Source organism: Podarcis muralis, chromosome 2 (genome assembly GCF_964188315.1).
Source record: "Podarcis muralis chromosome 2, rPodMur119.hap1.1, whole genome shotgun sequence".
NCBI classification, from domain to species: Eukaryota; Metazoa; Chordata; class Lepidosauria; order Squamata; family Lacertidae; genus Podarcis; species Podarcis muralis.
In genome coordinates this window covers 82,598,873-82,743,051 of record NC_135656.1, presented here as the reverse complement: position 1 = coordinate 82,743,051, position 144,179 = coordinate 82,598,873, and the positions used below count along the sequence as shown (strand labels likewise).

The window sequence follows — 144,179 nt, the reverse complement described above, 5'->3', positions numbered from 1 at the left end:
GGGAAACCCAGACAGATGGGCGGGGTAGAAATAAATTAGTAGTAGTAGTAGTAGTAGTGACAGCCCTTTAGATATTTGAAGACAACTATCATATGTCCCCTCAGTCACCTCTTGTCTAGGCTAAACGTATACAATTCCCTTAACTGTTCCTCATAAGGCTTGGTTTCCAGACCCTTGATCATCTTGGTCACCCTCCTCTGAACATGTTCCATCTTGTCAATATCCTTCTTAAATTGTGGTGACCAAAACTGGACACAGTACTCCAGGTGTAGTCTAAGGCAGAACAGAGTGGTATTATTACTTCCCGTAATCTGGACACTATACTTCTGTCCATGCAGCCTAGAATAGCATTAGCAAGTAGCTCAAACACACCAACTGCATCTTCAAATCCAGGGTCAATTGTCAATGGTGTTGTTGTCCCACTATCCTGCATCCTAGGTCTCTTATCTATGTCAGCATTTCCCAGCACTGCTTCAAAAAGAAAATGGGGGGGGGGGGACGACAGAGGTGAAAGATGGTGGGAAGCAGGAATGATGGGAAAATCCTTCTGCTCCCAGCAATTGGTTGGCCTACTGTACAGGTTATTTATCTACTATCTCTCTTGGAATGTGGTTTGTTTGTTTGTTTGTTTGTTTGTTTGTTTGTTTGTTTGTTTGTTTGTTTGTTTTACTGCCCTGCTTTCAACCTATGTGGACATTTTCTTCATCTGCCAATGGTCACCATTCACTCAGGAGACAACTGTGGTTGTCAGAAAGCTAGTCCATTCCTGTGTATGCTTCAAGCCTTTGTATCCATAGCTGAAGGACTTCTGCAGTGAAACAAACCAACTAACCATGAGCAGAAGTAAGGTGGCCAGGTGAAAAGGGGGATAGGGCTCCTGCACCTTTAATAGTTGTGTAGAAGAGGTGGCAGGCGCTGGGACCGAGCAGTTCGAAAGCACCCCTGGGTGCAAGTAGATAAATAGGGACTGCTTACCAGCGGGAAGGTAAACGGTGTTCCGTGTGCTGCGCTGGCTCGCCAGAGCAGCTTCGTCACGCTGGCCACGTGACCTGGAAGTGTCTGCGGACAGCGCTGGTTCCCGGCCTATAGAGTGAGATGAGCGCACAACCCTAGAGTCTGGCAAGACTGGCCCGTACGGGCAGGCGTACCTTTACCTTTACCTTAGAAGAGGTGGAGTTTGATTGACAAGCTACATCTTCATCTGCTATATCTCCCTGTTCTTCCTCTGGCTACTCCATACAAAAGCAGGTCACACCACCAGTTTCATAATCTCCCTAAGGCAGCACTATGTTATCTGGCAAATGTTTACTTCTAGTTTTAAGTAGGTGTGCAACTTTGTGTGAGAGACAATAAGCCATTTGATGAAAGTGATACAGAAATGTTGAAAGGCTTAAGGCTCCTAATTATTTGGTTACCAGGTGTAATTAACTATGGTGTAAGCAACTGGCATCATCATTCTTATGACGAGAGATAATTGTCTCTTTGCCAAAAAGAATTTTGATCCGTTTTTCACAAGGAACCTATTGTCCAGCTCTTCCTTATACAATGTTCTATATAAACCTGAAAGAGGAATAACTTGTTTGACAGAGACTGCCTTTTGTGCTATCATTCCTGACTCTGTCTTAAGGAATATGTTTGTTCACCTACAAGCTTTGAATTATACAGGAGTAAATTTAAAGTAAAGCTAGTGAAGTGAAGTTCAGGCATTCCCCCCTCCCCACATACCTGCGTACTACTCACATGGCTCCAGGAAACAAATAGAATCATACTAGGAAATGCTGGGGAGAGCTGGGGAGTCCTCATAGCTCATGAGGAGCCTCCCCGGAGCCCAAAGAGACTGTCAGTGAGGGTGGAGGAAGCCCCAAATAGACTGGAGGTACACCGGGGCTTTGTTTAGGCTGCTCAGCTTCCCCGTCTAACAGCTGACACACAGCGTAGAGCAGCAACAGCAGCAGTCACTTTCCCACAAGTCCTTCAGCCTCCAACTGGCCCCAAAGTTTCAACTGTAGTTGAAGAGAGAGTTGTGTGGCGAGAGAGAGGGAGAGAGATCTGAAGAGCAGGGGAAACATTTTAGCGGGTGCTGCCCACTTTATTTCACTTACGCACCCAAGGTCCTGGAATGTAACCACATAAGGTGGTGGGGGCTGCCTGTATAGTAGCCGAGTACAGTAAATTAAGTAACAGGTCCAAAAATTCAACCATTCAGTTGCATACAAGCAAAACGGTACATGTTTATTCAGAATAAGTTAAGTCCCACTATATTTAATAGGACTTTCTCTCTAGTAAGTGTGTTTAGAAGTGCTCCCATAAGAATTCAGTGCTACCTGATGTAAGAATGGGAACCACATTCAAGTCTGTTTCATGCAATCACTTTTCAACTACAAAGACTACCTTTTCTTGCTATATTCAAATAAGGCAAGAGTTTGTGTGAATGACCCTCCAGAACTCACAGAGCAAATGGTCAGCTATTTCCATATATGGCACCATGTGCATATTCCAATTCAGGAAGCCAGGAAAGGTCTGGACCCTTCTGCTAACAAATAAGTTTGCTAACCCACGATATCACTTCCAGGGGTATGGTGTCAGGAACGTGGACTCCTAGAGTGCAGGGGAAGAGTTAGACTCAGAAATTGAATTAAGTGGACAAGGGACCGACTCTGCAGATGAGAGCTGGCTGACAGAGTCGAGAAAGGGCAGTTCAAACCCCCCCCCCCTTCCCAGGGAAGACTCTGTTAGCTCTAAGAAGAGGAAGAGTTGGAAGGCAGCCAGAGCGTTGCTAGGCAATCAGCAGATAAGCAGCGGTCTGAGTCTGTGTTGAGTGGAAGTGGGGAGGGGGCAGGCCAGCCTCTCAGTCCCCATTCGAGACGACTGGATAAGATCAGAGGGCAATGGAAGGGCAAGAGGGAAAAGGCGGGAGTTTGGCGTCCTTCCTGCTGCGGGATCGACGAAGATTCAGACTGGCCAACTATCATAAATGCAAGCAGGTGAGAAGCTGTGCTCTGGATGTGTCTTTTTAAAAATAAACTTACGTACATAAAACTGCCGGAGATTCATTCCTTCTTATCAGGGCTTGCTTGCCTACCAGAGATCATTACATGTCGCTTGGGCTGGATTTGAAGGCCAGGGGCTCCCAAACCACTACCCAGACAGTGACAGATAATGAGGTTAAAGGCTAACATTTGCCTTGTTTGCACCATCAGTCAGAGCAACCAGACCCTTGCCCTCTTGGCTAATAAAAACCAACAGAGAGGGAACAGCTGGCTGGGCCAGGGAGGTGATCAATGCCTCCTTACGAGAGGGGGTGGTTCCTGCCTGTTTGAAGGAGGCAGTGGTAAAACCACTCTTTAAGAATACTTCCCTGGATTCAGAAAACCTAACTAACTACTGACCAGTTGCTAATCTCCCTTTCCTGGGCAAAGTTCTGGAGCAAGTGGTTGCAGACCAGATCCAAGTGCTTTTGGAAGAAACTGATTTTCTGGATCCATTTCAATCGGCCTGGTTTTGGCACAGAAACTGCTTTGGTTGCCTTGTATGGTGACCTCTGTCGAGAGAGAGACAAGGGAAACATCCCTGTTAATTCTTCTCGACCTCTCAGCGGCTTTCGATACCATCGACCATGGTATCCTTCTGGAGTGACTCTCCGAACTAGGGATGGGTGGCACTGCTTTGCAGCGGTTCCAGCCCTACTTGGATGGTCGTTCCCAGAGGGTGTTACTTGGGGAATGCTCTTCAGCCCCATGGAACCTTCAATGTGGGGTTCTGCAGGGCTCAATCCTATCCCCCATGTTGGTTAATTTATATGTGAAACTGCTGGGCGGGGTTATCCGGAGATTCAGAGTATGTTGTCAGCAGTATGCTGATGACACTCAGCTCTATTTCTCCTTTACATTTGCAGGTGAGGCGGTAGAAGCGCTGGACCAGTGTCTTGCCTCAGTAATGGCCTGGATGAGAGCCAACAAACTGAAGCTCAATCCACCTAAGACTGAGGCACTGTTGGGGGGGGGGGTTCTCTAGACCGGATGGGTGGGAGATTGCCTGCTGTTGATGGGGTTACACTTCCTCTGAAGGAGCAGGTTTGTAGTTTGGGGGTACTCCTGGATCTTTGGCTGTCGTTCGAGGCTCAGGTGGCCTCAGTGGCCTGGAGTGCCTTCCATCAGCTTCGGCTGGTGGCCCAGCTATGGCCCTATCTGGACATAGATAGCCTAACTACTGTTGCCTATGCTCTGGTAACCTCAAGGTTAGATTGCTGCAATGAGTTATACATAGGGCTGTCTCTGAAGACGGTTCAGAAACTTAAGCTTGTGCCAAATTCAGCAACCAGGCTGCTCACCAGAGCACTACGGTTTGATCATATTACACCAATACTGGTTTGACTGCACTGGCTACCAATTAGTTTCCGGGCTCAATTCAAAGTGCTGGTTTTGACCTATAAAGCCTTAAATGGCTCAGGACCACAATACCTCAAGGACCGCCTCTTTCCGTATGAACCTACCAGGACCCAGATATCATCTTCTGAGGTCGTTTTTCATGTGCCGCCTCCTCAAGAGGTTTGGAGGATGGCAACACAAGAATGGGCCTTCTCTGCAGTGGCTCCCCGTCTGTGGAATGCTCTCCCCAGGGAAGTTCACCTGACGCCTTAATTATACACCTTTAGGTGTCAGGTAAAAATGTTCCTTTTTAACCAGGCCTTTGGTTGATCTGATTGACATCTTATCCCCTTTTAAAATGTGGCTCTTTTTAGGGGGTGGAATGTTATTGGGTTGTTGTATATATATTGTTTTTTTATGTTGATCTTTTCTGTGAACCGCCCTGAGACCTCCGGGTATAGGGCGGTATATAAATTCAATAGAGGAGGAGGAGGATTGGGGCATGTCACCACAGTATCTCTTCTTCCTTCCTTCCTTCCTTCCTTGACTTTTTAGCCCAGTGTGGCTGGCTAGACATGTACATGGTTTCAGATGTCCATGTATTATTTTTATTTTAAATGTATATTATCCTTTTCTACAACAAAATAGTGCTTCTTTCCAAAGAAATGTATTGAGCACTAGAGCAGTAGAAGTAACCATTTTATTCCCAAATATGTGATTGTGCTATAATAATAATAAGAAGAAAAAGAATTTATTATTTATACCCCACCCATCTGGCTGGGCTTCCCCAGCCACTCTGGGCGGCTTCCAAAAAAATATTGAAATACAGTAATATATCAAACATTAAAAGCTTCCCTAAACAAATTTGCTATAATTTGAGGGCATTTAAACTGCAAAAGTGCAGGCGCCTGCAGTGTTTCTTTCTGATCAGGGTTAGCAAACTGCTTTTTGTTCATTTGTTGCCCTGAAGTATCAGGAATGTAAAACGATTGTAAAGCATGAAATGACTGCAGGGAGACCGGCAAGGAAGTTATGTGAAGTGAGTGTCTCACAACTGAAGTAATACACATTGCAATCTAAACAGAGTGCAGAGGATAAGACCATTAAGTCCATGCCCTAAAATGACTTCGTCACCCACACTGCTGCTTGTTTCCCCTCAAATCCAGCTATGTTAACTAGCCTTGGTATTTTGTCCTATCCCCTTATTTGCAGCTGTTTTGGTGCAATCAGAGGCTCCAGATGTCACAGTTAAGGATGAGACAAGCAAGGATGCAGCTCTGTCTGGATTCAAGTAGCCTCTAATAAGATATACGGTATCTGTTTCCACAGCCTTTTTTCAAAGCAATTCTATGCTAGCTGTCAGACCTCTTGCTAGCCACATTGCATATTGCCATTTGCACCTCACACTGCCATACTGATCACTGCTGCTTGGCTGCAGGGGGACAAACCAGCTCCCTGTGCCAGAGTGAAATAGTATGGCTGTGATCCAAAGCCACTTTACCCGAAAGTAAGCCCGAGTGAATTCAGTAGGACTTACCTTACATTCTTAGGACTGCTGTAACAAACTTTTTGCTGCCGAATCCAGCGTTCTCCTAGGATCCTTCACTTGTGTTGAGGCCCAAAAAATATTCAGTTCCCCTCTGACTGGACTATGGAATCCATGCCATTGATCTAAACTGTGTTGCACAATTGGATCCTGAAGTTTAGAAAACAAACACAAAACCTTGCTTTTCACTCACCTGAGTGCAAAGTACCCTGCCCGTGCTGCCTGATAATCCTGGGGTTTTCTAAAAGACTCAGATGACTCGAGTAAGCAGTTATAAACCCTGCCACCTGCTGGACACAATTCCTTAGCTCAAAGGCCATGTTGCCAGCTGCAGTTACAACCCTGTGTGCCTGTTTGCACTGTAAAACGACACCTATGGCTTTGACAACCTGGGATGTTCTGGCATACCTGCCAACACTTCACATTAACCCAGGAAAGTAAATATGAGTTGAGCTAATGACTTCAAAACACGCCTGGTCTATTTCATTGACATTTCACACATTTTGATCCAGGTTGGGAGTTGCAAATTAATTTTAATTAGGACACCATGCGATAATTAAGTAGTTACATGTATTGCTGAACTTGTAATAAGGAGGATAAAAGGGCACATGTGACTGTGGCCAGGTTTCCATGTGTGCGTTTGCAAACACCCTGTCATTATGCACCTTCAGATGGTAAGAACATGGTATTTATCATGTCCTAGAAAACTTGACTTCTTATTAGTCCCAGATTTCAGAAGAGGGTTGCTAACTGACTGTTTGCTATGTGGTCCAAATCAGCAAACAAGGCAGGGATGTGATTGGACTCCATCATCTCAGACGGATGTTTTATGGTGGATGTATCCTGCAATAAAGTCATGGCACAATTAGAGTGCATTCGAGGTGGATTTCCCCACGCTGCCACAGGAGCTACAGCACGAAAAAAGAAGGACAAAAAGAAATCAGAACATTGGGATTTCAGCCGGATATGCACTGACTGGAAACGAAGCAGTGTGATCACTCCAAAGCTTTTGCAAAGTGGAATTTCATGTGACCACACCAATAGCATCATGAGCACAATCACAATGGACGCACAATAGAAAGGACACATGGAAAGGTTCTGGTTTTGGCCATGCTGGCTGGGTGTCATGGGCCAGGAGGCAGCTTCACCTGCTGAGCAGCAGCCTGAAGGAGCAGAAGGCAGAATGACACCTGCTGATGATCAGCCTTCTTGCTCCCAATGAGAACCAGCTGGCTCCAGCTTTCTTAAGCTGGGTTTCCAGCCTCAGTCAGTTGCTGGAAACATGTGCCGTTCCTGGCCAGACCTTGCTGCTTCTTGCTTCCCATGACATTGGACCCTCGGCTTTCTTGACTCCTGGGTTGTCTGACTACGTGAACTGAGATACTCCGGACCTTAGGACTGGACTGAACCTGGAGACTCTACCTCCAGGCAAGTACCCAACCCCCCACCCTGACACTCAGCTGGTTGGCTGGCTTCTCCCTCCACTGAGCTCCACCATGGCTGGCAGCACAAGACTATGACACTGGAGACTGATGGTCCAATGACATTGGGGGGGACTACTTGTTCTCCATTATTGATCTAAGGGTGCAATAATGTTATTGCTTCAGGACTTTTGGCAGCAAACATTATTAGCTTGAAGCCAACCAGCGATTGCCCCTTGTAAATTTGGACAGTAAGTATAGATTGAGCCAACCCCAAGCTTTTCCATAGGTTCCTTAGACTCCCGTTCCCTAGGCCAACTCATCTTCAGAGTGGACTTTGATGGTGGTGGTTTTTTCCCCTCCTGCAAAGTTGGTACCAGGATAGTTCTATGCTTAGGATGCCTTCATCTGCCCCGGCTGCAACAAAACATTTCTCACCCATATTGGTATCTACAGCCACAGCAGCTGCTGTAACTCTCCACCGTCTGACATTACCCCTGAAGGCTCACTCATCCTTTGTCTCCCAAGACAGACGGATGCCAACAATAATATAATTTTTGGGGGGGGTGTCCCTGACAATTTGTTTTATTTCTGTTAATAGTAATAATAAATGCACATGCCACTTAATACCAAAATAAGCTTTTAAGTAGTTTCCAAGCATAAAAACCAATTACAGTAACGTTAAACTATAAAAACCCATAATTAAAAGATGTAATCAAACAGTCCCATTAAAACAACACAAGTACTGTAATTAAAACAGGTCAGGAGATCAATTGGGACTACAAAAGCCCCCCCCCCAAACACACACACACACACACAGAGAGAGAGAGAGAGAGAGAGAGAGAGAGAGAGAGAGAGAGAGAGAGAGAGACATGCTAGGGACAAGGGAAGTTTGCTTGAATCCACTTATGCAACCAGTCTCATAAAGTGCCAGGCACTGAGCAAAAGCAATAAGCCCAGTAAGCATAGCACAGGTTTATTGAGCCAAGAATAATGCTCTGTTACACCTGCCAACTTCTGATGCATTGATATGTCATTATTATTACCATTTATGTTAGCAACTAAATAAAAAATAGTAGTAAAACGATCATTAGTATCCAAGGGCGAGATACAAATTAAAAATATCCAATGGAATGTGGCATATTTTGTATTCCAGTCTCCTCCCTGCACACACCAAATTTCCATTTAAAGTTCATGTCGCTCTGCCTTCATATTTCTCCCAGTCTTAAGTACCGCTTGTTATGTTTTGTGCTTTCCTTTTGTCACGTATGCTCCCATCTCCCTCTATTTGTCTAGTCCTGGAACACTCACATCTGTGCTTTCATTGTTGCTTGTGCCTTGACCCCAGAGCTATTTTGGAAGACTAAGATTTGCCACCTAAATGGAACTGATGAAAACCTGCCAGAGCCGCTGCTCATTTGCATTTGCAGTGTACGACAAAAAATAGAACTGGAGCTGGGGTGCCAGTTCAGAATTCACCAAATGGGCATTTTCTTGAACGTCCCCCATTCCCCCACCCCCTGAGCAGCCTATCTCCAGAAGATCCCTACCCCCTTCCTGTTTAGCTGTTGCTAGAGAAGCAATCTGCACCACATTTCTCTTATCTCTCCCCCCAGACTTCCTCTCTGCCTTGGAAAGGATCGTCAGAATAATTGCCAGGTGGCTAGAGAACTAGCAGCTGTTGCCCTTGGAAATTCCCTATTGACTTCCCACTTCTGCTCTGAGCTTCCCTCATGTGGCTTTGGGCTTCTCTACTTTTTCTTTCCTTCTCAGGATTTCTGTTTCGGGGACAAACAGTCACAGAAGAAGGGCCCTGCTGGATTAGGCCCGAAGCCTGCCTATCTCATCAGTCCCAGGCAGCATATTCAGGGATTGGCATGAATGATGGGAGTTGTAGTCCAACATCATCTGGAGGTCTACAGGTTCGCCACCCCTTCTTTACCATTTCCCCTTTGGGGGTCTATGAATCTAGCCATGAGTGTGAAAGGGACGCAGACACTTGCCCTAGCTCACAAACCTCTTGCATGTCATTCTGGAGGGTGCTTCATGCAGGTGTATAGCTAGGGGTTGGCTAGGTTGGCTCCCACCCAGGGGTGCGTGCAAGAATTGTGACACTCTACTCTTGCTAGGAGTCCGCCCACCCATCTGCACGCTCTCCGGGCCACTCCTCCTTTGCTCTGGGCAGCAGGGCAAGGCACACAGGCTCCTCTGGGTGCCTTGGCTGATGAGGTTGCTGGCATGGACCATCACAGCAGTACTGCGGGGGCTCCTCCCCAGTTGGCCAGTGGTACTATTAGAAGAGCAAAATTTTGAGTTTCTGCTCCATGGTCTCTTCTGGCTTCGGAGCTGCCAATACGTCTCCTTGCCAAGGGTGCAAAGAAGTCTAGGCACGCCTCTGGTTTCATGCTAGGAATTTCCCATAGTCCTCTCTGGAGGTCCTCTTTAGAGTGGGAGTAGTGGTGTTACCAAGTTTGCATCACTGCCCCACCCCATTGCCCTGATTGTTCACTCCCTCTCCTCTGCTAATCCAGGCAAAAGGGGTTCCGGGAGGGGGATGGAGACAAAGGGAATCATTTATTTTATTGTTGTTGTTGTTGTTGTTGTTGTTATCAATTTATTATCATTAATTAATTTATTTAATTTGAATTTGTTTGAATTTATTTATTGAATTTACCGGTATATACCGCCCTATACCTGGTTCACAGGGCGGTTCACAGAATAAAATCAAGATATAAAACCACAAAATACCTAATACTGTAAAAAGAAAAACCCATTTCTTCCCTTCTTGCTGACTGGATAGTAGAGGAGAACTGGATCCCTTTTAAAGCATTAGATTGGGTACAGTTGTGTACCATCTCATAGGGGATGCTTTTATAGGGATGTGGATTGCTCCAAAATCTTAGTCGTGGGTGCACATTCCCACTCTATCTGCAATCACCATCGGGGGGGGGGGTGGTCATCATGTGTTTAAGAGCCTTGTGGCAAACCAACAGTTTTGATAGCAGAGAATTGCTGTGGACCTGAAAGCAGACACACACACACACACACACACACACACACACACACAAAATATGGGGTGGGTCAGCATTTCTTATGAGGTGCAAGAGCACATCAACCAGTTCCTTATTAAGTCTTCTTATCGAACTTTGCTGTGAACGTTTCCGTAAATAAGGAACTCGGAACAAACTTCAGTTTTGTATTCTCCCATGAGGTTCAAGAAGAAGCCTAGTCAATTGTGGAAGTTGGCTCTAAATTCAGGTAATCCCCTATGGCAAAAAGTTGAGTTCCTCAGCAGCAGATGTTAGTCCCAAAAATAGAGAAGTTGATGACCTGTGGAAGAAGCCAGTGACATGCACCTTAATTTGCATAGGAATCATGAAATATAAAGAGCTAAATTCCACTGGTTTTTGCAGACCAAGTGCTGAGTGAGAGAAGGACACCTCACTGTGTTTTCTTTTGGCCCAGGTTTGAAAAGATGCTGTGCGTTTCTCTGTTTCTGCTTTTGTCTTTTCACGCAGCTCTGAGCCTTAAAATCTGCTCTTTCAACGTGAGGTCATTTGGAGAAGCCAAGCGAACAAGACCAGAAATCTTGGATGTCATTGTAGAGGTATGTTGTTCGCTCTACGGGATTAAATAAATACTCAGCTGAACGGAGGGACATTTTATCTAGCTCATCTTTCAGGGTATTTTATCTTCACGCAGCCAAGTCCTGCTAATGAATGGCTGAGCATTAATAAATCTGCTGTGTTCCTAACAGCGGAAGAATCAATTTGCAGACCTGAAGCCATATGTTCAGCAAGATTTATTTACACATTAAATCTAGCAGAAATACAATGCTGAATGCTGTTGCAGATGAACATGAGGGATGGGCAAGAAAAATTGTCCCCCTCTCATCTATAGTCTCATCAGACGTTGCTTCGTTACTAGCATGCTTAATTTGTTTAATCACCACTATGAAGTACTCTGGTCTCATTAAGGAGAAATTACAATCACAAAATAAGTTGGACCCTTGCAGACAAAAGTGATTGTATTATAAACACCTTCCGAGTGATTTAAGCACTTTGGTGCCATTCAAAAACCTGTGCATCGGATGCTTGTAAACAAGAACGATACATCGCCTTTGCATTGCAACGAGCTCGGCTTGAAGCCATTTAGTGCTTCTAAAGTGTACAAGAAGACGTACAAATGCAACTGCTGTTCTGAATCCTTCGTCTCCCAGCAAATTATGAACTTCAAGTATTTTGTTTGACAGTGACAAAATGAGGGCACACGCAGCGTTTCGTGACATGACTATTTCTGCATCTGCTTGCAGACTCATTTCTGTAATTTTATTTTATTTTTAAAAAGTGGCCCAAAATGCTAATTTGGCTGAGTGGCTTTAAACCAGTGATTCAGCACAAAATACATGAATGCTAAATTCAAGTCAGCAATTCAGATGCCTCTATGGATCTTCTGCCACCATTACAGCTATAGTTTGTCCTTTAAACATAGGAACACAGAAAGCTGCCATATACTGAGACAGGTAATTGGTCCAGCCAGTTTAGTATTGTCTGACTGAGAGAGGATCTCCAGGATTTTAGAGAGGAATCCCAGCCCTACTTGGAGATGCTGGGGGTTGATCTGGAGACTTTCCACAGTCCTCTGTCATGGACCATCATCCTTCCCCAAATGAAGCCTGCCAATAGCTTCATACTGGAACATGCACAAGTTTATTCAGAGTAGACCCATTGAAGTTAATGAACATGTCTAAGATAGGTTGATCGATTCCAGGGCTTGCTTTTAAGCTAAATGCATTATTCTTCCCTGACTCTATATTTAATGTTTCCCCTCCCTCCAAAGAGCTCAGGACAACATGGACTCTCTCCTCATCCCCTACATTATCTTTGTCAATGTTTCAACTTTATATGTACTTTCTATGTCTATTCAGGAGTTCCACTGAGTTCAATGCGGCCTATTCCCCAGGTACAAGGGCATTGGGTTGCAGACTTATTTTATTCACGTCCTGTCTTTTCATGGGGGGGGGGGGAAATCACAAGGTGGCTTGCAATCACACAAGAGGACAATAAAATAATATTAAAGACAACATGATGTCCTTGCAAAATGCATATTGATAAAGCAGCAGAAACACAGCATATAGCGCAACATCAAAACAGCAGTAGAGGAACATGGCAAGAAAAGATTGAGCTAGCCGTAAAGCAATTTTTATCCTCATACCAATTCTTTGGGTATGTTAGGCTGAGAGGTAGTGACTATCCCAAGTTCAGCCAGTAAGTTTTACAGTGGTACCTTGGGTTAAGAACTTAATTCATTCTGGAGGTCTGTTCTTAACCTGAAACAGTCCTTAACCTGAGGTACCACTTTAGCTAATGGGGCCTCCCGCTGCTGCTGCTGCTGCTGCTGCGCCACCGCTGCACGATTTCTGTTCTCATCCTGAAGCAAAGTTCTTAACCCGAGGTACTATTTCTGGGTTAGTGGAATCTGTAACCTGAAGCGTATGTAACCCGAGGTACCACTGTATTGTGGAGCAGCATATTAAACTGGGACTCCCCCACTCCACTTCAGTCCAAATCCAGCACACTAGCCACCATGTGCTGTTTTAATGTGATAACAAGCCAAATAAAGGGTGTTTTTAATTGTTTCAAAGAAGCACCCTGGCAGTCTGGTTGCACCTGACCTGGTAGACTTCATTCTCCAAATATTTTGCCAAAAGACTCCATCTCACTTTGGTTGTTTCTGCAAGAAAGAGAAGGTTTGGGCACCTCAGCTGAGTGCCTGTATAGCTGAACTCTCCCCATAAGAAACCCATCTCAGCTTATTGCCGCCTCATTTAGTGTTGGGGCATTTTGTCGATATCATCTTGTGTTTACAGTGGTACCTCGCAAGACGAAAATAATCTGTTCCGGGAGTCTCTTCGTCTAGCGGTTTTTTCGTCTTGCGAAGCAACCCTATTAGCGGCTTAGCAGATTAGCGCTATTAGCGGTTTAGCAGCTTAGCAGCTATTAAAGGCTTAGCGGCTTAGCGGCTAAAAGGCTATTAGCGGCTTAGCGGCTATTAAAGGCTTAGCGGCTTAGCGGCTAAAAGGCTATTAGCGGCTTAGAAAAAGGGGGGGGAGCGAAAAAAATCGCAAGACTCGCAAGACGTTTCCGTCTTGCGAAGCAAGCCCATAGGGAAAATCGTCTTGCGAGGCATTCGTCTTGCGGGGCACCACTGTATATTTTTGAGGTGGGGTGTTGTTTTTAAAAAGCTTTTACTGTGTAAGCCACCTTGAAGTTCTGCTTCGAAGAGCAGCCTATAAATTGTTTGAATAAATGAATGAAATTATGACAATGTTTTTAGATGTTCTTAATGTTTTGAACTGTTTTAATAGGTCTTTATTCATTTTTAATTGCATCGTTTTGCCAGGGGTTTCTTTGGTTGTCACCCAGAGCTCATTTGGGAGGGATGTGAGATAGAAGTTTAATAGTTGATGTAATATAATATAAATCATAATTGTATTCTTTTATTGGTTTGCTGCTAGTGAATGCAGAGTACAGAGGCATGAACCTGTCTGTGTACCTTAAGACACTTTAGAATTTTCACTTACGCAACCCTTTCAATCTCTTGGAACATCATCCCATTTCTTAAAGGATAGTCTCACAGTATTTATATAGTCTTCCACCCATTATTTTCCATGGCTTCACAACAGATGTGAATACCAGCAAATCAAATACTGCCTCAGCCACTAGCTTTGAGATATCTGGAATTCTAGAATACACAATACATTAATTGGCTTTGCCTCTCTCTAAATCCCTTCATCTATCAAGAACAGTGGCCTGCAGATGGGCTGTACACTTTCTAAACTTTTTTTTTCACGTACCACATAACTGTTCCCACATTTATCCATTTATCCACCTTTTTAAAGAAGAGTTGGGGGGGGATTTGCACAAAAGTGCTTTGGAAAATGGGGGAGCATGCGAAATCACTGAGGGATCAGCTAATCAGTGCCATGCACAGTTTGTTTCAAACTTGCAGAAACAGTCTTTTTCATGGTATGGATTTGGAAAAGGATAGATGCGTTTGGACTGAACATAGTGAGAGTGCTTCGAGAATATTCATGCTACTCTCAGAATTTTGCTTCTGTCTTCCCTCCAACTCAGGAGCTGAAAGACCAGGAATTTTTTTGAAGCCCATTTCTGATAGGTGAAATGTTCAGGAGGCATGCAAAGCCTGTTCATTCTGGGAATTCCAAGTGTGTCAAATAAAGCATTCTTAAGAAAGTTCTTTCTTTCCTCCTGCAGGTTATTTCTCAGTGTGACATCATGCTACTGATGGAAATAAAGGACAACAGCAACAGGCTATGCCCCTTCCTCTTAGAGAAACTGAATGGGTGAGATGTGAATATCAAATTTATTAAAACATGCAGGGTCAGATCAAGGGTTTTTTGGAGTTGGGGTCTTGGGCAAAAAGCTTTCAGTAGGCCCACTTCTCAGCTGGCCCACCTCCTTGCTACTGCCATTGCTGTTTATTAGGGTCTGGTGGCCCATGAGGCAGGATGAGGCAGCCTCCTTTGGTGGTAGAGTGCTACAAGGCAGCACCCCCAGAGACTCCCCACCCCGCCACCCCCACTAATGGTGTAGAAGCAGTGGTAGTTTCTGGTGAGATATCACGAGATCTCTTCAGAATCCACCACAGCTTCATGGGCACTGCTGCACGACCCAAGTAAGGGAGACTGGCAGCGGTGGCACCAGCTTCCTGTTTCACCTCAGGTGACTAAACAGGATGTGGCACCCAGTGGAGGACCTACAATTTTAGGGCCCTGAAGCTTGAACTGTCATGGAAGGCCCCTTCGCAACCAGCAACTAGGTCTGGATAACCACTGTTGTCTTCTTCAATAGGGTTGCTCCACGACAGATCACCACACTCTCAAACTTTGTTGAGGTGTGTATACAACAAAAAAGTGAATCAATTTGAGTTGTGTGACTCAAATTGACATCACCAGTTGTGTTTTATGATTTTCCTGATTGTAAGTGAGTCGGAACTGGTCTGTGACCATAATAATAAAATTCATTCATTCACCAGTTAGGGCTGGGGATCTTCTTCTTTAGCAATCACTCGTAGCCAAGTAAGATTGTCTTCCATAAACATGGTTTTAACAGTGAATCCTTAAGTGACTGTGGAGGCCAATTCTGGATCCACATATCCTTCCACAGTGGGGACATAGGTTTCCGGGCAGGAGTTGATCATGGTGAGGGTTTGCCAAGCATGCCTTCCTCTTAGAGCTTTTCTCTCTTTCGCTCTGAGTTCAAGCATCTTCAAAGCCCATGACACCTTTGGCTGGGAATATTCCCTGCTATAAACCCCTGAGAACCACTGCCGGTCAATGAGGACAACACTGATCTCATTGAAAGGCAGCTTTCAATGTTTCTAAGTAGCAAAAGCTAGAAGTAGGAAGAGAAGGGCCAGTGGGCCCCTTCTGGGATGTAGGCCTCAGGAGGTGACCAACTATGGCAGAGGAGAGGAGAATCAATGCTCAAGGAGGCCTCCCCTTTTCAAGCATGCCATGGTGGATGCCTCCAATATGGTGGATTAATTCCTTAACTCACACTTCAGGCCCCCTCACAACACATTGTTTGGGAAATCACTGCACTAGCCCTCTTTCTCTGCCAGAGATGGGGAACCTGTGGGTCTTCTTAGACAACTCCCATCATCCCTGACCATTGGCCATGGTGGCTGGGGCTGATGGAAGATGGCGTCCAACAACATCTGGAGGACCACTGGTTCCCCTTCCCTATGGTATGATATTCCCCCCAGAAACATTATCCACGCTGCAGACCATCCCACCTAGCAGAGCAGGAGAACCTTGGGATGGACTGTGTCAGGGCAGAAAGGGGATTTTGCTCAGATAGTTAAGCAGTGAGCTCCTCCACATGCCAGAGCCAGAAGCATTGGCCACTGTTTGTGTTTCACAATGCTGTGTGTGTTTCCTGTGTATTCTTTCAAATATATAAAAAATAATCATTTTTCTCTAGTCACTCGCAAGAAAAGTACAGTTATGTGGTCAGCAATCGGTTAGGAAGAAGGACCTATAAGGAACAATATGCTTTTTTCTACAGGTAAGTGCATTTTGCAACTTTCTGCATGTGGCATTCTTTGGAAACTGCAGGGAAATAAGCTGGTGCATTAGCCTTCAATTCCCAGTTTAGATTGTATTCCTCTTGGGGCAAGGGACCTGTCTTTTGTATACTTATTACACTCTGTACTCTCTGATGATACTGGGTAATAAATAAGAATAAAAGACTCCTCTGGGGCATCTAGATTGGCTTGGCAGACTTGGGAGTGGTTATACTAGCTGTAATATTGGGGGCCTCTCCAGACACCCTTTTTATTGCACATTCATGATGATTTGTGCTCACAATGCTATCAGCGCGTTCACACATGACTTGAAAGCATTGGATTTTGCAGGAGACTCCCAAACTGAAACCAGCGAAACAACCCTTCCTTCCCCTTGGGAAAATGCCTATAGAGCACCCTGGAAGTGATGGACTTATTGACCATTGACCATGGTGGCCTATTGGTCAAACAAGGATTTCTTCCAGTGCTACTCACTGTACAGAAGCAGTATTCATATTTCTTTCAGATATATGGATGTTATTGGATCCAAAGACTAGTATCTCCCATTTGCCTTTTTCCATTCGATGAATAAGCAAAAACTAACTTGCAACAGATCTTCTCACCTGCAAAACTACTTTAAGTATCCTCACCAAGGGTAGCCTCCAGACATTGGACTTCAGCTCCCATCAGTTCACAGGCAGCATGGTCAGTGGTCAGCAACAATGGGAGTCGTCCTACAACATCTTGAGGACACCACATTGGCTAACCCTGATCTGCACTAACATCCCCTTGTTGCATCACTTTTTGTTTTATATTGCCCTCTCACAGCATCTCACTGGCTTCATGGCATCCAAGCATTAAGCTCTGAACATTTCTCATATAGACATGCTTCCCTTTTTTAGGACTGTGGTGGGTTGATGCTTCTGTAAAAACAAAACAAAAAACCACCACCACCACATAACTCTGAACACATGATTTTCTGTTCCTGAAATGCATTTTCACCCCACTTATACAGCAGAACATGCAAGGATTTCATAGCTTCAGGTAGTTGTAATACTGAGCAAGAAAATTTGAGATTATGAAAACTAGCTTGCTTTTTTGCAGCATTTTCATTGTTCATTGTAGTCTTATCTATTAGCTGCCTTGTGGATCTTGGGACAGAAAATCAGCCTATACATTATTTTTTTTAAAAGGTCTAAACTATTTGAGAGAGCTGATATTCTATCTGTATGTTAATTCACACTTCAGATCAAAAATGGTGTCAGTGAAGCAAATCTATCAGTATCCCGATCTGCAGCCTGATGACGAAGATGCACTTTCCAGGGAGCCTTATGTTGTCTGGTTCTCTTCTCCAAAAACTGGTGAGACATTGCTGAGCATGCACTATCCTCCTTCTGTGTCTTTCATAACCCACAAGCAGAGATACAGGAAAAGGATGAGCACTAGGGAAGCCCCAGATCTTTATTTTAGACTCCACTGATGAGCTCCGAATGGCAAGCCTTAATGTAGGGCCTGCTGTCTAGGCAGCTTATGGGGCCAAGCCTGCTTAGTTTCAGGAGTGGAAATGCATTATGGGCCTTCATGGGATTCTGTGAGCCACAGAGCACTCTTCAATCCCAATTTGGCTGAGGTTACTCTGCAGCTTCTTTAACTTCACGATTAATCCACCCTTGATTGCAGCCTTTTGTAGAACCACAAGCATAATCCAGAACTCGCCGCATGTTGACTTATTTGTGCTAAATTTAATGAAGGTCCTAAACATTAAACAAGTCAAGACTGTAAAATTCCAAGCACTTTGCAATGAGATCTGTTGACTTCAACATTTTCCAGCACTGCATAGCAGCTAGGCTTCTAAGCGTGATTAATGTCCTAGAGCTAGATAGCTGCACATAGAAAACATCTGAAGATAGGGTAGTAAGTAGCAAGAGGAATGCAGTGTGGCACATGATTTAAATGGTTGAATCCTAATTCTCATTAATATATTGAGGTTTAAAGGTCCATACAATAATGTGCAGGGCTGGGTCTACAAATTTTGCTGGAGGGGGCAAAAGTCTGCACTGCTACCACCCCTTCTCTTGCAGCTTCATGTAGTCTCCACCGCCATCACTGAGAGGACGACAGGCGCAGGCAAAGAGCTGCGCCTTTCTAAGCAGCAGCAGCCTGCCAGACCATAAGGAGTCACCAAACATGCACCGAGGTCATTGTGTACCCCTGTCCTCTTTCTCCCGTGCCGCAGGGCAGGATGCTGTTTTGCCGCTACCCCAATCTGCTGCCCAGGGCATGTGCCCCCTTCCCCTCCCCTGATCTAGACCTGGGAATATGCATATTTTGCAATGCTAACATGTCAACATCAAGATGTCCTTTTTCATCCCAGTTTTCAAATTGGATATAAGGATAGGATTCCCAACACACATCCTTGAATGGAAAAAGACCACATGCTGGTGAGAGCAGTTCCAATGCAAATACAAGACCCTCCAATATCCATGACCTGTAAAAGGCAATATACCTAATAAACATATTAGATCTGTCAGTTTTTCTAACCATGATGGGAGTGAGTTTTGGAAATGCTGATCTTCTTGTTTTTCAATGTTTGCTTCTTAAGTGGTCAGGGAATTTGTGATAATCCCTCTGCACACAACACCTGAAATGGCTGTTCGGGAAATTGATGAACTCTATGATGTGTACTTAGATGTAAGACAACGCTTGAAGTCTGAGGTCAGTCGCTGTTTCCTTGGTGCGTTTGTGCTAAAGTTGTGCTGAATATCACCCCACCCCTGTGAACATCGGAACTTAGAAAGCTGCCTTCTGCTGAGTCAGATCAATGGTCTATCTAGCTCAGCTTTCTCTGTGTTGACTGGCAGGAGCTGTCCAGGATTTCAGATGGGGGTCTCTCTCAGCCCTACCTAGAGACCAGGGATTGTGATCTTCCACATGCCAAGCAGAGGCTTTACCACTGAGCTACTGCACTTCTCCTAAAGTCAAAGTGTGGCTTGGTGGTTCTGAGCAGCCCGGCCATGTTCCTGGAGACAGGATTACTACTGCCTGTCATCCGTACTAATGAATGAAGTCATTTCAGAATTTTATCTCTCCCTCTTCCTCATAATCACACACCATTAACTTCCTCTCCTTTTTCATTTCTCTGATACTCCCCATAGATCTCTTTGCACCTGAAGATCTATTGAGATAATTCTCATATGTGGTTGGCACATCCAGAGAAATTCATCAGTGACTCTGTGAGCCAGTCTGATCTGGGTGCGCTTGCTGCCATGATAAGGCACCTTTGCTAAGAAGCTCAAAATAGATCACTTTACTTTCCCAATAATAAAAAGTGGTGGAGGAAGTTGTCATACCTTACAGCCCTGCTTTCTGCAATCCTGTCTCTTCAAATTTGTCTTTTCACAATCTCCTGCCCCACCTTGTAGAATTTCATCTTCATGGGAGACTTCAATGCTGGCTGTGGCTATGTTGCGAAGAAACACTGGAAGAATATCAGACTGAGAAATCACACTGAATTTGTTTGGCTGATTGATGACAAAACTGACACAACGGTGAAAGCCAGCACCCGCTGCCCCTATGACAGGTAACAGCTGGTTTTAGAGCTGACTTGTGAACCCTCCCATCTAGAGCCTCTGCTAAGCTACCTATTATCTGCAGTGTTGGAAGAACTCTGCTGGTTACCTTAACAAAATGCATGTTGATTTACTAATATTGTGAGGGGGGAAATGTGCACCTGGGCTATCTATGCATGGATAAATTATTGCATATTTGGTCTCTTACCTGTGTGACAACACATCTAGCTATTTATCTATGGATAACCAATCTGTGACAAGTGCAAGAAATGGGCCTAGGCAGCTGGAGACTGTGGCTTTCCTGGACTGGAGCAGATTGGCCAATCTAGCTTCCACTGTTCCATTATTTCTTAAGAACATACACTGGAACGTAAGAGTCCTGCCAAAAACCTATCAGAGTCCAGCATCTTGTTCTCTAAGCAGCCAATCAGATGCCTAAGGGAAACTCACAAGCAGGGCCTCACCACAACAGCGCTCTCCCCACTTACAATTCCTGGCAGCAGGTATTCAGAGACATACTGCCTCCAGCAGTGAAGGGTGGAACATAGTCATCATGGCCATTCATTTATCTACCGTATTTTTCGCACGATTGGACGCACCGGACCATAGGACGCACCTAGTTTTTTGGGGGGGGGGAATAAAGGAAAAAAAAATCCCCTTTATTTCCCCCCCAAAAGCAGGTCAGGGAAACCGAACCAGGTCGAGGAACAGCGGGATAGTGGCACTGCGCCTCCCTGCTGTCCCCCAAGCTTGTGGGGCTGGTCGATGTCTGTCTGGCGGGCGGGGAGCTCTGCTTCAGGGCGCCCCACCCGCCAGGCAGCAGGCTGCTATCCGCAGCGTGGGGAGCCCTGTGGGGAACTCCTGCAAGGTTCCCCACTCTGCGGATGTATGCCTGGCGCGAGGGGCGCTCTGCTTCAGGGCGCCCCACCCGCCAGGCAGCAGGCTGCTATCCGCAGCGTGGGGAGCCTTGTCGGGAACTCCTGCAAGCCTCCCCACTCTGCGGATGTCTGCCTGGCGCGAGGGGCGCTCTGCTTCAGGGCGCCCCACCCGCCAGGCAGCAGGCTGCTATCCGCAGCGTGGGGAGCCTTGTCGGGAACTCCTGCAAGCCTCCCCACTCTGCGGATGTCTGCCTGGCGCGAGGGGCGCTCTGCTTCAGGGCGCCCCACCCGCCAGGCAGCAGGCTGCTATCCGCAGCGTGGGGAGCCTTGTCGGGAACTCCTGCAAGCCTCCCCACTCTGCGGATGTCTGCCTGGCGCGAGGGGCGCTCTGCTTCAGGGCGCCCCACCCGCCAGGCAGCAGGCTGCTATCCGCAGCGTGGGGAGCCTTGTCGGGAACTCCTGCAAGGCTCCCCACTCTGCGGATGTATGCCTGGCGCGAGGGGCGCTCTGCTTCAGGGCGCCCCACCCGCCAGGCAGCAGGCTGCTATCCACAGCGTGGGGAGCCCTGTGGGGAATTCCTGCAAGGCTCCCCATGCTGCGGATGTGTTCCCGAAGCGCCTGGAGCTCTGCTTTCAGGGCGCCTGGCGCTCCGGGAAGCAGGCTGAGCGGAGCGCTAATCCCGAAGCCCCAAGATTAGGGATTAGCGCGGCGCTTCGCTAGCCCTGGGAGAGCCACGCAACGTCGCGGGGCTCTCCCAGGGCTAGCGAGACCTTGCCGGCACCCAGAAGCTTGGGGCGCGCTGAGCTCCGCGCGCCCCAAGCTTCGGGATTAGCGCGGCGCTTCGCTAGCCCTGGGAGAGCCACGCAACGTCGCGGGGCTCTCCCAGGGCTAGCGAGACCTTGCCGGCACCCAGAAGCTTGGGGCGCGCTGAGCTCCACGCGCCCCAAGCTTCGGGATTAGCGCGGCGCTTCGCTAGCCCTGGGAGAGCCACGCAACGTCGCGGGGCTCTCCCAGGGCTAGCGAGACCTTGCCGGCACCCAGAAGCTTGGGGCGCGCTGAGCTCCACGCGCCCCAAGCTTCGGGATTAGCGCGGCGCTTCGCTAGCCCTGGGAGAGCCACGCAACGTCGCGGGGCTCTCCCAGGGCTAGCGAGACCTTGCCGGCACCCAGAAGCTTGGGGCGCGCTGTGCTCCGCACGCCCCAAGCTTCTGGATTAGCGCAGCAGTCCGCTAGCCGTGGGAGAGCTGGGTCTCCCACGGCTAGCGGATAGCTTCCTGAAGCCTGGAGAGCGAGAGGGGTCGGTGCGCACCGACCCCTCTCACTCTCCAGGCTTCAGCGAAAGCCTGCATTCGCTCCATAGGATGCACACACATTTTCCCTTGCTTTTTGGGAGGGAAAAAGTGCGTCCTATGGTGCGAAAAATACGGTAATCCTTTTTTTAAAAGCCACACATGGTGACTATTTCGGGAGTGAAATCCATTGTTTATGTGACAGGGTGTGAAGACATTCTTCCTGTTCCTTGGCTCAGAAGAATAAAGCTATACCAATGCTATCTCAAACCCTCGGTGAGTTAGGGACTTCCCCTGCGTGTGAAGACAGGCTCTGGCAGATTGAGCAGACGAGACCAATAGTGGGTCCACCAGTCAAGAAGGTGGTTTCTGCATATACTGTAGAGGGAAGTGAGGGGCAGGTGGGGCTCGTCAACCTGGGAAGGTAGCTCATCTAGGAGAAGGAAAACTCTGATCCTAAACCTCCGCTGCCTTGGGGGACATCTTTGGGGGAGGGGTAAACCCTACACAAATCCAGAGAGGAGGCCCCAAGGTGGTTGGATGGTGTCTTGTATGCCTTCTTTTAGTAGCTCCTGCAACCAAGCTGATGCCCAAAGTATTGCTCTACTTTCCTTTGGACCACATCAGTGAGGCTGAGGTGGGGGTCTTGTCGCCTGGGCAGCCCAGACCTCCATACACACTGCCCAGGTTTATGCCTCAGGAGGTCACTTCGGTGCTGCTAACACAGCGATTTGACTTCACCCCGAGAAGCACACTCCATTGTTTCTCGAGACAGGCAGATGCCAACAATTACCAAGGCACAATGGGCTTCATAGAGAAAAGTTTTTCTTCCTCCCTCACAACACTAGAATTCATGGAGCTCCAATGGAGCTGAATATTGGAAGATGTGGGACAGATAAAAGAATGTACTGTTTCACACAGCTCATAGGCTATGGAACTCGCTCCCATAAAAGACAATGATCGCCACCAACTTGGATGGCATTAAGAGGATTGGGCAAATTCATGGGGAATAAGCCTATCCACAGCTCCTAGCCAGGATGACTATGCTCTTCCTCCACAGTTGGAGACAGCAGTGCTTCTAATTGCCAGTTGCTGGAACCTGCAGGCGGGGAGAGCGCTCTTGGGCTTGCAGATTTCCCACAGGTATCTAGGTGGCTACTGTGAGAACATGATGCTGGGCTAAAAGGGCCATTGGCCTAATCCTGCGCTCTCATCCTATGTTCATATATGCACTACTGTGTGAACTTGAATGCCACCTTACTTCATACCTGCCTTGTTGCACACGTTTTGTTTAATTCATTATATTCCATCATTGTTGCACATCCTACTGCGCCATGCAAGAAAAAAAGAATGAGAACAACTGAAACCATTCTAAAATATTTAAAAGTCTACAGAGGAGTCAGAATGTTGCATCAGTGATCCGGGGAAGCAGGTTAGCCACCACTGTGATCCCCCACTGAGAGGCAGTAAGGGCAAGTTAATTGCAGCGTTTGCGACAGAACCATTCCTGGGTTGCACATTGTCTTCCTCCCTGTGCAAGTCCTTTGGTTGATTTCCAGACAGAAAACTTTTGACCTCCATGAAGTCTGCCAGGATAATCACCTGAACATACTGATGCTCATGATGAGCTCATTCCCTGCTGTTGGCACAGCACTTTCCCTCCCTCTGCCCATGCTGTTACCCTTGGCAAGATCACCTCCCTCCCTTGTTCCCGAAACAGCTGGCAAGCAAGCGCTGTGTTAGATAGGAGTGTACTTCTGAGTCACAATCCAGCCTCCTTTCCCAGCACTGTGCATCAGGTAGTGCCAGGATGATTAGTGATGTCTGAACATAGTTGTGTGAGGACGGGCAGTTTGGGAGAAAGAGAGAAATCACTTGGGGAAGCTCTTCTCTGGTTGTTTTTTGCACAAAGCACTGCACAAATGTGTCAGGTGGGTGGGTGGGTATCCCTGTGGCAGCCTACCTGCAGTGGAATGAACTTCGCCCAGCTGAAAGCAAACATTCAATCCCTGAAGATCTCCAGAGGACTTCGCATTGCAGAATTAGATGGAGAAAAAGGCTGGTATCATTGGGTTAGTAACTGCATCCCTAAGCGGTGGTGAATTGGTGAGAGTCCCAAGGCCAAGATAGAGAGGCTGGAGGGGGGCCTTTTTGCTCCCCCCTGGGCCTGAGGTTCCCCATCCATGATCTGAGATACGCAGCTGGCTAACTTTCATGCTTCTCAGAATTTTGACTTACCAAGGAAGGCCTGACACCAGAACAAGAATATCAGAAGCAGGCCTAATAACAAGCACTTAAGCTTACCTGTATCTATGCAGCTCAGCCAGAAATACTTGAGAACCCACTATGTTTGGGATAATTTTAATTGGTTATTCTTTTGTTTTTCCTATCTTTATGACTAATGGAAACTGATGCACTATTGAGGCACTTAAATTGCCATTTTCCATCGTCCTCTACCACCCACAGAAAGATGAAATAGCAACTGAGAGACAAGCTATTTGTGGATCAGCTTAATTGCTGAAGTTTGCAGGCAACTCTCCTTGCCTTGCCTCTGGGTCGCTTGCGAATTCATCTTTGTGCTATCAAAACCCACCCTGCTCCCTGCTCACCTTTTCTTTCTGACAGCAGCATATGTATTCTCCTCCTGCACAGCAGGCTAACACCCAGTGGTCTTGTTTTCGCCTCTTACAGGATTGTGCTCCGTGGGGATAAACTCATAAATGCTGCTGTGCCAGACTCAGCCGGCATCTTTGATTTTCAGAGAGCCTTTTCGATGACGGAAGCACAGGTTTGTGTAAGACAGGAATAGTACACAAGCGGAGTGTTTTTGCGTTCTCGTCCTGCATCCGCCGGGGCTTGAGTCCACAGCTGCGCTGTGTCAAAACTGGGGAAGCAGACCAGTGAGAGAGGCAGGCAGGCAGGCAGTCGAGGGGAAACAAGCAGGTGGAGCCGAGAAGCAGGAAGAACCATGAGTTGAGAAATATAGGGAATCACATAACAGAATTCCAGGCCCATCTGCACAGATAGACAGGTGTGTGCCATGTGTGCAGCCAACATACTTCCATCACTTTATCCCCCACTGTGTTTGTCTATGCAAATCAGAGACCTGTGTGGATCAAGCTACGTAAACAGCTGGAGTAACACAACTCCAACGACTGAGGAGCCAAGAACATGATTTATGTAGTACCTGCAGCTGCATCAGTGGCTAAACCGTGAGCTGATAACAAAATACGCCGCTTTAGAGCTGTACTTTGGCAGTCTTTAGATGAATGGCCTGCCAGTGTTTGAAAAAGAAAAGGTTCTGACCTCCTTTTTTACTCCTTTACCTAATCCTCAGACCTTAGTTGGCACAAAAGAGTCTTTGAGAAAGAGTATTCTTGCAGAGTATTGCTGCTTTTATTCTTAAAAAGTTGTCTTCTCCAACCACAATCGAGATTGACAGCTTTTTACACACACCAAATGCAACCAGCTTTCTACCATCCAACCCACACCCAACACTAACACTGACCACTCTGTATATACAGGTACAATTAGGTGAAAGGTTGCATGAGACATTGTAGGCCGCTGACTCATGCTGACTTAGTCCTTTTAGCATTAAAGAAACAGCGGCCAATTTTTAGCCGTGACATGGCCCATGTGCTCTGTCAGCGAGTCCGGCCACTGATAGGGCACTCCAACTAGCCCCTCCCTCCTAGTGTCCCTGGGAGGAGATAGAGCTCAGTGGCATAGCATCTGCTGTGCATGCAGAGGGGCCCAGGATTAAATAATTATAGAATCACAGAACTATAGAATTGGGGAAAGCCCTGAGGATCATCTAGTCCAACCCCCTGCAATGCAGCTGTCCTATACGGGGATCAAACTTGCAACCTTGGCAATATCGGCACCATGCTTTAACCAACTGAGCTGTCCAAGAAGGACTAGGGGGGACTCTTGTCCTGAACCTGGAGAGCCACTTCCAGTCAGTGGGGACAATGCTGAGTTACAAAGACCAGTGGTCTGATCCTATGTTCCTATGCACACACAGCAGGAGTGTCTGCAGGGAGGGAGACTTTGTGCAGGCTGCACAAAGGGGGGGGGGAAGTATTAATAAAAAATAAATAATAGTGGGCCCTCCTGCTAACGCAGAATATCTCCCAATATTCATGTGGATGGGCTGAGGAGCGGATTTGAGGTATGGCTGGTTGCTAGGGCGCCTTCTGCATGGGCTTTAGAAACATGACCACTCTCCCTTGGCCATGGCTGCCACTTGGGTTGGCTGCCAAGCTATTGCCCCTTCACTCCAGCCTATTAGCAGACAGTGCTAAGGATACTTGCCTTGCCCCAGACACTGGCAACCCATGCTACACCACTGGAAGGATGTACAGATGGCAAGCATGGATCTAGGGTGTGATGTCATGGTCAGGACTACTCAGCACAGCCTTCTCACATATTGGCAGAATGCACAAGAAGTTCCCCCGAAGAAAGCTAATGTGGCATGGGGAAACCCACACTAACACAGTGCATTGCGCTGCAGTCTTCACAATCTATTCCCTGTGCTATAATGTAGTAGAGCTCTCAGGTTGGTTGCATATTCCAAGTACAATGGACTGCCCCATATGTGTGCTTGTCGGCCAGATACATCCATAGCCTTCCTGAGCAATTTGGCTTTCGGTGTTTGAAAGCAAAGCAGCCAGATTTATTGGTGGCTTCCCTAGAATAAGGGCTATGCACCTCACTTAGGGGCTATCTTTATGTGGCTTCATATAGCAACAAATGGCATTTACTCAACACAGTATGGCTTTTAAATATTTGTATGCAAGGGACAGGGTGTCCAATTAATCCACCTATTGTGTCCCTTACTCTGCAGGCTTTAGCAGTGAGCGATCACTTTCCAGTAGAGTTCCAGCTGAGAGCCAGCAGACAGTCCCCAAGACGAGCAAGAGCAAGCAATCGTAGGCGCCTCTTGCAACAGGGCTAGACAGGATACTGCTGTTCTCCAAAGAGAAAAGAAATTGGATGTATATTCACAAGAAAAGAGTGGGTTTAGTTTCTGACCTTTTCCTTGATGTATATCGGCCTCCCATATGGCCTCCCATATGGCCTATTTCACCAAAAATATGCAAAACGAAACTATTTTTATTGTTCAAAGCATTCAAGGTTAAATAAAATAAACGAGCTAAAATTAACTTTGCTGTAACCTGAAAGACAAACGCAGTGAGGCAATCTGAATGCCTTAGCAATGTCTTCAGCAGGGGTTGTTTGGTGAAACAATTTGTTCAGAGTTGTTCGGCATCTCTGCCTGTTCCCAACGTCGGTCTTCTGGCCAAAGATATTTTACAATGAAGAACTCAGAAAGAAGCTACAGAAACACACTTTTTGCCATTGACTGACTCCAATCTTGTAGGTGGGTGCATGCACACACACACACACGCGCACACGTCACATCACTTCTTTGAAGTTAGAGAAATGTGAAATTGTTGATTTAGGTGGAACTCCAAAGGTTACCAAAATAAAAACCTAGCACTGAGACACTGAGTACTCAACTCTCCCCTCAGATCAGATCCAAGAAGAATGTGCCCTAAGGTTTTTTCAGTTTTTCCAATTTTAAGTTCAGTTCAGAGGGAGGAGTTTAACCCTCAAGAAATTTCATCAGCGTTCTAATACATACGTTTTTATAAGTAAGCTTGCCTAACATAAGCAATTTCATCTGATGTAGTGTATTTTTGAGTGATATTTTCACGAGCATACACATTTCTACACACCCCCACCCCCTGGAATATGCCTTTTCATGCACATTACTTGGTTGGAGAACTTTGCGGCAAAATTCAGAGAACTGCAAATATTGAACAATAGCAGTGTTTCTGTTAGCATATGGTTCCAAGGAGTGTGAATTACTGAATATTCACCTTACATACAAATTTAATCAAGTCTTCTCCCTCATCCTTAATCAAACCCAAATGCTCAGTGTGGATGAACTGAGACCATGCAAGTAGGTTGGAAAATGTGGGTCTCTGATGCTTTACATTTGCCTTTCTAGATTATTGCAGTTTGGAAGATGGGCCAGTAGGATGAATGCTGTAATGCTAGACTAAATTTTATTTCACAGCTTGATCCTGCTTGGGTGCTCAGGATCTAATTTCTTACCGTATTAAGGTGACAGGGAAAATTATCCTCAAGTCAGACTGATTAATGACTTGGGTGGCTTTTTGTCCTTTTCTCTCTCTTTTGGAGCCATCTGTTTTATCTTCACTCAAATTGTTTGTCTTTGCACACCATGCACAAAGCGATGTCCTTTGTTGGATCAATTAATATGCCGCATGTTGGAAGTGAGATACAAGTAACACAGGGCTGTTCTCCAAGATCACAATGGAAGGTAGCATTACATGGCAGGCTGATATGAACCTAGAAAAAGGATTGTCCTTAAAAGCAAAGCAGCAAAATGGGTGAGAACTGAAGAGGAGGAACACACCTTTGTTTAGATCTGTAATCATGTACAGCCAGTTTTCCCACCCTCCTCTTTGCATATTGCAGAACACCAGTGGGAGTGGAAGAAGCATCCTGAGATAGCTGGTTGGTGCATTTACCCTTTTCATTTATTCATTGCGTTTGTATCTCACCTTTTTCTCCAAGGAGCTAAAGGTGGCACACATGGTTCTCTCTCTCCTCATTTAACCCCCACAACAAACCTGTGAGGGGGGTTAAGTTGAGAAGCAATTACTCGCCCAGGGTCACTCAGTCAGCTGCATGGCCAAAATGGGACTCGCAGTCCCCAGTCCAACACACTTTTTTTCTTTTAAAAAAAAATTATTGGTTTTTCCAAAAGATTTTCAAACAAACAAATAAACAAACAATACAAACAAACATAAAACTCCATTATATTTACACCAAACTTTGTTAAGTGACTTCCTCGTATCCCCCTAGTTGAATTTCAATGTAAATCATTTTAACAGTTTTCCAATACCAATATTCTTTAAAAAAATTAACTTATTCACTTAACATCTTTCTTTTCAATTCAGCATTACTACATATTGATTTATCACTTAACGTATTAAAATCCTAAGCCTATCTGGTATTTACAAGCTTTTCCAATTAAATTAACTTAACATATTTAACTAAATAGTCTTTAAATTTCATCCATTCTTCTTGGTAGTCCTCTTCCTTCTGGTTGCGGATTCTTCCAGTCAGGTCGGCTAGCTCCAAAAAGTCCATCATCTTCATCTGCCAATCTTCCACTGTTGGAACTTCTTGTGTTTTCCAATTCTTAGCTAATAAAATCTGAGCAGCAGTTGTGGCATACAAAAATAATTTTACATCTTTCTTGAGCAGATCCAGACCTGTTATTCCAAGAAGAGAGGCCTCTGGTTTCTTAATAAACGTGTAGTTCAACATTTTTTTCAATTCATTATAAATCTTGTCCCAGAGGTCTTTCACCTTGGGGCAACACTCTTAACCACTACACCACACTGGCTCTCCATTTTGATGTTCCAGCACTCGCTACCATGAACCATAGGGCCCATGGTGCTTTCATGTTCAACCACACGGGCCAGCAGTAGAAGGATCAGCATGGAGATATATTGAAAGCAATCCTAAAATGGGCAGGAATTGGAATGAAAAGGGGATGCGGCATCTCCTATTTTTAAATTTGATGGATGGCAGGACGTCTATTTTCTTGGAAGTGTAGCCCACCAGTGCTGGGCACCAGTGCTGCCTGGTGGGTAGAAATGGCATGTGGAAACAAGACCACGATGAATGATGAAAACATCAAAGGGCCTACACAAGGAAGTATACAGATATGAGCTGTCACCAAGTCTTTGCCGCAGTGGTCTCCTATTCTTTGTTTTTATATCATTGCTGCTCTTTACAACTGTGGTGTTTGATATTTATTTATTTAGCAAGCTTTTTATACCACTTTATCAAAAAGAAAACCTCTAAATGATTTGCATAAAATAGTATGAAACGTTCATTTCAAAAAAAATAGCAATAAAAGCAGACATTTAAAACATTTCTCAGAAGTGCAAAGCACTGGTCACAGCACCAGTTCTGCACATTTTATCACTACTAGAGACATAGGATGTCACCCAACTAACATCAGTGCAAGGATTTATACTTTTGCAACGGAACTGTCACTAGTTTTGTCCCTCTGTGTGCACCTCACAACCTCCCCAAATCTGCTCTGGAGGTTTGGGAGAACACCTAGATCGGATTAAGCAGGGAGGGGTGAAAAATTCAATTGGTGAGAGTTTTATTTGGATACGGCCCAAAGGGTTGTATCCAACTTGGTGCACAATGAAGTGCAATGGAAGTTCCTCTTTCTCTCTCTTCCCTGTGCCCCCCAAATGTGTTAATGGTCCACCCCCCACCCTCTGGAACAGATTTTGCAGCTGAATAGGAGGGCTGTAGCGGAAAGGGAAAAGACGTTCTGTTGCGCAAGCGGAAATCTGTTGCAGAACTGCCGCATTACTTAATTTTGCCCCAAAGGAGGAATATTTGAACTAGCCAATGACATATCAGAGAGAGAAGAGAAATGTATTCTTTGTGCAGGCAAACAGCCCGATAGTAACGCAACAATGCCCTAAAGGTAAAGGTACCCCTGCCCGTATGGGCCAGTCTTGACAGACTCTGGGGTTGTGCGCCCATCTCACTCAAGAGGCCGGGGGCCAGCGCTGTCCGGAGACACTTCCGGGTCACGTGGCCAGCGTGACATCGCTGCTCTGGCGAGCCAGAGCCGCACACGGAACGCCGTTTACCTTCCCGCTGGTAAGCGGTCCCTATTTATCTACTTGCACCCGGGGGTGCTTTCGAACTGCTAGGTTGGCAGGCGCTGGGACCGAACAACGGGAGCGCACCCCGCCGCGGGGATTCGAACCGCCGACCTTTCGATCGGCAAGCCCTAGGCGCTGAGGCTTTTACCCACAGCGCCACCCGCGTCCCAATGCCCTACTTGTTCTCTTACTTTCGTCAGCCAGCCATATTCCTCTACATACTATAGATCAGGGCTCTAATGTGATTTCTTATGAGAGAAATATGGAGATATCAAATAACTGCTTTGTTAACAAAGAGGTTTCACCCTCCCCAGACATCTCTGTACTGCAGATTTTTGAAATGCCATGGGAAATGTTTGTTAATGACTATGAGTATTCTGTTTTTCCACCCTTCCCTCTGCTTTCTTCCCTACACAAAACAAAATTATCCAACTTCCGTTTATATACTTTGGCCTTTGGTCCGGCTGTTGGGACAAAAATATATGAAAGCTGACACAGTGACTCTAAACATGGCAGTCTCCCGAAATCAATGCTCTTTAACATTTAGTAGTTGGGGAATGCAAACAAGACACTGTTTTTAAAAGGAACACGAACTGGCACATGGAGACAATTATCCCATAGGGAGGATGCGCTCAAGCTAGGACAATGGAAGAAGTTGATGGGGAAACAAAACAGGAATAGACAATTCCATAACCTCCCCTTGTCTCAATCCCCCAAGACTGAAGACAGAATAATGATAAATATAGAACATGCTGACTGGCTCACACCAGACCAGATAGGTTTCAATTACATGTTCTTGCACAAGAACTACCATGATCTCCAGACCTGATGCAGCGATTCTCAAAATGTGGGGTTGGCCTCCCTTAGGAAAGGCACATTCCATGAAAAATAGGATTCTGAGACAGGGAAAGGACTCGGTAGTTAGAGCACATGTTCTGCATGAATCATAAAATTATAGAATTGCAAAGTTTGAGAAACTTGACAAGACGTGCAGGATTTCTTAGAGGCTATCAGAAAGAAGCTATATGCATATCACTCAAGAAACCACAATCCAATGAAAACGGGTGTAGTGAGTTCCCAAGCGGGTGTAGTGAGTTCAACTCTTACTGTAGGCACAAATTTACTAGAAGTCATAGGTATGCCATCAGTTTCTCAGCCTCAGTCTTCTCTCCACTACCACCAATTGGCAATATGGAGATAATTACAGGTCTGTTGTACAAATAACAGAGATATTGGGTGTAATGTAACTTTAAATGTGCTGTACATGCAGGTCCTGCTTACTGAACACAATCCATTCCCACAATCATTTGGTATACAAGTGTTTGCATAATGAGTCCACAGTAACCATTGATTTCTATGGGAACATTTCTAATTTGGGATTGCTCCGATCTCCCCACCCCCACTTTTCCCTCCAATGGTTTCTTCCTGAAATGTCTGCAGCCAACCAACAAAGAGAGACAAGGGGGAAAACTTATTTGTCCAGTAGCTCCTGCTCTCTGTTTCATCCAATCTTCCCCTCCCTGAATGGTTTCTGCCCCAAAATGGCTGCCACCAACCAGCAAAGCAGAAACATGCAAGAAATTAAGGAAGTGGGCCGACTGCCTGTTTGGATATCAGAATCAGAACCTGGAGTGTATAGTAGAGTTTGGGGATAATTATGTTTGGATAAGTGACATTTCGCATAGCAAGCATGCAGATAGCAGGACCTGCTTGCATATAAAATATTGTCATAATCACTGCCACCTCATTTCTTACACACCCTTCACCAGTACGTCCCATTACAACAATTTAAAGTTCAGTATAAAAAAAAAACAGTTAAATGACAGTCATAGGACTAGGGTGGGTCCTGAAAACACACATTTCAGGTGTCAAAGGTCAGGGTAAGAGGTATTTCATGATGAATCATGCTGTGATATACTAGAAGGGCTGATCACACCACTAGGTGGAGTGAGTTTGTTGCCCAGGCAGCTGGTTTTGGATGCAATGGTAGCAAATTGTGATTTCATTTATTACTGCTGTAGTTTTATTACTGGGAAGAGACCCTGTGGCATTTTTTGCCAAAAACAATTGGACCAGCCTTGGGTACTATGCACCATGAATTTGAGGGAAAGGGCAGTACTTACTGTACCCCTTCTGTGTGATCAGGGCGGCAAAGGCTCTGTATTGCAATCAAAATACCGTATTTTTTGCTCTATAGGACGCACCCGACCATAGGACGCACCTTGTTTTAGAGGGGGAGAACAAGAAAAAAAATCTCCCCCTCTCTGCGCAGCACCCCTTCAGTGAAGCAGCAGGACAAACGGAGCCCCTTCCATTTCTCCTCCCGCTTAGCTGAAGGGGTGCTGCACCTTAGCTGAAAGGGCACCTACCCTTCAGCGAAAGGAACCCGAAGCCTCCGGAGCACAGCGGGACAGCTCCCGCTGCGTTTCGGAGGCTTCGGGTTCCTTTCGCTGAAGCCAAGGAGCCTGCATTCGCTCCATAAGATGCACACACATTTTCCCTTAATTTTTGGAGCGAAAAATACGGTACATATTTGCTTCAGATGGGACGTTGCCTGCTTCCAGTGGAAATGCAACCAAGGAAGAACTCAATTATTCCCTGTTCTACTGGTCTAGGACAAGAGACTTATTTTGTTCTCATATTTCAGCAGAGGGTAGCTTTTAAATTTGCCGGTGGCTTCTCTACCCTAACGAATTGTGCTGTAACCCACTGTGTGATCTTCAGTATATAAATTTAATAAACAATGTTGTTGTTTAGTCATTTAGTCGTGTCCGACTCTTCGTGACCCCAGGGACCAGAGCACGCCAGGCACTCCTGTCTTCCACTGCCTCCTGTAGTTTGGTCAAACTCATGTTGGTAGCTTCGAGAACACTGTCCAACCATCTCGTCCTCTGTCGTCCCCTTCTCCTTGTGCCCTCCATCTTTCCCAACATCAGGGTCTTTTCCAGGGAGTCTTCTCTTCTCATGAGGTGGCCAAAGTATTGGAGCCTCAGCTTTAGGACCTGTCCTTCCAGTGAGCACTCAGGGCTGATTTCCTTCAGAATGGATAGGTTTGATCTTCTTGCTTCTTTGAGTTATTCAAGCTCCTTTGCCACGACAAGGCAGTGATCCATGAAGGAGTAATACACAATGATAATAAATTAATAAATAGGCCAACCACCACTATATCCTTTGGTCAAAGCCCTTCCTGAGACTTTAGAAACGCATTGTGGGGAAAAAACTTAAATGAATTTGAAAATCTTATCTTATTTCCTTGTAGCTCTCAAAAGCAGGAGCATTTCTACATTTTGTTTTATATATATTTTTGTATCACATTTTCCCCACCAGGGGGAGCATGAAGTCCTTGCTGTTGAAAACAAGGCAATGATTCAGATATAAAGCATTTGATTTATTTTTCTGACAAAAATTCAGGAATATTTGTTTGGTCTGCGTTTTGTTTACTTCAGGTTCCCCTGAGATTTATTTTCAAGCTCTACAAGTGTGTGCGCACGCGCGCGCGCACACACACACACACACACGGATAAAACCACGCTTTTACAAGCCCAGTTGTCCTCTGAAGCCTCGCTGGCCAAGCCCAAGATGACAGCCATGTTTTCATTAGAACAATCCTAGTTGAGCAAATACAGAGCTCAGATAGGAAAAACTGAGGGCTCAGTACTTCTGACTCAGGACAAACTCCCATTTTCTCTAGTGAAGTCATTTCCTTGTGACTCGTCTGGGAATATCCACAGATAATGGTTTACAGAATTTTGTGTGTGTCAACAATGAAATTATTCCTCTAAAATGGCTTCATTCCACTCCGAAGAAGCCAGAAATGCACAACCGCACCTCTCTTTCCATCAAAAAGCTATCAACTCTTGGTCCCCACAGTGAAATACATCCACATTTTAAAATAAACAAGTGTGGTTGATGTGGCTCCCGTTTGTCTTCCGGGGGGTTTCTCTGCTTGTTTGCCATGGTCTCATTTCTTTGTTTATTCACTCAAATCAATGTTTGGGATTGTTTATATATTTTCGTCTACGTTGCATTGTGTTGAAAAGCTCCTTGTTTGTTCTGTCTGCCCTTGACTTCACTGGCTAACTGGAAAATAAATAACTGTCCATTTGTAGCTGGGTTTGGTAGGCAGACTAATGTAACTACACAATGCGAAAAAGATTTGAGACATTCATAAATCAAAAAGGAAGGAAGGAAGGAAGGAAGGAAGGAAGGAAGGAAGGAAGGAAGGAAGGAAGGAAGGAAGGAAGGAAGGAAGGAAGGAAACCTAACATAAGCTTTGCTATGTTTTCATCATACCACCAAGCTATGGGTCATATTCACTCAGTGTAAACCAAATGAAATGAATGACCATGGCTAACTTAAGTCCATTCATTTCAGCAAGTCTACTTTGAGTAGACATTTGTTGACTACAATCCTATAATTCCTGTGATTCTTCAGGGTAAGCCAAACTGGCCTATAAAAGAGATACATTTAAAGTTTTGGTACGACCTCATTGTCCATCTTTACAGAGAAAAGCATTATATCAATTATTTTAGCAATGAACAACCCACTGTGGAAGTGCAACTCACTGTGTTTGTATTTCTAAACAATCTTATCTTCTGGATCAAGCTCAGGGGAAACGAAGGTGGAATCTACACACATATAAAAACGCTGTGAAAATGCTTTTTTTAATTAAAAAAACATTTTGAAAAATACATTGAATTTTGCATAGCTCACTTTTGTCATCTAGTGTCACATTTGTATATTGCATTCTACAACACATTTAAGATGTTTTATTTGCAGCCGTGTAGCTGAGTCCCAATTCACTCTGTCTACAGCAGAAGTCATTTGGTAGAGTTGGTTAAGAATGGGAGGGCATTTCAATTCAGTTTCATTAAAGTACAATCGATTTCATACATTCCAAAACAATGTCAGCACCAAAACAAGTATAACCATCAAAATCTGCACTTATCTGAATTTTTCAAGGGAGTTCTCCAGCCAAATAATATTTACAAAAATGAATCTATTGCTGTATACAAATATGTGTCTTAGGAGAAATTCACACTAAAATGCTGAATAATTTTAATGATTTGTTTTTTTCAAATTGCTAGTTGCTGCAGGATTGAATTTAAGAATGGAAAAATGAGAAACTGAAAGAAACAAAATTGACAAATCCTTCCATCTCTAGTGCTGATTGGGCTGTAGATGTGACATCATTAACCCACCTCCCATAAAACATTTTTTGCCGTGTTTTAAATTTTATTCTCCTGTTTTGAAGTAACATATTGATGGATATTCAACCGAATGATAGAACAAGTTCTGATTTCTCACTCTGGGCTGCCTGACCACCAAAGTGGAAAGTAACAACCAAGGGAGACTGAGGACCCCCTCCTCTTATGCCAGATATGAAAGCTCAAATCTCTGTTTCTGAAGCGGGAATTAAAAAAAACCCCACAACAATTAGAAATGAGAAGAATAAAACTAAGCAGTGTTAACTTGTCAATTTTAATCAAAACCATAACTTTTCAACTGCTTGGCCTTTAGCCACCCAGCCACAATGTGCCCCCTTGTCCTCCCGCCATTCATAGCTCAGCATAGCCCATGAGGACAAAAACAAGCAAAAAGTAAGTATATTGTGTAATGCCAAAGTAAACACAAGTGTTTATTATTTTTTGCTGGAGCAGAAATGTCAAGGATTCACCCGGCCTTTTCTGTTCGTAACCTACATGCCCCTTGTAGATACCTGAAATATGTCACCTCCACAAATTGTATACATCCTGATGCATTAAGCGGGTGGGGGAAAGTGAAGAAGAAAAACCTTTGTGTGGCCATCGAGAAAGGTGGTGTTGATTTTATGGCTGGCTGCTGCTAATACCACCCAGGTTCTTATTTCAGGCTGTGGCCATATTTAGTGCACAGATTTCTAACCACATCTTTTTCACAGTCCTGCAATAACATATAGTCTTTTAAAAATGTATACAGATAAAAATGAATGAGCCATTGGAATGAACACAGGTGTGAGGATTGGAATAATTCCCCAAACTTTCCATAATGTGGTACAAATATTAAGTCTGTGTGAGTAAAAATGCAGTCTTCCTTTTTCCGGTTTGAAACTCTCCCATCTTCAGCATTATGTGTCACACCTGTATCCTTCAAATGGCTCAGTGCACTGTACACTCGGTTCTCATTTTGCCTCACAACAACCCTGTGAGGTAGGTTAGCAAAGGCTGCAATCTTAAATGCACAAATGAATAAGTCCCATCAAACTAAAAGATTGCTCTGTAAGAGGATTATTGTTACTTGGGCCAGGTCAGTATTATCCCCACATTCCACATGGGGAAGCTGAGGCTGCAAGATCGTGCCTGGCCTAAGACACCCCTAGTGCATTTATAGTTGTGACATTTGAACCACTTAGTTCTCAGCTCACATTCTTGGGAATGTTTATGCTATGTGAAGTTTAAAATGTCTCTAAACCTCTCCCATTCTCTTTGTGCAAATATTTGATCATTGTTAACACAGAAGAGAATAGTGGTTTGGTTTTTTAATTGTGTATGAGCGTTCTAGACTATAGGTTTTACTTTCAAATTACATACTCACTGTAAATTTCATGGTGGGGGTTACTGTGGTACCTCTACTTATGTGCACCTCTTCTTGTGTATCCTTCAGGATACGCACGCAGCAAACCCGGAAGTATATTTCCGGGTTTCGCCGTGTGCGCATGCGCAGAACTGCTTTTTCGTGCCACACACGTGCACAGAAGCAGCACCTCTGGTTGCGGAAACCTCAAGATCTGACTGGAGCTCTGGAAAGGACCCCGTCCGCAACCGGAGGTACCACTGTATATTCTATTTTTGTAGGGTGGCCTTCAATAAATGTGTCTCTACAGTGCATGGGTATCTATTTGGGCAGTGGGACTTTTCCCCTCTCCCCACCCCCTACACCCTCCCCAGATCTGCTCCAGGGTGTTGGCAGAACCCCAGAACAAATTTAAGGGGCACACAGGGTGAGTTTTGTTGTTCAAGCATAAATCCTTGCACTAATAGGGACGCGACTTAGCCCTTCTTTGAATATAACCTTCAGTCACTAGGTGGCACTAGGCTTAGTTGTGTCTGGACAGAGTCAGGAGTTTCCTCTTGCTGTTTTTCTTCTCTGGCTTCCTGACTAGTCTGACTTCTAAGCCTCCCGTGCAGCTTCATAGCTAAAGGGGGATTAAAAATCTGGCTTCCCACATCCAAAGACAACACTCCTGTCATTCTACTAGTGACTCCTCACAACGCCCTTCCTCCTGTACAAATTAGCACAGCTTCAAGCCCTCACCACTAAATGTTCATGCATGTGCTATTTTATAAAACGAGGCTAAAATACTAAAAAGCATATTTGCTGTAGCTTCTATGTAAACTAATTAGACAAATTAATTGCAGGATTTGATATAAAGGCCTGCTTCTGTTTAAAAATTCCTGTGCAGGAAATACTACCAATTCTGGGAAGACAAAACAAATAAGCAAGCAAGTTTCAGTGAAGCTATTTTGATAACCTTTTAAAATAGGTGGCTCACCGTAGATTAGGATGCCAAAAAATAGTTTGGCTCCATCGTGCTGCTTCCTCCTTGGTCTGTATTTCTGAAGGGATCTCCAAAGAAAGCTGTGCTTAACTTAGAGATCACCTCTTTGTTTATTTCCCATCATCAGAATAATACTGCACTCTCAAATACAAAATCTACGTGTAATGTAGATGTCATTTCCTAGCTGAAATGCTGCCTAAGGTAACATTACCACATAAGGCAAGCAGTTTCAGATGTGGGGCTCATTCAGACAACTGGCTTACTGGACATTCATCCTGCTTTTGTTCCACTTCGTTTGCAGGGCAGTTATATGACAGTATTAATCCTGATTTGCTTGTGTGGTGGCTGTGGGTCTTCCTGTGAATCATTCATTCATCCTTCATGTGTATGCACATATAGAAATTGCTTGGGGAAATAAAATCCTACACTTGCATTCCCAGAAATTGATGTGTTCTCTTAAGTTCACTGGCTTTGCACGGAAAGAGGGGCTCCCTGTGGCTTTTCCAGGGAAGTTTTTAATATGTAACACTGTACTATTTTTAACACTGATTGGGAGCTGCCCAGAGTGGCTGGGGAAGCTCAGCCAGATGGGCGGGGTATAAATAATAAATTATTATTATTATTATTCCTTAACTTTAGGGGTCTTTAGGGGAAGCGAGTCTTTAGGGGAAGAGATTTCCAATGGCCAAGCATGAGAAAGGGCCATAGCTCAGTGGTAGAACTTCTGCTTTGAATGCAGAAATTCCCATGTTCAATCTCTGACAACTCCAGGTACAGCTAGAAAAAAGTAGCGTCTGAAACCCTGGAGAGCTGCTGCCAGCCAGTGCAGAGAATACTCAGCTAGATGGACCAGTGATCTGAATTCAGGCAGCTTCCTACATCCATATATCCAGAAGATGTTTTTATTAAATTGTCATTTGCTAGTCAGGGAGGGTGTAGAATAATTATCATACTGCTATCTGTCCTGAGCCCTGTCCAGAGAAATGCAAAGAGATGGTGAAGCCTAAAACCAAAATGAAATGGGGTAAGTATTGGTCTAGACCAGGCATCCCCAAACTCGGCCCTCCAGCTGTTTTGGGACTACAACTCCCATCATCCCTAGCTAACAGGACCTGGTCCTGTTAGCTAGGGATGATGGGAGTTGTAGTCCCAAAACAGCTGGAGGGCCGAGTTTGGGGGTGCCTGGTCTAGACGCAGCCTCTTATTCAGTCCATGGATCGGCATAAGCTGAATCGCAGGACTAAGTTGTGGCTTTCCTGAGAGCAGATAAAATATCAGCAATATATATCACACACGGACTGAAATTTTCATCCCTTATTCCCTGCTGGCCCATTGGACAACATTCCTGTAGTAAATCACAACACTGAAAGTATATTTCATGTTACTATCAAATTTCAGTCAAGTGAGACATAAGACACTATGAAATTATTCACATATACTTGAAAAAGAGCCACCTTTTAGATACATTAGCACACATAAATTTATGGTTCCAGTCACTAAATTTATTTTGCAGCTCTCTTGTTTTATGCTATTTTGTTCTAGTCAAGTGGTCTCTGTGGAGCAGTGAGTCACTGGATCTCTTCGACTTCTCAAGCAAACAAAGCCAAGAAAGAAAGGAAAATTATCACCACCCTGGTTCCGGATCAAATAGGGAGAGTAGCTGAAGTTACAAAGTCCATTGTATGAGTGTATATAGAACAAGGGTAACACAAGCTATGAGTTGCAGCAGCACAGTTTGTCTTGGCTCCAGGGAGCACCTTCAATTTTTCGGGCATCTCAATTTTCATATAAAATACTTGTATGTCATAGCTGTGGAGACAACCTTGAAAAGCATGCCTGCCTTATGCACCCTTAATATGAGCATGAGTACCCACACAAACCCCCATTTTAATTTTAAATCTCATGTTTTTCAGCCAGGCTTGTTTGAGCTGCGAGTAACAACAGAGCTTTTGTTCACCCTCCTGGCTGTAACGCAGCAGTTGGGAGCAATGGAGGCCTGTCAGCAAAAAGGTTTCGAAACAAGGGGCACTCTGAGGCAGTCACGACTATTCATTGGAGTGGGGAATCACATATCTGAAAATAACCCATAGAAAAACAAGGGAATTCTGGTAGCCCCAGGTTCACCTCACTTGGGGGGCCTCTGTCCCCTGCAGGCAGCAACCTTGCCTCATGGATCAATTTCCTGCTCAATGTGAGCTTTGCTGTGGCTTTCTCACACTATATTTTAAAGAAACCAGGGTACTCTCACAAGTCAGTCACATCCATGCCTGAAGACCTCTAGGAAAAATAGCAAAAGCCACAGAGCTGCCCATCTCCGAGGGCTGTGTCCTGTGAATTTTTGCTCACCTTTGGTTCGTTGTCTCCATGACTGATCAGCTGATCAGCATACCCATGTCTGACATACACATAATTGCGGCTATAAATTCCTCATAGTCTACCTTTATTATACAAGTGAATGATGGGTTCGCTCCCATGAGTGAAAATAATAAAGTCATTGTGGCACTCCACCCCATGACTAAGAACCGATACAACAGCTCACACAACCTCCAGGGAAGAATACGATAATGTACCCAATCACTAATGGAGCAGACTTGGTCCATCTAGTCCTATACTGTTTACTCTGACTGCCAGTTGCCCTCCAAGGCCTCAGTCAAAGGTCTTTCATAGATCCACTATCTGGAGAACTGGGAATACTTTGTCACAAAAGTTTTTGTTACAGACCTGCACCCTTTTTGAATTTCAAAGCAGTTCTCTAACTTCATCTTGGTATAAACTGTGATAGGTGCTTTAAAAAAAAATCAGCCTATGGCAGGTCTTCTTTCAAGGTGTCACCACAAAAGGAAACTATCACAAGAAACACCACAAGAGCCATATGAATTAATTGGCTCTAAATCAGACTCTGGTCCCAAATGTATGCAAGGTTGTATCCACATCCTTGACACAGAATCCAGTAAGTTACTCTGCCAGAATGATAGGTGCTGTGCATCTATTACACAAGAAGCAGTGCTACATGCTACAGGGAAAGGAAGGCTAGAAGCAAGTTCTAAATCTGAAAGAGTAATTATGGAGGGAAGTAATTATAGAGGGTTGTCTGATCCAATACCACAACAAATACCCATGCTAGGCAACATTGCACAAACATTTCCACATGTCAGTTAGCAACAATATTCATGACAGCTTGTCAGTTTTTGATGGATGATAGAAGATTCCGTTTTTGAAGTAGAAAGTATCCTTTACAATTCGGGATTTGCCATGAATTGGTGTCCTCATGTCCTTAACCACGTCTCCTGGAAAAATAAATGTGTAATTGAGCATTAAAAATTGCATGCCTAAGATAACCTAAAGCAGAATGCCAGCTGCCACATGATGTGATTTTCAGATTCCCTTACAGAACAGTCACAATTTGTAAACTGATAAGCAAGGAGCAGTATAAACCTGTCATCCATTTCCTGGATTTGGTGAAATCATCACCAGGCATTTAACTGACTGCCATACAAATCATCATGAGTTCACCACCTGTAGCTGAGATGACTACATCGCCTTCCCGGGGCTGCTCAGGTAGTTCCGCCTATGCTGTAGATAGATAGATAGATAAACTTTATCCGCATTAGCCAACAGCCATAGCAACATAAAACAAGCAATATATACAATTAAAAAGACAACAATGGTTAAAAAGGGCTATCAAATGACCAAGATTATCATTCAGTTGCCTGCGTTTACAATTGGCTAAAGCCAATATGTGCTCTTAACTGAAGAAGAAAGCACTAAAACCTGTTTGGGTCTTTTGGAATGAGGCTGATAGATCTGAAGAGCTGCAATGCTTTATAGCTCCCACTGAACAAAACTCTGCTCCTTAAACAATAATGCACAAAACAGCAGCTTAGTTCCACTATTAATAAAAGATATAAATGCGTAGATCAGGCATAAGCAAACTCGACCCGCCAGATGTTTTGGGACTACAATTCCCATCATCCCTGACCACTGGTCCTGTTAGCTAGGGATGATGGGAGTTGTAGTCCCAAAACATCTGGAGAGCAGAGTTTGCCTATGCCTGGCTTAGATGATGGCAAACTTTTTCTCTGTCTATAATAGCAGCAGACTATACAGAAATTCAGCAGGTGCACCCTTGCCCATCATTTTATCTTAAAAGCTTCAATTTCTACCATTCAGGGGGGAGGCAGGCAGACATTTCCTCCAAGGAGCTTAAATGTGGCTTTCCCCCTCCTTCCATTTTATCCTCGCAACCATCCTATGAGGCAGGTTAGGCAGAGAGATGGTGCCTGACCGAAGGTTCATGACTGCATGGGGATTTGGACTCTGAAGTGGGGCCTGTAAAGGTGGCGTCATCCCAGGCAAACACCACCAGCTTGTGCTTCACTTTATTTAGTTCTTACTGTTTTGTATTTCTTCTTAACACTTACGCTCAGAGCAAAGTCACCATGTAAGCAAATGAAACATTATTCAGACTCTGGCAAACAGAACTAGATTGGCTTCTGTCACCGTGACTCACGAATAATGCTTAGCTCGCAATTCAGTGGTTTGCTGGGGGCTTATGCAGAATGAAACAGGAAGGCTGCTAAGTGGTAACAGATAGAAAGGCAGGCATAGGGCAACTAGAGCAAGCAGAAGGTACAATTTAGCTCCCACGCCTCAAAAATGTGTTTTTGAACAAAGCTTAAAAGGGAGAGTGACCATGTGGCCTACTTTAGAAAGGACAGTCCTCTACTGAGGAACAGTCTGCTCCAAAGGAGACAGACATCACTGGAGTTGTCAATCTACAATTGATATCTGGACTGCAGGCACACAGGCCACCTGGTCTTCCCATTTGACCTATACTAATTATTTTCAAGTTTGCAAACATATAATTTACCTTATGCTAAATACTGCACTGATTTCTGGCCTCTTTTGAGGAGATACATTTCCTCAGGTTTTTGCCAATGTGTAAGTGGGCCACCATACTTAAGACTGTTCAGGAGCCGGCATATGTGCATAAGGAAAGACAGACAGCTGTCAGGGACACATCCTGTTAGTGCCCTGTGCCTTCCCAAGTCTGCTAGAGATCAGGGGAAGTCCTACAACAAATTTAAGCATGTCATGGCAGGGGAGATTACATATGGACAACAGACAGCGCTACACTGCATTCCACCCTAATAATTTCCCCTCACAAAGACAATTAAAGCAGGGGAGGCAGAAGCAACTTGAAATATTTCTTGTCACTGGTGAAGCATTCTCTTAAGCCTACTGCATGCCTCTCGTGCTCTGGGATCCATGCAATAGCCATTACTGGTTCATTACTCTTACCTAAGCGCCAGCCGTATTCCCACGACGACAGCACTGGGTAGCAGAATTTCTCCTCAGGGCTCTTCGTCTTCCTCTGCTTGAGGTAGTGGTGCCTCCCTTTGCCTTCATGGGAGAAGCCCTGGTATAGCAGCTGAGTTGTCTGTGGTGTGGGAACTCTCATCTCGGGAAGAGGCTTCTGAAGGCTTGGGCCTTCCTCCTCCTGCTTCTCCTCCTTGCCCGACAGGGGCCGCCTGTCCTCTTTTTGCACAGTTACTTCTTGACACCGGAGGGAGCTTGCACTCTTCTCAGGAGGGCAGATGGCAGGCAAGAAACACTTCCTCTTGGCCACCCCATAGTCAGTCACCCGCCCGGGGTATTTGTACCCGTATTTTGCCTTCCAGCTGACCCTGCAGGAGGCCTCCTTGTTAATAAGCTCCCTCCAGCCATTTTGCTCCCGCGTGGTCAGAAGGCCCCTCATGGCCCCAGAGAGATGGCAGAGTCTGTGTGGTGACCACCGTGTGCTCGGCAAATGTTACTTCCTGCCTCTGGTGTCCAAGGAAACATACACAAAAGGGCCAGTGAAGCTATTCTCAAATTACAGCCTCTGAACAGGGCCTGTGTGCTCTCTCTCTCTCTCTCTGACACACACACCTCCTGCAACTAGGTGACTACAAGGCATAAAGCTGTGTTGGGTTTGTTTTTGGTGAAATGTTGAAAACCTTAGGTGGGCTTCTTTGCAGCTACAATTGCCCGACAGGTGGAATTAGTTACCTTACAACCTAGCTGGGGCTTTGTAACTGTAGAGCTCGTAAATCAAACTGAAAGTAAAGAACCTTGCCCTCCTCACCCTTCCCACTTGTGCTGACTAGAGAATATATACACCTGAGACACACGCGAGTGTGCACACATGCAAATAGTGATTTAACAAAAACACTTGGTTGGAAGTTAGCAGTCCATCTTGAATGCAAGTTGTGCAACAAGCAAGCAGGGGATTTGCCAATCTTCATTTCCCCGATTTTAAGTTGCATTGGACTCAACCCAAAGAAAATCAAAGCCAAACTCAGCGGAAGCCACAAAAAGTTAGATTGGCTACCATTCCATGTGGTGCCTGTGATTTCTCTCTCTGAAACCACAAAACTGGCTGTGTGCCCTTGCTCAAAACCCACCCTGGGGTTTGGGTGCGTAATACAGCCCCAAAGCAGGCAAGTTTTGACTGGCTCTCTGTGTGTTACACAAAGAATTCAAACACCTTTTTAAAAGCCCCCTGCCTTACAATGCAGTAGTCATAGTGATAGCTGAAAGGTAGCACAGTAGGGGGATAAATCTTTTTCAGAGAAATGTATATAGCACACAGCTACAGAGAGGAAATTAAAATGCATGCAAAGGTACTCCCTCTATCTTTCTTGTCCCGTGGTCTTAATTTGAGCAGTTGCCCTTTAAAAGCAAAGCATCTTAAAATAACAGAATCAAAAGCATTTGTAGCCGAGAGATGGGTAAGGCAGCTGTATAGAGATGAACTCCATGCCAGCCATTTGGTTTCCTCCTCTAATGCTTTCATCGCAATGCAAGAACTACCACACCCATAAAGAAATGGGAAAGTTTTAGACCTCTGGAGTTAAGCCATAAATTATAAGATTCAAATGCCAGGCCTCCACCCAAGTTTCAAAGAGTACATAGTGAGTAAACTAATATAAAGAGGAGAGAGAATATTCTGAACAAATTCATAACACTGAACTTTGAAACTGTGGTGTGTGCCTAGGAGTGGCATGGAAAACAGTGAAAGCTTTTGTATGTAGCTCTAGCTATTAACTGCCCTCAGATGTGAGAATCTGACATCTATTAGAAAACATGGCACAGCCCTTTTAAGCTAGGGCCACAGTGGAAGAATATTAGCAGCGAAAAAAGAAAATTGCAAACAAAACAAAAACAGCAACCATTACTTCTGGTTCGATGGTAGCGCTAGTTACAAAGACTGATAAATTCCACATACACTGTCCCTTTCACCCATAGTTCAGAAGAAGGGTGCATTCTATGCAAGCAGAAATCTTGGGTTACATTCCTGGCATTTCCAGAGCAGGTTGGAAAAACTCCTGACTAAAATGCTGATGAGCTGCTTCCATGTCAACACAGATCAGACTTTTTCAACCTGGTGCCCTCCCAATGTTTTGTATTACCAGCTACCACCATCCCAACCATTGGCCATGATAACTGGGGTGCAAATGAGTTGGTAGTCCAAAAAAACAGGAAGGCACTGGGTTAGAGGAAAGCTGGCTACGGTCAACTGACAGCAGCTCTGAGGGAAAATTTTTTTTTACATAATTTGCTACGTGGTCTTTATCTGGAGAAGCCAGGACTTGAATCCTCTGAATGCAAAGTGTATACTCTACCACTGAACTACACCCCCTCCCCAAAATTCAGATCTCCAGAGTGCCTTTCAATGGCATGGCAAGAACCAAATGATTTTAGGGATTGGGGTAGACTTCGGCAGAGCCATGCAAACAAGTAGGAGGCTTAAGAGCTAAATACTTGACCAAGGGCTAGCTTGTTTTCACAGCACAAGACCTAGAATATTTAGTGTAAAAATCTGTGGAAAAGACAGAGCATACCTAACTCAGCCACAGAGACAGTCTTAAGAGCTAGGGAGCCAGTGTGTTTAAAATCATGCATGATGAACTAAAGACCACATCTGCTTTTACCATTGCCAATTATGGTCCATGTTCAAGATCTCCGTACTATTGTAAGGCACTTTGTTGCCTTATGCTATTTCGAGGTTTCAGTTCCTATTTTAAAACCAAAAAAAAAAAAAAAAAACCACCAGCAGGAATGACATTTGATGCAGGTACAATACAAGTTAGTCCATTTAGACAGACATGAGTCATGGCAAAACCAAAAAAATTACTTAGAAGCCCACCTGAGTTTGTTTTTAACATGCACATTTTATTTCATGAAGCCAACATTCATGGTTTTTAATAAGTTATGGGATACAATATTACAATCTTGCAATTATTCCAGTTTATTCTGCTTTTCCTTATAGTTTACAATGTAGTGAGCATTTCACATTAAGGCACACAGCACAGTAAAAAAAGAAAAGAAAAAGGGATGTCTTGTTACTCTAGCTCCTCCTCCAAGAAGCTGTGCTCAGACTTAGTGCACTGATATACTACTACAAAAATAAAGCTGACCAAGTAGAAATCTTTCTCTAAACAGAGGGAACAAATTTCCATCAAGTCTCTTCTTCCATTAGGCACATTTAAAGCTCTTTGAGAAAGAGAGAATCTGCTAAAAGCCACAGGAGTTTTGTAGTAATCATTAGTTGCATACCTGGAATGTCTTTTGAAATCTGGAACGGCCATGTGCTCATTCCCTTATCCCAAAACAATGAAGGGGATAAACACTTTGTGCATGAACAGGCTCAATAAACTCGCACCATTAGCAGAAACATTCAGAGGTACACTTAATATTGTCTGACTGACTAGGCTAGTTTTCACATCATCATGATCAGGGAGACGATGAGCAAGTCAGAAGCTACTTTTTGTTACTCAGATAAGAGCCTCGTGTGCTGGAGATAAACGTCTTTCTAGCATAGCCAACGTGTGAGTTGCACAAGCATGAATTTTACACCGAGTGCAGAAACAAGCTTGGGAGAAACTGAGTTCCTGCATGTTGCACCCTACTGTGTGTCAGCAAAATGCACCTGTGACAGAATATCAGCTGATTTGGCATCCTGTCAATCACAACAATCATGGTTAAAGTAAGCTAGCATCGTAACTGTACACAGCAAAAGAGGCAAAGACTTCCAGGAACAGTTTGATACCCCTTGCAGTTTTCATTTTCTGCTAATGTAAACAGCCAAGCTTTCTGTTATGGTGTTTTAGTGTTTAGCTGTAACGCTTGAGAGTTTTCAATGTTACTTTTTTTAAAAAAAAAATCAAGTATACAAAAGGCACAGTAAGTACCAGTTTTACCTCATTTTCTTTACAGAAGAACTTTAACTGGCAATAGCCAAAGTGATTTTCTACAGCTAAATTTAAAAAGTTTCCAGTCTAAAAAATGTCCATCAAAAGTCAGTAGTTTAAGCTACCCAATTATCAAACACAAATTCCAGTTTAACATGTAAATTCTAAAATCCACAAAAAGGATAGTGACCTTGTTACATGATTGCATATCGATCCGAAAGGTACATTGGTTTACATTTGTATAGGAGGGATGCTTAAGACAAATAGAACACTTTTAAAAAGTTGCAGAATTTAAGTTGGGGTGCATTAAAAAATGTGTTCTGTATACATGAAGGTATACTCTATTTCTCACAGGAATGCTCACAGTATTGAATTGTTCGGATTTCACTTGAACAGAGCTGAATGTTTTGAAACAATACGAACTTAGGGAACTGTAACGTGGAAGGGGCTTCCAGGAATGTGTTCTTCACCCCACTTCACGGCTAGAATATAGTCACCCTTCTCCTTGACGACGTACTTTACACCGTACTGTTGGTTCCCAAGGTGTTTCACAGATACTTCTTCACAAGGAGTTGTAGGTCCATGGACACCAACTAACAACATATTTGAACCTAAGGCAGAATGAAGAGCGTTACTACCACACCCCAAATTCAAACAGCTCCAATCTAGCTTTACTAAGTATTTTGACTAATCAGACTCAAAGTTAAGAGCCTTGCTAGATCAGCCAAAGGCTCACTTAACCCAGCGCCCTGTTTCCGCCAAACAGGTGCCTATGGGAAGTTGGGATGCAGAATCTGAATTCACAGCACTTTCCCCATTTGAGAGTCCCATACTTGGGTCCAGAGACATACTGCCTCCCACAGTGGAACACAGCCATTACGGTCAGTAGTCTTTAATAGTATGCTACTCATGGAGGATAATGCTATTTGCAGGGCAAGGTATTTCTGCAGAGAAAAAGCACTGGGCAAAATTCATCAAGTAAACCTTGCTGACTCCTGTGCAAGACAAAGAATTCTAGTTCTTTTCTTAGAAGTTCATCTTTCGATCAGGCTTTCCCAAACTTGCCTCTCCAGCTGTTTTTGGACTACAAATCCCATCGTCCCTGACCTGCTAGCTAGGGAAGATGGGAGTTGTAGTCCAAAAACAGACGTGAGACCCAAGTTTGGGAAAGCCTGCTTTAGATGCTCTTAAATGCTTTGTAAAGCGGTGGGAGATCCAACATTCCACTGCCAATGGCAACTGAATACTTTTCTCTGGGGCGAAAGAGGCACTAAAGATTTAGTGGACACTTAGAAGGTGGAGAAGCTCAGGTCTTTGGTCACTGGACCAGTAATAGAAACCCACATTTATTTATTTATTTATTTAAAAAGGAAGTTACCAGCTTTGCTGCAGTCGACAGAAAATGTGTTTTTCTGGCCCACGAAAGCTCTAGAGAGCCCTGCTCCCGTGGAGATCACTCTGCTTGCATCAGATGAAGATCTGGGAATGGCACTATAGCAGGTATCCGTTGTTGACCTGGTCACAGATTCCACCATGATGGAGGATGTTTCATTGGACACACCTGGGCTAACCAGCCGCTGGCCTACAGAGCAAGATAACCAGAGCACAGTTTAAACAGTGTGGCAGTACCCCTGCTGCTAAGTGAAAGAGCTCAATGGCTACCGTCAACTAGATGCCAGTCAAGTCAAAGACACTGTGCCACCTTGGGAAAGTCCATCTCTCTGCGCCCACCCTCCCGCTGAGAACACAACCAGGTAGGTAATACTGGCTCATGAGTCTTACCTGTCACTTTTGCTTTGAAAGGGCTGCCGGCTATGTGATTGGGCCCTCCGTATTTAATTCCAATTAAGTAGTTCCCTGGGGCCATAGGTGTGTACATTACATGGTAGCCCTCCAGAGCTTCTTGACAATCCATTTTCACCTTTGACGGCCCCTCAATTGTAACAGCAAGGGTTCCAGGGCCTGCTTTGGTGGTGTCTATAGTAAATGCCGACTGTAACCCTGGAAAGCAAAGTAGAAATAGGAAGCATGAGTTCCAAGACTAACCATTTGTCACGTCACACTTTCATGCAGCAATCTTGTTTGCCAAGTATATGTCATGGATACAGCCTCCCATCCCGCAACAATCTGCCATTGCAAATTGTGTATTTTTTTAATAATAATAAAAAAAGACCACTTTCTCAAGAAATACCCAAAGTGAGTCACGACCACTAATCCATCAAAAAAGCAAATACTCCAAAAGATTTAGAAAAAACTTGTCCCACCTCCTAATAAAAGCAGACCTTTCTTTGATGCCTTGTGATCACAAATTTCACACTTTCCCATGCTGCTGCACAGGCAAGTGCAGGTACCCCCAACCTGCGGCCCTCCAGATGCTTTGGCCTACAACTCCCATGATCCCTAGCTAACAGGACCTGATGAATGCTTCTTCTAAGGCGGAATCTACACACATATAAAACGTTCTGAAAATGCTTTCCTTTAAAGCGTTTTTTAAAATACATTTAATTTTCCATAAGGCTCACCATTACCATCTAGTGTTACACTTAAAATGTTTTATTTGCAGTTGTATAGCTGAGTCCTAAGTGCAGCCAGACCATCAGTAAGTGATGTTTGGCTGTGTGGAATCCATTACGGCTTGATCAATAGCAAGGACCCAACCCAAAATGTTAAGCATCAGCGCTGGCGAATGGGTATGTTACTGGTACTCATCTGTCGAATTTCATCGAACTCATCTATTGAATTTCAGTTAATTTTATTAGCTTTTCCCTGTTTAACTGAAATGAACCGAGACCACCACCCATTTTGAAACATATTGGCTGAGCCTATTAAAGGTATAGCCCAACTGTGCACACCGGAGAGAAGAGTGTTAGCTAATGAGACAAAGGCAATCTCTGGGTCAAGACCATCCTATTTTTTAGAATTCTAACGCAGAAAGAGGAAACCTCTCACCTGTTACGCCACTCTCAAGGCCTGGCCCGTAGGCGGTGACAAGAGCTGGGCTATCTGCTTGACCTGGTTCCCCGACTCTAACTTTAAAAGGACTGCCTACCACATGACTACCATTGAACTTCACATCAATAGAATGAATGCCGTTTTCACGTGGGATGAACCGAACAGCGTATTTATCTGCAATACATATACAGGCAAATCATCATAAATGTAGGTTGAGAACTTGATGTTAAAAAGCAGAGCACACGGCATCTAAAACTATTGCGCCGTATTTCTATGACTCCCATGCCTGGGCCATGGGAAGGTGGCCCATGAAACATGCCTGAGGAGAAGCAAAGCCTCTGAAATGCAATCCTCATGTGGAGAACATGCATAGGAGTTGGAGCTGTCACTTTAAAATCCGTTCTTGTTGCTTTAACCACCAGTGTGCTGCTAGTTGTTTATTTTCCAAGAAGTCTATTATAACTGCTGACAAGCAAGGCAGGACCAGTCCGCCTTGAAAAATGGTTATCCACTTGCACTGGTAGAAAACTGCAATTCTTTATTCTACAGCAAATATTAAAATTATAGTACAATTGAGTATAGCTTGTTCCTTTTAATCAGTGACTAGTCTGAAAACTGTCTGGGAAACATAGAATACTAGAATGGTAGATCTGCATGGTTAAAATTAGCTAGAAATGGCTATCAAAAATGTAAAGCCAATTTAAACAAATTGGCACCAGCATCAGATGAGACCCTGTTGGAATCAGCCTACAGGTATGCCGTGTATTTTCAAAAGTGAAGGATGAAGGGAGAAAGAGTTAACGAAAATGTATAGGGCAGGATGGAAAGACAGGAGCCATTTCAGGTAGCTAGAGTTGAAATATCTACAGCAGGCTTTCTCAACCTCGGCCCTCAAGATGTTTTTGGCCTACAACTCCCATGATCCCTAGCTAACAGGACCAGTGGTCAGGGATGATGGGAACTGTAGTCTCAAAACATCTGGAGGGCCGAGGCTGAGGAAGCCTGATCTACATGTACCTGCCCTATGTAGGATTATAACTTTTCCTTGGTCCACAATTCGGCTAAAAGTTGTGAAGCAATCTCTCTACTATGCAGAAAGATGCACATGCAGCCATTCAACTGAGCTATTAGCACTTGCAACCTCATGCACACCTCTGTTCACAGGAGGACTTCCTCTCTGCACAAACAAACAACAACTGGGGTTGTGGTAAAGTGCACATGCCAATTAGCCTTAAAATGGGTTATGCGGAAGTATTTTGTTCAGTACTACCAAGGAAGTAGTACTAAACTCCTTTGTGGAACACAGTCCTTTGTACAATAAGCATCCAATCACTGTTGAACATGTTTCTATACTGGCATGAACTGAAATGGCCACCTCCTGTTTAATTCTTACAACCATTTTGACTGTTTACATATTTAAAGCAGTTTTGAGTACCAAGTTTACAACACATCCTTACCTTGCTCCAGTTCAGAAACATGGCATTCTTCTACAGCTCCAATTGGGCTATGCACTTTAGCGTCAATCTTGCCCTTTGCCCCGTTAAGCCTTATAGCGAAGGATGCTGGCTGGTTAACCTTCAACCCAGACTCCTAACAACGCAATAGTAAGATCCTCACATACATATTGACATTTGGCTTGCAAGGAATATATAACAGTTCGGTCCTTTACTGTCTCCGAAATATAGCAGCAGCTTTGCATATTTTGTCTAACACAGAACCAATATTTGACATGTGGTAGCCCTGTACCACATTTGCAAATGTAAAGTTATTGCATCACAGAAGTTATGGCCGTGGAAAAACGTTATCAGTCTCACTATTTACAAAAATGTGTCTGACAAGGACACAAGCACCCCTAACCCTGCTATATGTTATGCTCTTCTCAACTGAGTATTCTCATGTCTTAAAACTAGGAATATTTTTTATTTTTAACTTCCTAGTTCTGAGGGTTCCAGATACCACTAAGTGATGTGATCTTTTCTCCTGGTATGCCCCGCAGAGGACCTTAAGGTCCACAAATAACAACACTTTAGAGGTCCTGAGCCGCAAGGTCAGGGCCTTTTCAGTACTGGCCCCGACTTGGTGGAACGCTCTATCACAAGAGACTAGAGCCCTGCGGGACTTGACATCTTTCCGCAGGGCCTGCAAGACAGAGCTGTTCCGCCTGGCCTTTGGTTTGGACTCAGTCTGACCCTTATGTGTCCCTCCCCTTATAGTTTTGATTTATGGGCTACTACTAAAATGAGGCAGCATTTTAAATGGTATTTTAACCCGTATTTTAATTAACTGCCCCCCCATTATGTTTTATTGTAATTTTGATTGGTGTTAGCCGCCCTGATCCCGGTTCTGGCCAGGGAGGGCAGGGTATAAATAAAATTATATTATTATTATTTATTATTATTATTTATTATTAACAACTAATTATATTCCTCAACAGCAGTACAATACATTCCCAAAGTGTGGGCTTGGTTAAGTTTGCCTACCCACCCTTTTTTCTGGTCTGACTATAAGTATGCAAGGTCATCATTTTGCTACAAATGTAGGATGCCAGCCCCAAAATCATCAAATGCATTAGCTTTAAAACAAAATGCTTGCGCTGCCCAAATCTTTATGGTTTTCTGGGCTGAATTTGCTTTGCCATACTCCCAAAATCACTTGAAATCTCTTTTCCTAATTGTGTAGCTAACTCATTAATATGCTGCCAAAAACAAATTTCCATATTGCACTGACAATTAAGCCTGGAGATTTCTGATTAAGCAAAGCATGTTTCACCCCATGCCAACAAATACAACGTTTTGGAGATTTCTGTTAACATGCCAGCAAATGTGGAACCAAAAGTATATATCAATGCACACCTGCTCCCCAGTAGCGGTCACCACACATACAAAAAAACCAGAGTCTCCTGGTGTTATGCATGTGTGATTCCCGCCCCCAGCCACTGGAAAATTGAAGTTCCATCGGGGGGGGGGGGGTCGCTGGAATGCTGCGCTTTTGCTTTCAGTGCAGAGCTTACCTTAATTTCAACTTAACAGTTTTATCCTCAAGAGAGAAATAAACTGAAACAGGCAGCCAAAATACACCAAGGAAGTTTTTTATGGAGTGCCAAAAGACATCTTTTGTAAAAAGATTACTCCTCCCCCCCAAAAAAATAATAATATCAGTTTTATTTCCCTCTTCAGGGTTTAAGTCAGCTGACACCACACATTCTGTCAAGAGTCTTTAAATGAAACACAAGAAAAACATCAGTACCACAGCAGCTAATTATCGTCCTTGTTTTAAGTTCAGCTCTGGCTAGAAAGTTACACCAAATGTCAGTCTATAAAACCATAGTTCTGAAAAGCAGTGCAATTTAACCAGTACTGCTGCCTCAAGCTGCATCAAATCTACACATCATGGGCTGGATGACGCTCAATCTGAAACTTCCAGGCTTCTTATTTTAGATTAAAGACAGTCACTTAAAAATGTTGCTAGATGCACACCACGAAAAAGTCAGGACTATGTACAAACTCAAGCAGCTAGAAGTCTGGAATCCACTCAGACTTTGGCTGCTGTTTAAGAAACATTTAAAGTACAAGCTTGTGGTTTTGCAACATCTGCACATGTGTGAATTACTGCTCTGTGCTCACCCCAGAGCCTCATTTGTTCAACCATGTGCATTCTGGGAGCATACGCCAAGCAGAAATGTTGCATGTTAGCCTAACTGCCTTGTCAGCATGCCATCATGCAAGCCAACTTACCCCGCTTAGTATTGCTTCATTGCTGAACGCTGTCACACATAGACAAACCTTGTGAGAAAATTAACAGCAAGGTTTATAGAACTGCTTAGTGCCACTGTGCGGGGAGAATGGAGGCCATAGTTGCTCCTTAGCTGAATAGCACTAGGAAAGAGTCACCCCTTTTCAGATGCTGTTTCCTAACTTGGAAGGCCTACATGCTTGCCAAGGGATCTCCTCTGAAGAAGTGTAGCTAGTGAGCAAGTAATAATTTTAAGGAGCTTGAGCACAAGGATGGTATCAGCTTGTGGTAGGCTATGGGAGATGCTTCCTTATGTCTCACCTGAAGGCTCATAACAGTGAGCCTACGAGCATCATCGGAAGGAGCAATCACAGGAACCAGGTAAGGGCTTTCCGGAATATGCTCATCGTTGAATTTGATGGACACCTCGTAGTTACCTGGAAGAAATAAGAACTTTGCTAAGCAAGGAGGAATTGTTTTCGTGGTGTTTTGCTTCATTTCAACTTGCTAATGCTTAAGATATCCATACCAGGCTCTTGAGCAGTGTACGATACGCCACACGATCCATCTTTATGGTCTTCAAAAGCAATTTCTGCCTTACTTGGTCCTTCTACTGCAATGGAAAGACCTCCAGCTCCAGCTTCCCTTGTCCAGATGCTGAACTCAGCTGTTAACAACAACAACAACCGTGCAGGAATTAGAAGCAGGCAAGTGGCCCTCCAATCCCTTTGTGATATGGGGCTCTGCAACACAAGGCAGGGTCACTAGGCTTCCAGAAATGTGCTCCAGTGTTACAAGGTGTAAGCACCCTGTTCCAAGATGACAGCTATCGTCCCCTCTCACTGCAAGGCCCTTAGACCCATGCCCATGTATCCAGATGAAATTTAGTGAAGGCCTTACCTGGGATGCCTGCCTCTGCTCTTTCAAGTCCTGGACCGCCAGCTCGGACCTTATTGGCCCCTCCTTCACCAAGCGGCCCAACGGTAAACTGGAATGGACTGCCCGGCACATGCTGTCCTCTGTATTTCACATCCACATTATGGACCCCCATTTCTTGTGGTACAAAGCGGACACAGTACGTGTTTTTATCATGCTCTACTATTTCTGCATCTGTCATTCTCCCAGATGGGCTAGTGACCCGAGCTGACATGTCACCAATGTCGATTTCTTAAAAAAAAAAAAGGGAAAGGAGCTGACCATTAATGGGGAGCAGGTAGATTCGGTTTCTAAACATCTTACTCTGTCACACAATGCCCAGTGTACAAGGGCAGAGCTCCCCGGTATTTCAGTTGTTTTGAAACCTTCCCCATAGGAAACCCAGTCACCAAGTTTAGTTGACTATACAACTGAGGTTCTTGGGATCTATTGGAAGTTCCAAAGGCAGCTGCTTTCACATGTTTGAAATGCCCTCAAACATTACATGCAAAGTGGCCCTTGAGTGCACATTCATCTACAGATCATACACCAAAACACTTTTACCTGCAGACATTTGCTGGGAACCTGATGGAACTCAACTTCCCAGAACTGCAACCAGCAAGTCATAACTGACAATTAAGTGAGTGCATACCAAGCATTCACCTGTGCATGCAGAGTGTCAGATATATATAAGGGACGAGCACATACTTATCAGTTCAGCTCAAAAACCAAGAATCTTCACAAATCCAATTATTTTGTCACCCACCACCCTTGACAAGCAAGTCACGGTGTCTCCATTGACTGCAGAAAGCAGAGTTAAGAGAGCTTGCAGCTGGTAATGAGAAATCAATACATTGTTCTTTGAGCTCCCACCATTCATTTTTGAAGCTATAGAATCTCAAATGAAATTAAAAGAGAATACTTCAAAAGATTTAAGCATATTAAGCAGCTCCCTTTTCTTGCAAAATATGGAATTGGGATAGAGCCTCAACTGCACTCACACCGAGTCACAGGCATTCAAGTGTGGGGATGAGTTAAATTTGAGCCCACTCCCCGCTTTTTTGAATGTTTACTTGATCAATGTATACAGCAAGTGCACAATTCAGAAAGCAGTCTGCCTCTTTCTGAAGCACTTGTCAAATGAATCAAGAATTGAATCACCCAACTTAAGTCCACTTCATCCCCCACACCAATAACTACTGGGAAGTTTAAAAAAAAAACAACGACCTTTTCCTGTTGACAGAAGAGGATGGAATTTGCAGGCATAATAGACTCCCCCCACAACAGAGCAGATCAAATCTACCAAGTTACAGACAAATATGTCCAGGAGGGGTTGTGCTTAAGATTCTTTGAAGTTCTTAGAAAGGAAAGGAAAGGAAAGGAAAGGAGAAAGGAAGCAAGAAAGAAACTAATTTTATTTGGGAACAGAGTTGGGTTTAGTGCAGTGAACATCACCCATTCTGAGAACTGATAGGAATTGGAATTCAACAATATCTGGAGGGCCACAAGCTCCATTACTGACTGAGGGTTTGTTACAGGTCTTCGTAACAAATACTTTTGCTGCTTACTTGCCATGCATTGCGCCTTAAAGCAAATTTTATTGAAGTATGTAATGCAGTTATAGAACAACCTCAGTACTACAACGTACCCACTACCCCTAAGGAGCCAGGTATGTAATACATCTGTAGATCCCATAGAAGGACTGATTGGAAACATTGTTGTCTGATGTTGGCTGATTTTTTTGTGAAACTAGGACACCAAGATTCCCTCAATTGAGTCTGGCAGTTTTCCTTCTGCTCAACACACAGGAAAGTGGGAATGAACTGGTGTGAAACACGGGACAATCTCTCCAGACATATAGCCATTTGGAACCATGTAACTATGAGAAGGCAATGGGGGAAAGAAAGGAAGAGAAGACAGGAAGACCAAGATTGATTAGAGCAGCAGAGAAAGAGATAGAAACAGACGTCAGAATATGTATTAAACTGAAGCGGCATGCTGAATATATTCTGTATATTAGTGCATTCTATGAGCAAGATAGCATTTATTCTTTAACCAGCCAATTATTTTATGTGTCTCCCCCAGTTAGATCCACACGATACAGATCTCTATAGCAGCAACTGCGCTCCTACCCTTCCAAAAACACGGCTGAAGGTAACTCAAGCATTACAGTGACTCAAGTACAACCTTCTGAGATCATCCTAACACCCGTACTTCACACATAGCATGAATTCCCAGAACAGAAATTTTGGGCATATTGTTCTTCATCCAGTACTGCTATGCTACATTGAGTTAAGCCATGGTTTGGCTCAACATGTAGCCCAAACTCAAGTTCATGGTTTGTTTCCTCTAGACAAACCATAAACTGTGAAACCAGGAAAAAACCTTGGTTAATAAAACAAATCTGGGTTCAGCCATGTGCTAAGTCAAATTGTGGCTTAGACTCAGGTAGAATAGCAGCAGGAGGAAGGTCTAAGAGGCAAAAATAATGATATCATTTTGAATAGCCTGTGCATTCACCTTAAGCCCAGGTTTGGCTTAGCATTACATGTGAACCAGGTCACTTGTTATTAGAACTGAGTCAGTGGGTGATGTGCTGGAAAGCAAAATTTAAATGCCACTGCCGCTTCATGGGGCCTAGGAAGAAATGGGTGTGAGTCCTACCATGCAAAGCCCCGATCTAAATAAGAATGCCTTCCCTGATCTCTAGAAGTATTTGGATAACATTCCATTTTTAAATCTGATTGCAAAGAATGCCCAGAAGATTCAATGACTTATTGGTTTATGGTTTCCAAAACAGTAAATGCATTAGTAGAACTAACTTACCTGGAATTTTTAAGTTAAGATCACACAAGCTTCCAACCGTGGCCACAGAAGGAGCCCGCCGAGTACGTGTAATGCTTTCCTTCACCCTTCCTTCACCACTGATTTTCACAGTAAATGGGCTCCCTGTAGTTAGTAGAGACAAAACATTGAGTTCCATCTATCAGTACAGGAAGCATAAAGACTTCCACAGGCAATAAAGTAACATATCGTCTACTAATAGTTATTTCCACTACCATCTTAGAATTCTTTACCACTGAGGAAGGCTGGACCACCGCATTGTTAACTAAGCACATTAAGCATGAGACTTATCAGCGATGACCATCAAGGAAGCCCCATCTTCCTACACAGATTAACTTGCTATTTACACACATTCAGCTTTACATGCTTTGCAAATTTTAAATAAATTAAAGGCGGGGCAGGGGAAAAAAGGCTTTGGCAATCCCACCCACCTACGCCCCCAATGTATTTTGACCATACGTGATTTTGGCTTTGCAAGCTACACCCTAGAATGCAACCCCGCTGACAGTCACCTGTACCAAACCAATATTCTAGTTTGAGTAACAAAGAGGTAAGTGTTACACTGCAGCAGGAGACAACCCCTCAAACAAAAGCACCTTCAAGGTGCGCAAGAGGTTTATTATCCTGCCTTCCAAAATTTAGCAGTCAAGCTTCTTCAGGCATTTTCAGAACATGAAGGCCCTGGTGGGAAGCCTAGTGTCCTATAGACTCTGCACTTATTACAAGAGGTCAGCGCTGATGGGGAAGTGGACCAGCAATGGCTCGCTTGCGTAGGCTTCTTTTCTCTTACCTGGGATGTGCTCATCAGCAAACTTAGTAGATACTATGTAGACACCAGGTACAGTTGGAAAGTACGAAACTCTGCAAGTTCCATCCTCTAGATCTTCTGTCTGGATATCTACTTTGCTAGGTCCTTCAACTGCCAGTGATATCCCACCATAACCTAGGGGAAAAAAGCAGCTGGGATGAGTGCAAGCGGTTGTGAAGAGCTCCAATGAGCACTGCCTAAATCCTGATGGACGGCTTTATGGATTGCAGTCATTGTATATTAACCATTCCAAGTGAGCCTGCTGTTTCAGCTCATGGTCACATATGGGATTTTGCTTGATATGCTGCTTGTGGTATAGAGCTGTGAGTTTTAACCTATATAAATTAGCAGACTGACAGAGCATCCAAACCTGTTCTACATCATGGCAACCACAATTTACAAGTCAGAGGCAATTTTGCTCTGCTCAGTTGCTGTGATGATCGGACAACTGCGACTCAGAACAACAACAGCAGATCAACCACATCACAGGTGGGCAACCCGCAGCCCACATGCATCCCTTAGATACTCTCTGGCAGCCCAGGAATCCCAGTACTGACCTGCATCTCTTGTATCTACAATGAAGTCACACATTTCAAACGTGCGTCCTTCCACCAAGCCACGTCCAGAAACCCTTGCTCTGCTCGCATCACCAATCTCAGACTGGACCACCATAATGGACACCGGACTGTTGGGGACATGGCTCCCATTCTTCATAATACTGACCAGGTGCTCTCCCACCTCCCGTGGAATGAATGAGATACCTGCCAGACAAGAGGTTAGCAGCGAGACAAATTTGTAACTTCCCACTTTAACTTTTTGCCCCCCTCCCTCCACACCCACTATCAAATCACAATACAGAACTGGAAGATAGGTAAAGGTAAAGGGACCCCTGACCATTAGGTCCAGTCGTGGCCGACTCTGGGTTGCGGCGCTCATCTCGCTTTATTGGCCGAGGGAGCCGGCGTACAGCTTCCGGGTCATGTGGCCAGCATGACTAAGCTGCTTCTGGCGAACCAGAGCAGAGCACAGAAACACTGTTTACCTTCCCGCCGGAGTGGTACCTATTTATCTACTTGCACTTTGACGTGCTTTCGAACTGCTAGGTTGGCAGGAGCTGGGACCGAGCAATGGGAGCTCACCCCGTCGAGGGGATTCGAACCGCCAACCTTCTGATCAGCAAGCCCTAGGCTCTGTGGTTTTACCCACAGTGCCACCCACGTCCCTGGAAGATAGCTGGCATTAAATATTATTTGTGGCATCAAAATCCCACTCTAGCCACAAATTAAAAGTATTATTTGATTCCAATTGTGGCGCAGGCTCACAAGCTTCCCCAAGACCACCCTGCCAGCACCACACAACCAATACAGCAGCCTCCCTAGAAGATGATTAAGACTTACCAATGTGGTTATTGGGTAGCCTTTTCAGAAGACAAGGTTCATCTCGGCCAGATGGGGCTTTAATACTGGCTGTCAAGAGGCTAAGATCAGTCTCATTAATGTCTAACAGGAAGTCAGCAGCAGAGCCCAGTTTAACTTGAGATTGCTTCCTATTGTCATCTTTAAGAAGGAAAATTTCCCATTAGGACTTTGGATTAAAACACCACTAGATATTAACATTACTGGATCTTAACATTCTGGGCAAACCATCCAAATGCCTTTCCACTTAAATTTACAAAGAAAGCATCGATGAGAATCAGAAGACATGTATGCTGCTTACAAATGCAAATTTATGCTCCATGAAACCAGGACTCTAGTGGACAGTAACTGGACAACACTTGGCAGCTCAGAAGTTATTGCAGGGAACCTTTTGTTTCTGCAGTTCATACTAAATTACTGGGCAAAAGCCAGCTAAACACAACATGACTTCATCACATGGTTAAAAACAAGTTGTCAGTTCTCCGTTTGCAGTCTACACAGAGTATGAGTGTTGAAGGCAAGAATTTTCTTTATGTACATTTATACTAAATGCAACGGATTGCAAACACAAAGCTTTTAGGCCCATCATAACCGTTTCAAGTGCTCCTCGTACCTGTGATTTTGGCAGTGAATGGGCTTCCTGGGATGTGTTTATCATTGTATTTGACTAATATACTGTAGTTTCCTGGAAGAGTTGGCAAGTAAGTCACGGTGCAAGTGCCATCCTTGTTATCAATACAACTGATCTCAGCCTTGGAGGGACCTTCAATTGCTAGGTCCAAGCCACCTGTCACATTGGAGAAAAAAGTGCCACAAGAATTCTCAAACTTACATTTTTCAAGACATGGTCCGAAATAAAAACCAGTGAACTTCAATTAAGAACCAAGTTTCAGTTCCAGATGTGGAGGGGCCCTGCCTGGATTGAGCATCATGGCTAGCCCTCTGAAGATCTCATTTGTCATATTCAAGTGATCTTCAAAAATGTTTTATTGGGAGTGAAAGCAAGCAATTTTGAATTAAGGGAATTAAGTCTCTGTCAAACTGACTGTAATCAGCTCTGAATTTCCTGCTGCAAACAAGGGGTTGGACTACAAGGGCATGAAGACCCTATGTCCCAACTCTATGGCTCTATGCAGAAAAATCTACCTTTCTCCTAAAGAAGGAAGGGTTCAATGTCCAGAATCGTATTTGGACTTGCAGGTACACATCCAAGCTCAGCCACAAAGCTCACTTCGTGGCTTTCTGTAGCTCTCAGCCTAACCCATCATTAAGGGTCACCATAATGTTAGATGGGACAGTTGTAACACATCATGTAATCTGCAAAATGCTTCAGAAATACAATCTGTTAGTGATGCTATGTTGAACCATGCACTGGTATATTTATGGATCCCTAAATTTACTGGGGAAATGAAGAAAATGATGAATTATTTCTATTCAACCTCTATGAAGTCTGATTATAGCATCCGCCTCGGAATTTAAATTTTGGGGCATGCTTACATGGAAGTTAAACATTGCACCAAAACTCAAACAGGATTCATGTCAAGTAAATTCTTCAGACTACGGAATAGACCACTTACCCTCACCAGCATCTTCTGTGACTATGGTAAAGGTTGCTGGCTTGTTTGCTACACCATAGACAAGGCCAGGTCCGTAAGCAGTTACATTTCCACTGTTGGGATAGTTCACATAGAACTGTAGAGGGCTCTCTGCAAAGGTTGAAAAACTATGCATAAACACACTTGAGATAGGATATTTAAATTATTTCAACATCTTTTTGTACATCTCTCCAAAGAGAACGAATATAAATTTGTGTGTTTACTCAGCAATTTAATACGTCTTAAGCTTGCACACACAGAATTTATTTTCAGTCCCTCCCTATATTCCCTTCCGTATGACAGAGAATGCTACGTATTAAGACCGCTGCTATATAAGACCAAGATCTATCTACTCTAGCATCCATTTGCCACAGTGCTAACCAGATGCTTATCTAGGACAGTGTTTCCCAACCTTGGGCCTCCAGCTGTTTTTGGACTACAACTCCCATCATCCCTAGCTAGCAAGACCAGTGGTCAGGGATGATGGAAATTGTAGTTCAAAAACAGCTGGAGGCCCAAGGTTGGGAAACACTGATCTAGGAAACCCACAAGCAGGAGGACATGGGGGCAACCGCTCTCTTGTGCTGCAGTTGTCCAGCCATTCATATATGGAGGCATGATGCCTCTGATGCTGGAGAGCCTTGCAAGAAATTAAATGCAAGATCCACTGTCAATCATGAGCATTTAGGAAAGTTTTCAAGCCTTCTGCTCAGTTCCAGTAACTTTATCCTCCTCTGATTTCAGTGTTTCACTAGTTTCCATTTAGGTTTCACATTTATTCACTGCCCCAAAGTGTACTAGAGCACTCTAGAAAGCCTACTACCGCAAATAATGAACATATGCAGCACCCAGCCCTCCATCAAAGTCTCCCACAGGAATTTGCCTTACACCTCCCAGCTTATACATCCACACAGCAGGGACTCCAACCGTCCCGTGCAGTTGCTTTCTACCAGCAAGCAAATAGCAGGTCCTTGGTCATGCCCATGTAAAGGATCCTATTCCTTACAAATTTATCAACTGGTTGCTGCCAGTGAAGTTTGAGTTTGCCAGAGGTTCACTAAGCCAGTCATCATGGAGCACATAAAAAAGCCAATGCTATTTTTTTTATAATAAAAAAAGTCCAGATTTATGCAGAGACTGTTCTTGTGGCTGGGACTTAACTGGCGCTTCTATTTCTAGCTCTGCCACAGGCTTCAAAGCTGAAATAGCTGAACGTGTCCCTGTCCCCAAAAGCTATGAGCCGGCTCCAGTTGGTCTGGATGTGCCCCAGTTCAAGGAACAAAAAGCCCCTTTTGACACGGGCAGAAAGCTGCAATGCCGCTTCCAAGAGTAGATAAGGAGCTGTACACACAGGTAGCATGGAACAGGACATCCACCTCTTTCGGTTTTATTTATTTAGAAAGCTGCTTAGTCACAAAACTCTAAGCGATGTAATAGAAATTATTTGAGCAGCGGCAATACAGGTGCGGAAAGGCACCGAGTATGACCCCCGAAGCACCAGCATGCCAAAGAGGAAAAATATCCATGCAGAATTCTTGGTTGTATCAATACCAGTAAGCCAGGAGAATATGTATGCAAAAGCTGAACTACCAGGGATTTGTCAATTTTCCCAGATAAAATTAATTGAAAATTCTTGCCAAGTAGTAAACCTTAAGCTAGCTAATAGTGTTGGCTTAAGAGAGAAGGCGGGGAGGGGGGGAAGGCCAGATGGATTGTATTCAGCTTTCATTTTTACAACTTCTCAATGAAGACGATGCATGCGAGTCAGCCAGCAAAAGTGGCGCAGGCAGTCAAAACTGGCAGCGTAAGTACTTCACTAGGAAATTGGGCTGAGCTCTTTATAGCTTGATCCTTTCCACAGATTATAGTTTAAGCAAAGGAGGCCTAATATTTTACACATGCATTTCAAAACTTTTTCTCAATTCTAGTTGTAGTACCTCCTCACTAAAATAAGTTAATTATAAGTTCCAAGCTAACTGCAAAAGTAAGGCCACAAAACTCTGTCCACAAAAGCCAAATCTGTTTTAAGTCTGGCACAGGCTGTAAACCCACTAAGAATTCCTCCTGCCTTCACTCAGCTGCCATCACCATACGAGGCATGCAATACAACCCTAGACCAAGGCAACTCATAGGACTGAAGTGTCCACAATTGAAGAAAAAGTGTGAATAAATGAAGCCCTCAACAACGGCAAATGCAGCAAACCAACAACAGCTGAGTTCTTGTAACATAACGTAGCACTGATTTGAGATCAGCTGGCACTCACCTGGAATATGACTGCCCATGTATTTGATATGCATTTCATGCAATCCAACCTCAACAGGGGCATAGCTGACGGTTACAGTGCCATCCTTGTTATCAACAATATCTGCTGGTGCAGTCTTCCCCGAGGGCATGTGAACTTCCCCTGAAAACACAAGGCTCAAACTGAACTCAAACTGCACAATACTTCAAAAGGCAAAGCCATGTGTTTTGATGTTTTCAAACTCAAATCCGCATGGTATTGCCCCCCCCTTTCACTCATATAAACAGAGGAGGGGGAGGTTATACAAAGGTGCAAAGGTTTCCCTGCATTTCTTTGAAAGCATTCCAAAAATTCTCCTGCATTAAGGCTTGGAGATCCATTTATTCTTCTTATAATGACCAGAGTATAACACGCTAATATTCTTTAACACAAGTCGTGTCCTTGAAGGTTGGCTTAGACAGACAAAATCCATCAAGCCATCAGGGCCTGGTGGCATCTACAACTCTCTATAGAGTTTGCTATGGCCTGCCAAAGCTGACTGTTTTCAAGCTCAGAACCGCAATACCAGCCTTTCCCCATATGAACCTACCCGGACCTTGCAATCATGATGAAAGGCCCTCCTCTGTGTGTCTCCTCCATAAGAGATCTGGAGAACATGAGAAAGGTCTTTTCTGCAGTGGCTTCCCACTTGGTGGAATGCTCTCCCCAGGGAGGTTCGCCTGGCACCTTCATTGTAACACCTTTAGGCACCAGGCAAAAATGTTCCTCTTCAACCAGACCTTTGGCAAATTAAACAATCTATGGCCTTTTTAACAGTGATGGGGTGGGATATTATTTTCAGGCGCTTTGGTTTTAGCATTTTGTGCAAGGCTTTTTCTTGTTTTTGTTGTGAACAGCCGTGAGATCTACGGATGAAGGGTGGTATACAGATTCAATAAATAACAATAATGATAATTGTTATGGTATGTATTTTTGTGTTTTTATATTGTGAACCGCTCCATGATCCTCGGATGAAGAGCAATATAGAAATTCAATAAATAATAATAAGAAATAATAATCGAAGGCCCCAATGAAGAGCTGGATGATGCTTAAGAGCAGATTAAATAGACTTGCGCAGCGGGGAACAAGGACAGGACAATCTAGGAGAGCTTCATTTTTATCTCCTCCCAGCTCTGCTAAGGACAAACAATAGCGCAATCTTTTTGAAAGATTATATTCAGGGTGAAATCTATGCTTCTATTACAATGTATTACAAAGCTAAACTACTGAGCCATGCAAGGGGCACCCAAAAGACAGGTGGGGGCAAGGCATTTTCCTTGACATTAACTAAGGGATGGAGACTCTGTGGCTCTCCAGATGTTGCCTCCAACCCACATCAGCCCCAACCAGCAGTCAGGGACTGTGGAAGTTAAGAGCCCAACATCTGGCGGGCCATAGGGTCCTCACCACTGCTTTAAAGAGAGTCATCAACTGTGTGCTGAAAGCTTGTTTACCAGTTATTTCTCCTTTTCTTACTGCAAAAGGAATGACCATATCAAAGGGCTTAAACCCAAGACCATTCATGTCACCATCAGGAACATAAGCTTCTTCTGTGACCTATTGTGGAGAAAAAGTTATTGTCATTTTAGGAGTTCTAGCACAAAACAGTTTGCTTAGCTATATTTGGTCAGTCCAGACAGTTGCATCCAGAATGAAGACACCACTCAACTGCGGACTGTTGACCACCACACAAAGCTTCGCTCCCATTCATTGTTTAACGCGAAAAACATTCAGAAGAGAGTTTTAAAAACATACAAAATGGAAGAGTAAAAGATGCAAGGATAGCTCCGTCCAAAGGAACACTGAAGCTGGCTATGGTCTGGAAGAAAGTTGTGGTTTTTTTAGAGCAGAAGAGAAACCAAAACATAAAGCCAGAGCAACATGGTCAGTGACAATACTCTAGGAAGAAGCCGTTCACCATCTGAAGTCAAGAAGAAAATAGCTCCCTAAGGACAAAGTACCATAGATGCACCGTTTTAAATGATTGTGATGTTAAGAGTTGTTAAATATATATATATGAAGGAAGGTTCTGAATCAAACCCAAGTTGCCCCAAAGTAGCTTTTTGATCACCAGTAAGATATGACAAGAAAGCAAGCTTAAACAGACCCAAGAGGCAGGATGTCAACTCTTGCATGGAACACGGAAGACAGTGTAAAAAACAAAACTAGGTACCCAGGGATGGAATCCAGGGGGACATGCTGCATTTAGTGGCTCCTGAGACAACACTGCAACTTCATCTGCATCTGTAGCCTAGTTAGTGGCAAAAGGCAAGGTATAGTTTTAAAAACCCTCTTCATTCATAGAGCTTATAAAAAAACATCGCAACTTAAGAGGTACATATGAAAGCAGCTACACCAGAAGCAGAATGCAAGGGTTCCATGGCACTTCCAAGCTAGCCACCTTCCCTCTCTTCCACACAAAACGAGAATGTGCCCCAAAGCCCTTTGGGACAGAACTCCATTCTTGTGCAAGCACTCTGTGTTGGGCTGACTTCTTGCTCACAGTTCCCAACTAGCTGGGACCACAACGGCGAAGAGCCCTGAACAAGGGGGAAAGTGGTACAACAGCACATCTGAACAGAAGAATGGTATCCGACACTAGGGTTTTGTGAGGTAGTATTTCTCATAGCCGAAAAAAACACTGCTTTGTCCACAAGAACCACACAGGCGAAACACTCAGCTCACTCCAATGCTAATTTAGGCTGCAATCCTAGCACCACTTACCTGTGAGTTTGTCCTACTGAACTCAACAGAACTTTCTTCTCATTCCTCTTGATAAGGATTGGACTAACAGGCTGCAAACGACTGTGTGTCAAACTTCATGTGACTTATTAAAGCTAACGTACTCACTACTTATCAGTCTACTCTTAAGTTCACGCAAAGGGTTTCAAAACCAAAAGCCAGGCATCTTACCATGACAGTGAAGGGGCTGTTTGGAATGTCCACTCCACCGAAGCGGACATGAATTACATAGGTTCCTGGTTTAGCAGCTGTATAATAGATGTCGTATGTTCCATCCTCGTTTTCAATGACCTCTGCTTCGACTTCTGTACCCTCTGGTGTCAGGACAGTGCATGTCACTTTGCCCTTGCCTGCAGATTTAGCATCAACCACAAAGCCAACTTCCTCTCCTGACTTCACTGTGTCTGCAATGCCAGGACCTGGGAGATAAATGCTATGGTGAGCATCAGAGCAGATTCTCATATCTTATGCCAAGAAAGTCCTGTACAGTTTCCTTTTGGACACCTGCATTATGAAACACAGCAAGTTAATCGAAACTTCTGCAGACAAGCAAGCCTAAACCAGGCTTTTGTCATGAAACCTTTGCAAACCAGCCCAGCTGTAGCGCAAGGTCCCCTGGGTGCATGTGGAGGTGGATGAAGTGGGGAAGAGATTCATTTGCACCTCCAGATCCATTTCTCCTTTATCTGGCACTCGTAACACATCAAAAGCATTTTTCACACAAGACAGCAATGTTTTACAGATGAGAATGTTTATCAGCGTATGACAGCATACTTTGATAAGGAGAGGTCTGTAAGTTTGTGAACACTAAAGTAGTTTGGCTTAACTTTAAAGGAGCCCTGCACGATTTGCCATCTGCATGAGCAACACAAATCTTTATTCATGCAGAAAGCATGATCCTTGTGTCAGCTTTCAAACGACAGGTTGCTGGTTGTAAGGTGGGGAGTGGGAAAAGAAGTAGGTGGTTATTGCAGCAGAGACAGCTGCTCTTTCCCTTGAAGCCCACTGTGCTCCCTTAATGCCGTTAAACAACCAGAAGATGTCACAACATACACCCTACCAGAAACGGACCGCTGTGGATCAAGGCAACAGTGCAGTCACTCCTTTGGTGCAAACATGGTCTTTCCCTGCAGTCAACCCTAGGCTCCAGCATTAGAGCTTTGCTGCAGGCTGTAATGGATGCTTTCCTAAGAGACTGGCATGCTTACCAACACTTCCACATTCTTTGTGCTTAATAGATGCCTATTGGGGGCCCACAGTTGGCATCTGGCCACAGGCTCCACTTTGAACTAATTCTGCAGCAGACTTTTGGGCTCAACTTATTCTTGCATCAAGCTGCAATCACCAAGGGGAATCACTGTGCATGGTGAAGGAGTGCAGCTCAGTGGTAGAGTATCTGCTTTGCATGCAGAAGGGCTCAGGTTCAATCCCTGGCATCTCCAGGTAGGGCTGAGAAGGCCCTTTACATGAAACTACTGCCAGTCAGTGTAAGGCAAAACTAAGCCAGATGAACCAAAAGTCAGACCTAGTGCAAGGCATTTTGTTTGTTTAAAGGCTGTACATCAAAATGCCATCTTGGCACAAATGCAGATTTTAAAAGTTACTGTTTAAGTATGTGTGCTGATCATATAGGGCAGGTAGCCCATTTCACTTCAATATATCTGTGCATAGGCTTTTAGGAGAGCAGTTTGCATAGCTTGCCTGACTCCGGTACTCTTATAAAACACTTGCTTACAGTGAGAAAACAGAACGAATTTACCTGTTGCCTGACACTTGCTAGCATCTCCTGCTGGTGACGCACGGATTCGGTATGGAGAAAGGGGAATATCGTCCCCACCGTATTTAATGCCAACTGAGTAGCGACCAGTCTTGTCAGGGAGGTAAGTCACTGCATAAGTGCCATCTTGGTTGTCTTGGACATCAACCCTCTTTGGTTTGCCTTCTTGGTCCTGAATGCCAGAAGCGAAGCCACAATCAGCAAGAAAGCCTCAATCACAAAGAAGACCCAGAGCGTAAGCTCTAAAAACAGCAGACGTTCAGGTTTACATCTGAACTTCAGGTTTACCCTGAACTTGACAATTTCTATAACATGCTGTTTTTTATTTTCAAGGGGACCTGGTATTTAAGCAATCAAAGGGCAGTTTGAGGTTGACATGGAAGTTCAAACAAATGTGATTTGTTGCTGCCTGTAAAAGCCAATCTTGTGACAAGAAAAAATCCTTAGGACAAGATTTGGCAGTAAATATCCACATTGCCTGGATCCTGCAAGAAATATCACAGGCTTTGGATGAGCAATGTACAATTGGCTTGCTTCTGTGGGTAATGCAAACACTTTCCATGTTACACTGGAAGCAGTCATTTTTGTTAACCTGTTTCTGTTTAAGAATGATCTAGGTTTATACTGAAACAGGAGTCTAATGCAAGACTATTGCATATCATAATGTCACCAGACAGCTTTTAGGTGTTGTATCTGTGCAGTTTTTGACTAATAGCTGCAAGTCAAAGGTCCTCTGGGTAAAATGCAAGCTCTACTCTTCCATTATATTTTTATAACAAGTTTTCATAGCACTGCTTATTAGACAGGGGAGTGGGACACCATGCATTATTCTGGCTAATACATACTTGTTTGCTTTAATGGACTGTGGGGGTTAACTAGCATCCCTCGAAACCAAGGTTTGTCTTTGCAAATGCTCATGACAAAGCTGCCTTGAAACAGAGCCCAGAACAGCTATGATTACCTCTGAAGTATGTACTGGCCCTTCCACAAAACCTTGTCTATGTTCATTCATGGTGAAAATTGCAGACTGGCCTAGTTTATGGGGATCTGAAAAGGCTAGGAATAGTTCACACCAAAAAGCACTGTACTATGTCCAGGGCATCCTCTATCTATTAGGAGCCACAAGCTTTGCCTAGAAATAGTCAGCACACAGCAGCCTTGCTAAATTTGGGTGATATATAAAGTCAGCGAAGTTTGCCCACTGATACTTTTAAAGTAAAGTTTTAAGGGCACTGCTGAATGGAGGCCTGCCCTGTTGAACCCCCAGTGATGCTCAGCAGTGCATCAGAAGGAAACATTCTAGTTCTCCTACTGAAAATACCAGGGGTCTTTGAGTTCAGCGTGTGAAGATTCAGCTCCTGTGTTAAATGGTCAACAGTAGGAAGAAATTGTATCTTACGGTCACATGCACTGAGAGAAGTCCTTGGCCTGCATCTCTAGCATCAACAGCAAACTCAGTGGGCATGCTGGCAGGAACCCCATGGGAGCTTAGCCCTGGCCCACTCGCCGTCACTTTACTGGCATCGTATGTTGGAAGCACCTTAACTTTGAACGGGCTGTTGAAAGAACAGAGCGACATATTTCAGCACTGAAGATCATGAATGTTTATGTAAGTTGATGCCTCACCAGCATGAATGTTAAACAAAGGTACGAGATTATTGTCGAAGGCCAGACACTGGATTAGTCACGGAACCTTTTTGATGTAGGAGTTAGGGAACCACTCATTACTATACATACAAACCTACTAGACATTTGGGGAAGAGAGTGGGACAGACACCCTTGTTTACGCAGGCATTCCCTAGAGATCTTTTGACCCCTGTTTTTAATTGCTGTGTTGTTTCGTTGTGCCTTTCAGCGACGGGCACTTGCATTTTAATGCTTGTGTAACTCGTTTTGGTGCTTTGTAAATCTTCTCGGAAGCCTATTTTGGCATTCAAGCAATAATAGCAGCACATAAATAAACAAGCTGGTCCTTGGCAGAAGCAAACACTGGGCTAGTTACAGAATGTTTGCTAGATTCTACAGTTCAAGGAAATGCCCAGCTCTTTGTAGCCTCTTCCCCCTCTCTGACAACCACCAGGAGGAACCAAGTCCTTGCTGTAGAAGCATTTCTTTGAAGCCTCTTTACCAAAATGAAGTGCAAAGACTAAGCTCATGAACAACAATGCAACCCACCTCAAATTTGGAGGCCAGCCAACAGCACTGCAGTTTGCACAATAAGCTTTGTTTCCTGCACCCCACTCTTACCTGCGAGGAATCTCTTCATCTGCGTATTTTACTGCAACTGTGTAGGGACCTTCTTTCGTAGGTGTGTAGGCTACTGTATGGGTGCCATCACCATTGTCAACTATATTTACAGGTTCTGCCAAGCCTAAGTAGTAAAAAGACCACATTTCAGTTCCTTTGGCCACCTTCTCATCAAAGGCCTCAATGACACACAAGCAATTTTTGCCGCTTTGAGCACCAACACACACACACACACACACACACACAGACACACACACACTGCTTGCAAAGAAATCTGCAGAGACATCTGCTTTGTGGTCTGTTCAGATAAGCCAATTTATTCCTATCATTCCCAGTCTGTGACCTCATCAATTAGAGAGAGGTGAAATCACTAGCAGTTCCTTGGCTGGCTCAACTCCAATGGCTGTAAGCTAAGAAACCCCCATCAAATAGGGGTTGGAGTGATTTATTGTTCCAAAATTATACAGCTGGTTAGGTCAGTTATCGGGCACATTTAAATATAAGCTTCCAGAAAGAGGAAGACTTTTTTTATTTAAACACTACTACTGATTAGGCTCAACATCCAATTCAGTACTGCGTGTTAGTCTGGAATAGTTAGTAACTTTCGTTATAACCCAGGGATGGAGGAGAGATTTATTTGGTCTGCATCGATGAGCAAACCAAATCAATTTGCACCTCCCAGATTAATACAAAGATCAGAACAGCTCTCCAAATTTTGCAGCAAAACACTTCTCAAAAACAGCAAAATGTGTAAAAAATTAAACTGCATATTTTAGCATTTAAAAGGTTGAGAAACTGATAAAATATGCATTTTAAAGTATTTATTATGACAATATGTATTTGAATACAAATGCTCATGCTTTTTTACATAAAAAATGCAGATTAATGTAGAAATGGGATCAAACTGACATATGAATAAACATATGAAAACTGGCGCAGAATGGGGAAAAAATACCCTGCCTTCTTTAGGCTCTACCCCTCAGTATGACATTGAGAAGTTGAGCGCAGTCAACAAAATTTGGTGCTGTCAAACAAGTGTTATGATCGGCTAGTTCAAGGTAAGAAGAGCTCCAAGGACCTATTCCCAGAAAATCAAGATATGTGGATTTGCACACACAGCTATTTCACAAGATTAGTTGCAAACGTGATTAGAACTGCCTGCAGTTACAATTTAGATCAAGGACCAAAGTAAGTGTGCATATAAATCAAACAAGGAATTGTTTAGTAAAAAGGATAACTCAGTGGAGAATTAATAGTACAGCAGCAGTTAAGCACAGAAGTTCAATTAAGCTCATTCACAGCAGCACTTTATACAGTTTAGAGGATTTGCTGGAGGCACAGGTAATTAGTTAGTAAAAGTTCAAACCTGTCTCATTAGATTCACCCTGTGGGTCACCTTTAAAGAACTCTGAAATTGCTTTCAGCGGACTGCGCCATGACTGGGTATCCGGCTCATCAGCTAGAATTAAAAAGCTATTAACTTAGTAATACAAAATCAGAGCTCTGTCAGTTGTCCCTTGAGACATGTTTGCCTTAAAACCAATTACACAAAAGGTGGTTATTCATGCAACGGCTATGTTAGACCAAGTGCATCCCGTTCAGCATAGGTTCACGGTGTGCAGTGTACATGCAATTTAATTCCAAATGCCATTGCCTCCCCTGGCCCTTGGGCTGAGTTTCACAACTTCAGCGAAGAAAGACTTAAGATGAAGCTGAATTAGATCTGCCAACAGCTGAAATGTACTTGCTCCAAGAAGTATTTTACATACTCAAGTATTCTTGCATAAGTCTGCAGTACTCAGAACACATTAAATAAAAGCCTGTTAGGTCTTCAGTAACTGGAAGAATGAGGTAGGAGAGGGGACCTAATTACAATTTGGGGGCAGGGGCTTCATTCATCTGACGTTCAATGCATTCACATTCTATATCTGGCAATGTTAGATAGTTGACACGCAAGAGTGCTTAGCATCTAGTAACATCAGAATTGCTTTGGGCTTCTTCCACTAGCCCTCATCCCATCAGGCTGTTCCTTCTTCCAACCCTTGTTTCCTAGCCACCCCCTCACAGCGCTTTCCTCAGGCCTTCACCTCTGTCCCCTTTCCTCCCTCAGTCTTTCTACATGCTCTTATCAAGGATCAGGGCACTTCACAGAGAAGGCAGCCAGAGTACATTCACAAATACAGAGTAAGCGGTGGTGTATCTTTAACAGGTTGTAAGCGGCCCTTCAAGGTAGCCAAGAAGTGTTTCAAAACGCAGATTACCCCCGTTCAGCTGTCCGGTGATCCTAGACCATTTCTCACCACCCTAAGAGTATACAGTACTATTTTTACCTGAGCTACCTTGATTTTTTAAAAAACAAAACCCCAACATTAATATATTTGGATCAGCATGTACCATTTGCTTTTATTATTTAAATTTATGTTCTCATAGCGGCTCACAACAGAACAAAAATGCAAATCAATATATCATGAAAACAATCAAATATTAATACTCCTGTCTGCCGCTTTTTGATTACAGTGACTTGTTAGCGGGATTGTTGGTTGAAAAGCATATTGTCTTAGTGCAAGAAGTTTGTTCAATGACCAGATATGCTCCACTCCAAGTTTCATGTACAGTTGTACCTTGGTTGTCGAACGTCCTGGAACTCGTACGTTTTGGCTCCTGAACACCGCAAACCCAGAAGTGATTGTTCTGGCTTGTGAACATTCTTTTGGAACCCGAACATCTGATGGGGCTTCCGCAGCTTCTGAATGGCTGCAGGAACTTCCTGCAGCCAATCAGAAGCTGCAATTTGGTTTTCGAACGTTTTGGAAGTCGAACGGCCTTCTGGAATGTATTCCGTTCAGCTTCCAAGGTACAACTGTACTCAAACTGCTGTCCTCCCATGTCTGTTTAAACACTAGACTTGCCTTGAAGACTCCCAACTGAGTTATAAAGGAGCACCTTGATTACTGAAGCTCCCAACTTTCTGAAGCACTACAGAGTAATAGCTATATCAGCAGTACCCAAAACTTTGCACTTCAGAACTGTACACGATGCTACTTTTTCTTAGTACTTCCAATTCAACAACTCTTACCAGTTACCATTCAAGTGCTTCCAAGTGATGACTTCTGCTAATCATACAACTCATTTAAAAGAAATATCAAGCGATTGCAGTGGAACACGTTACCTCTGGGCGCTGTTACTGTAACCTCAAGTGGTGCTACCCCAGCTTTACTGGTATCTACAGTAAACGACTGGGGAATTCCGGCACGGACTGCTGTTCCCAGGCCTGGTCCAGACACTTTCACCTTGTAGGGGTCAACGACATCTTTTACAGGAACCTTAAATGGACTGCCTGCCAATGAAGCAAGTGCTAGCTCAGTACAAAGGGGAATGTAGCAACTTGTGTAAAGGTGCGTCAACAGCCATCCCTAAGGAGCCCAGCTCCTCTCACACTGCTCTCTTGGTTCCCCACTGATGACTATCCTGATAAAAGTGAGCAACTTAAATCAGATTTATTCTGGCTATTTAGATGGATAAGGATTAAATTTTAATTGAAATTGGACTGTATGCAATGTGAACTTGATGCTCTAATGAGGTGAGAAAAATATGTTTTGGGGCACTGAAAGTTGGTTCTAGCACCCACCACAAAATCTTTAGATACATTTGGGGTAGAGCAGTGGCTCAGTGGCAGAGCATCAGCTTCGCATGCAAGAAATCCCAGATTCTCAATCTCTGGGCAATCCAGGTAGGGCTGAGAGATACCCCCAAACTCAAAACTTGGGGAGCTGCTGCCGGTTAGTATAGACAACACTGAGCTAGGTGGACTCTGTGTAAGACAAATTCTTATGTAGCGGTTAAATAGCAGCAAAATATACTACTATTGTGTTATAGGTCAATATGACTATTTGCTTTGTATTCCCAAAAATCTAAAGGCTCTGCTATGAGACGCTGATTCCCACTGGGAATTCAAATGCAACACACATTATTTATTATACATTACAACATCCTTTAAAAAAAGAAGTGTTCTCCAATATGAAAGTGAGTTCACAGGCTTTTACTTTGAATCCAACCTCAGGATGCAAGCTGTCTTACCAGGGATGTGTTCGCCCCCATAAGTTATGTTGACATCATAGTCTCCTGGAACGTAAGGAATATATTCTGCACTGCAGCTGCCATCCTTGTTATCTTTACAACTTATTTTGGATTCTGAGGGTCCTTCAACAGTTATTCCAAGGCCGCCAATTCCAGCCCCTCTGCAAGCATTTAAGAAAAGGTTAAAAAAAAGTTAACATGTTTCTATTACAGCATTTTAAAGTCAAGAGCCCACTTTGCTTTGCATGACTGCAACTAATTGTTCTCTGCTGCATTCTCTCAGAATGACAGTAGCCTACTAGACAGTTGAGAAGAATAAGAACCTGTAATGCAGGTAGGTCTACATGTTGATTGATTAATGGTTTCTTCAGTTTAAAGTCCAATTTAGCCTGGGGAATTCTGAAGTCATTGGTGAGGACATTACTTGGCAGGCGTGTGAATCACCCAAAGACAGTCTGGGGAAAGTCATCAAGAATCAAAGCAGCGAGTTGAAGGTGTGTGGGCGGGTTTGTAAGGAAGATGACAATGTTTAAGCCTGTGGTAATGTCAAGATCTCTAAGTTCCTTCTTGCTATTTGTACCTAGCCCATGGCACGTCCCTGTCAATCAGCTACTTTGGGAGGAGAGGCAAGGACACCCGCAATTCTACTTCATGCATCTACAGTCAGATCTTCCAACTTTATTTTACAAATACGCAGCTTACTCTGCCCACATTAACGTATCAGAAAACAGTCCATCATACTTACCGAGTGACAACATTGAATGGGTTTGGTTTATTTGTGAAGGCTTCTTGTAGCCCAGCTCCTTGGGCCACCACCCGAGAAGGATGGCATCCTTCTGTAACATCAACCCTGAAAGGGCTGTTTAGTACAGGAACATCATCATAGGTTACTTCAACAGTGTGAGGACCTGCAAACAGAAGACGAACATTTACTGGGGAAGTCTCTGAAGCATTGCAAAAGTTACATCACAGGTGTTTGACCATTAGTCTCCATCTTATTTGAATTAACTATTTTCAGAATGCAAGAGTTTACTCTAGATCGGCATCCCAAACTCGGCCCTCTAGATGTTTTGAGACTACAGTTCCCATCATCCCTGACCACTGGTTGTGTTACCTAGGGATGATGGTAGTCCCAAAACAGCTAGAGGGCCGAGTTTGGGGGTGCCTGCTCTAGAACATGTAGTGCCTTCCCCATGTTGTTCAACTACAACTCCCATGAGCACCAGCCAGCAGGACCGTAGCTAGGGGTTGGTGAGGTGCGCCCCCACCAGGGGTGCAGGCAATGGGGGGGGGTGAAAAATTGGCTAAAAATATGTCCATAACTATAAATATTGATTATTGCCTCATAAGAAATGGTTTCAAATTTATGGTGAATTAGATGGGTGGAAGGTGGTGGGTTGGTGGAGAGGCAGAAAGAAGTGCTAATTTGTCCATGGCTAGGGAGCACAATATGGGTGGTTCTGCCAGGGCCGCAAGATCACCTAGCTATGGCTCTTCCAGCCAGCATTGCCTATGGTCAGGGAAGATGGGAGTTTTAGTCTAGCAGCATCTGGAGGTCATCAAGTTGGCTACCCTTGTCCTGGAGCAAACCTGCCCTTCGACGTGTGTTAAAATATAGAATGGTGCCACTTAGTACGATCTATTTCTTCCCTTATTCTCCCCAAGTCAGTAGCAACTAGCAGACTTTACCTCTTTCATAGGGCGTGAACTCTACTGCATATGTCCCATCGGCATTGTCTTTGATGAGGCAGTCTGTGGAAGCTCCAGAGGGATTTGCAATCTGAGCTTTGATATGGTCTCCGCCAGTCGTGGTCAAGGGTCTAGCATCTACGGTGAAATCGGTGGTGGCTTCACGGAAAACATCTATGAAATAAAGTTGGGAAACAGCTTTGTTTATGGCAGAACCATGTCCAAGAATTCTGTGCTTCTGCATGGAAATAGGTTCAGCCGCTCTGAGACAGCAGTGGTACTCAAGAGACCCAAATGGTATGATGAAAGAATGATGCCAACCAAGCAGTTTCCCGCAAACCTGCTCACCTAAACCATATTTTGCCAGGGTGCTTTCCTACAGTCTCATGAGTCACTACCAACCCACAGAAATGAGGAAGTGAGCCATGCAATTTGGTAGCGGGAAGGGTGCTTTCCTGGAAAGCACTGTGAACTGCCAAGGGGACATCTAAGCATGTACTGGGATATGCAGGTTAAGAGTCATGCGAGTGACAACAAAAGTACAGTGGTACCTCTGGTTACAAACTTAATTCGTTCCGGAGGTCCGTTCTTAACCTGAGGTACCACTTTAGCTAATGGGGACTCCTGCTGCCAGCGCACAATTTCTGTTCTCATCCTGGGGCAAAGTTCTTAACCCGAGGTACTACTTCCGGGTTAGCAGAGTCTGCACCCCGATGTGTTTATAACCCGAGGTACCACTGTATAGTGTGTGCATGCACACAAAAGCTTATACCAAGAACAAACTTCGTTGGTCTCTAAGGTGCCACTGGACAATTTTTTTATACAGATCAAGGAAAGTAGTAATACCACTCTAGTCTGCCTTAGACAGATCACACTTGGAATTTTGTGTGCAATTCTGGGCACCACAATTTAAGAAGGATGTTGACAAGCTGGAACATGTGCAGAGGAGGGCAACCAAGATGATCAAGGGTATGGAAACTAAGACTTATGAGGAGCGCTTGAAGGAGCTGAGTATGTTTAGAGGAGATATGATAGCCATCTTCAAATATCTTAAGGGCCGTCACATGGAGGAGGGAGCATGCTTGTTTTCTCCTGCTCTGGAGAGTAGGACTCGAACCAATGGCTTCAAGTTGCAAGAAAGGAGATTCCGACTAAACATCAGGAAAAACTTTCTAACAGTAAGAGCTGTTCGGCAGTGGAACAGTCTCCCATGAGAGGTGGTGGACTCTCCTTCCTTGGAGGTTTTTAAACAGAGGTTGGATGGTCATCTGTCATGGATGCTCTAACTGAGATTTCTGCATTGCAGGGGGTTGGACTAGATTACTCTTGGGTACCTTCCAACTAGAGTCTACAAGTGCTACAAACCTAAAGAGAAACTAAGGAAGGCATACCTTTTCCTTCAATTCCTGGCCCAAACACTTTGACTTGACTTGTGTCCACAGCCGGATCAACTTTGACCCGTGCAGGGAAGTTTGGTACTGGTTCTCCGCCGTACTTCATCTTGAGTGTGTACATCCCGGCAGAAAGGGGGACGTATGTAACTGCGTAGGTTCCATCCTTGTTATCCTGAACCTCAACATCTGCCTTGGAGCCAGAATCAGACACAGCTTCCATATCCAGAGTCCCAGGCCCAGCTTCTGAGCAGTCTACGTGTAGCAAGCCCGCTTCCCCCACTTTGCCACGTTCAAGCCCAGGGCCTGTGGCGACTACTTTAGAAGCGTCAAACGGCATTTCAACGTCTGCTCTGAAAGGTGAGCCAGGAATATGGACATCTTCAAAGAGGATGTTCACAAGGTATTCGCCAGGTTTCGTAGGCAGGTAAGAGACTGAGCAAGTGCCATCCCCATTATCGGAACATTCTATCTTGGCTTCGCACGGGCCTTCGACTGTCAACCCCAGGCCACCCGTTCCAGCTCCTTTGGTGTCTATTGTGAATTCAGCAGGCTTTCCAACAAGGCCTCCTTGAAGACCTGGACCATAGGCTCTCACCTGGGAAGGACAGGAAAGTGCTGAATTAAGTATTTAACTAGGAAGGGATCGGAGCCAGTTCTAGAGTTCTCTTATGTTAGTGGTCTGCAGTCACTAAATAAATGTATAAGAACCAAACAGTATTTCTACTGTTCAAAGGTACTGATATCATCACTATCACAAGTTATCGTTATCACAAGTCAGCAAGATTTCAAGCTCGACATTTTTTTCTTCGATTTTGAAAACGTAGCGACATTGCACAACAGTTGGCCTAATTAGCATATTGCCGCCAACTTGATTCTCATTAATCTAATCTGTTTTGAAAGCAAGAGAGTTGACCCAATCAGCACAAAGGAAAACAAGAGCTAAAACGGTCCCATGTGATTTATCATTAACTTCTTCAGAAATTGCCAACATTTCTTCAACAGGAACTACGAAAGAAATAGGCCTTTTAATCCTGCCAGCTATTACAAGGCTCAACATGCATTAAAATAACGTAGAAGCTTAGATCGTTACCAAAACGCCTGACATTAATGCGTAATCACAGATGATCCAAAATAATTCTGAGTAAATTGTAATGTCTTATATCAGCTCATTGCACAATCTAACAAATTTACCAATTTGTAATATATGAGAACGCCAAGAGAGAAAACAATTAAGATCCATGCCTATTGCTGTACCTCTTTTGGAACATTTCTTAGTCCATAATGAATTTGAGGGAAATTGAATGGTGGGGGATAAATATCAATAGACTATTTGAATGAGTAATGAATGGGGATAGCGTAAGGGCAATTTGATTTGAAGGAGGATCTGCTAGGAAACTGGGTCAAATTAACTGAAGAGGAAGTGCTCTGGGGTGATCTGAGAGGGTGAAAATTAAATAATTTGGGTGGTTAATAAGTTTAAGTTTCTGTGAAATTTGAATTCAAACTCATGTAAGGTTAGCAAATGCACATCTATGTCTGTGGGCCCATGCCCCAAATTTGCGTCTGAGGGCTTCTGCTTAAAGGTAACACTTGTCACACTTTTCAACAGTGTAATGCACATACATCACAACTTGCCAAGCAATGGAAGCATCCAAATCTCACCCACCCATGTGGCAAGGGTTAGCAACAGCTTACCTTGGAAGGATCTGGTGGCAGAGTGGCTTCCACAGCGTAAGGGCTTCCTGGGACTGGATTCCCATCATAATTGACATCAACTAGATAAAGGCCCTCCTCCCGTGGGATATACTTTGCAGTGCTGCACTCTTTGCCTGCTACAGCCTCCACAAGACATGGCACGGCTTGCTTGCTGGGGCTGAAGATGTTCACATCGAGTTTGCCCTGTCCACCAGCGCCTTTCGAATCAATGAGAAATTCCTGATCCTTCCCTACTTCGACTCCTCCAGAAAGGAAAGGAGACACAGTTATGGCATGTTCTCTTTCTCTACACTGACCATAGGTCATATTCAGAACAAAATTCATACCGGCTATCAATACAACGACATAGGGAGACTGTACATTCCAAAATATGTACAGTTACTATTTCATTTTGCAAGCCAACCCCAGAGTTAACTCAGTAGAACAGAGACTTGCCCCTGCAGCTCACTGGAACACACTCATTTTGAAACACATTCAGGATTAAAGATACTCTTTTTTTATATAGGCCATTTTCACATCGCCTCACCATAATATTATTGTGCCATGTGAAGTCTAGAATGGAGAAGGTAGTTTAATGTTTGGTTAACCTAAGGTCCAGTGCTCACTGATGCAAAACTCCTCATTGTAGCTCAATGTATTTAATAGTCGAACACTCCCTTCAGGAGCCTGCAGGTCTTTCAAGTTCTTAAAATTCAAACGCACCTTCTTTAAAAGCCAATCAACTCAAGTAATGGCTTGGAAAAGTGGTAGAGCAGGCATAGGCAAACTCGGCCCTCCAGATGTTTTGGGACTACAACTCCCATCATCCCTAGCTAACAGGACCAGTGGTCAGGGATGATGGGAGTTGTAGTCCCAAAACATCTGGAGGGCTGAGTTTGCCTATGCCTGTAGTAGAGCAAAACGTATCATCTCCACATCTATGTTCCAGGAAGTCATCAAATGGGATCTGAAATGCTACATGATCACCAACCTAAAATTCTGCATAACCCTCAGTGTATCCATTTTAAAAAATAAAGCATGCTTTGGATCCAACCCATGAGCAGCCTTCTGTTCATGGAATGCTGTTTCCTGTTGCCCTGCCTCTCCACTTTACTCCTGGAACCCTAATTCCAAGGAAATACTGCAGGGTGTAGCATAGGGGACTGCAGATGGGGAGTAGATTTTAGCAAGAGCAAACATCATACAGGAAGGTTTGGTGAAGGGTTTAGAACCAGAAGAATTCCTGCTTCCCCATGGTTAATGGGCAGAACTCAGGAAATCTTCAACGCCTTACTTTTTTCCCCTTACCCCACATTTTGGGCATTTAACGGGACTTATCCAAGGAAAGTCCTAGGTCAATGCTGACCTTTAAGCTCGCAACTTCTTTTATTGCCAATACAGGCAGAACTCTTGCTTCAAGTACTTGCCTTAAATGGGCTGCTCTTTCCAAAGCAGAGAATGGCCAATTTCAATTTAACAGCGAGAACATATACATACACCATTCTCTACCCAAAATTCTCAGGTTTGAGCAAACTCAGAAGTTCTACACAACACACAAAACAGTGATATCTGTCAATTCAGGTGTCTACTGACATCTTGACCACCATTCCAGATAAGTTTATTCTGTACACGAGTTAAAAAACAAAACAAAAAAGCTCATGTTACTTAGGTTACTTACTGTTTTCCAGGCCATTAACTTTAATTTTGCTTAGGTCAAGTGGAGCAGCAACACCTACAGTGAAAGGACTCCTGGGGATGGGATCACCACCATAGCTCACTTGAACATTCATGCTACCCTAGAGAGATAGGACAGATTGGAAAACGTTGTTTCTGATTTCAATATTTGCTACAAGCCAGAAACCACAGCAGCAGAGTCTGAAATGCAACTGCCCCCTAATACTTCATCATGCATATCTTCAGACACCAGGAAGCAAAAGCTTATCCCAAACCTCCAGAGTTCTACTTAAAATTGTTCGGTAGTATATACAAGCAAAGTTGTAGAGGCAAGTAAATAACTGGTAGGAGAAATCCCTATTGGTAGCGGAAGCAGGCTTTGTGCAGATGCAGCCTTGGCATGAAGCTTTTGCATTTAAAGTTCTGCATTTAAAGGCTAAAATACTACTATGTTTTTACTAGGATACCAAGATGCTCTGCCCTGTTATAGATGAAAGCCTGTGCCCAGTCATGCCCTATAAGGACCCGTATTTTGCTAGCTTCACTCTTAAGCCTACTGTGTTTCAAACTAATCTATTTTCTACAAATTTCAGCAAAATACAAGTTTTTGAACCAAGGATACTGTAAATCAGTTAGCTACAGTTAATGTGCAAGGGCTTAATACAAGCACTAAGCAAAACATCAGAATTAACACGACGACAACTCTGCAGGTTAAGGCTTGCTATTTTACCCTTCTTATAGATGTGTAAAAATACTGTTGGGGTCCTCTACAGTTTTATTTTATTTCTATACTGCCCTATAGGAACCCAGGTGGCGCTGTGGTCTAAACCACTGAGCCTAGGGCTTGCCCAATCGGCAGTTCGAATCCCCGCAACGGGGTGAGCTCCCGTTGCTCGGTCCCTGCTCCTGCCAACCTAGCAGTTTGAAAGCACGTCAAAGTGCAAGTAGATAAAAAGGTACCGCTCCGGCGGGAAGGTAAACAGCGTTTCCGTGCGCTGCTCTGGTTTCGCCAGAAGTGGCTTAGTCATGCTGGCCGCATGACCCGGAAAAACTGTCTGTGGACAAACGTTGGCTCCCTCGGCCAGTAAAGCGAAATGAGCGCCGCAACCCCAGAGTTGTTCGCGAATGGACTTAACTGTCAGGGATCCTTTGCCTTTTTATACTGCCCTATACCTGAAGGTCTCAGGGTGGTTCACATTAAAAATCACTTACATAAAATCAAATCAAAAACCAGATCTCCCCCCGCCCCCCCGGGAAAGAGCCAGCGTATTAAAAAGGGTATAGGATGTCAGGTCAGGCAAAGGCCTGGTTGAAGAGGAATGTTTTTGTCTGGTGCCTAAAGATGAATAGTGAAGGTGCCTGGCGAACTTCCCTGGGGAGAGCATTCCACAGACAAGAAGCCACTGCAGAGAAGGCCCATTCTTGTGTTGCCACCTTCCTGACCTCTACATGGATGTCTACACTGTGTATAATGTGGATATGTATACTTCCCAAGTCCGTAACTATCAAATTTATAATCTACAAAGGTAATCTTCAGTTGATAAAACCTTTGTGTATGGCAAAGGGTGGTTTTATATATCAACTCCAATAGTTTAAACCTAACAGACCAAGCCCATTCAAATCCCAACATTATGTATCTAAGGTATTTCCAACGACATCAAAACAGGCCACCCATACGTTGGCTGCAACCTGCTTTCCCAGTATCCCATTCGTCCGTTACAGTCTGAGCTGCACCTATTAACACCACAAGACAGACTGTCAACTTCACTTTTGATTCTGTAAAACAGCTAAATTAGGTGCCAAGAAACGAAGCATTTGCTGCCTAGAAACTGCCATGCATTCGTCTGCAATGTTCCCATATGGTCACAAGATTAATGCATCCAGAATCTTCAGCCTCCCTTTGTTCATTTGCTGTAGAACGCTAATAAATTTGAAGGAACAGAGGCTGGCTATACAGAAAAGACTTTGAAATTCAGATTTTTCAGTTAAGCTAGTTGGGCACGGGCCAGCAAAGCATAGCATGTTAACTCCCTGTGACTAAGGTGCATATAATGCGGCAGTTCTGGAAATTAATCCCTTGGATAAGGCATTTGGGAATGGAAGTTACATTTTCACAGGGCCCGGAGCAGTTTAATGTTTGATAAGCAGTATTTGTCACTGCTATGTTTGCAGACTGACAAAGCAAAAGAGCAGACTGCAATGTTTGCTTACTCCACCCCTTATTCACTTTAACCAGCTCACTCTCCCCCTCCCCCTCCAGAACCTCTATCAACGTTTGCTTCGAAAATGCAAGGTACATATGGTGCAGTGTTCAAATATGGCAGTATTTCTCAACAGTGCCACCACCTACTATAATTTTCAATCCCTGACAGAATGCTGGCAGAATGCCAGCGTTCAGTTTCCTGAGTTTATCTCCGCTTCCTTTATCTAAGCTGGGAGCCCATGGGCCAATTATTCTACACTGTACCCAGAAAGCGGGTCGCATTTTTGAATGCTCTCCATGCAGAAGAAGTTCCCTGCACAAAAATAATTCAGCATCATCTGTGAGTTAAGGTCCAGTGTAGTCTTCTCCTAAATGTGCTAGTTTATGACACACAACATGGATAACTTTAAAGGACGATGAGGCTATTCTTGGCCGCTAGCCGCAATGGCTAGGTACTGCCTACACTGTCAAAGTCATCATGCTTCTGAATACCAGTTGCTAGAAATCTGAGTTGTGGAAAGTGCTGTTGTACTCAAGTCCCATTTGCAGCCACTGTGAGAACAGGATGTTGGATGAAACGGGCCTTTGGCCTGAACCAGCAGGGATGTTCTTGGGACATGCAGTGAACTTTTTATGCAAAGAAGCATTTACAAACAAGGCTCTATGCAAATGGGTAGAAACCACAATTCTACAATTCTGTAAGGATTCAAGCGTAAAATGGCTTAGCTGTCATCCGTGTGTATCTTGGATTTGGTAAGCATAGGAAAAAATTAGTACTTTCTGAGGTGTAAGCAAGCCAGGAACAGTTAACTGGCCTCCAAAGAACACATTCAACAAGCGTCAGCCATATTTTGAAGGCAGTCCCTCAAATGCACCCCACCACTTGCAAGCTTGCTGCAAGTTGCTGGAGGATAGTACACAGCACCACTGTTTTCCGAAGTCATAAACTCCAGTTCTATTTACACCAGCCAGTGTCACGAGCGGCATGCCAAAGAGAAAGCTGGCATTGACGTCTCTGCTACCAAGATCCAACTAAAACAAAAGCCTATAGAACCCAGCTACTCCAAATTATGGACACCTAAAAGGTGCACAAAATATCCAAAGGATCATCTCGGCGTGAAAATGAACATGGCTTAGATGAAAGACCATCTGTATCAATGGACCAATACAGATGCCTGGCAGTGCAGAAACCAGTGTCTGCTCTGCTCAGGATTACAAGAAGAGTCATGTAAGGATGTTAAAGATCCAATCCAGAATGACCTGTAGGGTTTTTCAGTTTTGTTTTACTGCTTGCCTGAAGGAGATGTATAAGGATCAACAGAAACACCACTCACCAGAAGCACATAGCAGTCACTATACTTATACTACTAGGGGCGAAAATGAAAGTTGCAGCTGGTAACATAATTTTGAACATAAGGTGATAGTTCAGCCAAACCATCCCTGGGAGAGGAGATCATGGTCTCCTCCTCTGGTCCTCCTGCTATCATGCTGCCTGGGGCTAAGCCATGAGACAGAAGAGATCACATGAATACCCCTTATAGGAAATCCTACCTGCTGTACTGGAGTGTATCTTACGGTGTGTGAATAATCATAGTTGTCAATTATGTCCAAATCTTTGACAGCATCTCCTGCCATCGGTCCACTGAACTGAACATCCAGAGGGGCTTTTCCAGCACCTTTTGTGAACACAGTGAAATGTGTTGGCTTCCCATTTTCCACACCTAAGTGGGAGAAAAAGTAGAATTTATCATCACCCCTTAAGGCATATTCAGAAAGAAGGTGTGTCATGCTTTCTTTTTCTTTTAACAGAATGAAGACGCCAGGCTAATACCAAACTGAACTCTTTGTGATTTAAGTTTTTTTGTATCAATGGACTGATGCAGAATTGTATAGGTGTGATACAACAGTGTCCTAGTGGATTTCCCCTTCCTTCTCCTTCCCACTGCAGTCCCCTAAGGCTAAAGAACACATTTTGGATTTGGACACATGCAGGGAGCTGCGAGGGAGGAGAGGAAAAGGAAGTCCCTTCTCCTTAAGTGGGAGTCCACTGCACAAGGAGTATGCGCAAATTTTAATATGAAGACAATAGAAATAAGCAAACAGCTATCATGACAGCCCCAACTTCCACACTCACCAAGTTAAGGTGAACTCTCACCTGTTTTACTTAGTCCAGGCCCTTCAGCCTTCACCTTGCTTGCATCATGTGATGGTTCCACTTTCACTCTGAAAGGGCTTGTAGGGATTTCCTTCAAGACAAAAAAGAAGAAGCTTTGTTGCAATGTAAGTCTACTTTTCAAGTAAGAAAATAGAAAAGTACTAGCTCACGAGACACCCGGGGCATCTTTCCAAAATGTATATCTTCAAACATACACCAGACTATGAAGCTATTGATTTCCTTCTATTTACAGAGAATACCAAAATAAAATCAACTTTTTGTGGCAGAGACCACCTTAAGTAATCAACTCTTTGTGTGTACTCCGGAAACCCCAATATTAATCTCATCTTCTGCTCCAGAAGGTCAAAAGGTAAATGCTGATCCTGCACATGTCATGGAACATTTCAAGTGGTCATTCAAGCAAATGTCACAGTGCCATAGAGAGAGGAAGTGATGCTTTGCATGGTACCTTTTCTGCCATTGGTTTAATGAGCATTCCTATTTCTTGGTGTGTGCCTTTTAGAAGTGCCCTAAATTTTTATTTAACTGATGCTAAATCAGTTCCGACTACAATCAGTCCTTGGCCACAGAGCAAGAGAACATCAAATTTTTTATCCGTTTTTGTATTATCTGTGTATTAAACAAGTTTCATTTCTAAAGAGCAAGCACTGAAATTAATTTTGCTCTTCAAATATTAGTGACATCTGCAAGGGAGTCAGAAACAACTGCCGAACATGAAATCAAGAGCCCATTAAGTGGTTTTTTATCTGCTACAACCATCTCTATATATTACCAGATACGTTTTTATAATTGCTGTTCTTTGTCATAAACCACCCTGAGGACCTTCAGGTGTGAACCCTTGTGAGACGTGAAACAGAGCTTAAAAATAAATCAGTCATACGATAATGTCATATGTACAGAAGCTTCAGCTAACCAGAGAGCAATATAAAATGGCATCTCAACTCCCCCCTCCATCATAACTACATACCTCTCCAGCAAACAGCACTTTGACAGTGTAGCGCCCAGCTGCAGGGGGTGTGTATTTAACTGTGAATGTATCATTAGCATTATGTATGATGCCAAAGTCTATGTCCTGCTCTTCTTCACTCAATACGTGAGCATCACATTTAATGCCCACACTGACATCACCTAGGAAGAAAACAAAAGTATCAATTTGTTAGTAAAGTGACTTCACAACTGCTCCCTCGTATCAGTAGTTGTGGCTTGACACCCAGTATGGTGTCAAGGCCCTCCAGATGTTGTTGAACTCCCAACTATCCCCGGCCATTGGTCATGTTTGCTAAAGCCGATAGGAGTTGCATTTTAGCAACATCTTAAGAGCCCAAGGCTCTCTACTCCTGCTTAACACATTTACACAGACTTAACAGCTTTGTCAGCCACTTCCATTAGCACATTTCTTTCTAGAACAGTTCCACTGGAACAGCAGCAAATAGAGCTTAGGTTAACGGTGTTAGTGATTCTGGTTTTACCTTCTCCTGCCTCTGTGCAGTCTACTGTGAAGTGAGTAGGTTCATTGGCTTTCAGACCAGTTCTCTCCACCCCGGGTCCAATAACTTTCACCTTCTGGGGATGACTGCCTTGCCCAATCTGGACCTAGGGGGGAACATTTCATCAAATTAAAGGAGGAGCCACTTTGATTACAACATTTGTATGCCACTCCATAAAAGGGAAGGCTTACAGTAAGTATTCGACAATGTGGAGACAAAATAAAATCATGAACAGGGAACTAAATACAAAATAACAAAACCTGAGGCAAAGTTAAAAATGGATTTAAGAACTGAGAGGACCAGAAAACATGAGTATTTTTGAATCTGCTTTTTTTTATGGTCATAACTTTTCCTAATCTTTCCTTACATCTTTAATGGTGCATTATTAATTATTATTATTATTATTTCTATTTATATACCACCCTTTATCAAAAGATCCTAGGACAGTGCACAACATTAACAACACATTTTACAGAGCATAATTATAAAAAACGTAATAAAAAGCATAATGACAAACAGCATAATAATAAAATAGAACAGTTTTCCCCACCCAAGCTTTAACAGGCCATAGATTGTTTAATGGCCAAAGGCCTCAGTAAAGGGGAATATTTTTGCGTGGCACATAAAGATGTGCAACAATGGCACAAAGCGACTGAACTTTTGGTTACAGCAGCAGTGGAGAACATCCAAATCAGACCCACCAGGCTTCTCCATTTGTCCTACAAGACCATTTTGGCCTAAACCACACAGACCTGCCCTACAGCCTCGTATGAGGTCAAGGGTGCTCGGGGAATAGGGCTGAAACAGAATTTTCAGGCACTGCTCAGCAGCAGCAGCAGCAGCAGCAGCAAAACTCTGTTGGGTCTTGCAAGCATGTTTTTCTTTTAAAGAAACTGGTCACCTGGTATCAGTTGACTGACAGGCGGGTGGCACCACCCACTTGTCAAACTTGGCCTGCAAGCAGGTGAGGGAGATAAAGATCCAGCCTGCCAGATGGATACAGTTTTTCACCTCTGGGCTTAGTGTAATACTACCATCTAAACGCCAATTAACATAAGCAAGGGTTTGTGCATAATACATGGTAAGACATGCTACAACTGGAGGATAAAGAGCTGCAGCTACTTAGCTGCTTTTAAAACTTACCCTGTAAGGACTATTGGGCACATTAGCTCCTCCCCAAGTAAGAGCAAGTGTGTGCTTGATTGGTTTTGTTGGATTGTAAGAGCAGGCATAGATACCATCCGGCTTGCTTTTCATTTGGATGTCAATGGGATTCCCTTCTGCATCCTGTTAAAAAAAAAAGGAAGAACGTAGATCCTCTTAAGAGGGGCGACTTACAGACCGACAAGGTTTTGGAAACCTATCACTGCTGGTTTACCACAAATGATGGAGAGTGAAGAGTCTTTAGTGCAAGCTTACTGGTCAGCATTTAAGACTTCCATGCAGAACATCTTCCAATACCTTGTGGCACCGTATGTTCTAATGGTACATAGAATGTATAAACCTTTTACAGGCAAGAACACAACAGAGGTATAGAGGACAAAAGTGTTTTGATTACCTTCTCATCTACAGTATTGGTAAGTGATAGAAGCCCTTCCTGCTTTCTCTTCACTGCCACCATGTAAAGAGCCATAAAACTTGCTCCACTTTAATCCTATAGGCTATAGCTAGATTTCACAGAGCAGGGCAGATTGTAATATCAGCCACTCCCACTTAGGACCAAATTCACACTAACAAGTGTTGCTAGAACCACATACCAGCAACCACCTGGGTAACATGGACAAGCTGACATGACCAATAGTGCAATTCTTTCCTATCAAGGAATAAACCTGACCCTGTATCTTATAAGGACTTGGGCTCAGGGCATACTCACACTCGCCAATATGGCAAGTGCCAGGACTAGGCTAATGGCCCATCAAGACCAGCATCCTGTGATGCCTGTGGCCATATGGCATCTTAAGTATTTCTGCCCATCAGACTATTACCCTTAAGAAGAAAACTCCCAACTTCTGAACACAATTCCACGGCTACAGTTCAAGATGACTTAGTGAGAAGCAAATGCAGCCTGGAACTCTGGACCTTACCTGTGCATAGATCCTCAGAGGGGCACTCCCAGCTTCCTTTGTGTCAACTGTAAACTCTGCAGGGTTGTTCACAATGCAGCCAGTCCGCTCCAGCCCTGGACCGTAAGCTTTTACCTAAGGAAGATCAGCAGAAACGTAAGAGAATATGTCAACATACCTTTACAGGTTGTTAATAGCTCAGACTACAATGCCCAAAGTTTGTTCGAGTGAGATACCTGGATATACCTTATATGTCACTGCTAAAATAAGTAGTTTTCCACTTGATGTTCTTGGGAACATCTCACAATGCAAAGCATACATGCACTAGTGCCTAAATTTGCAACGGTCCTCAATGGAAGGAGTTTCTCCTGTAATGAACTTCTAACCTGGGACAGACTCATAACTGGTGTTGCCGTGAGTTTCCTTTAAATTGGAGCTAAATCCTGACCCTGAATACCATCTAGCACAGTTTATACAGAAGGCTGACAGATTAACAGCTTCTTTTTTTTTAACAGGCAGCTGCTCAGATACTTGCCTTGTCAGAGTTGAAGCCTGGAGAAGCAGGCTGGATGAACGCCATGTAGGGGCTGTCTTTGATATCTTCGTCATCACACATGATGTGAACGGCATATTCGCCAGGCTCTTTGGGCCAGTATTTCACATCGCATGAGCCATCGTTCTGATCATCACATTCAATTTTGGCTTGAGATGGGCCTTCAATGGCAAAACCTAGAAGAAGCAAACATGTTAGCAGTGCTGTTAAGAGGTGCCATGCTTTAGCTAGTAGGACTCAAAGAGTTGCCAGCTCAAAACCATTTTTTAAATCCACAGCATTAAAGCCTGTTAAGCAGGTTTTGTTTGAGGTAACCCTTATGTGAACTGAAACCATCTATTGCAAAGCAAACCAGAAAACTCACTGCAGTTACTGTGTTTCAGGGGACGTGTGCTGAATTTCTCATTATGTCAGAAGCCAGTTTAGTGTTGCGGTTAGAGTGCTGGACTGGGTGGCCTTGGGGCTAGTCACAGTCTCTCAGCCTCACAGGGTTGTTGTGAAGTTAGAGTGGGGCGAAAGCGGGACAAAGAAGAATAACGTGCGCCACCTTGAGCTTCTAGGTGGAAAGAATGGCTTATAAATGTACTAATTAATTTTGAAAGTCCTTCCCCTTGGTGTTATAGCAATGGGGCCTGCTGAAAGGCAGGGTCAATAGCGAAGTTACCAGAGACATCGTAACCTTCACAAAATCATGAGAAGCAAAGGCATCAGCCAACATTTACTGCCTGTCATGCTAAAACTGGGTGGAGGACAGTGTCATCATTGTTCTTGTCAGAAGTGCTATACAAACCAATTTCTTTTAAATCCAATTGGATGTGATTCCACACCCACCGCAATGTGATGTTGAGAGACTTTCTCCGTGTGAAGTTAGCTAGGCATCACATAAATGCAATAACCATTTAGCAAAGCAGGGCAAGCCAGGCAAGTTCTTACCTAAGGATCCAACTTCTGGGCCAATGGATTCTACCACAAAGTCGGCAGATTTACCAACAACGCCTTCATGAAGGCCGGGCCCCCAGGCTCTTACTTTCTGAGGACCAGGTTCAGGGCCTACTTGAACTTCAAATGGGCTATGACAGAAACACCAGAAAGCAGGATTAGGAGCAATTAATATCAGATACTAAAGATGGGCTCAGGTAGAGCTACAGAGATGTAGCTAACCAGAAACATTGTCCTCCTGCATTTTTGTAAGCGCCTCCTGGATTGGATCCAGACTTCAAAATACCTCTTCCTTTCTTTTCCATTTCTGCCACTGGAATCAGATGAGATAGATTGAGGAAGGATATGATGCACCTGGGACTCTAGGAAAAGCTTGGGACTGAAAGCAGCAATGGTCACCACTATCCTTCCCTACACTGTCAACGATTCCAGTTATAGCCTGAATCCAGAACAAGGCAGAGCTTATTGGGCAATCACCTCTGTCCAGCTAAAAGACCGGGAGCTACAGATAGATGAAGTGGGAACCTCTACATGGTGCATCACTTGGAAAACAGACAGGGATCAATGAAAGTTAAAATGCGGCAGATATTCCAAAGGTTGCCTACATTAAAATTCCACTCTTTAAATAAAATCTGAATAATCTTGGTGCTACCAAATAGTAATCTGATACCTAGAAATACAGATGAAAGCTTGTGCCACAATAGTTTGTTGGCCTTTAAGGTGCCACAGGATTTGGTTTCTTTTTAATGCAGCTGACATAAGTCTCCCTCTTCAGAAATTGAAATATACAATTTCTCCAAACAGGGTAGTACCCTTGTACTAGACACTAAAAGGTAAAGGTACCCCTGACTGTTTAGGTCCAGTCACGGATGACTCTGGGGTTGCGCGCTCACCTCACTCTATAGGCCAAGGGAGTGGGCATTTGTCCACAGACAGCTTCCGGGTCATGCGGCCAGCATGACAAACTGTTTCTGGCGAACCAGAAGTGGCACCTATTTATCTACTTGCACTTGACATGCTTTTGAACTGCTAGGTGGGCGGGAGCTGGGACCGAACAACTGTACTACCATCTGTTAATTTGCTCTGGGCACCTGTGGAAACTTAAGCAGTTCCAACGTGTTTGGTAGGGAATACACATCCATTGCTAAAAACGAACCAACCTGAAATGGACGTTCTAACTCACCTTTTAGGGATGTTGTGGCCTCCCCATGAGATTGTCACAATGTATTTTCCTGGGGTTACTGGATAGTATTCAAAGGCATACACACCGTCCACATACTCCTTTTGTTTCACAAGTTCCTCCAGACCTTCTGCAGAAATATCATCAATCTAGCATTAGCCTTCCATAGTTACAGCCTCAGTCCTCTGGTTACAGGCAATTTTGCCCCTTTCCAGTAGTTTAAGAAAAATTGCTAAGAATGAAGTCATTCCCCCCCCCCAACCAGAAATAGTTTGCAAGGAGGAGAAATGGCCTCCAAGTTGTCATGCAAGAAAGATGGCATAAATATTTCCAGAAGAGATCGATGAGTGAAAGTGTTACGTTACCTCGCTTAACTCATTCCCTTATGTTATTCCTTAGTCTAAAGAATTATGCGTGTCATGTTAAAACAAGGGAAGCTTAAGCTTCATCAGACCTCATGACCACAAGTATTTGGAGAATGCCTACTTGATTTAATTTTCCTGCAACAGTCTAAATATGCCGAAGTTTGTTGATACAAGACTATTGTCTTTAACAGTGCACAGTTGGCAACCCTGCCGTAGCCAACGCTTTAAGCACATTACGGCTCGCAAGAGGCCCACCAGAATCCCCACCAATTTGTACAAGGCTGAAAAGGATTGCCATTCATTTTGATCTGGGGCCAGAAGGTAACAAAGCCCTGCATCTATTTCAAGCCGTACTGTGATCCAAGAGTAGAAAAAGGTGTCTGCCATATGATCAGCAAGCCAGCGGGGGACTTTCTGTCCATTATGACTCCTGAATGGAGCATTAACTTGCTAAAGCGAAGCAGAGGGGAAATGATCCTGGGGTTCAGTTTTGAGTATCCATCTTTAAGGTCAGAACTCCCAAAAATGTGTAAAATGTAGTCACCTGAACTGCCAAGTTTCACTTATTTTTTTACCAAGTCTGAGACAAGGAAAAGAATGACGGTCTGAAATCCTGAAACAGTCAAGTTAAGTTGCATAAAAATTGACAAATCATGTCCAAGTTACCTCAAGCAGCTGAGGAGTAATTCAAACAATTAATACAAGTTCCATTAGTTTCCAGTATTTACACTTCCCCAGGTAAACCACTTCTGAAACAGAGGGGAACTCCTCAGCCACACATCTCATTTGGTTATCAGTTTGACACACACACAGCCTCTTATTTATATTCCATTCAGGCAGATAAGCAAAGAAATGCAGGCACCTGATACCATCCTGTCTAGTTTGGCCTAACCTTTCTTCCCCTTTTGCATGTTTGCTTCACATTTCTTGAGCAATGTTGTCATGAAACATTATTACTGAACGTTTTTTGCTACACACACACACACACACACCCTTTTGTCCAAGAGCTTTGCACCATAGATAGTGAAGTAGAAGTTCAAGCCTTTCCAAACCCATTAAAGCAGTTGCACAGCTCAGATTACTTCTGTATAAACAGGTAAACAAGGCGGTTATCACACCCAAAGAACCAGTCATTTCAAATTTCCAGCCATGTTTACCTAGTCTCCTCTTGTGCAATTAGATATGAGAGAGAGAAAAGAGCGGCTCCATTTCACTTCTGGAGTTTCCCCAGGGGATAAAGTCAACATACAGATACCAGAATCACAAGCCGATGGATTACACTTTTAAGCCCTTTGCAAACTTCCCTGGCCCCACCCCAAAGCCCCAGCAATGCTAAGAAGCCGAGCACTTACTTGGTCCTTTTATTGCCACATGGATATCTCCACTCCCTGCGGCTTTAGTATCAACCTTGAAGTCTGCGGTTTCTCTGATCCGAACTCCTTTAGGTTGGAGGCCTCTACCACTGGCACGGCAGGCATTTGGATTGCACGCTGCAAGCGAATTGCAGACAGACATCAATACAGCCTTTGATTCCTAGAGATATTTAACTTAGCCAAGCTACTCTGGAACGGTTTCTCTCAGCTTGCTTTAAGATGGATGAGATTTTAAGTTTATGAAATGTAAAACCTGAACACCATTTTGCAGTCTTAAGGAGGCAAGACCGAGGCTGTCAATGCACATTATATTAACATAAAACTGGGGGTTGCAGTTTTTTTGCTTCACGTGCTTCACTATGTACAAACACAAGTCCCGTTTAAATGAACTAAACTCCTAATAAATTTACATCAGCATGAGAGACCGGGAAACTGCAGAAACCTTTTTTTTTTTTTAAAGGAAAGTGTTTTAGTAAAAGGAGCAAAGTATCCTCATTTTCAAAGTTTCAAACTTAGGAGGGCATATTGCTTTAGGGCATGCATGCAGATGAAACCTTCCAGTTTGAACCAGACTTTTTTTTCCCCCAGTGAAGTTACAGGTTTCAAGGGGTGGGGGGTGAAGAAGAGGGCAAGAAGTGAAACATAGCATGAGACAGGGAGCATCTCATAGAGATGTTGCACCTTGCATGGTTGAGACAGTGTTGCTATGCTGATCCTGCTATTGCCCCTAAATTAGCAAATTTAATCCCCAGAGGAAGCCCCATGCAGATGTGCCTGAAATGAACAATACCAGGGAGGTGGGGAAATATAATTCACACGCAAGAGTTTAAACATGCTTCCCTGAACACCGTCACCATTAGGGAAAGCAGGTCTGTATGCAGAAACCACTGGATACACAGTGTGAAAAAGACCACATACAGAATGATGATTTATGGGAGATAAACAGGCTCACAGTTGTCAGTATTTGGCCTAGCCATGAAACTGGACTGTGAGGCATGCAGGCTTGGGCTCCCAACAGCTCAACTCCATGCATTTCCTTCTGGAGTTGGCAACCATTTCCTTGGAGGGAAAACCAATTCACGAAAAGCTGTCCTGCTGGAAGCATGCAGGGAATTCTCACCCCCAGCCAATCTGCATTGACTAGTTCTACATCCATCTGTAGATGCAACAAACCAGGGATGTAGCAGCAAGTTCAGTTTCAAGCTCCTTGCAACAAAGTTTGGCCGTTTGTGGTTAAGCCGTTTGACTTCTTGCGAGACTGCTTGAAGCCTGACCTGCTGCTTGCAACATTTTCATACAACCCAGCCACTTCTGCTTAGGGCTGCAAACCTGTTGACTAGGTGTTCAGAAAAAAACGCAGCAACACAAGTGCACCCTGCACACCCTCTTACCGACAGAGCTTGCCCAACTATGAAGCCAATAGCAGTGAAGTCCAACATCTCACAAATTGAAAGTAGCTCAGGAGAGGTGAGCAGAGGTCTGAAAGCACAGGAGCAGGCAAGGATGGAATAGAAAGCCAAGTGTCAGTTCAAGAAGGGAAGAGAGTTGTGATACAAAATAAAGTGAATATAGTTGGTTTTAAAGAGACACAGCAAGAAAGCTCAATTCTAAAAGTGTAAGGAGGAGCAATGCGGTCATTTAGGATGACAAGACTGATAAAACCCAGTTAGTTAAATGTGGTAAGATACTAACATTTAAAATTCCTGCAAGAATTTCATGCAAGAATTGAACTGCTTCATCCAAGCCGAAAGACTAAATTCCCACATTTAGAGAGTCTCATAGATACTGCACTTAATGTGCACATGTATCCAGTAATATGGTTAAATAGTTATACGTTTGCCCTAAACACGTACCTTCACCAACATGAATACCCCAAGGGCTTTTGGGAATTTGCTCTCCAGCAAACGCCACTTTAATGGTATGGGGACCAGCTTGAAGAGGTTTGTACACACAACGATAGACTTGATTCCCTTTGTCTTCTATTGCAACTTCCACGGGGTTCTTCCCTTGAGGATCTTCAACTTCCACACCTATATCACCAACACCAGCCCCTACAAGATACAAAATAGGAGCTCAAAAATTATTTCCACAATTAGGGAAGTCTCCCAGTTTCTTATATTGGCCAGTAGCCATTCCAGTGGAAAGATGGCCAAGGAAATGCACACTATATAGCCAAATTGGGGTGTTGGAAAAAGGGACACGGAGACCATCTCCCCTCAAGAACACATTGTTTTGTCAAGAATTTCCAGTTTAGCCTTTCCAAAAAGAACCCATAAGCTATTGAGTATGATAATGATCCATAACAAAAGGCAGGAGGACCTCAAGGTTTGCAGCCTGAGGAAATGAGTTGTGAAATGCCTGAGAATACATCCTTGACATTTGCAGCCAGAATTCTCCTTATCTTTATACCAAGGTCCTACTTGTTTTGCAGAAAACACTGCTAGATTTATTTAGACTTATGTCTACCAGTTTTCCTATTTGGAGGGATTTAAAAGCAGCTTTAGTTTTGCAATATAGCCCAACAAGACTCGCACCCCCAGCTGGGAAAATCCTCAATTTACTCAATTCGCAGTCACCTTTTTGTTTAAGTTACTACTGCAAAATTCAAGCACTATAAACTCCTAAGTCTAGTACTCACTAAGTTCGTCTTAATTGACTTCTGAGGAAACAATAGCAAAGCTACATGGCCAGATGCAAATGGCATAACTACAGTTATATCAAGTGGGGAAGCAATGCACAGTATTATGCACAGTAACAAAATTAAGTTGCTGTGCATAGTAAATACAGTCTTTCCCACTGCATTGCTCTGAAATGTTGGAACCAAAGACCTATACCAAAAAGAGAAAGAGTGTGCATGTGGATGTATGCAAGTGTGCATACAGCTGCCTAAAGCATATTGCACACAAACACCCAACCAAGTTCCACCCAACTGGAAGTGATCGCTGTCATGCAGCACTGTTTACTCTGACTTGTATAGAATGGTAGGAAGGGGAACCATTAAAGGGCCACCATACCTGTTGAAAGCTGTAGCTGCAGTCAAAGCCAAGGACCAGCTTGAGAACTGACCTACACAGAACACTATGCCACAGACATGCTATGCATTCCCAAGAACAATGAAGAATGCTTAGTTCAAATGCATGAACATCATGCACCTTGCACAAAAAGCTTATACTCTGCACTCCCTGAACACAGACACAGTGGCAACCTTTCTTGCCCAAGAAACCCAAGGCTGTTGCCATCCCTGATTGGTAAATCAGAAAAAATGATGTGAATTCACATCAATGCCTACTAAAAAAAAACCACCTGTTGGAAGACTAATAAGTGTTGGCATGAGGCAGGCTTCTGTACTGGACACCAAAGAGATGTAAAGCAGCTATACACCCCTTCATGTCCAAACTAGGTGTTGTTATTAAGTACTGTGGACAAGAATTGCAAATTGAACCCTGAAGCTTCTATTGCATCTTGAGCATCCCTAACCCATTTATTTGTATTTATTCAAGCTAGCAAGATTCATATACCACTTCATAAAAAATATGTCAGTGTTTATATAAAGTGGCATATTAATTAAAAACAGAAATAAAGACAACCCTTTAAAAACACCACAAATAATAAAATTTTAGTAACAGTAAATGCCCAACTCATGGAGCACTGTGCATTCCTTCCACCCTCACATATGCTCTGTGTCAGGGGAGGAGTCTCTGGCTATGAATCCAATTCCCATCACTCCTGACGTCTGGAAAGGTGAAATTCAGTGCCCAAAAACATCTGCAGAGCCCCAGGGTCCCTATCCTGTGTGGACACTATAGGGAGAAGCAACATCATGGCCCATACGAAGAGAAGGCAAGCCTGCTCACAGCTCCATGTCACAAAGGAAGGAATCTATTCAGCCCATCTTACCTGCTGTGTAAATTTCAAAGTAAGTAGGTTTATTGGCTATATTTCCTGTTACTTCCAAGCCTGGTCCTTTTGCGGTCACTTTACTGGCATCTCCCTGGGCTTTATCAACATTTACTTCAAACGGACTCTTTGCAATGTGCTGGCCAGCAAACAGAACTGTAACCTGGAAGTGTAGTAACAGTATTCAAGTTAGATATGCACCACTGCAAGCAGGTAGCCAGTTTGCATTCACTCAATAGCAGATGAAGAAGAAGAAGAAGAGTTTGGATTTGATATCCCGCTTTATCACTCCCCTTCAGGAGTCTCAAAGCGGCTAACATTCTCCTTTCCCTTCCTCCCCCACAACAAACACTCTGGGAGGTGAGTGGGGCTGAGAGACTTCAGAGAAGTGTGACTAGCCCAAGGTCACTCAGCAGCTGCATGTGGAGGAGCGGGGAATTGAACCCGGTTCACCAGATTACGAGTCCACCGCTCTTAACCACTACACCACACTGGCTCTCTCAGATCCAGCGGAGTTCTGAATTCACAAGCTGACATTTACAAGCCACTTTTAAAAAAACAACAAAGCTTCTGGAGAAGTGTCTGCAGGCCCAACGTTGAATGTGGTATTGCCAGCTACCATATTCAGATGAATTATGCACATTTTTACAGGAAAAACACATTTTAATAGGGCACTGAATGTCAATCAACCGTATAGTTCACTTTCTCACCAAAAGAGAAGGCAGGATAAAAAAGGCAGCTTAGCTACTCTAAAACAAAACTGACTACCCGTGTTGCCTCCACCTCCTCTTTTACCTGAACAATTGTTAGACCAGCCAATCAGTACTTTAAGCCGGGGAGGGGGGGAGCATTGTCGCTCTCAACTACAGCTACAAAACTAGACCAACTTGTTTTGAGATAGTATTACAACAACATTGTCCTGAGCAAAATGTACTTGGCAGCTAAAACTCATGTCTCCCTCCAGAATCTTCAGATATTCTTACCTTGTGAGGTCCTGTAACCTTTGGGAGGTACTGAACAGCGTAAGTCTTGTTCTTATCGTTGTCAGGAGTCACCATGGCCTAAGAAAGAGGAAGGCATTAGGCAACTCAGTCATGCTTAAGTCTCTTGATCTTTTTCACTGGGTATCGTATTGGCTGCTGTGGTCATTTTAGAATTTTAATTCTACACATTGTGCCTATTTTTCTAGTGACATTTTTGTAGCCTGCACTGGAGAGCCTTTTGTAAAAGGCGGGCTAAGAGTACAAATAATCAAATAAATAAAATGCCAGGGACTAAAATTAGGACCTTCTATATGGCCTGTACCCCTTAACTATGGTCCATCCTCATGATTCATGAAGCTCACTCAAATGCCAACATACTTGAAGAGGATTCCTTTACCATAGTGTAAGATAGTAGTAAGTGGTCAACCCATTTTTTCCCTTCCCTGGCCCAAGACCTCTCAATATGCATACCTCTTCTCTGTTTCCTTCTGGATCTTCTACAAAAACCAATACCTCCCCTTGGCCAGCACTGATGGTGTCTACACTGAATTTGGCAGGCTGTTTCACCATATTTCCATGTGGTTCAATTCCTGCAGGAATAAAAGGCTGTGCTTAGCTGGCTGTAAAGACGACATGCAGAAAGTTTTTACTTGCTAAACTGTGATGCAAGTACATTATTTCCTAGAATTATCAGCACCAATTTGTAGCTATCCTTGCTCTTAATGTAGCATCGGGACATAATGGTGAAGAAAAGAAGCACTGCCACAAAATATGGGAAGTTCAATTTGTGGCTAACGTGGTTAATTGCCACTGACAGACAAATCCACGGTGATGAAGCTGGTCTTAGCTACCGTCATATTAAACTGCAATTTTAAAATAAATGTAAATACATACTTCTCAATGTACACATTTCCAAATGAATTTTATCCTAATGCACAGGTTTTGAGTAGCGAGTTGTATTTCAAAATTTGGAGGTGTGCAGAATCCAAAAGAACTGTGTATTCATCTGTGTGTGTGAATTAGGAGTTTGCTTTAAAATTCTTAGTGTTGCTTAAAAAAGAAAAAATCTAGCATTGACAACATTGATACCCTAGATTTTGGTAGCTTTGTGAATATACATGTGCATTAGTTTTTCATGGTCTTCACAGGATTCCTGCTTCTTTTCCTTTGGTAGAACTTCTGTTCCTCTCCAGGTTCTCATCCCATCCCCTCTCATTCCAACCCCACTCACCAGCCTGCCTCCATCCACCTCTAGTTCCCTTGTCACTCACCCACCCAAGTCATGCCCCTCTTACAGCTTGGCCAAATGGCAGCCCAAGTCAGCTATGGAGAAATAGGTTAGGGAAGCTCCTCAGCAGACACGCCTCATACTGAGGTCACCTAAGCTGCTGAGGTTCACAGCAAGAACAGCAGGATGCTTGCTGGGGAACCCTGCATGTTCCTCTATAACTTGCCCAGACCAGCCACCACTGACAACACTCACCTGGGCCAACCATCCACCCACCTGCCTAGGATGCCTTCCTGCTAACCCTCTGCCTGGGCAGTCATGCAAACTGCAGTGTAACAACATTCTTACCATCTTATTATACACCAAGATATATTGTATTTTGCTGTATTATTTGAAAACAAACTATTGCAATTTGTGCAAAATAAAAGCAGCAATCAAAATACAATTAAAAACCATACAGGATAGTGCATTACAATTGCTACAACAGGCAGAAATACCATTAAGTGGACTGGACCCTCTGCAACTTTCCAGGTGGTCCATGATGGAAAAATGTTTGGGAACCACCGCCTTACACGAAGCAACTGGTCCCCTCCCACTGACAGTGATGAAGTTTAGGTTTACAGCTTAGAACAAGACAATAGCCTTGCTAAACTGGTTCTCAAAGTGGGAATTTTCATGTGAAAGTAGGAGTGGCTTTTGGACTATTTCCACATTTTTCTGAATCTCAGCACTGCACTTAAACGAATACAATGCAACTTGGAAGTTTGTCTACAAACATGATTTAAATAGAGCAAGAACCAACTGGTCTTTTAAAGCACAATAGTTTTGAATGTATGTAACAAGATATAGGTAACAATACACACAAGTTATAAGAAAAGCATTTTAGACCTCACCTCTGCCATACGCCCTTGCCTTCTTTGGATTAAGCTTAGGCTTCAAAGGAGCACCAGGTTTCAGCTTTGCTTTGGGAAACTGTGACAAGTAGGTCATTACAGAGTGTTCATCCACATCAGGGTGTATTATTTCTTCGGGAGCGATGACCTGGTAAATAAGGACATATTTTCATTAGGATTACAACATGTGAATCAGAGTTCCCCTCATACATTCCTACACATCCAAATCACTGCCTGTCCAATAATTCCCTAAGTTTGGAAATATAGTTAACCAGTAGCATTCCTAAGAGCAAGAAGCCTTTTGAAAGATTACACCATGTAATTGCAACACATAGAATAAGTGCACTTTATTTGCACACATAGCTTAGTAGCTGGGTCATTTGCAGTTGAGTTACTACTGCCAGTCAAAAAGTTATGATGCCACCTTCCTCCCAACAGCCAATCGCTTGAAGTTGCACTGAGTGTTTGACTGGTCCCCCTAAACACTGCCTAGGTTCTATGTACAAACTTTTTTTAGACCTGTCAAATAAATACTTCAGTAGCACCAATTCAAAAGTACATAACAGCAGTCAAGGGTCTTAATCATAGAGAAACGCTGAGGGCAGCTAGGCAGATTTATTGAACTGGCACAGTAAGTCGTAAGTGCTTTCTTTTACTGGAGCAAATAATGGGCATAATATGAGTTATTTCAATAAAGGCAGAGGAAACTACAGAAGTGTTTCTAGCAGGGATAGGATCCAGCCCAACCTTCAAAGGAAGGGGGGCTTCTATCCTTGTAAAAATGAGAAGGGAAACTCGAGATTTTAAATATTGTAAGTTTGCGATTTACGCACATTTAATTTGTGTGCATTCAGCTTGGCAAATAAAAATAAAAGGGGTGCGTGGGGATCCAGGTAGCAACTGACAATTCCACCTACCATTGAACCCAATGTCTATTGACTACACAGAACTCTGGATTTAGGCACGATTCCCAGAATGTAACCCATGCATAAGTTACGGGCTTACTGTACACTCAAGAGGCAGCTTTCAAGGAAGCAGTCTCAACAAACGCATTCTGTGTGGAGGACCCACTGTTTTCAATCATTTGAGAGGGTGACATTTCATACCACAGCAGGTATTTTTAAGCACAGCTGAATTTGTGGGACCGGGACCATCAGATGCTACAAGTAAAATTATTTCTGTTCATATCCTGCCACCTGGATATGCTGAAGCTCAAACGGCATTTCTCTTCTCCATACCTGAGGGACACCCAGCCAGTCATCTGCTTGCTGCATGGCTTCACGGGCATTATCAACAGGCTTCTTAGGGTCCCAGGTTTCCCAGTCCGGGCAGAGACCTAGCGAAGCAAGAATTATAACGTTTAAAATACTATGAACATCCAGAAGCATTTACACTTAGCATAAATCCATTTTAATTTTAGCTAGTAACTGTCAAGGTCTACCCACAGAAGTGCACTTGCATTGCACAGAGTAGGAAGTGGAGATTATAGCCTGGTAGCCAAGGTTTTCAGACTGCGAAGTTGGGATATGTGAGATAAATCCTGTTTGTATTGTTTGGCCTCCACTCCCATTTGTGAGGAAAGAGATTCAATGCCAACTTGAGATCTAACGGATTGGAACTGCCAACTATCCACTGAGCAACACTGACTGCTGAACCACTAATTGGCTTTTCCAGTACTCCATGCTGCCAGTCTTGTCAAATTCTATGATTCTGACAAACTGCTCTCTAATTTACAATATGCAATAACTAAGGAGTATCCTGAAATTCTGGATGCAACATTTATCAAGTTGTTCTGCAGTGCTGAATTTTCAGGAAATTGTTGTTTCGCCAGAAGGAGGAACGAATAAGATGCTAAAGAATCCTATTGACAACAGCAGGAGTAGCCAAAATGGTCTTCTGCCATACTCTCACCAGCCCATGCCAGGGGCCAGGGGTGACAGCAGGTTTAGTCCACCAACATCCTTCTTTTCTTAGCTCAGAAACAGGTGCCAACATCTATAAGGCTACTGGCTACTCCTGGACCACAAGAAGGTTAACATAGCCAATAGTCTTCTCATTCACTTGAGAGTTGGGTGCAGCAAAGGTAACAGCTCCTAAACATGACAAAACAGTTCTACTGCTGCATTTACATCCAGAATATTTTGTTAAAAAAAGAACTGTAGAAAAGCTTTTAGAATCCGTGCAATTCTTCATGAAGCTAAAAACGTGCTGAACTATGATTGGACATTTTGGAATCCATAAAATATGTACCAAGTTTTTTTTAAGATGCATTGCAAACTTAAAGCAAAAAGTTGTGAAACCTTCATTAAGGGTTCCTGACCTTTATACAGACATTTAGAGCTTGTTTTCATAGGTGTGACTTCTAGTCAAGTACAGGACTTCTCAAAGCAAGGGAATCTTATTTACATTAAGGTAAAGATAAATCAACTGCTACTGACATAGGGCGAGGAAATGGAAAGGTCACAGGTGGCTTACCTGGAGCACAGCTATCAACAAGGGCACCTAATGCTTTGCCATCTTGCCAGTTTTGGTTGAAGTTTGTTATTGGCAAATAAGGGATTTTGTTCTGAATCCATCCCAAGAGTCTCTGTTTGGGAGTCTGTTTCTTGGCATCGTCATCTCCTTCATCTTCCCACACTGGCATAGAGATTGAGTAATGGAGGATAAGGGTCCATACTAACCCTAGGATTAGCTTCAAGTTCCCATCAACAATAGCTTTACTATCTGAAAAGAAGAAAAAACACAGAATTACTACTAAAACCACCATTAGGCATCAAGTCAAGCTGAAAGGTAACAAATCCACTTAAAGGCATTTGCTTTGAGCCATCAATCTAACCACGCAGACACATTGGTTCTTTTTATCTACCTAGGTCTCTGTTGAGATCTTTTTACACATACTTTACTTGATTCATGGTTGGAGTAGCTTCCTCCAAGTTTCTTCTCAAGCCATTAGTTCAGCTATCTACTGTCAACAGACAGATCATAATAATGTGAACTTGGGAACTAGGACAACCAGCTTATTGTCCTCAATCTAAGACCTTGCCCTGAAGGAGAGTATAAACACGGTTTATATACTTTCATTATGTACATCCATAGTAAGTGGCAGGAAGCCAATCATACTAACTGGTGGATATCCCAAAAGGGTAGAAATCCTTTGCTCTGGTTTCTCTTCAAGAGTGAATCAACCATGATTTAAGATTAATGTTTTACTCAGCTTCTTACAGAATCTGCATAATTGCAAAATTAAGCAGATTGGCAGCAACAGACCTTGAGTTTAAAAATGGGGGTGGAAACCATGAGCTATTTCTACAACACAAACCTTTCTTGTAGAAAGCTACATTACATGGTGAATAAGATATACAAAGACAAGATTGAACCAATCTGCATCAGTCATTTAGAATTTAGAGAACAAAAGGAGCATTTACACAGTTAGATTTCCATCCTCTTGCATATTTGGCTATAGCTTATTCACATCAATATGAAAATGTTATTTTTAGTCCAAGTATTTCCCCTCCTTATCACTCAACTATTAGTAGCAGACTTTCTACCAAGCTAGAAATTCCTTAGTACCCTAGTCCAGTGTTTCCCAACCTTGTGCCTCCAGATGTTTTTGGCCTACAACTCCCATCATCCCTGACTAGCAAGACCAGTGGCAAGGGATGATGGGAATTGTAGGCCAAAAACAGCTGGAGGCACAAGGTTGGGAAACACTGCCCTAGTCAACATTTGCCCGGGACACATCAGTATGTTGATGAAACCAGAAAGCCAAACAGATGAATGTGCTTCTAAAATGGCATCATGCCGACAAAACTGGACTTGGAAAGCAAGCTTTCCCTACTACCTGGCTCAGATGTATAATAAGCAAAAGTTCATTTCTATATTGACTCTTACAACAGCTATTTGTGACTGGGTACCAAAGAGATCTAGAAATAAACTTAAAATGAGTCCTTGCATAAGTGATACTGCGGCTAGAAAACTTATGAAGCGGTTTGCAGTGTACCACCACTCTGGCCAGTAGTAAAACCAAAATCACACCAGGGAAATTTAAAGATTCATAGTTACGAAAACAAGTCCTTCCTGGGAACTCTTATCCAAATATTTTCAGGACTCACATCAAGCCCTGTTTGCCAGGTCTGTTTGAACTAGACCAGGACTCACAGACTATGATGAGGAACGGCTCACCTACACAACTCTCTCCATTGCAAAACTCTATTGTAATGTTTCTGGCCCCAAGCACAAATATATTTAATGAGCAATTAACAGTGGAATTTCTATCTAGCCACTGTCATTTGTTAATTGCATCTTAAAACTGTTTAAGCAATACAGCTTCAGTCTGGAGGTTATTAAGGTACATGGCCTGAGGAACAGTGTTTAGTTATATTGCAACATTTAAGCTGTAGACTCACACAAGCCAGGTTTGCAGGGCAGATCAACTGCTGAAGATAAGTTAGCTTTGTGGCTGCATACTGGTCTTTTAACATGTGAAGTCTGAGATTTGTCGAATTCCAGAGGGTCATTGCTCAATTCAGTATACAGCTACAAATATGCACACAAGATTTAAAGGGGTGTGCAATCGCCTCTTCTCACAGCTGCAAGGGCTTGCAAGAAAACAGTAGCCTAAAGTAATTCCACCAGTGAACCAAAAGTTGCACAAAGTGTAGGAAACCATTTTGCACCAATTGGACATTTCCTCCTTATGTGGAAAACATTTCTACTCAAGAACTAGTACAGTGGTACCTCAGGTTAAGTACTTAATTCATTCCAGAGGTCCGTACTTAACCCGAAACTGTTCTTAACCTGAAGCACCACTTTAGCTAATGGGGCCTCCTGCTGCTGCCGCACCGCTGGAGCACGATTTCTGTTCTCATCCTGAAGCAAAGTTCTTAACCTGAAGCAATATTTCTGGGTTAGCAGAGTCTGTAACCTGAAGCGTATGTAACCAAAGGTACCACTGTAATGTGTTTGGGTAGCAGGCACCAAATTTTTACCTGCGCATTTCCTAACTGAATCATTGTATTTTAGATAATATGCAGCCATATTAGGGCAGGCCCTACATTAGCTGCAGAGGGATAGAGCTATAATGTAATGAATTGAGTTGCTTAGAGCCATTAGCCACAGGGAAAGATTTACAAGCATCACTGAAGAAAAACGGTTCAGGCAGAAGCAGGCTTCCATACAGGCACCGCAGGTCAAAAGTGCTCCAAATTTAAGGCTGCAACTGTGTCTATAGAAACACAATGGGGAGGCCTTCATATGATCTTGTGTGGTGACTACTAGAGCAGTGTTTCCCAACCTTGTGCCTCCAGCTGTTTTTGGACTACAACTCCCATCATCCCTAGCTAGCAAGACCAGTGGTCAGGGATGATGGGAATTGTAGTCCAAAAACAGCTGGAGGCCCAAGGTTGGGAAACACTGTACTAGAGCATGGGCAGATACCTTGTGGCCCTGCAGATGTTACTGAATTACCATCAGCCCCAGTGAGCAAAGCCAATGGTCACAGATGATGGGAGTTATGGTCCAACAACATCCAGAGATGTTAGAAGCTCATATATAAGCTCATTGCCAAATGGCACCTTCAATCTAGGTTACGGTCATAACAACAAGACTGTCTAGTTGCCTTTTGGGAGTGAGGATTTAATCATTATTATTCATTTCATTTCTATATCACTTTTTGCAGTGATATAAGTTTAAAAAACTACTCCTTTTCCCTTATGGGGTACCCAAGAGTCCTTTTGTAGGTTCTCTATCGGTAGGAGAAAATAACAGAGACCAACCAGAGAATATTGAGAAGCAAAGCAGCTAGTAAGCCTGATCTTCATTGACTGTTGCAACAGGGTGCTTCCCCACACGCAGGAGAGAGGAGGAGGACCTCGAACAATGGAGTGAAAGGCCTTATATATCCATTTTGAAATTCCCTGCCCTGGAGCTCCAGACCACCCCTCCATACATACATCACAGAAGGGGTGTAGCTCAAGACCACCCCCCACAAACATTATACCTACATCACAGAAAAGGTGGTCTACAACAGAAATTTGAAGGTTGTTTTTCCTGTCTGCCAGGTTATCTGATAATGCCTTATCTGATTGCCTTTTCTGGTAGTCTCACCATTCCTTTTGAGATGGTAATTTCTTAATTCCTGGGACAATGGGAAGGTTTTTTTTGTTTCATTTTCTCCCTACTTGCAGAGAAACATTTGGTCAGTTTGGGAGTTAAAATGGTTTCAGGACTGTCTTCCTGTGCTGCTTCAGAAATGTGGTTTATATATTTATGTAAGTGTTTGCTTGGTACATTTATGAACGTGTATTATATATCAAAGACCTTAAAATTCTTATAACAGCAGTTTACAGCACATTAAAACAGCAAATAAAACAATCCGAAATAAAATAGTGACAAGACATCTCCGCCGATCAGCTGACTGTCTATGCTAGAGAAGACAAGTTTAGCATACAGTGGTACCTCAGGTTAAGAACCTAATTCGTTCCGGAGGTCCGTTCTTAACCTGAAACTGTTCTTAACCTGAAGCACCACTTTAGCTAATGGGGCCTCCCGCTGCCGCCACGCGATTTCTGTTCTCATCCTGAAGCAAAGTTCTTAACCCGAGGTACTATTTCTGGGTTAGCAGTCTGTAACCTGAAGCATCTGTAACCTGAGGTACCACTGTAATTCTTTTCTGTTTTTCCAACAGTGAATTGTTTAAGTATTTAGCTGGTGGCCTTCTCACTTTCAGATGCCAGTTCCTCAGAAATTGCTGTAATTTGTTCCAAATACATCTTTGGTTGTTACCCATGCATTTTAAAACCTGGGACACGTTCAAAACAGTAGTAACATTCTGCCCCTTCTCCTACTTACAGCCCATTGTGAACCTCACATGACTGATCAATACTGAAACTGAGCAATCTCGCAAGTATGTACTTGCAGCCCTGGGAATTAGTCAGATCCTGGAGATCAGTGTTAAATATTTACTAAAAAGAAGAATAGTTATTCAGGTTTATTACTGGCATTTACTAGCTGGGTTAGTTCTGCACTGCAATCCAAAGAATTCTTTTCAATACAGTCCAGAGTGACACCCAATAGGACCTTTTGCCTTGCTTACAAACAGTTCTCATTTTGCCAGCAACCCACTATTCTGAAGGACCACCGTTCAAAAAAAAGTTTACGGCTCAGTTTATTCACGAGTGCCTGGACTGGGAAACACCAAATAAAACCTGGTTGCATAAGAGCCAAGTGAATTTGTTAATTTTTAAAAACTTTGTCCTGCTGCAGTACTACAAGGAATTTGCTCTTAAGACAATTAGCGGAAACACGATAAGCTACTGTGGTCAGTTTCCTTGGTAACTGGAATACACAGAAGAACTATGCTTTTTACTGGCACGAGCAAGAGATTAGAACATGGGCAAAGGAAGGACAGTATTGTTATAAGCTAGATTTGGCAGCTTGCGAAAACCAGGTTAACTGTCACTTGAAATAGTCAGTCAGTAGAGCATGAGACTCATAGTCTCAAAGATCATGGGTTCAAGCCCCCCCCCCCCCAATTGGGAAAAAATCCCTGCAATGCCGGAGGTTGGACTAGATGACCCTTGTCCCTTCCAACTCTACAGTTTTATGATATTATGACTCTGGAAGTGACCAAACTGGGACACACCTACGGTGAACAAGCTCCTATGTAGTACTACTGACCTAGAATGAAAGGCAGCCAGTTCTTAACATATTCACTGGCAGAGCAACCATTTGGACTTGTGGAAGTAAGAAGTTCAGCAAACAGCACAAACTCCAAACTTTGACACCACTTTGCAACAGGGTATCTCGACTGTGCCACCTGTGCACCTAGTTTAGAACAGCAAGAGCATGGAGAAAAAGGCTGCTCCATTGCAATGGCAGCCCATTCCCCTAGATTTTCCTAACCCAATCCCAAAATAGGTTTTATTTGGGCTTGCTTTCAAATGCCGGGAGCAAAGTAAGTTGAGGGCAGGAAAGTAAGACTTCTAGAAAAGATTTTATGTTGGATTTTTTTAAATGGTTACCAGCAGGCTCTGGGCAGCACGCACACTTATCTGTCCACTGTAGGTCATCATGTTTGCCATTAGCTCGGTTATGGTGTGCAAATTCAAATTTATTCCCTCCAGTTCATTTGTATTTGTTAGCCACACTATTTCTTGAAAGGGTATCCAATGTTTTCAGTAAGATTAATGTCACTGAGATTGTCTTCTCCTGGCCTAGCCTTGATTTGAGATTACACCCAAGGCTCCTACGGAAGGGGGACAGATGTATCATTTATGAACCTAGTGTCCAGAGAGTAATATACTTCTTTCGGCAAGCCTTCAGAATTTTGTACTTAAAACTTAAGGTAATAGTTCAGAGTGATTGCTATTATTCTACAAGGCCATACAACTAAAATACAGTATCCCCAGCCATTACATTGCTTTTGAGGGATTTACAGTATTCTCAAAGGGTACGAGCCACTATAACTTAAATGGCAGGATTTCTTCTGTAGCCAAATGCACCCCTTCACCTTGGGTGACCCCTTACATTGGGTTCCAGGCATTGAAAAATGGTGTGCCTTATAGGCAGACACCCACCTATGTGCTTGCTGCCTTCTAGACTGCACCTTTTCCAACCAGGGTTCCACAGGATGCTTGGGTCCGTCAACATTTTACAATGCATTACCTGTTTTTACTTTGTAGGGTGGATGTCAGGGGCAGGGAGAAAGGGCCACGGTTCTAAAAAAAAAAAATAGGTTTGTTTCCTCTAACTTAAAAGGGCTGAAATCCACTGGTATAGCACAGCTATTTTTTCATGAAAAAGTGTTAGCCAGTTTTGTAGGTTTGATGCAGATCATGCAGATAACAGCAGCTAGTAGTATATAATTTGGTAACTTCTCTTTTTGGGGGGCCTTCCGCTGGAACAGAGGGCAGAGCTTAGAGACACATCTGCAATTTAAAATGACAAACGTGACCACTGAGATTATTATAAACCCGAAGCATGTTATTTTTGGTACTGTTAGCTTATAGCCTTAAAGGGGGGGGGGGGGCACTAGAACCAAGCAAAGATTACTATATGCCTTAAAGGGGCAGCAGCAAAGGTTCTGCTACCAAGCTGCAATGCGGTGTGTGTATATGCTCACATCCACACACACTTTCACTTGGGAGAGGCACATTGTTCACCAGCATGTTAACCACTAACAACTGACAAGAGGAGAGTCTAAAACATGACCATTAAAAGCATAAATGATGTTTAGGGACAGAAATAGCTCTGAGGAAAGTCGCAGCAGCCCCATATGCCTAAATCTGCAAGATGTATTCCTTGGAAACAGATCACCCCCATGACAAAGCAAACAGAGGGTGCCAAATAGCTTTCTAGTTGTAGCAGAGAGTTTGGCTTCATATGCTTACCTTAAGATAGGAGTTTTAGGCAACATCAGACAGTTTGTTGAGTTTGGAGGAAATGGCATGTTGCAACCCATCAAACAATGGAAGCATATGTACACATGTCTCACTACAAATTGTTCCCATTATGGTAGGACATGGCTTGTCGTAATGTCTGAAACAGGTCATTCCTCCTGACCTTAAGACTCAAGCCTGTGGGTCCAAACCATAGCAAGAGGACATGATCTCTGAACTCTAGTACAGAGAATAAACATGTTGCAGGAATGAGCAGTGCAAGTTCTTGAACAGAGTTGTGAATAGAAATGATATCATTTGCAGATTTCCCTGAAGGTAGAACTGCACCATTTAATTTTTTTCAATGAAGAGTCATGTGGTCAGAGTCCATGAAAGACTGCATCATAATAACTGTGTTGGACTTGATAGTGCCACATGAATTTGATGTTCCTGCTACAAGACTAACACAGCTACCATTCTGGACACTAATCATTTCAGACACCAGGAAAGAGCCAGAGTATGATACTACAAGGAAAATACAGAACATACTAGAAAAGGCATGGGGGAGGGGGGATATGTGGCCATCTGTATGCTGCTGACTACATCTCCCATCATCCCTGGTTGCAGCTGATGTGAGTTGGTCCAGCAAGTGGAGGGCCACAAGATCCCAATCCCGCCATCATCAGCTGCCTTACAATGGCTGCAAATGCATCCTTAGGTGCCTTGTAAACTAGGGAAGATGAAGCTGTTGCACGTAATGTTTCAAATTAAGAGTCTGTTGCAGACAATTAATCACCTGTGGTTCTTTGGGTAAAGGGCCACAATGACCCATTGTCAACCCTCCGGGGGCCACATATCAAAATGGGTGTGGCTTAAGTGTTAGTATGAGTGTGGTGCAAACTGCAGTTCTCAAAGGTGCCTTGCAATGGCCCCATCCACCACTGTGTATCATTTCAAACCATTTATCATTAAATTCAGTAAAATTTAAATTTTAAATATAATTTTGAATGGGCAGCACATCTTGAGAGGACATTGAACCACCTTTTGGGGGTGCCAAATAATGCCCATGGTTTAAGGCCCCCCACCATGTTTAAAAGAAGCATTTTTATACCCCCAACCACCACAAGGACCAACACTATTCCCTGCACCTCCCACTTCTCAGAAGGTATTTAGTTTTTGAATGTGTTAGAAGTTTCAAGTTTCTTAGTACAGAGTCACAAGCCATTTGTCTTCGGCAGCTGTAGTATTTAGCATGGAAATACTGTCTCAGTGTTAAGCAAGTGTCAAATCTTATGGTTGCAGGGATGATTTAGTCCTGCAAATACTGTGTGCAACATACTGGTATACAGGAATGGCATTCATGCCCTGCCCTGTTTGCTCTTGCAGTATTGCACCTTAAAACATAACTGCTAACTTTCCCATCACCTGCCTCCGAATAAAGCACACAACTATCAGAAGTGGGAGGTTTTCATGTTTGTGATTTACCCTGAAAGCAGTGTGAACTGAACGTCATGGACCAGAGCCACATTAACAAAGTTCTTCTCCCAAGAGGACTGTGCTTTTAAAGAATGCAGTAGGCATTTTAAATAAAAAGGTATGGGGTGTTAGGGGAGGGACGGTAACTCTGGTGGGGGACACATTGTACCCCTTCTGGGGTAGTTTGTCCACCTTTAGTCCCCACCCTGCACTCAGCTCTCACCTGTGTCTCCTAGAAGCTGTCAGCATGTGACAGTAGCCACACCCTGGGAATGGCTTCCACTGGCCAGCTATATCAGGTGAGGATAACCAATGGGTCTCAAACCCTTGGTAAGTTAGCAACTTCCTCCTGCATGTAAACACAGGCTCTGGTGGATTAAGCAATCGAGACCAATAGTGACTCCAACAGCCTGGAAGGCAGCTCATCAACCTGGAAGGTAGCCCATCTAGGAGAAGGAAAACTCTGGTCTTAAAACTCCACTGCCTTATGAGATAACTTCAGGAGAAGAAATGGTTCAGGAGTAAACCCTACACATATCCAGAGTATAGTCCTTAAGACGGCTGGATGGTGGATGGTATGCCTCCTTCTGACAACTCCTGCAGCCAGTCTGGCACCAAAAGCATTGCTCTGCTTTCCTTTGAACCACAGCAGTGAGGCTGGGGGGACAGTCTTGTACCCTGGGCAGCCCAGGAGCTCCACACACACTGCCCAGGCTTGTGCCTCAGGGAGGTCACTTTGGTGTTGCTAATTTGACCTCTTGAGACAGATGCCAACAAGTGGGATGCCAAGAAGTATGGCAATGAATACTGGGGTGCTTTATTATGCTGCTTAGAAAACATCTGTGGCACATTTGCTAAGTGATCACTACTTAAGCCCCAGCTCAGGTTTGTTTTTCACCAGTTCTTGTTATCACTTAACATTTACCACCACAGTTCTGAGTTAAGAACCTTTTGGCTATTAAGACCTGGCACTAGTGGTAGAACAGGAGTCAGCACCTGGTAATGCTTCCTTTTCCAATAAAATTTTTCTACAGCCAACCTGGAGAACTTTGGTTCCATTTATTACTAAAACAGAAACTTCGGCTTTTGAAAAGCCCTTCCTGTGTCCTTAAAGCCTGCTGCAGCACGCTTTGAATAAATGACATCATTGGCAAACTTGTTATGCTGACAATAACCCCCAGGAGAACAGGCCCCCCTCTTACACTAAGCAAAGCACATTCCACATTAGTGAGGTCACCCCTTGTTCCCCATGTATGTGAAAAGCCCCCAGAAGCTGCGGATGAGATCAGTTTGCTTCATTACTGGCTTGACTGGAACACTGCCTTGCGAAGCATCCGAATATTGATGCACACATTCCCAGGAGATTTTCTTGGCAGCCAATCTAACCTGCACATGCACAGAATCATTCCCCAACCCCCCAATGCTGCCATTCATTTCAACGCAAGCTGCCTCAAGCGTTTATAGAGATCTCTCGTTCTCGCTTCTATGGCAATTGCTTTGGCAGCCCAAACCTACCTCAGAGGTTCTAGATTCATTCATCCAACAACCGACGGGTGAATGGATGCTGTGGAAGCAAGCATCCTGAAGAACAGAGCTGCACCACTGGATCCCCATGACGCTGACGGTCAAGGAGTGGCAGCTCCAATGGAAGCACATGACGACTATGCTAATCGCTGCTAGGCCAAGTGGCAAATCAGGAACAGAATGGGTGGGACAGTCCAAGACAGGTTGTGCAAAACAATGTCAGGAAAGTGCTTTCAGAGGTAGCACTATAGTCAACAGCTAATGGTGTGGAAAACTATTGTCTGGAAAGCCCTACGGTTACGTCTGCACCCACATTCACCCACCATTCCCAGTAATCTGCCGCCATCCGTATGAGTACAATAGTGTTCTGAAGTAGCCCTGCCTGCTGATTAAGGCTCCAATCCTGCATTTCGTTTCAGATATGCCAGAAAGGAGGTATTAACTTTCCCACAACATTGTTCATGGTAGCCGTCTAGACATACAACAATGCCCCCCTTCAAGTTTGCTGCTTGAGGCTGCTGTCTGGAATATTTGTTCATGGGTCTATTTTCAGGCAGGCATCCCACCAGCCTGTTCTCCGAAATACTAGAGTGCCCACTCACGAATATAATGCACCAGTCAGTGGCTACACATCACAAGCACATGAAAAAAAAAAAGGTAATTCCAGTGATAGATCATCTAGGAAGGAGACAGGACACCCATCACCAGGCCTCAAAAGGAACTGAACACTCCGGTAAGTATGTTTCTCCAGCGGCTCATGGTGTATCTAGAATCTAGATCAACTAGCCACTGGCTCTGGAGTAAGGCAGCCATATAAAATAACTGTTTGAAAGGCACATTACACTTATGGCTCCTGCCTAGCATGCTTCCATGTCTTCAAACCTCACTTCAAAAACAACAGCATATGACTGCAGAGTAAGATAAGGTGCTCCATCTTCCAATGCTATTAAATTTAGGTAAATATAGGTAGAAACTCCCATTATTCTGCTGTCAAATAAATTTGGGGTGGGGGGCAGAAAGTATGAAACAGATAGCATACACATTACAGAGACCTTGCATGGCCCCATGAAAGTATAGAAAGCTATAATGAAAGTGTATCTAAAATACACTAGACTTCCCCCAAACTAGTCAGTTTGAGCTGTTGCTGGACTGTAACTTCTACAATCCCTGTTACTGAAGTGAGTTCAGGTGATCATTACCCTGGAGGGCACCAGGTTGGGGGAAGACTGAAATTACAACAGAACTGAAAAATACGAGGAGGATTCAGTGCATGATAAATTGCACAGTCATTTTTGTTATTTTTCCCACAAAAGGCCTCTCACAAACCAGAACTTCATTCTCCAAAAGGCAGGCCAGTCTTGCAATTTGACATTTGCCAAGACAGAAGTAAAACAATCCTTCCAGAAAGACTAGGCAGAAGAATGCAGGTTCTGTGGGCTTGGCAACCCACACAACCATCATCAACATATGCCATAGTTCAATGCATATTATTCTACTACAAGTAAACATCAACAGTATGCAAAAGCTTTCCAACTGGACAAGAAAAGTGCCACCTCAGATCGAGGCTGGAAGGACTATGCACATCACACTCCTATTTCAGTGGCTAATTGCAGACAACAGACCCTCATTTAAGCCTGCAGTTATCTTTAAGGTATGTTTGGCTTTGAGTCTGTGGCATTAAGAGTGCAAATTATGTCAGCTTCAAGCCACTGTTGCCTTCTCATTTCCTGATCGCAATACCCTCTCATTTGATAATACAGAGTCTTGTAAAAATGTATGGTTTATGCAGACAATTATTGCTATTTACAGTTTACATGCACAGATCATAACTGCATCTGAGGTTCCTGTTGCCAGGAAGGCAGAAATCAAGGAGCAATGCGCTTTTTTTCAACACTATTAACTAGATATATGCATTGACATCCCTTATATGTCTCTGCAGTATGTTCTGCTATAAGTACCCTGCCCAGAACAAAAAAATCAACCTTCTTGGCAGTCTACATTTCCTAAAGTTGTCCTTATTACAGCGACCTATCAGAGGTCAGGGTGGTAGACCTGGAATAAGTAGGCCCAAACTCCTTTGACTTGCACTCTAAAGGGAGTTGTGCAAGATCTCCTTAGGCTTCATTATCTAAAAGCACAATGGGAGTTTATTTTTAGCTTTTCCTAAAGCCAAAGCCTTTGCAATACCAACTCTCAAACTATTTGGTATCTCAGGTAACAGACTAGCTAGGTCTCAAAACCAGCCAACTAAACTTCACTCATCTTGCTCAGTTTTGATCACTGAATACTGTTCAGAGACACAGCCCTCAATGCTCACCTTCACCATGAAGAGTAAACTACCACCTGGTGCCCTTTGTGGGGGATCAGATAAGGGTGCTTCATAGAGGGATGGCCAATGTGGTGACCCCTAGAAATTGCTGACAGACAACTCCCACCATCCCTGATCACTAGCCATGCTGGCAGGGGCTGATGGGAGCTGTAGTCCAACGACTTCTTCTGGCCTTATCTATCCCCAGTGGTAGAAGGATGCAGACTCAAAACACTGGAGACCTCCCAGAAACAGGAAAGGGTACATCTGACCCAGGCAGGCTTGGGGTGAAGCTGGAAGTGGCCATCTTTCCCACAGCTAGCTTACCCCAATATTTGTTCCTTATCCATATAACTATGCTCAAAAAAAGTCTCATAGGATTCCAGTTACTCATCTGCAGCAGCTTGTTTTAGCAATCAGTCAGTAGTAGAGGCTACATGGTTAGTGACAAAGTCTGGGGAGCTTCCAAGACCAACATCCACAGCATTAGCAAGCATGTTTACTCACACTGGGTGTGGGTCAAGATGCTTCCAGGCAGCCATCACACCAGCAGAGGACTGCACAGATAAGTGAAGCTATTTAGATATGGTAGAGCCAAATATCTTCTGTGCAGCACACGCCAAACACTAAAGCCACAGTGTATACGGGTTTTTTAGAGCCAAAACCAACACGTTGGAAGTAATCAGAAGTGATTACTGTTTGGGGAAATCCTTGACTACAATGTACACTTTGATTCAGTTTTTCCATCTGAAACCATCCAGAGTCACCACACATAACAGGATTGGTGAGAGGAAATCCCATTCATGCAAGTATGCACAGTTCAGCCAGGCTCCATCACAGGCAGAGCAGCAGCATTCAGAAAAAGGAAGTCTTCTAGTCAAAGGAAAAACATTTTAATGTTCATAGCCTGGTACACCTCTTAAAACTTTGATACATGCAATATTTTGGCTACTTCCTCAAACTAATCTGTTTTAAAGCATTTTGATTAAGGTAAGCAACCCAAGACTCATGGCATAAGCCTAAAAGATGTTCCCATTTTTGTTAACAAAACAACCAATGTTTCACCCAAGTCACACTTATTGTGGCCACCACATTAAGCCCTGGGCCAAAAAAATTCAGAATAGAGCCATAGAACTGTAGAGTTGGAAAGGACCCCAAGGGTCATCTAGTCCCCAGTCACCTAGACTAAGCAAGAATAGGGGAGAGGCCAGAGGCCATTTTGGCTGTCAGTCCTGGAAGAATTTGACCACAACCAAGATTTAATTGCAAGGAATAAGTGATAAACTGGGACCAGTACTTGTGGGAAGGGATGCTTTCTCTCTCATCAACATTAACCGAGGAAATGGTTTGCCTGTGCAGCTTTGAGAGACCAGTCTGCCTTCATTAGTTCAACATCACCTCCAAGAGAGGAAGATGGGCAGCACTGCTTCCTCTGCCCAGCACAGACATTCTTCAGTGCCCACACCAAGCAGGCCAGTGACACATGTCTGACTAGGGGGACTCTAAGAATTGCACACAACCTATTAGACATTTACCACACATAGGCAAGGTTAGTCTCTCTTTTAAAGTTTATGAATGGCATCCCATGAAACATCACAAAGCCATTAATGCTCAATAAAGTCATATGTAAAAACTGCATCAGATCCGATACAGATTGGGATATAAAAAAAAAAAAATCCACTTAAAGGGATTGTTGAAAAAGGAAGGCCTTCAATGGGAGTCAAAAAGGAAAGGTCTGGTGTATAATTGGGAGGGTGCCACCACAATGAAGGTCCAAATATTACATCATACAGAATGGATCACCTGATAAGGTCGTATCTGCAGGAGACCCTCTTCTATAGAACACAGTGATTGGTTAGGTATGTAAAGGGGTGAGACGATCTTTTAGGTATCCTGGTGGCCTTTGAACACCAATACCAGCACTTTGAACTTAGCCTGACAGCCAATTCATAACCAGTGCAACTCTTTCAGCAGCAGGCAAGCCATCTGTGCAGCTTCTCTCCTGAAGAGGAACCAGTATGCCTCACCGCATCCCGCCAGAGCTAGCCGGAGTCTCCCCCATCAGACAGGCACCCTCCTATCAGCAGCAATTCAGACTGGCTACAGCCCCACTTCACTTGGGGATGCTCCTTGCAAAGAAGTGGCAGGAACACCATTTTTGAAAGGGGTTCCTTTTTCCCCTCTTGGCTCACTGCTTGATGGGTCTTTCCCCTGAAAAACACAGAGGCTGCAGGCAAGAGCGGAAAGCGTAAGTAAAATGTATGTTAAGATGCAATCCCAGTGTATAGGGACTTTCCAAGTCTTTGAGTCACTGGCACATAAACCTGCTCCTCAGCAGTTCAAAGTCAGAACCTTGCAAGTGTCTGAGCTGACCAACTCCATTTCCTGCGTTAAGTTGCAGCAGGATACTGTTGCTGCAGGGCCACTAATTTCCTCAGCTGCCTACCGAGTTTCAGTTCCCCAAGCTCTTTACAGTGGTACCTCTGTTTACGAACTAAATCCGTTCCTGAAGTCCACTCTTAAACCAAATGTGCTCTTAAACTGAGGGACACTTTCCCTAATGAGGCCTTCCGCCGCCAGCACCCTTTCACCATTTGGCTTCCATTCATAGACCGAGGTAAAGTTCGCAAACTGGAACACTACTTCTGATTTTGTGGAGTTCATAAACCAAACAGTTCGTTAACAGGGCTGTTCGTAAACCAAGGTACCACTGTGCTCAGAAATCCCACCTTTCACTCTACCCCTGAAGAGCCCCATCAGCCGCCACAGTGCCCAGAGGGAAGGGTTCCCTTGCAGTTTGTAGAGCTCCAAGCACATTTTCATGTCAGCTGTGCTGCAGATCAAACAGTTATCTCCACCTCCACACAGAAGTCTTTTTAAGATTTCTGCCTCCCACCCCCACTAACTTAATTGAAGTTTGGGCCTGGTCCCACTCAGAGCAACGTTATGTCAAAGCGGCCTTCACTTCCTAAAGCAGCAAGTGGAGCTGTGCTGCTAAAAGCATTAAGCCATTTCGCTATTCATTCATAAAGTGAAGGAGCACAACTTGAGCGTTATTTTCACCTGTTTAATCCAATTAGGGATCCCACAGCAGCCGATGAAATCAGAAAGTATAGTACTTGGTCAGGTTTACACCACCAAGTTTCCAACGTCAGAGTTAAGGGCGTTGGCACAAGTCCCAGTTCAGCTGTCAGATCATGGTGGTTATTGTTCACCCATTTCTTGAGCTACTTCCAAGACACAGAGCACCGCAATGCAAAGTGCACATGAAACACTCAGACTCCCTGGGTGGCCTCTATCATTGTAGCCCATATGGATGCAATACCCTAGCTTTTAGCACACTTAAAAAAAATGCACTGCTATAAAGAATATGACTTTGCACCACCACAAAACTATGTTATGTCTTTGACTTCTACTGAACAGAACTGGGGGGGGGGGGGGGGCACAGATAGTGAAGCCTGAGTTTTCTAACCCTCCTGCCAGAAATATAAAGCAGGCAAGTGGGGAGTGGCTCCCATCCATAAATAAAGGGGCCAGGAAGCCACTGGCCCTACTTTTATCTCAGCTTCATGCTAATGTTTGGGGGGAAAGTCGAAAGCAAGAGAGTTGCTTCATGTATTTAATGGGAAGAGTTGGAAGGAGAAAAGAGTGGCAAACATATTTGCTGCAGCCAGCTTCCTCAAAGCATAGAATGTTTTTTTAATTAATCCTACCCACTCCTCCCAAGTTCCCAGCATGTGATAGATATGAGCTGTTTGCAGTGGAGCAAGCATTTCCTACTTTCCTTTATCAACAGCAACAAAAAAAGCACCTCTAAACAAATCAGACTAATAAAACACTTAGTTGCAAAGTGGGGTGAGGAGAGAAACACAAGGAGTTAGCAGTTCTGGTACTGAAAACAGATTCCTGGGCTGAGCATGTCCCTCAGAAGCTCCCTAGGATACATTCAGCCCCACCCTACCTGCAGACACTATTTTGCAGACCATGAGATGCCAGCAGAAAATACCATGAAGGAGATTCCCCCCAAGTCTGAAGTCTGCCCACACCTGAGGTAGAGGATTTGTGGGAGACAAAAAACAGTACACAAAGCATGAAGTGAGAAACCCCTCCAAGTTAAAGTTACCTACAGTGTGTGAATTGAATCTAAAGTTGCAAGTAGTGATTTATGCAAGTTTGTGGGACCCCTGCCCTGAACTCAAGGAGATGACCCGCCATAGGTTAACTTTTCCACGTAACAATTCCTTTTACAGAGAAAAGAAGTATAGAGCGAATCCATTAAACGCTCAATTAAAACAGGAGCAGCAAGGCAGCAAGCCCAGCACCCACAAACAAATGTTGGATAAAAGGAAGAGTCTTTCCTGGCTCACAGTAAGAGCCTTGGTCTTTTACCTCCACTATGACAGCTCAATAGCACCAAAGAGTTATGCCCGGCCTACAGTTCTCTAGAACTGTACAGAAGCATATTTCACGTGATGAATTGAGTACATCTTTGCCAACAGTCATTCTTCAGATTAACAACGCAATTCTGCACAGATGGTTCATTTTTACATGACATGATTGCGCTGCCAGCAGCAGCAGCAGCAGCGCCAGTTTCTCTCCTTTCTTTTTGGTCGTCTTGAAGGGTCTCAGAGGATTTTCAAGTCTATTAAACCCAAACGTCCCTGCTTCTCTCTTACAGGAGAAAACCTTCAGAGCGGAGGCAAACAGTGTGAATCTGTTTGCAACCCTTGATTTTGCATACTCAGAAGTAAGCCCCATTGAACAATAGAAGCTGTTCTATTTTGTTGCATTCCCATCCCACTTTTTTCCTCCAAGGAAATCAGGATACTGCACATGGTTCTCCCCCTCCTCATTTAACCCCCACAACCACCCTGTGAGGTAGGTTCAGCTGAAAGGCAGTGACTGGCTCATGGCTCAGCTCAAGCTATAGCCCAGGCTTCCTCAACCTCGGCCTTTCAGGTGTTTTGAAACTACAATTCCCATCATCCCTGACCACTGGTCCTACTAACCAGGGATCATGGGAGTTGTAGGCCAAAAACATCTAAAGGGCCGAGGTTGAGGAAGCCTGCATAGCTGCTAAACTTTACTTTTAAAAAATGGGAGCAGTTGCCAATTGTTTATGCCAGAATTCCAGGTTTAACCAAATACTGTACCTGCAAGGATCATAACACTGGCAAGCACCTAGCAGGCTAATTCATTTTTGCAATCTCCATCTTTAGACTTGAAGGCCCAGCCCATTTAATTTTTATTCCCCATCCCCATCCCTTGCTTTGAAACTCATCTCACCCGATTAAGAGTTCTGGAGAACTTGAAAGCTTGCACATTTCATGATTCTTGGCTTGTCCTAATGAAGGTATTATATAGCTATGGGTGTTGGGAGATATTTTTCATCCCAACACAGCTGTCTTTGTTGGTTTGTTTTTATGCCTCATTTAGGTAGTTGCCTTTCATTGTAACTGCATCTGCCCTCATATTCATATTCTCTCTCTCTCTCTCTCTCTCTCTCTCTCTCTCTCTCTCTGTGTGTGTGTGTGTGTGTAAATATATACATTAGATTTAAGGATTTATCCAAACCGCTAAGAGGATTACATAAAATATAAAATGTGCATTAAAATTTCTGATAAAAACTTATTTTAAAAACATGTTCTTCTAAACAGACAACACTACATATACTACGGGCAGGAATTATTCTAACTTCCCAGCTAGCCAGGGCTGGGAATATGTTCTAAGTTACCAGGACATTTAGATGCCCAGGCAACCAGGCACACACACACACTCACACAAACATGTCATTGCAAGGGGTAGGGCAGAGTGAGTCACTGTTTCATGTCCCTGTGTCACACGACTATAAGCTGGGCAAAAAAAAAAAGCCTCCTACACAGCAATTTTATCTACAATGATTTTACATTTCACCCATTATTAAAACCTAGCACATCACAGGAATAACAATTCTTGTGTTCACTAGCAATAAAGAAGTAATGCTAGCTGAAACTCGGTGGTAAAGCCCCGAGATAAGTAACTCGGCTTTTCAAGTAGACGGAGTTTCAACCAAGGATGATTAAGGAGTCAGTCAACAGTCAGAAAGCAATCCTTGAACCTTGGGTTCCTCCTCAGGAAGTTTGTCTGCTAAATCATTGTTCTAGGAGCAAAGGTGGCGAGTTGCGCTTTGCAGCACCATTTCCACTGTGATAATCTCTAGGCATTTATAGTTCCTATGCAAGGATCTGCAAAATGGGAGGAGAGGGAGGAGGAAGCTGCCAACATTCCTTTCAACAGTAAGTTGTAAGATGCAGCATTTGCTCTGATCAGGCAGACACAGAAGAACATGCTTTTTGAAACAGAACAAGCAAAGTCTGCTTATAAGTTCAGGTTACACATGTATTTCAGCTACCAATGCCACCCTTTATTATGAGTACATTAAGAAGCTTCCATTTCAAGATTAAAGAATACAATCTAAGCACCAGTAGTTCCAATACTATCACACACACTCCAAAACAAGATTTGCCAATGAGGTTTCCATGTCATTTTCACCCAGCACAGTCATTTTTAATTGCAGCCAAAGCCTCTTTGCACACACCAACCTGAACAAAGCTATCAACTCATAAGCACAGTAGAGAGAGAAATTATTTTTTTCTATACTAAAGGGCAAGCATGTTTTCTGTACAACTCCCAGCACTTCATGCTTTGTGTGACTAAGTCCCAAGTTCTAATCATCAGCATCCCTAGGCAAGAAATTTCAGGTTGGAGGACTGGGGAAGCCCTCTCTGCCCAAGACCTTGAAAAACAACTGCCACTCAGAAAGGACAATACTGAATTTGTGTTGAAGGTCTGGATTTTTCAAGTTCAATGGGTGGCAACGGCATGCAAACCCTGGGGCCCGATATGGCAGAAATCGTTTTTGGAATGTTGCTCAAAGTATTACACCATCTTCGCCTGACCAGAGAAGGGTGCATTAACCACTGTCAAGAGGATTTTAAGGCATACGCTTTCATCACTCTGCTCCTTGCCTGAGGAAACTAGAATATTACCACAGTATGAACATCATACTAGGCTGGGGGTGAGTCTGCAATTACACAAGGTATGTTCCTGCATTGTACAGACTAGAAACATGCTGGTTTCTAGTCCCCACATCCTAAAACAGCCAATTATTGCTGCATAACAGTAGCTAGCTTTGCTGTTACCTAGGTTTTTGAGTATATATAAACATGGGGTGTGGACATTAGCTGGCAGCAGTGAAACCACCCTCTCTATTTAAAAAGCTACTACTTCTGTTCACGGAGACAACTGCATATAAAGAAACCCATAAATCAAACATTTCATTTGAACTACTCCACCCAAAAAAAACCCAAGTCGAGTACAGGTTCGTTCCTTGAACGGCAACATGAAGACAGGAAGTTGCTTCAATAGCATTACTAATTGCAACTCAATTCACACACCCAAACACACACCCTAGTGAGCCACTGATAAATAGTACAACAGTTGCATGACTGAATGTTTAGCACGAATTGGTTCAGTATTTCTCCATATAGTGACATCTGAGTATTGCTTATCAGTGTTCCTGTTAAACTGAGTCAGCATGGGTGTAGTGCTTTTCTACTTCAAAAGTTATCTGCCCTATGTTGCAGAGAGCTATTGCCTCTACCACACGATGGGGGGTAAAAGATTATGGTTTGGATCAATACTTTCAGTTCTGCAAATGCAATGGCACCTTCTGCTTGTGGTACATGCTGTCCGATTCAATGGAGGTTTTCACTGGAGGAGGGGAGATAAGACCTTTGCACCAATTCTGCTTGCAGCCTACAGCATTCTGAAGGATCCCCAATCCTTCTGAGCAATTGGCAGGGACACAGAGGCTTCAGGGGCATTGGGGAGGGGAAATAGCTCCCCGCCCCTTCCATCAGCAGAAGCATCAGCAGAATGGAACTCTGATCAAAGAAGTCTGGATCCAATCCCTGATCAGTCGGGAAGAGACCATCACACTCCATGTATGCACACATTACCATGGGTATTCAAAAAGGAATGTATTAGGAGACTTCTGAATTCGAAGCTGACCCAGGACAATAAAAATGATTTTGCTTACTGGTGCTCATGGACATTTGGTTCCATGTTTCCTTTGAGCCTTTGCCATTAAACCAAACTGCATCTCCTACCACCAGCAGACCACTGCATTCAGTGCTGCAGTTTGTAGTCAGTTATTCAAGACGTCTGGTTCACAGAAGGCAACCCAACTGCTCACTTGGGTGAATCATTAAGGAGTGTAGTGCAGGCGATATAGTAGCATTTTATTGCTCATGAAAAAATCTGCCAGGTTTACTGAAGGAAAAGAATTCCCACAAAGATCTGGCAATATACACCGAATGAGGAGCACACTCATAACCTGTACTTTAGGAGTGGCACTCTCAATCACACAGCAATCACAATTTTAAAAGTTTGGATCAATTCCCACTTCTTACACTTTCATTTGCAACCCAATTGTGAGCCTAAGAAGAAAGCTACATTGGAACCTGCTTGGGGCAAATGAACCAAAATGGTTCACTAAAATCTCAGTTATTAAATTTGATAGCTAGTCATTAGCTGCATGTTAACTGCCAAAATACAGGTGCTTAACTATGCATCTTCCAACAAAAAAGGATTCATATGTCTCTTGTTGACTGAAGCAGCTTTCAATATTGAGGTATATGCTGCTAAGTAAGAGTCTAAATTCCAGCTACCACTACTGGTTTAGCAGAGTACAATTCATTATGTAAATCTGCATCTAGACATGAGCTACAGGACACTAGAGGGCTGATCATTAAGGGGAGGGTTTCGGGCAGTAATATTTAAGGTTTCAGTATTGCAATGTAATATAGAAAGAGGGTGACAAAATAAGGTATTCTTTAGATTACTGTAATGCACTTATATTTGAAATGCGATATTTTAGACCTAAGCACCGCTGAACAGGGCTATCCAAAGCAATGCCAGATTTTATCTGATTCAGGAACATAAACACCTGGAGCAAAATTAGTAGGGCTGTTTGTACTTAAGATTTCAGTAAGAACTTCGTAACAAGTAGCAAGTTTATAGATCACATTGAGGCTCAATCCTATTTCAAGCAAGGTGATTGTTTTATAAGATAACCTATGCCAGCAACTGAATCGGAGGTATAGCTGCATGCTGGTGGAACCTTCATGTGTATACTTGAGATTCTGAAGTTCCCTTACTTTGCTTTAGGCTGCAATCCTATACCTGGGCAAAGGTCCAGTGAACTCATTGAGGCTTAACTTGGGAGGCAACATGCATGGAATTTCGTGTTCAAGTTATACCTATGGCACAGAATACCTTCCAAGACCACACAGGAACTTTTGACCCTTCCTGTCCCATGATGAGTGACAAAGTACCTAAAAGAAGGAGGATAGTCCATCAGCCTGCTTGTGCCTCACAGGAGGTGAAGCTAAAGCAGCTGTAAAGCAAAGCTTGATCCTTTGATCTCTAATCCTTTGGAATGTATCAAAATGATGCCGCCACCAAATTATACCTCTGCTATTCCCTGGCCCGAAGATAAGTTTATGCCTCTCTTTAAGTGACATGACATGTTAGCATTTAAAGCAGCTTGGAGAATTCAGGATATATGGGAAGAGCACTTGCTCCAACATCCTATTTTCACAATGGCCAGTCAGATGCTTATGGAAAATCTGAAAGCAGGTCCTCTCCCCCACCTATGACTCCCACCAACTGATATTCAAAGGCTTACTTCCTTCAACAATGGAGGAAGAACACAGCTATCATTAAGCTTACCCAGGACACACATTTCAGAAACTTTCCTTAAACATGTTGCAATAAATCTGATAGAATCAAATATATTGCTGCTACATAGAATGTACTGTAATCCACACATGCAGGAGCCTAACACTTCCTGCTTTGCCCAGACATTGAAGTACCAACTTGTAAGAGGCAGCTTGCCATCTCCCAGGGGCAGTACAGGACGGGCGGGGCCTTGTCTAGTGAAAGGCAAAATTTTCCCCACCCACCACAACAGTTTTTAATGGGGTTTCTGAAACTAGCAGCACTAGTTGCAGGAGTACACATTATTCTGCTTGTTACTTCTGTTGGCGCTTTGCACCAACAATATTCTGCTGTTAATATTTAAACTGAAAAGAAATCAGAGTGAAGTAATCCCTGGAAAAGCAAGTTTGCAACAGCTGTCAAAGGTATTTTCCCACAAGGAGTCTGATTCAGAGCTCAGCAAGGTTTCCGTGCTTCAAAACATATGGGTTACATACAGAGAACCAACATTCTTTTCTCCTATACTTTTCCTTGAAGCCTCAACTCTATTTACACAGACAGGACGTCTCTGAAGTTCTGTTTCAGGTCTCTAACTCAAGGTCACGTTTTGCTCATAACATAGTTCTATACTCCAGAGACACCACTGCAGAGAGAACCGAAGTTACTTCCCCAGTTAAAACTCAGACAGACTTCCAAACAGGGCAACAATTGTTAGAAAGTTAGATTTCAGCTCCCACTGGCAGGTATTAGTTTTATTTTCTTTTGCTTGTTAACACACCAGTTCTGTGCTACTACTTGGCTGCTAATAGAGAACACAGCAAGATCTGGCTATGAGAACCACTTGCTATTAACCCATCTTTTTAAAAGTTTGAAAGCTGCCTTCATTTGCAAATCATGTACTTTATACTCATGCCCCCACTATTTCTGCTGGAGGTTCAGAGTAGCATTCAGTGCTCCCAAAATATATCCATTACGGCCTTGAAAAAAGCTGCATCTGCAACTGAGAGCATTAAACTATCATTGAGAATGGTTACCAAGTTGCTTGGTGGCAGAGTTTTTTTGTTTTGGGTTTTGGCCAATGGATGAAGTCTCTGCCCAGAAAAACCCTGCCAATTAAGTTTATCTTTGTGAAAATGTTTTAAGAGTATTTGTCACTTTACTGATACCACATTTGCAACTTCTGCTCTTAAAATGGGAATTATGGGCAGTTGCTAGTGGATGCATAATTTCCTCCCTAAATATCACATAACCTTCATCCATAAACATTCACGGACAAGTTGGATGATGCGCCTTTTCTGCCTCAGGGTATGGGTCTGCCTTGGTAAAAACCTAATTCTGCAAGACCCCTTCCTGCTTTCATGCTCTATGAACCCAACAGGCTGTGTACACTCACTCCCAATTATCCACCTTTGATTTACTTCCCAGAAAAGCTGTTAAAAGCAGAAGTGTTCAATTTTGTGTCACTTTAGAATTGTGATTGGCAGCAGAAAAGTGGGTGCGCTGATGGTGTCACTTCAACTGCTGAAAAAGCCATTTAAGCTTTTTTTATAGTTAACTACAGTCAAATATTTTGTTTGTGCTACCTACATGTTTTCACAAACACAACTGTTGTGAAGTATATCCTGCATTCTTGGTATACACTACAGGTGTCCACAAGGCATCAGGTTTAGCCTCTCGATAATTTCAGCTGGCATTCTATCCATGCAATATTATCCAGAAACACCTCCTAGTGCTATTTTGCATTATTTATTCCCTCCTTTAATACAAGTTCGGCATTTTGCAAGAAAAGATTCCCAACACAAAAGACACTAGAAACACAGTCAACGCAACAGTACTTAGCTGCAGCGCTTTCTATACAACTAATGGCTATTGTAATCAGACTACATTTATCCATTCTATAGTTCAACTGTATCTTGGAAGTTTGTTGTGCTTAGGCCTTTTAATCACAGCATCTGAAATGCCATCTAGTCCTTTACAAATGGTTTCTGACTAGGCTGAAGCTGACCAGTATCTTCCCTCTCTACCACTACCACCTCCCAACTCGTAAGCTTGGAAAAATGCAGCTTTAAAAGAGAAAATATGGAGTGTCATTATCCATGGACAATTTTTAAGGGAGTCCCAATACAGTTTCCTGTATTCGCAGAAGAATGGACTAGATGACTGAGATCCTTTCACACTTCGATTCTACAACACACACTGCATATGTACCTGCAATTCAGGGTAACATCATGCATCTAATCTAGTGGGCTAGTCCACAAAAGCTTATGCCATCAGGATGTCAGTCTTTGAGGGCTCAACAAGATTGTATTTTGCTGCAGCTATCCCTTTGATAGGTGACAAGTTAGTTAATAGTGCACAACACCTTATAGGTGTGATGTGTCAAATATGTACACCCAGATTACCATACATAGCCTATCATTTTGCAGTTTGTCCCATTCCACCAAGAACCTGGTCACAGCTGACTCAACAGCAGTGCCAACTGAAAAAATAGGTGTGAATAGTCTCTACCAAATTAGTCTTAATGTCAAATCCTAATGGTCAAAATAGATGTACTATCGCAGTCACACTTTTAGAAATCCAGACACTTTAGAATGCTTGCTAAGGTATTAAAACAATTTAACAAGGAATTATTAGCATTCCTTATATACTGCATCCTTAGTGCACAGAACCAACAGCACAGCACATTTTGCCTACACCACGTTCTCCAGAGAATAAAATGAGAAGGCCGGCTGGGTTTTCTTCCTGACATGCTACTTGAAGGGCAGAGCACTGCTTTGCAAACTATCACCACAAGCCCCGCAGCTGCTCTTTTTCCATCTTTAATTTTAAACGGGAACCAAGTTCAGCCCAATGCCTGCTTCTCCCAGGAAAGCAGAGAAGAAGCTGGTCTCAGATCAGAGACTGGGCTTTTATACAGCGCAAACCTTTCAGAAACCTCCAGCATGGAAACCGAAGTCTTTGCCGCCAAAAGGAAGTGGCTCTACCTGCTGGGAGGGAGGCACCTCAGGAAATCCTGTCTGAGCAGCGCCAGCCATTTCTCCGCTTTCCCAGGATGAGGCTCAGGCCCCGTTTACGGTTCAATGCGAGCCCGGGGACGGGGGAGTTTGTAGATGGTGGAGACACCATTAATTGGGGCGGGGGAAGAGAGCATGCAAATACCCGACGCCTGGGCGTCCCTCCTCCTCCTCCCAACCGGCGTGCTTTACAACAGTACTTAAGAGACCGAGAAGGGGGGGGGCTCTAGATAGCTTTAGGGTCCTCCTTTGGCGGGCGGTAGGCTAAGAGCCGAGCTGGTTTCCAAGCTCGCAGGGTGCAACAAGCCAGCAGGTACCCGCCCCGGGAGGGTCGGGTTGGGCGGCTCCTCCCCACAGCCGCCCTCCACGCTGGGCTCCCGGGGGCTCGTCGGCGCCTCAGGAAGACGCTCAGCAGCAGAGCCGCGCCCACCTCGCCCGCTCGCTACTCTAGCGGAGCGGCAACTCGACGGGGCACCCACTGCCAGGCGCTTTGGCCCCATTTCTGCCTTCCTCACGCCGGGAGGAATTCAGACACCTCCCCGCAGCAGCGAACAGACGAGCTGGTTTGAGTTTGCCCCCAAAACCTTGAGCCGTAACCCCCCAGGCACAAGAGGTGCCCGGACGGCTGGGTTGAAACGAAGTACCAAGCCCGACTAAAGAGGTCCGGGGAGGCAGAAACTGAACTGCTTCCCTCAGGCAGCCTGCAGCCCGTAAGCGCTGCTCTCGCCACACGCGGAAGCCCGCCCGCCCGCCGAGGCGTCCCCGTTCTTTTGCCCAGCCCCGACGGGCGCGCCACAAGCTCACCGATGGAGACCAGCTTGATGTTCTCCTTCTCCAGGAACTCGAGCGCCACGGACACGTTCTCCAGCTGCATCTGCCGGAAGGTGGGTCGCTGGTGGTACTTGCGGTACATGCGCTTCTGGCTCAGCACCTCCAGCAGCGCGATGAGGCGCAGCCCGTCGCTCAGGTCGAACTGCAGGTTACCGATGCGCTTGTTCACGCAGCGGAGGTGCTCGTTGCACCAGCGGGTGAAGGTGTTCTGCTGGATCCGCTTCCAGGGCGCGTCCTCCGCCAGGTCCTTCTCGGTCACCGGCATGGCTGCGGCGGGGTCGCCTTCGAGGTCGCTGCGGCCCAAGGGAGGAGGAGAAGGAAGGTGGTGGAGATGTTGCTGGTGCTGTTGCTGCTGCTCCTGCCACTGAGGCTGCAAGCTGCTGCTGCCGCCGCCGCCGCTCCAGTCACTGCGAGCAGCCTGGCCCCGCGCCTGCGTGCTCATGTCGAGGCCGCCGCCCCGCCTCCTCCTGGCGGTAATGAGCGGGCAGGCCGACCAACCCGCCCGCCGAGGCTGGTTTGCTGGCTCCCTCCCTCGCGCTGCTGCTTCTGGGTCGCAGCCAAGTGTACAAGCGGAGAAAACTAGAGGGGAAGAGAAGGAACAGCGCCGTTAGCTTGGCAACCCCAGCCGCCCGGCTCCACCAGCCCAGCGTCGTCTCCGGAGCGCACACGTGCTCGCCTCCAAACAATCCTGAAGAGAGGAACTATTGCGCGCCGTCTGCGCCTGGAGATGTTATATATACCTCGCGGCGGCCAAGGGATTGGACCCCAGCCAGGGAGGGGGCGGAGCACGCGGAGCGGTACAACTGCGCGGGGGGGGGAGAGAAGAGGAAAACGCTGCCCCCCACCCTCGTCGGAGGCGCTGCGCACAACGCATGACAGCCCCCTTCCATTGCACTCTTGGTTTTGTCAGGCCTCCTACTGCCGCCCAGTTTTAACTTTTTTCCTTTGGGATGCCCAGATTCAAATCTCTTCCACCAATAACACTTGCGTGAAAGAAATGTCAAATAATATTGGGGCACAGGCACGTTAAAGATTAACAATGCTCTAATCTATGGATGCTTTGCCATAAGGTATTTGGTAGGCTTTTAAGTTTCAAGTTTATGGCACCACCTGTATGTGGTGTGTTCCTTCAACAGTGTGGTGTAGTGGTGAATGCCAGGACTAGGGCCTGGTGGGAGGCCAGGGTTCAAATTCCCACTCGGCCACAAAGCACACTGGATAACCTTGGGCCAGCCACTATCTCTTAGCCTATCCTACCTCACAGGGTTGTTGTGAGGATAAAATGTTGGGAGAAACCAGCCTTGAGGTCCTTTCAGGAAAGGGGGGACATACTGTACCTGTAATTCTGAATAAGAAAAAAGACTTGTTTCTGTCTGTGGAAGTTGTATCTGCTGAAATCACTTCACAACTATGCAACTGTGAGACCACAGGAGCACATGTTCTCTTTTGAATTTTTTGGCTCTCCATCTTTTTCTGCTGTTGCCTTTAAAGCTAAACAACAACAAAAGAGTAGCAGTGCCAGCCCTCCAAGGTCATGACAGCCACCTGTTTGGATGGCTAATTTAAAAGAGGACCGGCCAAATTCATGGCCATCAGTGGCTATGTTCTACCTCCCTTGCCAGAGGAAGGGACTAAAGGAAAAGCAGGGCTTTCCTTATAGTCTCATACATGTAGGATCAACATCAGAGAACAGCACTGTTAGGCTCACATCCAAGTAAGGGCCTGCAGCTGAACCCCATGCCTCCCTTTGTCAATTTTGGCAAGGAGGGGAGGCCTGCTTGAGGAGGTAGGCCCACTGGGGGCATCTTGCTCAAGAGGTCTTCCCCAAGAATATGGAAGCAGTGATGAATCACAGCACAATCCACTTTCATCCACACCCCATCACTTTAAGGTCAGTGTGGAGAGGGTAAATTTCCTTTAAGACTGAGGTCTCCAAACATGGCACCCTGGCACCCTCAGGCAAGGCCCACTGCTCCTCTCAATTTGTATGTACTGTATTTGTTAAAGGAGGCTTTTCGGTGCTGTTTTCAGGTGGTTGCCTGCTGTTTCTTTGCCTGATTTTTATTTGTTTTGGGGAGAGTTGGTCATTGTCGCTCTTTCACAAATGAAGTTCTGAAGCATTGTCAGATTTCATTGTGTGGCATGTGTGTTTTCTGCTGCCCAGAACAATTCATTGGGTTTTTTTTTCTAAATGTGTCCCCAAAAGGTTGTGCACTCCTGCTTTAAGATATGATGAGCTGGAAGCCACCAAGGAGTGAGGAGGTGTGGCCAGCTGCAGAGAAGGCGTGGGAGAGAACAAGCTGGAAAATCAGTCAAGGTGGAAGCCTCCTGTTTTAAATCATAAAAAAATGTCACAAGCTTACAACAGTTTCTAGCCTTGTTCCATAAATCTATGGAACAGAACACACAGTGGTCTACACAAGTGAATACCAATCCTACATCAGCTTGGATTCCCCCCCCCCCCCCCCCGCCGGTGCTTTAACAACTTTGTGACTAGGAGAAGTTCAGTGGGTGAAGTCTTTCCCCTAGCATGGTGGGAAAGCGTTGACTTTCATTTCTGCCTGGAATGAATAGGAAGCTGCCTTATACCAAGATCTAGCTCATGATTGGTCACACTGATTGGCAGCAGCTCTCCAGGGTTTCAGGCCTGGGTTTCCCTCTCCTCCTTGGAGATGCAAGGGATTGAATCTGGGAACTTCTTCATACTCAACCACTGAGCTACAAACCCTTCCCCTGTTAATAGGAAATGTGTATAGGATCAGCCTGCCTTTTCAGCCAAGGGCCGTGTTTGGATGTTCTAATGCAGGGATCACCACCCATGGGTGCCATGCTTTCCTTGGTGCCCCTGGAATGAAGCGCAACCCCCAAATTCCCAGATTTCATGGTTTTTTACTAAAGTAAGTTTGTCATTTTTGCAACCTGAGATTTGAGGCAAAGCATGCAAACACCATTCTTCTCATTTTGTTTGTGAGAAATTTGCCTGCTCCACCCTTTCAATGTTTTATTTTGCCCCACCCCAAGAAAAATACCCACCCCAGGAAAATATCTGAGGATGCTCATGTGAGAGAGAGGGAAGGCTGCACTAGGAAGAAAGAGGGAGGGGGAAAGAAAAGTTAAAAGAAGTGGAAATAAACGATCTCTTTGTAGACTTTTGCTGTGCTTCCCAGTTAGGAGGCTTCTTCTTTTTTTACCCAAATGCTCACTTAGACATTTAAATATATTAGTCTACCTGTATTTATGTTCTGACTGTTCTTCAATTTCTTATCCTCCAGGACTCTCACCACAAGAATTCTGGCTGTGGGCTTGATCCTTTTTGAGCTTGTGCACCGTTCTGCATTCAGATTTATTGGTAAGGGCGACTGGCTTTTTGAATCATGAGCTCAGATTCCTCTTCTTTCAGAAACTTCCTCTGTATGGTTGGGTTAGTCACAAAAGCACTGTGTATCTGACTGTGGCTATTTGCTCAACCACAACACAGGAAAGAAGAGCTATGTGCCATAAATGTAACTGGCACATCCCCAAGATAACGGATGTACACATCATAGCATATAGCTAAGTGGCCTGTGCCACAAACAGCACATGTCACATTAGGGGAGGCATGGCGGAAAGGACTCCAGCAGCCCCCATCTGCAATGTCTCTTGGTGTGCTTCCAGAAGCCCTTCCCTGAGATTTAAAGGGAATATGTCATACTTGGATAATTCCTTTCCTGTCATCATGATAGTTAGGAACAGTAATTGCATTTCCTAGCCAGCCATTGAAATGCCTCGAAGAGCAATGCCTGTGAGTTGCCCTCTGAGCTGATGCCAAGTCCAATGTATTTATGGGGACAGAGGGGTTGGGAGACCAAGCAACGTGTTTTGGGTCATGGAGGAAACTAACTTCAGTGCAATGTTGTGGATATTTCATAGATCCCCATTGGCACTGTGAGAATGACACATGCTCCTGCCTTTCCAGTTTGATTCAAGGTGGAGTGTTTGTTGCAAACTTACAGCGCCTTGCCCCTCATCCTGATTTGGCCATGGCACAATGGCTTGCTGCCGAGATGGGAAGGAAGGGAGAAGCAGTTTCCAAACTAATGCAAATGTCAGAGACCCTTGGAAGACATGTCAGCCATGGAAAGAGCTATAATCGGAGCAAGCCTGGCAGGAAGGTTCATGTTCCCAACAGTCGCTGGAAAACAGGATTCATCAGTGTAGGAACTGTAGCATTGCCTCTTATTGTGGCCATCCTGCCCAACCATGCCTACTCAGGAGTAAACCCTACTGAATTCAGTGAGTCTTACTCCCAGGTAAGTGGGATTAGGATTGGGGCCTTAGCCATCACCAGCAGGGAAGGACTTTAATTGCCTGCCAGACTGGGTGTGACAGCCAGTGGTGGAAGAGCCACTGTTACCTCTCAGAAACAAGCCCCAGTGATAGTTGGGGTCATCTTATGATTCCCTGCTCCAGATTCCAATAACTCCAGAGCAGTTATGGGTAGTGCCTGAATTTAAACTTTACTTTTGCTATTGTCCTAAAAGTAAAAGTATTATAAGGTGGGATTTTTGTTTTGTTTTAAGTATGAATAACGTACTAAGGGGCTGGCCCACCCATTCGATAAACTGAGCAAGTGTACACAGTAAATGGCTTATAGGCAACTATGCAGCTAGCTGCCAGCTGCAACTCATGACTACGCATGGCCTTTTGATACTTCGGCTGGTTGTTCTGGTTCTTCCTATAAAGGGGGAAATAACTGCTTTTATAGTTATACTGTTGTTAGGAGGGATGTTTGGTGTGGGCTGCTGGTAACCAGCGTTATGAAACATTAACACAAAACACCCAAGACTTGAGATAGAATCAGCAAGTAAAAGTAAATAAAGTTTCTTTTAACCACCTACTTAGTAAAAAGTTTTTGATCTGATAACAGTAGAAAGTATGTAAGTCATAGGAGCTATAGAATCTACCTGCCACTGATTTCAAATATCTGGATTTTATGCTTAGCTTTTGTATCTGTTCTCACAACTTTTTTTCTGAATCTGTGTATTTTTTATATTTTTATTTAACTGGATTAACCTGTATGTTCATTGAAGGAGCATCCATCCATAGACTGCCATTGTGGAAGAGCCCCTTCAACTTATCATTATATTGATACACTTAAGCTGTGCACAAACTCCTGTTTACTCTGCATTCACTGGTTTGGGAAGTGGTATACGCATGGTGATAGCCACAATTCATATCTATGCTAGAGTTTCTTTTGAAATACTATGTTTTGATGTGTTTTCCGCCAAACCAGCTTCAATCCAAATTGAGAAAAAGAACGACATAGCTGTGTTTCAAGCCAATAACATGTACATAGCGACAGAGCAGCGGTAACCAACATGGTGCCAACCAGATGTTATTGGTATACCACCTCCATCATTCCTGGCCAATGGCCATGCTAGCTGTGGCTGATGGAAGTTTTACTCCAGCAACATCTGGAGGGCATCACATGGACTACCATTGCACTAGGGCAGGCTTCCTCAAATTCAGCCCTCCAGATGTTTTGAGACTACAGTTCCCATCCCTGACCACTGGTCCTGCTAGCTAGGGATCATGGGAGTTGTAAGCCAAAACATCTGGAGGGCCGAGGTTAAGGAAGCCTGCACTAGAGGTACATAGCTGGTTAAGCTGAAGATTTTGGTGGCCATCAGAGTGTTGTACTATGACCTGGTAGACCAGGGTTCAAATTTCCACACAGCCATGAAGCTCACTGGGGGAGTTGGGCCAGTCACTGCCTCTCAGCCTAACTTGCCTCACAGGGTTGTTGTAAGGATAAACTGGGGAGTTGGAGAACAATGTGCACCACTTTGAGCTCCTTGGAGGAAAACATGGTATATTTTTTTCCAAATAAATAATTAACCTAATGTGCCTTCGCTTTATGGGCAGAGACTCGCTGTTGTCCAACGGAGACAGCACTCCCACGGGATTTGGAATGCCATGATTGTAACTCAGCTATGATCTCACTGGTCAGCTGTGGGAAAATTGCTTTCTTTCAGAATCAGTTCCCCATTTGTAAACTAGGAATAATAATGACCTACCAAATAGGCAACTTATCCATGGAGTGTAGAAGTACACTCAAAGATTGCCAGATACGTGGAAGAGCCCTTGGTGCTTTCATCATGCTGGCAGAGGAATCCAATGCCCAGAAAGGGAATATGTACTTTCTGATGTACCCACTGAAAATTCCTGTCCAGGTTCCCCTGAATCTGAGCAACAGCCCTGTGAATGTTCAGTGGCTGGTGAATGGATGGAAAAAAGGAATGCCTTATAAAGTCATGATGCTGTCTACAACCTGAATGCTTGCCCTTTGGTTTGCAATCTCTTTTGCAAGGTGGACTCACTGGCTACTTTTGTCAGTTCCTCCTTGGTATTCTGGTTATAAGGTAGCTACTTAAAGGTCTTAACTTTGGACAAAGATCAGTTAGAAAGGAATCATACCTTGTAACATTGATAAGACAGATGCTATGTTCTAAAACGAACCATGTCTAATTCTTTCTTCCTTTAATTCATTAAATTAAATTTATTTAATTCATTCTTAATAGGCCTTACAGCAACAGAAGAAGGTTCTCATACTGAGTCAGGCCATTGGTCCATCTAAGCTTAGTATTGTCAACTCTGATTGGCTGTGCCTCTTCAGGGTTTCAGAAAGGAATAGGGGGGTTTGAACCTGGGACCTTCTGCATTCAAAGCATGTGCTTTATTACTGAACTATGGTCCTTCTACTCCACCAAGAAAAGAAAAGAAAAATACGTCCCAAAATATGCCTGGAAAATGAAAAGCAAACTGGGAATCAGTGGAGTTTTTCATTTTTTTATTTTTGTATAATGCTGGTGAGATACATTCCAAGCAGACAGTGCTGCATTCTGGTCCTGGCTGCCACGTTTTGAACCTATTGTTGATTCTGAGCAATCTTCAAGGGCATGCATAATGTCTTGCAGTAGTCTGGTTGTAAATATGACCTCCACCTCTTAACAGCACAAGGCTATTCACATTTACTTGGAAACTCTGAGTTCAGTGGGGCTATGTTCAAGGGAGAAGTGTGCATAAGACTGCAGCCTAATAGTTTCTCCCTTTTAGCAATGCTATTCAAATATACAAAGGGAAGGCTGTTTTCTCATATCTGCTATGATCCCCATGCCCCAAAATATATACAGTGGTACCTTGGGTTACATACTCTTCAGGTTGCATACGCTTCAGGTTATAGACTCTGCTAACCCAGAAATAGTACCTCAGGTTAAGAACTTTGCTTCAGGATGAGAACAGAAATCATGCTCCGGCGGCATGGCGGCAGCAGGAGGCCCCATTAGCTAAAGTGGTGCTTCAGGTTATGAACAGTTTCAGGTTAAGAACAGACCTCCGGAACGAATTAAGTACTTAACCTTAGTTACCACTGTAATTGACTGAGATTATTCCATAGTGCAAGTACGCTAAAGTTGCTTCAGAATAGTAACTAAGTGGTGGTTAGATGCCACTCCAAATGTCTGGTTCACAACTGCCTTCCAAGTGCTATTTTGACTCATGTTTTCTGCATGGTTGGTGAATATGTTTTATATACAATCAGCTTCAGATCTAGGTACATATTTAAGTCAATCAAGGGTCATTTTCCTCTGTGTGGATATCTGCTTTTTTGCAGATCAAAGTGAGGGCTGAAGCAATGTAGGTGGCAGCTCTCTGGCCCCTCTGCTTCACAGAGATGCGTGGGACCTCCCGTGAGTAGATATACATAGGATGCTGCAGTTGTAATCACAGAATGATTTTGTAGCTGCTTTCAGACTCGGGAGGGAAGGGGGAGGGCAAATACCCACCCTTGCCATAAGGCAGAGACAGGCCAAGTGCTTTATCCATGATCTTTAGCTGAGACTATCTAGGAGGCCAGGATTCAGCCCCCAAAGCTGGCCACGAGTATCATTAACATTTGCTTGTAAAGTGAATTTGAATGCTTATTAACATTGAGCACATGTTCCAAGTTATGTTTTCATCAGGAGACACTGAAAGAAAACATACGTTGGAAACATGCGTCCAAATTTGCTGGAATATCTTCTTCGTACTGTATATTATTACAAGTGAACTAGAGCACAGGGAAAGATCTTGGCTGTGTATTTAATGAGCAAATGTTTGTATATGTGTGTACATTACACACACATGTACTTCCACACTATCGTCAACATCAGATCCTGTTCCTTTTTGTTTGACTTCTACAGCAAACACAGAGAAGGGAAGTTTCCTTGCCCATCCTTACATATTGCACGATTTTAGATGGATATCCAGAGGGCATTTTCCAATATGGTCTTCCCACTTCTTCCTTGAAACAATGATAGGGAGATATGCTTTTTTAAATTACTAAACACCCCCCTCCTGCCAAAAGATAGCAACTGGGGCAGGTTTGCTTGTTAATAGCATCATTCTTGTATAGCCCTGTTGATTGGCTATCAAAAAGCTGTTCAGAGCCTTGTGGATCAAGGCTGTTGAATGTCCTGCTGGCATTTATTTATAGATTCATAAGGCTGGAGGGGACCTCCAGTGCTGTTGAATTGTATTCATTTCTCTGAGGCAGGATTCACTAAACATAAATCATCCCAGTGGGAAACGTTTACCTGGCTTCTTGTTTTTTTAAAAAACCCTGCAAGAGGAGAAATATACATTTTGAACAGTCAAAATGTTGTTCAGTCGTCCTTTCACTATCATTCCTTAAAAGAAGGTCAACCATATGGTCAGAGAATGGCATCATCTGAGCAACCCAGGGCTTTGCATGCCCAGCTTCTAGCACCCTCTCAATAGTATCAGACCTTCCAATGCTCCTCAGATGAAAATAGGGACATTTCTCACTCTTCCCCTCAACTGACCCTCCTCAGCTCCCCATTTTTGTCTCCCGCCCCCACAGAGCATTTCCTAGCACAAGAAGGGTGAGAGCCACTACAGCAATGGAACACATGCCCTCTACCGTCTTGAGAAAACCCCTTAATCCTGATTTGATTTTATTCTTTGGTAGATTTACAATGCAGTGGAAGACAGGAGTGCCTGGCGTGCTCTGGTCCATGGGGTCACGAAGAGTCCTAAACGACTAAACAACAACAACAACAGATTTACAAAAAAAGAAAAATACACTGCAATAAATAAATTTTAAAAAGGGCGAGATTTGACATGGATGCACAAAGCGTGTTGTTGTTGTTGTTTTTAAAAAAAGACAAGCAAGACTCCTTGCTCTCTGCTCTTGCAGCCATGTCCTCTGCCTGCCCCTCAGAGCCGGCGTGTCACTCAATGCTGGGCCTCAGCAGCAGCAACCTCTGCTCCTCCTTGCCCTCTCTCCAGCAGCTGCTACAAGCTGCTCAAAGGAGAAGGCCAGCAGTGGCAGCCAAATGCTCCATCACAGCCACCACTGCTGTCACCACTGCTCAGGCAAGCATCAGCTCATTCTCCCTGAGCTCGGGAGCAGCGTCGCTGATGGGGAAAATAGGGACATTCTGGGATCAAATCAGAAGCCAGGGTGGTTTTCGTTATTCCAGGGCTGTCCCTGGAAAACAGGGACACTTGGAGGGTGTGTAAGAAGAGCTCTGGCCTTCAGCCTTTGTGCAGCCTAGCCCACATTGCAGGCCTTCCCGTAAGCCACAAACCCCACCCCATCTCTGTCTCTGGTTCCAGCTCATGAGAGATAATATTTACTCCAGGCCTTATTCCATGGCTTTCCCTGGTCCTGCCTGACAAAGGTATGCAAAACCACATGCAAGCCAATCCTTTAAAGTAAACAACACTAAATAGGCAACCATCGATCTACGTTTGTTTTCTTAAAATCATTGGCTTTACAGATCTTAATCTTCTCCCATTAACCAAAGTTGTGGAGGTGCCAAAAGAAAGCCTTGAACTAGATCCGGAAAACCTAGTGCACCAAAATGCTTGCCAGTTTCCACTCTTACCTATGATACTTATGTCCTATTATTTTTTTTTTTAATAATCTTACAAGAGAAGTAACTTCTTCCATACAAGGAACATGAACTGGGTACTACATGGCTGGTTTTTGCAAACACCTACTTAAGTGGTCACTTCCAGGTCACAATTTAATTAAGCCTGGTTACTAGTCCCTCCTACTTGTGGGGAACAAGTAGTTGTTTGCAAGCCCCTAGCATGTAGCACCCATGTAATGATCCTTTGATGCAAAATGCCGTTTCCCCCAATTCACAATATTTTGGTAGCACAAGTCTGATACCATATAATCAATATGATTGTATATTGGGGAGCTCCTGGTGTGGGGTGGGAAAAAAGTACAAAAAATACCTTTATCCAAAATTGAAAAGCTTCCACCTTTGATGTCTGGTGCTCATTCGAACTATAGGGCAGAAGCCAGGGAGGCCACCAGCAGGTGGCACCAGAGCCAATGACAGGTGGTCCCAACTAATTCTGGTTTCATTCCCATCCTCCTCTCTGCTAAGTTCTATAAAGGAAACAATGAGACTAAGGAAGAGGCTGACAACTAGGGCCCCATACCCCTCATATTGCTGGTTGTAAGGAGGCAGGTTTGTGGGGGCTGCCTGCGGGCAGACTTAGAATCATAGAATCATAGAGTTGGAATAGACCACAAGGGCCATCGAGTCCAACCCCCTGCCAAGCAGGAAACACCATAAGAGCACTCCTGACATATGGTTGTCAAGCCTCTGCTTAAAGACCTCCAAATGAGGAGACTCCACCACACTCCTTGGCAGCAAATTCCACTGTCGAACAGCTCTTACTGTCAGGAAGTTCTTCCTAATGTTTAGGTGGAATCTTCTTTATTGTAGTTTGGATCCATAGCTCCATGTCCGCTTCTCTGGAGCAGCAGAAAACAACCTTTCTCCCTCCTCTATATGACATCCTTTTATATATTTGAACATGGCTATCATATCACCCCTTAACCTCCTCTTCTCCAGGCTAAACATGCCCAGCTCCCTTAGCCATTCCTCATAAGGCATCGTTTCCAGGCCTTTGACCATTTTGGTTGCCCTCCTCTGGACACGTTCCAGTTTGTCAGTGTCCTTCTTGAACTGTGGTGCCCAGAACTGGACACAGTACTCCAGGTGAGGTCTGACCAGAGCAGAATACAGTGGCACTATTACTTCCCTTGATCTAGATGCTATACTCCTATTGATGCAGCCCAGAATTGCATTGGCTTTTTTAGCTGCCGCGTCACACTGTTGGCTCATGTCAAGTTTGTGGTCAACCAAGACTCCTAGATCCTTTTCACATGTACTGCTCTCAAGCCAGATGTCCCCCATCTTGTATTTGTGCCTCTCAATTTTTTTTTAATTTTTTTTTTGCCCAAGTGCAATACTTTACATTTCTCCCTGTTAAAGTTCATCTTGTTTGTTTTGGCCCAGTTCTCTAATCTGTCAAGGTCGTTTTGAAGTGTGATCCTGTCCTCTGGGGTGTTAGCCACCCCTCCCAGTTTGGTGTCATCTGCAAATTTGATCAGGATGCCCTTGAGTCCATCATCCAAGTCGTTGATAAAGATGTTGAATAAGACCAGGCCCAAGACAGAACCCTGTGGCACCCCACTAGTCACTCTTCTCCAGGATGAAGAGGAACCATTGGTGAGCACCCTTTGGGTTCGGTCAGTCAGCCAGTTACAAATCCACTGAGTGTCCCACAAAGCATCCACTGGCTTCTATACTAATGCCATAGTTAGATCTCGGCAAGAAAAGCTTCTCTGCTGGAGACCTTTTTAGTTTTTTTTCCTGAGGATAACAACAATTTCATTGTCATTATTTCATCAAGGAGTGGTTTTGCAGCTTTGCTTCCAACGGAAGAAGGGTGTGGGAGAGACAACTATTGCTGGCGTTCACTGATGCTAGTAAAACGAGAGTGTATGGTTGCGGCTGACTAATGCAGTCTTGAGGTTTGCTTCATGCTAACCAGCTTTTATCATAATCTTATGTGCTTGTATATTTCTGAAGTCCCCCATATCGCAGACTGCTTGCAGAATAGCCCTGGGGCAAGAAAGATCCAGTGCGTACTTGGATCAATCCCCAAACATCCTGCATTTTGCAGCAAGAGCTCACCATGATCTTGGGAGATAAAGCAATTGAGATTAATATTAAAATGCTAATGTAACATCTGCAAAAGTTTTAGGAGACTGAGAACTGGTTGCAGCTAAAGATATTGGACTTTGTTCTACTGGCCAGGCAAACAAACAAAAATCCAGTTTCCCTCATGCATTTTACATAGCTGTGCTTGTTGAATATAGTTTTGTCATGTATAGCAGCAAAAGATGCACATTAAAAAATATTGCGCAGTATCTACACAGCAGGAGTAAACAATTAGTTTATGAAGAGGCATTCTGCTTTGAAGAGGCATCTAATGTCAGTAGCAATGATTTGTACAGAAGAAGTGATGGCATTTGTCTCCTTTAGTCTTTTTCTTTTTTTAAAGACCTCCCTGGATGATCCAACGTGCAGGGAAAGGTTTGTGCCTCATTTTTTTCCGTGGCTTGTGGGCAGGCAGCCTGGGTATGGCCTTTGAAACAACTGGGGCAAAAAAGAATAATGTTGCAACCAGATGTTTTTGGAAAATTAGCACTTGATTTAAAATATTTATAAGTTTGCAGCCACGTAAGAATCTTGTGTAAACATGAGGCCTCTTTGTATGTTTCAACAAAAGCACATGAATCACAACAAGCTACAGAGTTCAAGTAATTAACACATTTGGTACTTTAGCATACACTTATAACTCATTTTGTAGCTCAGAGGTACATATTGCTAAATATCCATTTTCGGCATTCAGGAACTATAGTATTGGGGAAACATAACAATTTGCTATTAGAAAGGTAGATGATAGATAGATAGATGATAGATAGATAGATAGATAGATAGATAGATAGATAGATAGATAGATGATAGATAGATAGATGATAGATAGATGATAGATATAGATAGATAGATAGATAGATAGATTAGATAGATGATAGATGATAGATAGATAGATAGATAGATAGATAGATAGATAGATGATAGATAAATGATAGATAGATAGATAGATATAGATAGATGATAGATAGATAGATAGATAGATAGATAGATAGATGATAGATAGATGATAGATAGATAGATAGATGATAGATAGATAGATAGATAGATAGATAGATAGATGATAGATAGATAGATAGATAGATAGATGATAGATAGATAGATAGATAGATAGATAGATAGATGATAGACAGAGATAGATAGATGATAGATAGATGATAGATTGATGATAGATAGATAGATGATAGATAGATGATAGATAGATAGATAGATAGATAGATAGATAGATAGATGATAGATAGATGATAGATAGATGATAGATATAGATAGATGATAGATAGATAGATAGATGATAGATAGATGATAGATAGATAGATAGATGATAGATGATAGATAGATAGATAGATGATAGATAGATAGATAGATATAGATAGATAGATGATAGATGATAGATAGATAGATAGAGATGATAGATGATAGATGATAGATAGATAGATGATAGATAGATAGATAGATGATAGATAGATAGATGATAGATAGATATGGATCATAGATAGATGATAGATAGATAGATAGATAGATGATAGATTAGATAGATAGATAGATAGATAGATAGATTGATAGATGATAGATAGATGATAGATAGATAGAGATGATAGATAGATAGATAGATAGATAGATGATAGATAGATAGATAGATGATAGATAGATATAGATCATAGATAGATGATAGATAGATAGATTAGATAGATAGATAGATAGATAGATGATAGATAGATAGATAGATAGATAGATAGATAGATAGATAGATGATAGATAGATGACAATTAGCTTTCAAGTGGCTGAGATCAATAGATTGATCCAGGGAAACTTACAACCCAGCCTTAAACATACATTAAATCAGAAGTCAACCCACTTCAGCTGGAGCTATTCCCAAGTAAATGTTAAGACTCTTCATATCAATGCAACTCTAATTACAGTCTTTCTGTTACGCCCCAACTCCCAAACAAAACATAAATCACCCTAGGTTTGGGACTTCCTCGAGAATGCAGCTTAAAGCTGCGGTGGGAAACCTGTGGCCTATCAAATGGCATTGGACTTCAACTCCCATCAGCCCCAGCCAGCATGACCAATGGTTAGAAAGAATGGGAGCTGAATTTCGGCATCATCCAAAGGGCCTTAGGTCCCTCCTCCCTGGCTTAAGGCACCCTATGAAGAGAAACATGGCTGAGAAATTTGGCCAGTCTCGGATTTATATTCTTTTTGTCCTGTACGTTGGTGCCCTTAGCCAAAGCAGAGAACAGAACCAATCACACAAAAGGTGGACATCAAGAGATCTACATTGCAACTGCAGCCTCTGAATAACAAATAATTTTGCCCAAGCTGTGAATGTTTAAACGAAATACCTACACTTCTCTATTTGTTTTGCTTTGTCATTTTTCAGACTCTGAGACAGAAACAAGTATAGAATATTGGCCCTGGTCTTCCTTTAGACATCTGGAGGGCCTTTTACAGGGCAGGGACTTTCAATCAAAGCTATCCTGGGTGGCCGCTGCTCAATAACATACAAACCTACAAACCAAAGCACATATGCACACATTATTTTCCACAGGCTTTCTTGAAGCCAATGCATGCAGGTACATCAACTCCTTATTGAATTTCTACTCTCTTTCCTAGTGTTATCAGACTCTAGAAGAATACTTTTTGCAGCAGTCAGCTCCAATTTGATTAGGCTGGCTTTTTGTTGCTGTAGTTTAAGTTGCCAAAATCACAGAGATGGTTGCCATGTGCTCTCCTTGTGTCCAGCCTGGTTTACACTAGGAATATAAGAAGCTGCCTTGAAGTAAGTCAGGTCAATCTCACTAAGTATTGTCTAAATTGAATGGCAGTGACTTTCTCAGGTTTCAGATGGGTCTCTCCTAGCCCCACTTGGAGTTGCCAGGGATTGAACCTGGAGACCTCCTGAGACCTCGACTGCTTAGCTGCAAACCTTTCCCTACAATGAACTTTGGATGCTCTGTCCTATACA

The 144,179-nt window shown here is 43.8% G+C and overlaps 3 protein-coding genes and 1 long non-coding RNA gene across 7 annotated transcripts; 2 read left to right on the top strand and 2 right to left on the bottom strand.

The window, feature by feature from the left end:
* The first annotated feature begins 10,685 nt into the window (after positions 1 to 10,685).
* On the top strand, positions 10,686 to 27,695 carry DNASE1L3 (deoxyribonuclease 1L3). The gene is made up of 8 exons (XM_028721042.2): positions 10,686 to 10,941; positions 14,612 to 14,700; positions 16,343 to 16,426; positions 17,673 to 17,785; positions 19,027 to 19,139; positions 19,847 to 20,004; positions 24,851 to 24,947; positions 27,006 to 27,695. Exons 1-8 carry the CDS (start codon positions 10,810 to 10,812, stop codon positions 27,114 to 27,116), a joined length of 897 nt encoding a protein of 298 aa, XP_028576875.1. The 5' UTR covers positions 10,686 to 10,809; the 3' UTR covers positions 27,117 to 27,695.
* A 12,162-nt stretch (positions 27,696 to 39,857) lies between these two features.
* LOC114591710 (protein SPMIP1) lies at positions 39,858 to 44,430 on the bottom strand. Its single transcript, XM_028719143.2, has 2 exons — positions 43,739 to 44,430; positions 39,858 to 41,724 (listed from the first exon to the last, which is right to left on the bottom strand). The coding sequence occupies exons 1-2, from the start codon at positions 44,193 to 44,195 to the stop codon at positions 41,606 to 41,608; spliced, it is 576 nt and encodes a 191-aa protein (XP_028574976.2). The 5' UTR covers positions 44,196 to 44,430; the 3' UTR covers positions 39,858 to 41,605.
* A 2,203-nt stretch (positions 44,431 to 46,633) lies between these two features.
* FLNB (filamin B) lies at positions 46,634 to 129,779 on the bottom strand. Of its 4 annotated transcripts, XM_028719137.2 has the most exons (47): positions 129,117 to 129,779; positions 103,327 to 103,575; positions 102,090 to 102,187; positions 100,852 to 100,999; positions 99,202 to 99,320; positions 98,731 to 98,808; positions 97,748 to 97,910; positions 95,704 to 95,901; positions 93,830 to 93,967; positions 92,116 to 92,242; positions 90,927 to 91,063; positions 89,976 to 90,169; positions 89,462 to 89,575; positions 88,521 to 88,664; positions 87,360 to 87,483; positions 86,858 to 87,018; positions 85,870 to 85,960; positions 85,266 to 85,435; positions 81,516 to 81,633; positions 79,838 to 80,100; positions 78,140 to 78,737; positions 76,749 to 76,922; positions 75,805 to 75,967; positions 75,060 to 75,220; positions 74,152 to 74,319; positions 72,349 to 72,441; positions 70,983 to 71,106; positions 70,135 to 70,291; positions 68,718 to 68,907; positions 67,130 to 67,377; positions 66,390 to 66,467; positions 65,671 to 65,773; positions 64,199 to 64,339; positions 61,917 to 62,045; positions 60,953 to 61,126; positions 60,322 to 60,480; positions 59,482 to 59,685; positions 58,907 to 59,059; positions 58,099 to 58,221; positions 55,258 to 55,524; positions 54,887 to 55,024; positions 54,679 to 54,794; positions 52,083 to 52,215; positions 50,623 to 50,799; positions 49,456 to 49,674; positions 49,052 to 49,255; positions 46,634 to 48,284 (listed from the first exon to the last, which is right to left on the bottom strand). In XM_028719137.2, the coding sequence occupies exons 1-47, from the start codon at positions 129,583 to 129,585 to the stop codon at positions 48,097 to 48,099; spliced, it is 8,085 nt and encodes a 2,694-aa protein (XP_028574970.2). In that variant the 5' UTR covers positions 129,586 to 129,779; the 3' UTR covers positions 46,634 to 48,096. The 4 variants fall into 4 exon arrangements, with proteins under 4 accessions (XP_028574970.2, XP_028574971.2, XP_028574972.2 ...); XM_028719138.2 differs by lacking the exon at positions 66,390 to 66,467; XM_028719139.2 differs by lacking the exon at positions 72,349 to 72,441.
* A 69-nt stretch (positions 129,780 to 129,848) lies between these two features.
* LOC114591709 (uncharacterized) lies at positions 129,849 to 136,464 on the top strand. Its single transcript, XR_003705328.2, has 3 exons — positions 129,849 to 129,940; positions 132,416 to 132,492; positions 133,099 to 136,464. It is a non-coding gene; the product is annotated as an uncharacterized LOC114591709 (long non-coding RNA).
* Positions 136,465 to 144,179: the final 7,715 nt, after the last annotated feature.

What these genes read in the sequence shown, in the direction of transcription:
- FLNB (XM_028719137.2), bottom strand. Translation starts at nt 129,585, where the DNA reads ATGAGCACGCAGGCGCGGGGCCAGGCTGCTCGCAGTGACTGGAGCGGC. An exon ending in TGGGGGCGAACACATCCCTG is followed by an intron (nt 74,320 to 75,059) that starts GTAAGACAGCTT and finishes CTTCATTGGCAG; the next exon opens with GCAGTCCATTTAAGGTTCCT. An exon ending in TGTAGATACAAGAGATGCAG is followed by an intron (nt 59,060 to 59,481) that starts GTCAGTACTGGG and finishes TTTTTCCCCTAG; the next exon opens with GTTATGGTGGGATATCACTG.
- LOC114591710 (XM_028719143.2), bottom strand. Translation starts at nt 44,195, where the DNA reads ATGAGGGGCCTTCTGACCACGCGGGAGCAAAATGGCTGGAGGGAGCTT. An exon ending in GGAATACGGCTGGCGCTTAG is followed by an intron (nt 41,725 to 43,738) that starts GTAAGAGTAATG and finishes TTATTTTTCCAG; the next exon opens with GAGACGTGGTTAAGGACATG.
- DNASE1L3 (XM_028721042.2), top strand. Translation starts at nt 10,810, where the DNA reads ATGCTGTGCGTTTCTCTGTTTCTGCTTTTGTCTTTTCACGCAGCTCTG. An exon ending in GACAACGCTTGAAGTCTGAG is followed by an intron (nt 19,140 to 19,846) that starts GTCAGTCGCTGT and finishes CCCACCTTGTAG; the next exon opens with AATTTCATCTTCATGGGAGA. An exon ending in ACCCGCTGCCCCTATGACAG is followed by an intron (nt 20,005 to 24,850) that starts GTAACAGCTGGT and finishes CGCCTCTTACAG; the next exon opens with GATTGTGCTCCGTGGGGATA.